Source organism: Callorhinchus milii, unplaced genomic scaffold (assembly GCF_018977255.1).
Source record: "Callorhinchus milii isolate IMCB2004 unplaced genomic scaffold, IMCB_Cmil_1.0 Scaffold6, whole genome shotgun sequence".
NCBI classification, from domain to species: domain Eukaryota; kingdom Metazoa; phylum Chordata; class Chondrichthyes; order Chimaeriformes; family Callorhinchidae; genus Callorhinchus; species Callorhinchus milii.
Genome location: NW_024704747.1, coordinates 16,850,600 through 16,951,898, shown reverse-complemented (window position 1 = coordinate 16,951,898; position 101,299 = coordinate 16,850,600). Strand labels below are relative to the sequence as shown.

At 44.7% G+C, this 101,299-nt stretch overlaps 1 protein-coding gene across 1 annotated transcript; it reads left to right on the top strand.

Annotated features, from left to right (window-relative positions):
• The first annotated feature begins 12,410 nt into the window (after positions 1–12,410).
• adam23a (ADAM metallopeptidase domain 23a) lies at positions 12,411–80,315 on the top strand. Its single transcript, XM_007890598.2, has 26 exons — positions 12,411–12,761; positions 14,512–14,705; positions 26,963–27,039; positions 44,653–44,716; positions 47,851–47,933; positions 49,485–49,548; positions 50,485–50,557; positions 50,824–50,915; positions 52,762–52,827; positions 53,799–53,870; positions 56,687–56,853; positions 58,412–58,496; positions 59,181–59,274; positions 59,918–59,969; positions 61,440–61,539; positions 62,287–62,358; positions 63,191–63,277; positions 63,525–63,605; positions 64,093–64,143; positions 64,275–64,338; positions 64,968–65,073; positions 66,155–66,274; positions 67,035–67,203; positions 68,743–68,854; positions 76,119–76,209; positions 80,210–80,315. The coding sequence occupies exons 1-26, from the start codon at positions 12,674–12,676 to the stop codon at positions 80,256–80,258; spliced, it is 2,373 nt and encodes a 790-aa protein (XP_007888789.1). The 5' UTR covers positions 12,411–12,673; the 3' UTR covers positions 80,259–80,315.
• Positions 80,316–101,299: the final 20,984 nt, after the last annotated feature.

Here is a 101,299-nt window from a genome sequence, read left to right as displayed (position 1 = left end):
CCGGGAACGCTGAAACCTGGGCTACGTGACGCGAGGGCCGCGCCAGTCCTCCGGGACTTTATCGAAGTGGTTGTGAGCTAAGAATAGGAAATATGTGCACTCCGTGGATGGGACTGAACTTGCCAAGAGGAAGCTGAAAGAGGTTTAGGGGTGTTGATTGACTCAATGCTCACTGTGTCAAAACAGTCATGAGGGAGCAATAAAAAAAAGGCAAACAGGATGCTGGGATATACTGTAAACCAGTTGTCAGATTCCGCAGATGTCACACTCACACACTCAGACTGTACGGACTCTGGTGAAACCACACCTGGAGTACAGTGTACAGGTCTGGTCACCGGCACAAATGTTGGATTTGCTGTGGAAGTCGCTGCTTAGATAAACTACGGCACTTCAGTCTTGAGAGAAGACAACTCATCGGGGATCTTATATTCAAAAGGTAAACCCAGATACTCTGATACTTTAGGAAGCCGCAAGACAATACGAGAGTAAGGGGATCAGGTTTAGAGTTGCAAAGAGCAATTTCAGGACAGACACCAGGAAGTTCTTCTTTACCCAGAGGATAATCAACCGACTGGAACAGGCTACCAGGAAGGGATGATTTAGGTCAGAACATCTCAGGGCACATTTCAGTATTTACTGTAAAATTCAGTGACTGCGTATTTTATAGCCAAACACGGCAGCCAACTTGCGTACAGCAATACCCTACAAACTGTCATGATGTGAATGAAGTTTTTTTTATTTGGGGGATTATTGGCCAGAGCCCAGAGAGAAACTCCCTTCTCTTTTTGAAATGTTACAGCTGACCTAATGTCTATAACCTGATGAGCTGATGTGTGGCTCATCGACGTTGACTTGGAGAGGCAGACGGGTCACTGGGAGCAGGGATTCTTCCCACTCTGCTAACTCTGCAAGCCAAAGCCCTAACAAGGAGGGTGTTCCTACCTGGACAAGCAGTAGAAAGCTTGGCAGACGGCTCTCAATGTCAACCTATGCGCTTTTAGCTGGTTAGACTCCAGTCGTGCCCCAGTTCCCAAGCTTTGGCTCTTGCCAACCAGCACCTAATACTTTCCAGAATTAGGTAAGCAGAATGTGTCCTCTAGGCAGAGGGTGTGCATTCCATTCCAGACACAGAGACATTTCCATGTTTGGCGGCATACATAGGTGGAACACTCAGTCTGGGTTGGATACTCTTAAGCATGTGTCAGACACCCGGCTGCCCCAAAATAAAGACGAGAGGCCACGTTCCAGATGGTCGGCTGCGATAAATCTGGAATTTCAAGGTTTCAACAACGAATGCAACTGAGGAGTTAATGTTTGCACCCCCTCCCCCGTGTTTTCCTGTTTCTGTTCCATGCTGAATGTTAAATGCATTAAACAGCCCCATTACGGCATGCTCCTCCAACTCCACAAACGCTCTCAAGCCACTCGGCCCGTCATATAAATAGAATAATTGTGATTGAAGTGGACGTTTACCCAAACACATTGCTGAGTAGAGACATCGCTGGATGCGGTTCAGGCCCAGGTTCCCACTGAACGCAAAGCACAGGCATTCTCCACTAATGGGATTGGCCCCGCTTCATGCAGGCTGAGGTGTATTGTCTGACCGCACAGAAAGAGAAACATTATTCATACTTCACAGAGGAGGCAGAGCAATTATCACGGCCTGTTGGCAAGCACATCTCCAGCCATTGTCTGCATCTGTTTCAATGAGCTACCTAATGGGGGGCTTAACTAATGAGTCCAAACAAGCAGTGCGTTTCTGCGGTTGGGAAGAGGCTCTCACAACCCCTGTGGAGTTTGGTTGCTTTAAGGCTGGGAGGTAACTACGACAACTACAACTTGTATTCCTATCATAAGCATCCTTGTATTTGATACAGTGCCCCATCACATCATTGAGACGTCTCAAAGCGCTTCACAGGAATGTATTCCAAGCTGGCTTGACTGTGTATTTTATGGTGACCACTGCAGTCAATTTGCAGACAGCAATGTCTCACAATCCATCCACAGAGTGGGTGACCAATTTTATTTGGAGGATTGCTGACTAAGACACCAGGGGAGAGAGAAACTCAAATTAGACTCTCCCACCCTTGGAAAATGAGGCTGGTTGGGGGGTGGGGGTGAAGAGTGAAGCCAACACTAAACTGCTCAACATATCCTGTAGCTCAGTGGTTAGAGTGCTCACCTCGCAAGCGAGAGACCTGGGTTTGATTCCCAGCAGGGCAAAACCTTGGGCAAGGTTCCTTACTCCACATGTCTGATAATAATCCCTCAAGAAAAAAANTTGGTCACTTCAATCTACGACTGTTCGTGGGACACTGCTGTGCACAATTGGCTGCCGCGATTCGCCCACAAATATACAGTCAATTCACTTTACAGTATATCCTGTGAAGCGCTTTGAGAAGTCTCAAAGATGTGAAAAGCGCTTCCTCAAATGCAAGGATTTTTTTTATTATAACAAGTTGACAACACAGAATAATGCCCCTGGGTTTCCCCAATAGTCTGCAGTGACTGATAACACTTCCTTCATTGTCCTCAGAGTTGTAAGAGCCAAGGCTTGGGGACACCAGAGTGTGTGCTGGGGTACTGCTGGAGTCTAACTAACTAAAACCACATAGCTTGCTATCGAGAACACTGCCTGAGAAGCTTTCCCACTATGTACAAAACCAACAAGGCAGAATGTTGATTGTAAAAGAAATGAAGGAAAAAGAAATGCCAAAATGCCTGTTGCTGCCCTGATGTTCCTGATCAGCACCTGGTCGGGCTGGGTCCCCATCATCTCTTTGTTGTGCACCTATTTTCACTGATGGTTTAAATGAAGTGAGAGCGCGATGCTCTCTGTGCTTTCATCTGCACTCGCTCGCCTCGGCACAAAGAGAGCCGGCCTCTTCAGCTTGCTTTTGATGGGGACCTGGGTGCTTCAGTAAGTGCCGCTCTCTGTGGAAATGTAGTCTCTCGGGCACTTGTGCGTCATTGTCCTTTGAAGGGAGCATGTGAGCTGCTAGAGAGAGAGAGTGAGAGAGAGAGAGAGAGAGAAATAGGGAAGCAGGAGAGGGGGTGGGGTGGGGGAGAGAGTGAGAGAGAAATAGTGAGAGAAGAAGGAGTGAGAGAGAGGGGGAGGGAATGAGTGAGTGAGGGAGGAAGGAAGGGTGAAAGAGAGAGGGGGAGAGATGGAAAGCAAGAGAGAGAGAGAGAGCGCGCGAGGGAGGGTAACTATGCTAGCCATGGGAGCAGGGCTCGGGTGATTTGGGTATGTTTTGATCGGATGAGAAAAATAGCACTTTTCATTGTTTTGCTTTTTTTACACTTTGTATAAGGAGAGAGAGAGAAAGAGAGAAAAAGAAAGATAGCTTAGTTTCTGCAGTCTTCCTCCAGGAGCCATGCAGCCTTCCGTTTGGCCTGGGCTACAGGCTGGAGCAGTATTGCTAAGGAAGGGAAGCTCAGGGGGCCTTGTGTTTGGATCGACCGCGACTGACTCAGAGGTCAAAGTTGGAGAACGCAAACTGAAAGAGTTGAAGAGCGGTTGAAAAGGATCTTGCATCCATTAACTCCTTCAGAAAGAAAGGACTAGCTAAGTGCTTGAGACCAGTATTGGAGGCTGTCAGGATGAACTGGGATTGAAAACATACTCCAAGGGACATACTTTGTGCTGCTGGGGTTCTGGTTGGCAGGGCGATGGTGGAAGGTTGGGTATCTGCAGAGGGCAAGAGGCCAGGTTTGAGTGGTGAGGATCTAGCAAGGGGAGTAGTAGGGGGAGTGATGGTGGTTCCTAGCTTGATTCCGTGAACCGATCACTCTTCCATCAACATCTGGCTCCACTGGCTCCACAATCCCCAGAGGATTGTGTTTAAAATCCTTGTCATCACTTTTTAAGCCCTCCACGGTCTTACTCCTCCCTATCCCTAGGTCCCATTAACACCTTACCGACGTGTACAGTTTCTCCGCTCGGTGGGCATTGGCCTGCTTCATGTCCCCCGCCCTGCCAGCCCCCATCATCATCAGTCATGCCTTCAGCTTTTCTGTCCCTACTCCCTGGAACTCCATTCCACAGTCCCTCTGCCTCACCCCCTCTCTTGCCTCCTTCAAGGCCCGTTTGAAGACCTTCCTCTTTCACCATGCTTTGGAGTGCTGTGCTGTTCACTTTGACACTGAAGAGTGAAGCCCCTCTCCTCTCCCCCCTGCTCTCATACTCTCCCCTCCCTCCCTCTCCCCTCCCTCTTTCCGCCCTCCGCCTCTGCTGTCACATTTGCCTCCCCCCGCTCTCGTGCCGGTTTACTCTCTCTGAAGCCTCGAAAGATTTGGTTGATAACCAATTGGAGAATTTACTGCCAGAGGAGAGGTCAAGTGGCTCCAATGTCACCGTGTAGCGAGATAAATGATTACCATTTCAGCTCAGCTTGGGATAGACGCTGAACTCAGGTCCCATCTGCACATTGAAGATCCCGTGGACCTACTCGAAAAGAGAAGGGAGATTCTGCCGATGGCTTGGGCCACAATCCCCCAAATAAAATCGGTAGCATTCACATCATGGCTGTTTGTGGGACATTGCTGCGTGCAAATTGGCGCTGTCGTGCTTTTGCATGACAAATAAATTGAATTATAAATAAATTGCATATAAATAAATTATATATACATAGTCTATAAATAAATTAGACATAAATTGCCTCGCCCCCTTCCTTGCCACTTTCAAGACCCAGCTCAAGACCCTCCTCTTCGACTGTGCTTTTGATCTCCCTGCTTCCCCCCCACCCTCCACCCTCCCCACCCCAACCCTCAGCTCGGGTCCGTAACTCTGTCTGTCCAGGACCTTGAGATGCCCTCCCGACATGAAAGGCGCTACACCGATGTAATTTTGCTGTTGTTGTTGTGCTTGGTCAGTGGGTGGGTGGTTCGGTCAGTCAGTGGGTGGGATGATGAGCCCATGGGTTGTTTGGTTGATCAGTGGATGGGTTGGACTCTGTCTCCCTGGACCTGTCCGGCGCGGCTCGGTTGGAGGACCGTTACCTGGCAGCTGCATCGCTGGTAACTGTTGCTGTGGTTACTGCCCAGCTAAGCGAACCTCGTCATTGTTCACCACTGATCAAAGCAAAGCCATTGAGAGCCAAATACATAAACAGAAGCTGGGTTTACATGGGAGCACGGCATAAAGGCATTGTGTGGCCATTCGGGCTCTCAGTCAACACATCTGGAGCTTTAGTGTCTTACGGACTCAGGATTCCTTATGATACACAGAGAAAGATTTAATTATGGTTAAACTCTTCCCGGTCAATAAACCCCTCTGCGACCAATAACCCCTTCCGCATCCACACTTACTCTCGCACACGCTCATGCACACATATTCATTCACTCAATACACACTCACTCACGCACTAACAGTGAGTGCTTGACTGTCCTGGTGGAAATGTGGGAAATAGAACAAAACTCTCGGTCAAAAGGCTGTGGATTCGAGCTCCGCATCGGGAATTTGAGCTCACGTAGTCCAGGCTGACACTCCAGTGCAGTGCTGGAGGAGAGCGTTACACTGTCGGAGGTGCCGTGCTTCGGATGAGGTCCTGTCTGCTTGCTCAGACAGATATTGAATCCCGTGAAATTACTTGAAAACTGAAGGGTATTTTCTCCCTGTGTCCTGGCCAATAAAGAGAGGGAGAACCCAGTGACACAGAGCATTGCAAAGAACACAGAACACTACAGATAAAATTGTTCATTGACTTTAGGGCTGTTTGGACGTTGCTGTGCGAAGATCAGCGTCTGCATTTGTCTACAACTGTGTCCTGGGAAGTGCCTTGAGACATCCCGATGATGTGAAAAGGCATTCATTCTATTGAATGCCAGAATTATTACATTAAATAAATTAAATGCAATCATTATTAATAGAGTATATAATATTAAGAGGCACACTGTCCCATCAGATCACTCGCTTCAACACTTTGTCGTCTTAATATAGTCGCAGTATTGGAGCGCCCTCCGGTGGCAGAGCTTGCTCATCATCAAGCTTTGATGCACTGACCACAACCAACAACAACTTGTATTTATATGGTGCCCTACGCGCAGGGTAGTGCCTTGGAGTGCTTAACTTAACATTGAAGGAGTTTGATGCCGAACTGCCGTCCTTCATGTGGGTTAGCGTCTCAGAACGCTGATCATTTTAGACTTTCAGACATTCTCCTGATCTGAAGGTGCTATGTAAATGTAAATTATGTAAATGTAAATTGTGTCAATGTAAATTGTGTTGTATTGTTAATGTGACCAAATTACTGATCACACTCAGAGAGGCTTCAAGGGTGGATATTGGGGTGATCTTTCTGAGGTGTCTCAAATGATAAAAGGATTTGACAAAGAAAATGGAAAGAAACTTTTTTTCCACTCCTGGTAGGGAAACAAGAGGACATGATCTTAAAGGTTGAGCTATACCAGATAAGGGTGAAATCACAAAAAACAGTTTTTCACTGCACTGCAAAGGTTGTGCAAATGTGGAATTCACAAACTCCAAAGGTTGTGATTACCTGGGTCAGCGTATCCTGTGAAGCGCTTTGAGACATCTCAAAGTCGTGATAAGGTGCTATATCAAATGCAAGGATTATTATTATTTACTGGCCACTGGGTGGGGGTCGGTAGAAAAGGAACCTGTGGTGCTCGATGCAATAGGTGATAAGTTAAAACCATGGTATTGTAGTCGTTGTGATCAGTACAGTTCTTGCCACAAGATGGCCCAGTACACCAGGTCCCATGCAATATAATATACAGTGGTCGTTCTGCCAGTTATGGCTTTGAGCCAGACCTAAGATAGTGCAACAACAGCAGCAATAATTGGAACTGAATAAGCATCACACACATCAGATATTGCTGGTGAAAACGGCACACACAAATTGCGTGGGCAATGTCAGTCTCAATGCAGGTGTGGGTTGGGGTGAACTTACAGCACACAACAAAGATATCACTACAGTGGCTCTCAGTCAGGATGGCTCTGTGGTGATGGGGTTGGGAGATGGGGAAAGGGAATGGGTTGCATTTATTTAAGGTTCCCTCTTCTTTCACAACTCCCAGCCCACTCGATCATTTACACACTCCTTCTCGGCGATGTCATCCGCAGACATGGGGTCAACTTCCACATGTAATGCAAATGACACCCAAATCTACTTCGCCCCCTCCTCCCAACTGCCAGTCCATTGACGTCCTGTCAGCTTGTCTGATGGGCATCAATACCTGGATGAGCGCAAATTTCCTGCAGCTGAACGTTGGCAAGACGGAAGCCATCCTCTTTGGCTCCCGTCAACGTCTTCTTTCCTGCGGGTCTGAACTCCTCAGCCACCCCAGGCTCTCCCTCAGACTCACCGAACCCGTGCACTATCTAAGCGTCAGGTTCGATCCCCAGTTGTCCTTCCTCTCCCACATCCGTTCCCTGACCAGAACTATTTTTTTCTGCTTTCGCCACATTTTCTGCCTCCGTCCGTACCTCACACCTACAGCAGCCGAAACCCTCGTCCACGCTTTTGTCACTTCCAGATAGACTTTTCAAATGTCCTCCTCGCTGGCTTCCCCAGTTCCACCATACATAAAATACAATTAATTCAGAACTTCGCCGTCCAGATACTAACCCGCACAAAACTCTGGATCCCATCACACCAGTCTTTGTCAGGCTGCACTGGCTACCAATTTCTGAATGGAACGACTTCAAGATCCTCTCTCCCGTTTTCAAATCCCTTCATGCCCTCGCACACCTCCTTATCTTTCCGATTTGCTTACTCCCCACTCTACCAACCACTGCCTCCACTCGGATGGCTCTGGCCTCCTGTTTGTCCCTCTCCCCTCACTCCACCATCGGCGGCCATGCTTTTAGTCACTGTGCCCCGAAGCTCTGGAACTCTCTCCCCTATCTCTCTGCCGTGCCCCCTCCCTCCCCATTTTCAAATCCTGCCCAAAGATCATGATATGGTCACCTCCCCTCTCCCTCTCACCCTGACTCTCGGTCAGACTCCGCCACTGTTAAGCGCTCCAGGATGCTACCCCTTGTGAATGGCACTAAATAAATGCAAGTTGTTGTTGTTGAAGCACTATAGGTGAGTGTTTGAATGTATACAAGTGTATAAACACAATATAAATGTAAGCTTGCTGTTGATGTTGTTGGAGTTAAAGCACTTTGCTGGATAGTGTAGAAGGATCATTGCTCTGAATTTAACTGTGTTATTACAGACCTGGGATTGCTGGACACTGGCACCTGGTGCCCACATTACAAAGTTTACAGAAATCTTTTGTGAGCGCTGAATCCTTCAATGGTGCTGAAGGGAATAGAGGCGGAGGGGGGAGAGGGGGGATTTAATGGGGTGGAAGTTTGTGTGGAATATAAACAACAATGTGATAAGGCGCAATTTGTTACTGTCTCCTCTCTCGTTGTGGTATTACTGTGTTCCTCTATGTGATGGTCTATGATACTGTGTTCTTCTCTGCGATGCTCTGTGTTACTGTATTTTCCCTCTCTGTGATGCTGTGTTAATAATAATACTCTTCTCTGTAATGCTCTGCAGTGTGGTTATGACGGAGACACAAGCAGGTTAGTAATTGCTGGCTCAGCAGGGCTCTCAGTGGATCAATGCTGATGCTGCTGTTTTCTAAAGCATCACATCTTTGTTACAAGACTGGGGTCCGAGCAAGTGGCATAGAATCATAGAATAATAGAATTATACAGCACAGAAGGAGGCCCATCGTGTCTGTGCCAGCTCCTTGAAAAAAGCTCTCCAATTCAATCCCACTTCACTGCTCTCTTCCCATAGCCCTGCAAACTTGTCCTCCCCAAATAATTATCTACTTCGCTCTTAAAAATTATAACCTAAAAGTTATCAACTAAAAGTTAGAACATCATCTTTTTTTAACAAAAAAAACTCCTTTACAAATAGCCAAATATTCCTCTATTCCTGAATATAAACATAAAGTCTGTCGGATCCTACATTAGAATTCCAAAGGACAAACCCACTCCCTGTGCACTTTCCATGGGAAAAATTCTAGAGCAAAGCACTCATCACAGATACAATTCCCAATCCAGGACCCAATTTCTCTCTTATTCCCCATTCCCCGAGTCTCTGTGTCCATAGTGGATAATTTGTTCTAAAGTCACTTGTGTTTGCTTACAAAATACACAGTCACTACACTTTATTATTATTAATAGTAATAATCATCCTTGCATTTCATATAGCACTTTTCATGTCAGGAGGACATGTCAAAGCACTTCACAGTAATAGAGTGTAGTGACTGTGTATTCTGTAGGCAAATGCGGCAGCCAATTTTTACACTGCAATGTGCCACAAACAGCCATGAAGTGAATGGCCAATTTCAACTGGGAATTTGTGGGCCAGGACAGTGGGAGAAACTCCCTTCTTTTCTTTGAATAGGTAGGTGGGGAGGGCCTCAGTTTAATATTTCATCTGAAGCATGTGATGTTAAACCTCCAGCATTAGCACCTCCAACATTGCAGCGCTCTGCGATTGGTGCTTTGGGGTGTCAACCTCGACTGTATGAGTTTCAAGTCCTGATGTGGGGCTTGAACCCACAACCTTCTGACTCTGAGGGAGAGCATTCCCAAACTATCCAGGCTGACACCTAACCTGCAAGATGTGAAAGTGAATCCGGATATATCGCCACTATCTTGGAAAACCGATGGAGGTTGTGTTATTTACCGACCCTATACTGTCTTAGAACTAGTCTGAGAAGCGCTAAAGCAGAGAAGCGGCTTCATAATTAATGTCCCTGCGGATAAAGGCCAGTGGTTTAGAATTGGCACGTGTTGCACTGAATCCTGCATGAGACAATGGACTGGCAATCTGTTCCGAACAGACGCAATCTCCAAACCCACCAGAGCTTCAAATGGCATAATCTGGCCACTTTGCTCTCAGTTCCACTACCATTGTTTAGCCAAGCGACCCTAGGGGCTCTTATGATTTTCAGTCACTAGGTGGTGCCTCTACCCAATGAGGCTATTGGAGGAACGCACTGAGATTATCGCAAGATCACAACAACAGTTTGGATCAACCCATCTGATTCACCCATCCAGAAAACCCACCCTACTGCCTCCCCCCCCAGTCTGCTCTCATCACTTCATCAAGTTGTTTTTTAATGAGTCCAGTCTCATGGTCTTAGCTACTTTTCTTGGTAGCGAGGTCCAATTGATAATTACCTTCTGGGTAAAGAAAATCTTCCTGGTGCCTGTCCTGCAATTGCCATTTGTAAACTTAAACCTGTGTCCTCTTATTCTACTGATTTGTTGCTTTCTAAAGCATTGTTCTGGGTTTACTTTTTCAACCCCATTTGAAACTGTACACAATTCAATGAGGTCCCCAGCTGAGACGTCTTCTCTGAAGGCTGAAGAGCCCAAGCTTGTATAATCATTGCACATCTCTGTTTAAAAGCTCTAAAACCCTGCATTAAGGAAATCATTGGGAGGAGGCTGCACTCCCCAGAGTGAGCCAAGACAACATATTTACTGCTGAGGCTGATCCCGTCCCCAAACAAGTGTTATTGGCCGGTATTCTGACTAACAATCCCTAGATAAAATCAGTCGCTCACTTCAAGGTTGTTTGCTGTACACAAATTGAATTACAGATACACAGCCATTGAATTTCACAGTAAAATCCTGGGAAGCGCTTGGAGATGTCTCACCGACGTGATGAGGTGCTACATCAAGTACAAGGATTATTATTATTATTGTTATTATTACTAATTGCCTCCAGCCCTGAGCTGTACCTCGGAGGCTGACAGGTGTTAATCTGATAGTGCCTTAAGGTCTCTGTGCTGCCAGAAACAATGAGTAAAGTGAGACAGTGAGTGATGGCATTTTGAGAGGGTCCACATAGAACCATTGGACGAGAATAAATCCAAAAACAATCCACCCTCAGAAAGAAACCTATTTGGACAAATGGTTGTATAGATTATGCACATGACAATATACATACATATATGTGTCTTTTGTGTAAGAGAAGGCAGACTCTAAAGGTCAGCAAACCTCAGGTCTAAGCAATCTTCATGGCTGTTTGTGGGATGTGACAAAGGCGCAAATACCTTCTGTGTTTGTTTTCCAAAATAGTCGCAACACAGCAGCAACTTGTATTTATATTTATATATAAATTTATATATAAATTTGTATTTATATATAAAGTCCTTGAGGATAGGGAAAGGTTTTGGAGTGCTTAACAAAGCTGCAGTCAGAGGCCAGGGAAGGGAGAGAGAAAGCCTAAGGCATGGTCGAAGAGGTAGGATTTAAGGCTAAAAATAATAACAGTAATCATTGCATTTGATATAATGCCTTATCACGTTGTTGAGACATCTCAAAGCGTTTCACAGAAAATAACGTGTATTTTTGAGGCGAAATGAGGAAGCCAATTGTGCATAACAGTGTCTCACAAATTTCCATGGATTGAGTGACCAAATTTTTTGTTTGAGGGATTATTACTCCTGGAAAGCGATCCACCAATTGACTAACAACCGGTTCCTACTTACTGCTAGGTAAACAGAGACATGTGGAATAAGGAAACTTGACAAAGATTTTGCCCTGCATGGGAATTAAACCCTGGGTCCTCTTGCTTGCGAGGCAAGTGCTCTAACCAATATTCTACAGGACTCCATTTCTCCAGGAAGATCTTGAGACAAGCCTTTGAAGGAGGCGAGAGAGGGGGCAATCCACGACTTTAAAGTTAAGACTTAAAGATAGAGAGCAGCGATGAGGCAGACAACAACAACAAATTACATTTGTATAGCGCCTTTCACGTCAGGAGGACGTCCCAAGGCACTGGATAGGCGCGGGCAGGCAGGGTAGAGGAAGGGAATTCCAGAGGTTAGGGGCATGGAATTTCTAAGCGTTCCGAGATGCTGAAGGGTGCTTTATAAATATAAGTTGTGTTGATGGAATTTAAAATCTTGACAACAGTGTAGGCAAGGAAAGAGCTGGGGGAGAGGAGTGGGGTAGGGGATGATCAGAGAGATAGGCATGTGAAGCGCTTTGAAATGCTTCTGCGTGACCAGGTACTATAAAAATACAGTTCTTTCTTTCTTACATAATAATAATAATAATTGTTACATTTGATACAGAGCCTATCATGTCAAGAGGACATCTCAAAACATCCTAAATCCTACAGGATATACGGTAAAGTGTAGTGATTCCTATTATAGTTTCTAAAAAAAACACATTTAGAGATGAAAGTGTTTTTTTTTAAACGCTGAGAATGTTTCAGGATAATTTATTTGAAAGTGACCATCAATTGCTTTGTATGATATATTTTCCAGCTGAAACGAAATGCAGTGCAGGTGAAATAAAATGTGTTCAGTTGCAATAAAAATATTATTAAGGTTGGAATAAAATGCACCAGGTTGAAATAAATAAAACTGACTGCCCTCGACTCAGTAACAAGCCCCAATGCTGTGTGTAAAAAAAAATGCTCCAAACCAGATATTAACTGGAGTTAAAAGGAGGGACTCCAGAATGCGCAGCCTCTCTCCACACAGTCACTTCCCTCAGTCAAAGATGTCTACAGCACAGCATCCCTGAAACCAGGAGGGAGAGGAAGAGAAAAAAAGATGAGAGACAGTCTCAGATCTAACACTCGTTCCAAGTAGAGAGAGAGAGAGAGGAGAGGAAGCACAGAGCCTCGGGGAGAAAAAAAAAACACAACCACCAAAATATCAAGGAATATGAATGATGAATCTACCAGGAACCTGCTGTTTCTTGGAGAGGCTGATAGCTTTGGTCCTCTGTTCCTGTCTCCAGCCTTTTGGTGCAACGGGTAGGTAGAAAAACCAATGCATTCTCTCCCTGTGTGTGTGGGGGGGGGGTGGGGGGGTGGGGGGTGGGTTGCAAGGGGAAAGGATGGAGAAATCCCATCTAATTTTTCTTTTCTGTATTTGTTTGTTGGAACAAATGTAAATGGCAAGGTGCTGGGATTCAGTAAGAATGTCTGTAAGGTGTGTGTGTGTGTGTGTGTTGGGTGGGGGGTGGGGGTGGGGGTGGGGGGGGGCAGGGGATGAATGTCTGCTTTGCGCTGCATTGAGTATTGCTGGAGTATTGCAGATAATATGATTCTGGGCACAAGATGATCTGCCCAAGTCTCCATCGCGATCTGTATTGCTTTGTGGCTTATTTTAAATAGAAATTCCTCCTTATTTGCTGCTCCCTTTCGCTGTGTGTATTTTGTGTGTTGTGTGTGTTGTGTGTTTTGTGTGTTGTGTGTTTTGTGTGTGTGTTTGTGAACGGAATTGCAATCGAATGGTGTAAGATCCAGTTTTTTTTTTGCAGGGAATCCAGAAAATAACGGATTTTTAAAAAAATATCCTCAACACACCACCCCCATCGCACATCCCCATCCCCACCAAAAAAAATAATTGCTGCAAACATAATAATTTGCATTTCTACAATCTAAACACAGGAATTTATACATATTTAGGATCACAAATGCATAATTTTACATGAATTGTCAATTACTAGGATTTGAATGTGTGCATTTTAATGTTATATTCACTCCTCATATTTGAAATCACATAACTACAATATTACTGTATATATGAAAATATTTTTTTCTCTCTCCTCTCTTTCCAACCTTTCCCCCCACCCATTGCTCTCTCCCCACCCACTGCTCTCCCCCCCACCCACTGCTCTCCCCCCCCCCACCCACTGCTCTCCCCCCCACCCACTACTCTCCCCCTCACCCACTGCTCTCACCCACTGCTCTCCCCCTCACCCACTGCTCTCCCCCCCACCCACTGCTCTCCCCCTCACCCACTGCTCTCCCCCCCCACCCACTGCTCTCCCCCTCACCCACTGCTCTCCCCTCACCCACTGCTCTCCCCCTCACCCACTGCTATTCCCCCCATCCACTGCTCTCCCTCCCCCCTTTCTCTCACCCTCTCCCTCACCACCCTCTTTCCCCCCCCTTCTTTCCCTCCCCTTCTCCTTCTTCTCCCCCTTTCTCCCTCTTTCCCCCCTCTCCCCCTTCCCTCTCTTCTCCCCCCTCCCTCTCTCTCTCTCCCCCTCTTTCTCTCTCCCCCCTCTCTCCCTTCCCCCCCCTCTTTCTCTCTCCCCTCTCTCCCACCTCCCCCTCTCTCTCCCCCCTCTCTCTCTCTCTCTCTCCCCTCCCCTCTCTTCTCCCCCTCCCCTCTTCTCCCCCCCTCCCCTCTTCTCCCCCTTTCTCTCTCTCTCCCCCTCTTTCTCTCTCTCCCTCTTTCTCTCTCCCCCCTCTTCCCTTTCCCCCCCTCTCTCTCTCTCCCCTCTCTCTCCCCCTTCCCCTCTTCTCCCCCCCTCCCCCCCCTCTTCTCCCCCCCTCCCATCTTCTCCCCCCTCCCCTCTTCTCCCCCCCTTCCCTTTCTGTCTCTCTCTCCCCTTCCCCCCATCCTCCCCCCCTCCCTCCCCCTCTCTCCCCCTCCCCCTCTCTCCCCCCCTCCCTCTCCCCCCCTCCCCCTCCTCCCTCTCCCCCACCTCTCTCCCCCTCCTCCCTCTCCCCCCCCTCTCTCCCCCTCCTCTCTCCCCTGGTTTTCCAACAGCAGTTCCGCATCAGAACCAGAGTGATGGAGAGCGCTCGGCATCGCAATCCGGTGCACCAACAAACCACAGCAGCGATGCAATTCAGCGAGAAATAACGTGGCCTTTACGATTGATCTATTACGTTTACGATGACAATGAGAGCACTTACCATATCCTGGACACAAAAGCCAGGTATCAGCAAAAAGATGACCAGGTACAGAAAACAACCTGAGCTCAAGTCACACAGTCTTTGTGCTTTGCCATAGACTCAAGTAGTCATCACATTTTAACCCTCTGCCCCCCCCCCACCCACCCACTTCTCTCTCTCTCTCTCTCTCTCTCCCCCCCCAGTCTCCTATTCTTAGCTGAAGGTCCTGGGGACTGCATTGCAAATCCCTGATCTCCACTCTCTCTCTCTCTCTCTCTGTGTGTGTATGTGCAGGAAATCCAATGCTGCAGAGAGTAGTCAGCTCAGCTATTGTGGCTGCTCTCATTCGCTCCTCACTGTGGGAGTTGTGGAGCTGTGACATAATGAACCATTTCATAACAATCGTACTTAACATTTGGAATAGCGCCTTGTTACTACCTCGTGGAGACGCCTCAAAGCGCGTCACACGACGTACTGTAAAGTGGAGTCCACTGCTGTTTGGTGCAGCTTCCCCCCTCACCCCCCCCCCTACCCCCCACCCCCCACCGCCGAAAATATTATTGCATTCCCCCCACCCCCCCCATTTAATCCTCCTCGACTGTGAGAACAGCAGTGGAATTCTTGCAGCCAGTAAAACATTTTTGGCTCCGTGGATAAAAGCACTTGCTGATTGTCCTCGAAATTCCTCATCTTTGCTTTCAAATCCTCCACAGCCTTGCTCCAGCCTGCCTCCATGACCTGCTAACCCCATACCAACTTGTCCGTTCCCTCTGTTCCATGCTCCCCCACCATACCAGCCCCACCATCGGAGGTCGAGGCTTCAGCCTTTCTGCCCTACCCTTTGGAACTCCATCCCCCAGTCCCTTCACCTCACCCTCTCCCTTGCCCCCTTCAAGGCCCCTCTCAAGACCTTCGTCTTCAACCAGACCTTTGGTCACCCTCCTACCCTCACCCACCCTGCCCCCCCACTCTTTCTAATCCCAACCCCCAACTCAGGTGTAAATCCTTGACTGTCAAGCACTTTGGGACGTCCTCCCAACATGAAAGGCGCTATACAAATGTAATTTGTTGATGTTGTTGTTGATTGTGGAGCCATATACATTGGGATGTACCCCAGGCTCCATTGCTTCTCTGGCGTTGGCAGATGTCTTCGCTCAGTCTTGGGCAAGGAGGGTGGTATTGGGGAAAATAAGGCAAGATTGATTCTTGAGGTTGTATGGTTGAGTTGAGCTGGATTACCCATCACAATTGCATAAGGTGTCAGCTTGGCTCCGTTGATAGCACTCTCGCCTCTGAGTCAGAAGGTTGTGGGTTCAAGCCCCATGTCGAGGCTTTGAATGCACACAATCCAGGCTGATACTCCAATGCACTGCATTGTTGGAGGTGCTGTCCTTCAGATAAGAAGTTAAACCGCGGTCCCATCTGCCAGTTCAGGTGGACGTTAAAGATCCAATGGCAATCTTTGAAAAGAGAATGGAGTTTCTCCCAGTGTCCTGGACAACAATTGGTCACTCACTCCATTGCTATTTGTGGTTTGCCTACAAATAATAATAATAATAATCCTTGCATTTGATATAGCGCTTTTCATGTCTTCTAGACATCTCAAAGCACTTCACAGAAGTGTAAAGTGAATTGACCGTATATTTGTGGGCGAAACCCGGCAGCCAATTGCACACAGCAGTGTCCCATAAACAAATGTGGATTCAGTGACCAAATTATTATTGGGTTTTTTTCAGGAGAGATTATTATCCCCAGGAAAGCAATCTGCCAATCGACTAACAAACGGGTTCGTACTTACTGCTAGGTACACAAAGGCGTGTGGAGTAAGGAAACTTGCCCAACATTTTGCCTTGCCGGAAATTGAACCCAGGACTCTCGCTTGTGAGGCGAGTGCTTTAACCACTGAGCTACAGGACTCTGTGGTCCACAGTCACTGCACTTTATGTAAATTCTATCAAGGGGTATGAGATGTCCTCCCAAGGTGAAAGATGCTGTGTCGAATGCTCAGATTATTATTGTAAGCGGTGACACCATCTAATCAAATGAAGAATGCCCCTAGAGGGTGAGTAACTGGTTCATTGCATTTGGGTTTAATTGCTGACTGTCTGAACAAGCCCTTGTGTGTGACCAAACCACTACTGTATCACTTTACCTACTCCAGGGGTGAGTGACATCAGAAACTCTACGATGTGGAAAAGTGACAGACACTTAAAGCGTAAAGCTTTTTATTATTATGAATATTGATTGCCTAATAGAGAATCTTGGAATGTTACAGTGTAGAAATAGGCCAAGTTTTTAGGCGGGTTTTCAAGACAGATAGAGGCAAGGGGGGATGGTGGTGGGTTGCAGGGAGGGGCAGACGGAGGGGTAGAGGGGGACAGTGTTTCAGAGGTTAGGTGGTTAGTTCTTAAGATTCGACCACTGATTGTGGGATGCGCAGTCGAGCTGAGGGTCAAGGAAAGGAATGGGGCAGGAGAAGATCACTGAGGCAGGAGGTATTAGGGTTCGGGTTTATTAGTGGAATACCCTGGATAGGCGGTCAGTATTTGTATAGCATACAATTATAATTTTAGCTTGAGGCATTATGCTAGCGAAATGCACAGTCACTACACTGGCCGGCAATTACCTGTGCAGCTCTCTGAGACGATTTGGTTAGAGGCACCTCATTAAATTTGGGGATTATCATTCTTATCAATAAGGTGTTCAGTTATTCCACCCACCTCCTCTGTGTGCTTTATTTATTCAGCGTTAGGCAATCTGCACATCTCTCTCTCTCTCTCTCTCTCTCTGCAGATGTAGAATGACAGAAAGAAGAATCTGTGAACATTTTTATATCTTTAACAATTTCAGTAACTGTCAGCAACACATAGCCAACACTTCCATTTACATACACTGCATGGGACGTTAATGCACCAAGCCTTCTTTCCAGACTGTAGAGAGTTGGTGAATCAATCTACTTCCCACTCATTGCATTGCTTCAAAAAAAATCAATGGACCAGAACCATGTCTAATTCACTCCCATTCTACAGGAAATATGTTTGCCCAAAAAATACACTTTACAGTGAATCCCATGAAGCGCTTTTAGACGTCCTATTGACGTGAAAGACACTGCATCAAATGCGTGGATTATTGTTAATTAATTATAAAAGCACTCTTCCCTCTGAATCAAAAGGTTGTGGGTTCAAGCCCCAAGTTGTAAATCTGAGCTCACAGCCTAGGCTTGCATTCAAGTGCAGTGCAAGGTGAGTTCTGGATTGTCGTAGGTTCTATAATAATAATCCTTGCATTTGATATAGCGTCTTCGAGACGTCTCAAAGCGCTTCACAGAATCTACTCTGATGTGAATTGACTGTTTATTCTGTGGGAGAAACACGGCAGCCAATAGCGCTCTGCAACGTCCTACAAATGGATTGAGTGACCAATTTATTATTATTTTTTGAAGGAATTATTATCCCCGGAAAAGCAATCTGCCAATCGACTAATAACCGGGTTCCTACTTACTGCTATGTAAATAGAGGCGTGTGGAGTAAGGAAACTTGCCTAACACTTAGCGCTACCAGGAATTGAACTCAGGTCTCGTTTGCGAGGTGAGTGCTGTAACAACTGAGCTACAGGACTCCACTTCTATGCTTTTGCCCACAAATATACAATAAATTCACTTTACAGTATATTCTGTAGGGTTCTGAGGCTCATCGGCAGGACCTGGAAGGGCAGACCAGTCGCTGGGCCAGGGACTCATCCCACTCACCTCCTGTTAACCCTGCGAACCAAAGGATAGGGTTAGATTTCAGCACTACCCCAATGCACACTCTGTGGTCTTTCCGGAACTAGGTAAGCAGAATGCGTCCCTCCAGGGAGAAAATGCACATTCTATTCCAACAAATATCTCTGTGATTTCCATGTGTAGGTGGGATGCATGGAAATCTCAGCTTGGTCTGGATGCTGTAAAGCATGGTGATGGGTTTCTGCATGTGTCACCTGGCTGACCAAAAAGAACTTGTTGCTAGATAAACAGAGGCATGTGGATAAGGAAACTTGCTTAAAGTTTTGCCCGGCCTGGGAATCAAACCCGCGTCCTCTCGCTTGCAAAGCGAGAGCTGGAATTACACTTACCCGGATATTCCTGCTTACCAGACTGGATTTTTTTACACCCCAGCTTCCGTATGAGTCTGGCGAGCTGTGGTTTACCTGTACTGAGAAGTACAGTAATTGTGTTTTGTGGGTGAACGATTGATTCCTGCTGCATTGATTCCTGACGGAGTTTCTTAGTTGGTGTGTGGGTGTCAGGTGCTGCTGCGATGGTTGAATTGGCTGCCAATAGTTCCTGTCTGAGATAACACATAAGGAATGGCCATTTGAGCAAGGTGTTGGAGGGCTGCCAATGACTGTGAAATCGAACCCAATTGCAACGTCAGCTTCAAGGAAAGAAAACAATAGTTTCCTTGTTCAGAATTAATTGCTGACTAGATTACTAGATAAACTCGGGGATCCAGTGTGTGTGAGTTGACCATTGAATAACTTACTTCTGACCGACTGCATGTCAGGCCGCGAAGCCGGCCAAACAGTTTGATTGTCGCAAGGTTACCAAGAACGTGGTTCGATATGGCAGCATGAGGTGGCCGGCGGGGGGGGGCAAATCTATCATAATAATAATAATAATCCTTGCATTTGATACAGCACCTTAGCATTTTAATGAGACGTCTCAAAGCCTTCACAGATAATCACTATAATGACTGTGTATTTTGCGAGTGAAACATGGCAACCAATTGCGCGCTGCAATGTTCCACAAACGGTCATGGATTGAGTGACCAAATTATCATTATAATTTGTTAATAAGAATAATCCATGCGTTCGACCTGGCGCCTTTCACATCTGATTATTATTACTATTCCTTATGAGGGAATTTGATCCAGGTAAGTAAATCCATTTATTTAAGAGAATGCTTGATGCATATGTAAGGGAGAAGAGGATAGTGGGTTGTAGGAGAGGGAATTAGCAGGGATACGGGCATGAGTGAGTATAAACTCCGGCACAGACTGATTGGGCTGAGTAGTCCATTTCCGAGCTGTATTACTCTCTGTAACTTTATGCATGCACAGAAATGCACATACGGTTACAGAGTTAGAGAAACACACACACACAAACATAGTTGGAAAAATATACACACAAACACGTACACACAGAGTTAGAGAAACACACAACAGTTAGTGTAAAACACACACAGAAACGCACACCACACACACACGGAGTTAAATAGATACACACAGAGTTAGAGAAACACACACACAGAGTTAGAGGAATGCACACAGAGACAGAACACAGTTATTGAAATACACAGAGTTAGAGAAATACGCAGAGAGAACACGTACTCATACACACACACACTCGTACTCATTTCTTGCACTACTTTCATAACTTCAGAGGAGCCGTTCCCAATTAATCTAAACATGGAGCTCTCTACACTAATTCTTAACTCTCATGTGGAGTATAAACACCAGTCGGGTGGCTCATTTCATGCTGTACATTCTTTGTAAATCTTCCTAAGTTTGTAACCCAATTCCTTAATAAAGAATCTGAGTCGGGTAAATGGAGGGGAGGGGAGGGAGGGCTGGGAACTCCTTTTGGAAACTGGAAGTATGTCAGGCCACGCACGGGAGCTCCACTCTGAGCCTGTCTACTTCTCGAGTGATGCTTCCTCCGTGTTTTGTCGGCATTTCTATCCAGATGCCTTATTAAGGAACTTCACTTAGAAATACTGTATCACAAATTAGATTCCCCCACCCCCACCCCAGGTGTTGCAAAGATGTCTGGAAGGTTAAAGAAATCCTGAGCAAAGCATTTTCTTGACAAATTAGTCAAGCTGTAGTCTACTGTGAGTGTGCAGGGTCACACAGCAGGTGGAGTCCTGTAGCTCAGTGATTAGAGCACTCGCCTTGCAAGCGAGAGATCTGGGTTTGATTCCCGTCAGGGCGAAACCTTGGGCAAGTTTCCTTACTCCACACGCCTGATAATAATCCCTCAAGAAAAAAAACAATAATAAATTGGTCATTTCAATCCACGACTGTTTGTGGACATTGCTGTGCGTAATTGGCTGCCGCATTTCGCCCACAAATACACAGTCAATCCACTTTACAGTCTATTCTGTGAAGCGCTTTGAGACGTCTAGAAGACATGAAAAACGCTATATCAAAAGCAAGGATTATTATTGACTGTGTGTTTTGGTGGCAAAATGTGGCAGGTAGTTGCACACAGAAATATCCCACAAACAGCCATGGAGTGAGTGACCAATTTTATTTGGGGGATTGTTGGCTAGGACACCAGGAGAAATTCCCTTCTCTTTTCAAATCACACCATTGGGATCTTTAACATTCACCTGAACAGGCAGATCGGACCTCTGTTTAATGTTTCATCTGAAGGACAGGATTATTATGTGTCTTTCATTCATATATATAAGTGTAATAATCCTTCAAAATAAATTAAAATAATTTGGTCACTCAATCCACGACTGTTTGTGGGACGCTGCTGTGTGCAATTGGCTGACACATTTCACCCACAAAATATACAGTCAATTCACTTTACAGTATATTCTATGAAGCGCTTTGACATATCTTGAAGACGTGATAAGGCGCTTTATCAAATGAAAGGATTATTATTATTATATGGCTATTGAACCGTGGAGCTTGTCTTTTGGCCTGTTGGATTCAGACTGAGCTGGACATTTTGTCCTTACAGTAAGTACACTTCAAGGTCAGTGAGTTTATTGGCAAGCAAAGAGAAGTCTTCCGAGCATCTGAATCGTCAACCTGTCAGAATAAGTAATAAATATTTCAGGCTATGAAATCAAGGTCTGTTTTATAAGTGCGCAACCTGTGGAAAAAAGCCCAGGTTACTTGCAGTGAGGATCCTGCCTTTCACTGACTCAGTTAATAAGCCTTGGCTAAGGAGAGGTGCTGGGAAGTAAAGTCACCAACCTAGCCGCTGGGTGTATAAGAAAGGAAATAATATGTGCCCGCTTTGTCATTCTACATCAGAATTCTGCCCTTGCCGGCCAAACTGATGTTGCTCTCACATTTATAATAATAATAATCTTTGCATTTGATGTTGTGTACTATCACGTCATCAAGACTTTTCAAAGCAATACACAGGATTTATTGTAAGGTGTAGTGACTGCATACTTGTCGTTGAGCAAGGCAAGCCAATTTGTGCATCGCAATGTCTCACAAACAGCCATGAAGTGAATGACCAATGTTATCTGGAGGAGTGTCATCCAGGACACTGGAATAAAATCCCTTCTCTTTTTAAATATTGCCAAGAAATCTTTAACGTCCACCTGACCAGGCAACAACAGCAACAACAAAATTACATTTATAGAGCGCCTTTCACGTCGGGAGGACGTCCCAAGGCACTGGACAGTCAGGGGTCAGGAACCGAGCATGGGGAAGGGGTGGGGTAGGGGTGAGGGAAGGCAGAGAGATGGGAGGGCGACTGAAGGCACGATCAAAGAGGATGGTCTTAATACCGACATTGAAGGAGGCAAGGGAGGAAGCGAGGCAAAGGGACTGTGGGATGGAATTCCAGAGTGTGGGGCAGAGAGGCTGAATGCCCGGCCACCTATTGTAGGGCGGGTCGGGCGGGAGACATGGAGCAGACCAGACCCCGCTGAACGGATGGAGTGGGCAGGTTGGTAGGGAGTCAGCAGGTCAGAGAAGTAGGAAGGGGCAAGGCCATGGATGGGATCTTGGTTTAACGTGTCATCTGAAAGAGGAGAAGTCCATTCTTTGCAATTCATTGCATCGTGTTTCTCATACTCAACATTCCCTGCATCGCATTGCTCATGTGCAACATTTCCCTGCATCTGATTTCTCATGTTCAGCATTTCCCTGCATTGTATCTCTCATGCTCAGCACTTCCCTTATGCTCAACAAATCTCTGTGTCGCATTTCTTGCTCTTGACTATTCCTGACGCTGCATTTCCTAGGCTCAGAGAGTCACTGAGTCACACTTCTCATGCCGGGGGACCAGAGGATGACCTTACATTTAACTCACAAAAGATCCTAAAATTGGCTTTTTTTATGATTAGATCACCCAGCAAATAATTTCTTCTTAGTATTCAGACTACGTATTATGGGCCCTTGAATGAGATTACTCAGTGAATTGAAATTAATTCGCAAACACAGGCTAACACAGGCCTGCTATACATCCTGACCCGTCTGCTCCACTATCGGTGACTCTGCCTTCAGCTGCTCTGTCCCCAAACTCTAGAACACTCTGTCTCAATCCCTCTACCTTGCCCCCTCTTTATCTATCCTTAAGTCCCATCTGAAGACCTACCTCTTCACCTGCGCCTATGGTCACCTCCCCCTATGCCCCTTTACAGCCTCCAACCCTGCCACTATGCGGCACTCCGAGATGCTATCCTGTGTGAAGGATGCTATATAAATTCAAATTATTGTGACTGTTGTTCAAGGATATAAAGTGGAGGGAGCCTATTTTGCCGCAGGCATACCAAATATACCAGATGGATTTTAAATGTAAATCTATGCAGTCCTTGCCCCCTCCTTTCCATCCAATGCAAATCCAAACTCCCTTTATCTAATCTCACATCTGAGCCCACAGACTAGAATGGGATTCAAACCTGGTAATTTCTCCAAATTGCCAGATGGTTTATGAATGGGATACCAAGGCTGGGAATAGATGCGAGCCTCAAAGGCCCTCCCAAGTTTGATAATGCACACAAGCTTTTCTTTTTCCTGTTCGGTTTTTCAATTAATATTAATTTCTTCTGCTACTTTTGTTAATTTCCTTATTCTATCAATGCCAATCTCCCTATTGCGATTATTGCCAATTCTCCCTTTCTACCATTGCCTATTCTGACCATTGGTAAACACCCTATTCTGACCATCGTCAATCCGCCAGTCAGCTATTGATCATTGAGTTCTGCTTAAATAGGAATGAAAAGGATCATGTAACTTGTTTTTACAAAAGACCGAATTTGGGGTAATGACAGATGCTAAGAAGACAGTTCTTACTGAAAAATAGGTTATCTTTTTTGTCGAGTTGCAGTAATCTAGAGTATGAATTATAAAGTTTGTATTATAATTATAGAATTATAAAAGGATTTCTTGTTGTTTTATTTGGCTCTACACTGTGCCACAATCTGGACCAAAACTGACCTGGGACCACAAAGAGACCTTTATTCTGGCAATTTGTGATGCCTGAAATACCATTGACGGATTTCCCATCGAGACGCACAATGGCCCCTCTTTGATGCTGCATGTGTTCTTTTGCATCAAAGTAGAGGGACCAGTGTGTGCCTAGATGGGAGATCCGGTCAATCGGATATCATTTCAAGGCACCACAAACAATTTCAAATCGCTTCCAGCAGCAGAACAGTTGGAAAACAGGAAACCAAATTCCATCTTTCCCGCTGCCAAATAATTGGGAAGAGGGTGGGGGCAGAGAGGGGGTGTTTGAGCTTTGTGGCTAATGTGTAAGTATGCCTCATGTCAAAGGCTGCTTTCAGCTTTTTTAATGTTATTCAGGAGTGAGAAGGGCAACTGGTTCTTTAATAAGCCTATGTGTATGTATGTGTGTGGAGAGAGAAGTTTATAGTGGAAGACGTGAGCAGGGATCTCATCTACTTGCATCGCCTACATTTAGACAGGGAAGAATATGCTCGCCTTGTGATCACATGCCCACAGCTGCATTAATACGACAGCTTCAACTTCGGCTCACGTTTCACTAACACTAAACAAAGCATCGTAGGATTCCCACTGCCATCCAGCAGGTCTCTGTCCCGTTTGCCCAAATCAAGGCCTCTTGAGATTTTCCTCACTGCCAGCTGTTCCCAATTTCCTTGATCCTCATCCCGTTCATCCTAATCTTGATATTTCCCCCAAAATTCCTTCTGGAATGCTTCTCCCATAACCCAGAAATGCTCATTTCTTGTTCATTCATAATAAACAATCCTTGCATTTGATACACCGCCTTATCACATCGTTGAGACATTTCAGAGTGCTTCACAAGATATGCTGTAAAGCAGAGTGACTGTGCATTTTGTGGGCGAAACGCGGCATCCGGTTTGCGTTCAGCAATATCCCACAAGCAGCCGTGGAGTGAGTGATCAATTTTATTTGGGGGATTGTCGACAAGAACACTGGGACAAACTCTCTTCTCTTTTCAAATAGTGCCATGGGATCTTTAACGTCCACCTGGATGGGCAAATAGTATCTTGGTTTGATGACTCATTCTGAAGGACGGCACCACTTGACAATGCAGTGAGTCTCCAGCACTCCCTTGGAGTGTCAACGTAGATGAGTTCCAAGTCGTGATGTAGGGCTTGAACCCACAACCTTCTGACCCAGAGGCGAGAGTGCTGCTACTGAGTCATTCGCAGATTCAGTCCCTCAAACCTCTTGAAACTTCAATAACTACTTATTTCTACAGATCGCTCTGAGTGAGTGGAGCCCAATGCGATTCACATTAATACCGTTTCTAAAACCAGCTCCTCCAGGTAGTGGCAGGAGCAGGGGTCCAGCCCACTTCACAACCTTGATTTACACTGTATATAATAATAATAATAAGAATAATCCTTGCAATTGATGCAGCGCCTTATCATGTCGTTGAGAGGTCTCAAAGTGCCTCATAGAATATGCTATAAAGTGGATTGACTGTATTTTGTGGGTGTAATGCAGCAGCCGTGTTACGCATAGCAGTGTTCCACAACAGTTGTGGATTGATTGACCAATTTTTTTTGAGGGATTGTTACCTCCGGAAAGCAATCCGCTAATCAACTAAAAACCGGTTTCCGACTTACTGCTCGGTAAACAGAGGTATGTGGAGTGAGGAAACTTGCCTAAGGCTTCGTTCCTCCCTGGTCCTCTCGCTTGCGAGGTGAGAGTGCTACAGGACTCCACAACTGTATGTTCACTGTATGTTCCACACCTGATTCCCACTGTTGCAAAAAATGTGCTTGCATTACAAACACTACCTTGGATTGTCCTGAGAGGTTCCCCTAAATCGCTTACCTTTATTCCTGTCCAAGTGAGAACACATAACAACCCACCACAATGTTACACTTACAGAGCACTTTTCACGTCGGGACCATGTTTCAAAGTGCTTCCTACAGCTGACTGGCAGCCCAAGCTGGGAAGGAGAGCTGGGTTGTTGTGGAGGCAGGGGGTGGGGAGAGGGGGAAGGTGTCCAAAAATACAGTCGAAAAGATAAAATAATGCCCGAATTGGATGGAAAATCACATTCATGCTTTCACGCTTCAATGCATAGAAAATAATAGATAGAAATGATTAGAAGGCTGCAATTACAAGGTTTTAATTATAATGCTGCTTTGGAAGTCAAAGATAATTCCAGGCGACACCAGCTCAGAAGATTAGAGTATAGCAGAGAAGCTGGGGAAAAATCTATCAAAGTAATTGACATTCAGTTATTTTAATTATAGATCGCAACACTTTATAAAGTAATGTTTTTAGTTGTTAGATGCACCATGATACCTACTGAGCATAGAGTCATTTTCAACAATTTTATTTTGCTCAACTGCATTTTTTAATAATTCAATTTTATAAGTGTTTTAATATGTTATATTGTACGTAAATAATCTTCTATGTTATATTTTGTATATAATTAATATCTATTTATTATTATATATTTGTATATAAATGAACAAACGATACACCGATATGTTACTTTTTATATGTAATAATGTAATAATCTATATGGTTATGTTATTTTTATATAAGTAACAATCTATATGCTATATATTGTACCTCATATAGTTCTGGTCACGTAAGGCGGTTGTCTAGGCTCTAGAGGCAGTGCACAGGAGATCAATGAGGATGATCCCCACTGTTAGAGGAATAAGCTATAAGCAATGATTAGACAAGCCAGGGAGGGATCTTCAGTCTTGAAAGGAGACATCTCAGAGGGGACCTGTTGTACAGAGGGAGATTTTAAATGAGATTGAGAAAGTAAACTCCAAACAATACTTTTGGATGCAACAGACAAGAAGACGCAGGTTCAAGGGTTGCAAAGGGCGATTTCAGGACAAACACCAGGAAGTATTTCTTTATCCAGAGGACAATTAACAAATAGAAAAGGGTGCCAAAAAGGGTGATTGAGCATCACGTTGATTATTAAATGCATTTGGTATCCATCATTCCTCCCTCCCTTCCTTCCTATGGTTTTTATAACTGGTTATCATTGAATGTTGTCCTAAACTATAATCTTAAGTCTGCCATGAGGATTAAGCTCCTCAACCATCTGACCATTGAACACCTTTGCTCATACACACCTCTCACTTATTCCTACAGGCTGTTCACCTCACTCACGCAAGCTTCCAAATTGAGGCCTTCGGATCCACGTTCATCCTGGACATTACACTGAACCAGTAAGTAGGATCCCATGCATTTAGCAGCTGAATGTTTGTTTGTTCCCCAGAAGGAATGGTGGTGGCATTGAAGGAGCTTTGCGGGCATGTCTGTTGCCCGAGACCATTGGTTGTGTTTGGAATTGGGCCTCCCAAACATATGGACTATGTAGAGGCCTGGATGATCCCGGAGTTTAACATCCCGTCTTTGTATCTATGTGGTCCATGTTCAGAATGAGGAGGTGAAACTGTTTGCTGGCTGTAGGGTTCTGTATCAGAACCAATTCACGTTCTACTGGGCATGAGGCCACAGCACAGAAATTGGTACTTTGCCCAGAGGTTATTGCTGTGTAAAATGAAAATATCGCAGCAAGGATTATTTTCTGAGAGGGGTGTGTGGGGATGGGGGTTGAGGGGAAGGAATATGATGGTTAAGAGGAGAAGTATATTATAAGTAGAAATCTGATACGTTGGGAAGGACTTCAACTTGAGATGTCAAGAAGCAGCTTTGCTGCCTTAATCATATATTTTCATAGAATATATATGGCCATTGGATGTCTGTCAGATAGCTGATAAGGAAACTCTGAGGCTTGGGATAACAGCTGCTGGAAGGTGTTACCTGGAGTCCAAGTTTATGAACACAAGTTCATAAACTCAGGATATGAACTTGAACACAAGTTCATATCCTGAGCTTGGAGTCCACCTTGATTGTATGCACAGAGACAAGCAGCTGCTGTTCAAGCACCACATCTCCAACTGGTGGAACCAATGGATATGTGTCTGAGCTATGGGTAGAATGCACAGAGGATACAGTTCAAGATCCTGGTCCTCACCTTCAAAGCCCTCCATGGTCTTGCTCTGCGACCTCCTAAACCCCTACCATCCTGCTCACTCCCTCCGCTCAGCGGGCTCCGGCCTGCTTCACGTCCCCCACCTCGCTCGCCCCACTATCAGCGGGCAGGGCTTCCACCACTCTGACCCCAACCTCTGGAACTCCATCCCGTAGTCCCTCCGCCTCGCCCCCTCCCTTGTCTCCTTCAAGACCCATCTCAAGAGCCTCCTCTTCGACCGTGCTTTCAATCTCCCTGCTTCCCCCCACCCACCCCCCCACCCTCCACCCTCCCCGACCCTGACCCCCAGCTCGGGTCCAAAACTCTCTCTATCCAGTGCCTCAGAACATCCTCCTGACGTGAAAAGCGCTTTACAAATGTAATTTTGTTGCTGCTGTTGTTGTAGAAAGATGGTTGCAATGCTCTCACCATTCAAACATGGCACAGACATGATGGGCTGAATGGCCTTCTTCTGTGCTGTATAATTCTATGATTCTATGACACTGAGTTGTGCTGCTCACTAGGAAGATTGCAGAAGTTCCTGGTACTTACCATCCACCGAGTGAGGACTCAAAACCATGCTTGTCAAATGATCAAATAGTGATTATCCTCCTTGTGGGGAGGGAGGTAAACGGGGGCTCCTAGGAGCTGAGCTGGCTCCAAGGTGACGTGTTTGGCAACCGAACGTCAGAATCAAGCCAATCCTCTGTGGCAGACTCGGTAGTCCAGGTCCTGAACCAGGCAGCTCTGCCTGCATCTGCCAGCTGATGACAGCCCAGCCACCTTGGCTCGTCGGCGGGACTTGGAGGGGTAGAGTAGTCATTAGGGGAGGGATTCTTCCCACTCAGCTCCTGTTAACCCTCCAAGCTGCTGTGTTGTACACCCGGCTGACCACAAAAAAAAATAGAATTTTTAGTTCCTCTCCACTCGAGCTATTTAATACTAATGTACTGTAAAGCCAATTGCCTGCTTTTATCTCATGTCTTTTTACATTCCTGCTCTTCAAAGCTTTAAATTCATTTGCTTTTAAATGTCCTTTTAGGTTACATAAATGACTTGGTTTTGACCGGCACTTGTGAGAACGAGTTCCTATTCGCAGCAATAATAATAATCTTTACATTTGTTACAGCGCTTCATCACTTTGTCAAACACTTTACAGGATTTGACTGCAAAGAAAGGGGACTGTATATTTGTAGGTGAATTACCATTTGTGTAAAAATATTTCTTCTAACCTCCTTTTAGCCCCTCTCGGCTTTACAATGAGAATGGTTATCTGCATCGCCAGTAATTCCTGCTGTCACTGTCCTGCAGGAAGGCTGTTTCGTAATACAAGTGGTTGTTGTTAGGTGCTGCAATGTAATAATATTAATCCTTGCATTTGATATAGCACCTTATCATGTTGTCGAAACCTCTCAAAGCACATCACAGGATATACTATAAATTGGATTGACTATGTATTTTGTGGGCGAATGCTGCAGCCAATTTGCATACAGCAATGTCTCACAAACAGCCATGGAGTGAGTGTCCAATTTTATTTGGGAGATTGTTGGACAGGACACCAGGAGAAACTTTCTTCTCTTTTTGAATAGTGCCATGGGATCTTTAATACCCACCTGAACAGGCAAATGGGATCTCAATTTAACCTATTATTTGAAGGTGATGTTTTCCTGTTTGCCTTGTGTCTGGCCTGGATTCTGTTGTTACCCAATAAATTACCAAACACGCTGTCAGGGTAACAGAAGCCTCTGCATCAGTGTGAGCTGCAGAGGTTCTATCACATTGCAGCCACGTGAGATTACCTGATATCCAGTCAGTGTCTAATACCCGTTTTGTGTTAACCAGGTGTAAACATCTGTGCATAGAGAGAATTTCAACCCACATATCTATTGGGAATTATACCTCGATTTCAAGATCGTCACATTCCTCTTCAAATCCCTTCATGCCCTGGCATTCTCTACCTCTCCAACCTGCTTGCTCCCCAACTCATTACCTCCCCTCAACTGGCTCTGGCCTCCTTCTTGTCCCTCGTTCCCTCCATTCCATCATCGGTGGCGCTTTCAGCCACTGCAACCCGAAACTCTTGAACAATCTTCCTATATTTCTCTACGTTGCTCCGTCCTTTCCCATCTTCCGGTTGCGCCTGAAGACCTTCCTCTTTGATTGTACCTATGGTCACCATCCCTCCCCGGCTTGGGGTCGGGCCCCGCCACTGTCAAGTGCTTTGGAATGCTACCCTGTATGAGGGGTGCTATATAAATGCAAGTTGATGTTGTTGTAGGAATTAGGTTGCGACCTTGCTTCACTTCAGACCTTAGCAAATTGCCAGGGATTGGACTGAGACCGATTTACGACCAGATCCCAGAGTCGGATCGGACGTGTAGTGTCCCAGTGCCTGTACTGTTGGTTCTCGAGTGAGACCACAATAATTCATTTGATATACCACTTTTCACATCATTGATAGCAAGATTTACATAAAATGTCGCGACTGTGTATTCTGCAAACAAACGTGGCAGCCAATTTGCACACAACAGTGTCCCACAAACAGCCGTGAATCAACGGACTAATTTTTATCTGGAGTATTGTTGTCCTGGAAACTGGGTGAAACTCCCTTCTCTTTTCGAACAATGCCATGGGATGTTTAACATCTACCTATGCAATGTCCGATCTGAAAAACAGCACCTAAGAGAATGCAGCACTCCTCACCACTCCACTGGAGTTTTAGCTTAGGCTGTGAATTCAAAGTCCTGATATGGGGTTTGAACCCTCACCCTTATGGCATTATATGCTTCTCAGTAAAAACATAAACTGCACTAGTGTGTGTAGAAGCTGGCGACCAAAAGCCAAGCTTCAATACAGTTGGAGAGACACGCCCACACCTTAATCTGCAGTGAACAGCATTTTCAGTATTGCGCTAAAACAAAATTGAGTTATTTTTAACAATTGTCTGCTCAGATGTTTCCGTAGGGCTACTGTGCACCAGATCACCTTTATGCTGACTGCTTCCAGTAAAAATAGAAGGATAATATCAATAAAAATAAGGGAAGGAAACCATACAACTGCAAATGTTGACTCAGGGGCTTGTAAGATTTATGAATTTCCAATTGAGGCCAGGCCAGTCCCTAGAGGGAGCGGCTAAAATTAGAATCAATCCGATGGAAGAACGAGACCTGGGCTAAGGTTTAGACCGCGGTCTTTCACCCTTATTATTAATGACTAGCTGTACCTGTTGCAGCTTCGCTTACAACCAAAGGATCCAATATGAAATGTGGATTGACACGTACACAGACACACAGACAGACATTTCATCTTTATACTCATCTGGGAGGACTCCTGTGGGAGGACTCTTTTTGGGAGGACTCCTGTGGGAGGACTCCTATCAAAGCTACGCTAACTAGAGGGGTTTACTGTGTGATCCAGCATATTGTGTGATCGAGTTATTGCAATGCTTCTGTGTAGATGACATTTGCAGTTTTTCCTCCTTTGGCCCTGATGTACAAGTTTTAAGATGAACCCGCACATGAGCCTCCAACATAGAATTGTCCATGGAAGAAGTATTCAAAAAAGTATTCAAGAAAAGGCCAGCAACCTTTAAGCTCTGCCCCTGTGCCTTGTTAATTGACATGGCAAAACACATCCAAACTCGGAATTGGAGCCTTTCAAACTCAAACGGGCAGTCACTTGGGAGCAGTGGGATGCGAGGAATGAATACATCTTCCCCTTCGAACTGACCAGTCAGAATAATTGCTTCTATAACGTGGCATCAACTGCTTTACCACCAATTTTGTGCCATTGCATAGCTTTGATGCATCTAGATTCCTCAGCAGCATGATTATGCATCCAACCTTTAGTATTAGTTTGTGTGGAGGCATACTGGAGGCTTCCAAAGTGTTTAAAAACTCAGTTGAGTAGTTGACAGCATTTTCGATATCAGGAACAGTACCTATGCACTTGTACACAGTTTCTTGGCCAGGGATGTCATTGAGTCACTGGGAATTGATTTTCTTGGCAGACTCATTTTTTGGAGAAAGGATAGCTCGCTCATGCATCCACTTATGATTTGCATAGTTATGGCTGAGATTCGGGAAAACTTTTGTTTTGAGCTCTGCTATATCTTGTGCAATGATCCCACAACCTTGGGGGAATCTGAATTTGGCCGTCTGTTGGATCCACTGGAATTTTGCCATCCCCAATTTCCAGAAAGAGGTCGGCATATGCCCCAGCTGCAAAGCTGCCATGAAGATGGACTCACATGTTTGTCCTGAGGCTCATCTTCTCCACATGAGCCCACAGCCCGGAAGTCTTAAGACTGGCATTCAGTTCATCAGCATGGGTACCACGTTGTATGACAGGTAGTGTCTGGCGGAAGTCTCCTGACAAAATAAGTGGCATTCCTCCCATCATCTGGGTGTTTTCCCTGATGTCCTGAAGTGTCCTGTCCAGAGCCTCCAAGACGTGCTTGTGCGACATGGTGCATTCATCCCACACAATGGTTTTCAGTCCTTGATCAATGTGACAGCAGCTGTACCCTTCTTGATATTGCACACTGGATGCTCTTTGTGAGAAAGATTCAGTGACAGTTTGAAGGCAGACCACAGGTGTGCAAACAAATCCCTCAGTCTGACAGTAGACCTGCCACGGCTGCTTCTTCTAATGTCTGGTTCCAGCAGCCATCATCTTCGAGGAGACTCCTGCGGTTGCATGCTTCTCGGAATGTATCGCAGACTTCGCCGTCAACGGTTGTAAGATCCTTATAGCTTGTTGGGTGACTCACAGTATGCAACAAAAACCTTAAGAAGTATCATTCAAAGTTGTTTGGATACACTGTGTAGACTCTGCTAAACACGTTACTGGACTTGATACCGGGATAGCCTTCAACAGGAGTATCTTGAACTCTTTGCTTCCACTTCTTGGTCTGGGAGTTCCATTGAAATACAACAACAAAATTATTTTTGTATAGCACCTTTCAGGTTGGGAGGACGTCCCAAGGCGCTGGACAGACAGAGTTTCGGATCCGAGCTGGGGGTGGGGGAGGGCGGAGGGCAGGGGGGGAAGCAGGGAGATTGAAAGCATGGTCGAAGAGGAGGGTCTTGAGATGAGTCTTGCAGATGGTAAGGGAGGGGGCAAGATGGAGGGACTGCGGAATGGAGTTCCAGAGGGTGGGGGCAGAGTGACAGAAGGCCGGCCCGCCACTAGTGGGGTGAGCAAGGCGGGAGTCGTAAAGCAGGCTGGAGCCCGCTGAGCAGAGGGAGCGAACAGGATGTCAGAGGATTAGAATACTTTGGGCCCTCACAGTAGAGAAGAATTCTTGCAAATTTGTCCTGTTGGCATAGTTGGAAAAATGCAGGTAGAGTGGTTTTGGGAGGTTCAAGTGAAAGTTCCTAAACATTTATTTCTGTAAAAAACACTCTTTGGCCGTTTTCAAGGTGAACCTGAAGGTTTTGTACCACTGGATATTGATCATGTATGTAGAAGCCCATAGTTCTCCAGATTGCTTCGTTGGTGCTCGCATATCGGCCCATCTGGTAGTATGTTACCTCTTCTCTTCAGGCTTCCTCCTTCTCAAGTCCAAACACAGCCATGTTGCATCTCTTATTCACATATTTGCACACATATTTAATGCTCTTAATAGAGTTCCAAAACTCAACATAGATATGAGCGTTGAAGAACTGAGAGAGATAGGGATTGTATGGAACAACCCAATGGTTGTCCACTTCCACCTGCTGTTTGTTGTTTGTCAGTACTGCGTGGAATCCACCACCTCCAGTTGACCTCCGCCTGTACAAAGGATACCCATCATGACCTGTTTGGGACTCCTGTATAAAGCTCCTCGGATATTGCTTTGAGCAGGACCCATCTTTCATGCAGGGAGATTGTCTGTTGAATTGTCCACATGGCCCATGAATCATGTGTTTCTTTATGATTTGAAAGAGCACAGGGTCTCGGTCCAGGTTTGGCAGTTCTGCACATATGACATTTAGTTAGGATGTATTTTTTTGATGAGCTACAGAAGAATGTCTGAATGTGGAAGATCACGCTTTTACCACTCAATGCTGTAGTGGTAGCAACGGACTTTGCCAAAGACATGATTTTTGGCTCCATCAGTTTAAGAACTTTGATGTGGTAAACCCTGGCTATGAGATCATGGAGTCATGTGGCTTCTGTCCAGGCAACAGTTCCTGCTGGATCTCCTCCCAATTACAGTTGTGGGTGAATGTGATGAACAGGTCAGGTCAATCATATGCTCACACATAGCGCAATGTATCCTGTGTTCGTTTGTGCATAAACCGTGGTCTCCCAGTGAAACTGGATGGCAAGATGACCAGTTGACCTATGTTGCTGGCATCACCATCATTTATAACTGTGTCCCGCAGCCCTGAGTTTCTTCTGGTTCAAGCCGAAAAAAGGGAGTCTCTCTGCTTTGATCTTGGCATACATTGTCTACGATGAACTGATGGCAGAGGTCTTTTGTATGCATAAGTATGTGGTAATCGCCTTCACGTTGTATCAACCTGTGTGCATAAAGAGCCACAGCAGACACCTTTTTGTCAGGCCTTGACTGTCCAGTGATGGGATTTGTTTGCCATGACTGGAAATGATAACCACCTTCACTACGTGGGAATAGGATTGGGTACTGGGGGGCATTGTATGCCCTGTTAATCTCACACACTCGTTTTAGTTTGTTGTCACGATGCTGCTACACAACGTCCTGCTTACCATGTTCTTCACCCGCAATCAGGATGGCTACTTCATCAGAAGTTGGCGCATTGTACCGTTGCTCATGCTGGCCAGCAGGTGTCTTGTCTGCATGGATGATTATTCTATATTCTTCTGCAGTCATTGTTTCCATTGTGGACTTGAAGCTCCTGACGTGTGTGTTACTGTTGTGAAGCATGTCTTGCAGATCTAGTAGGAGGACTTTGTTCAACAGCAGAACGTTACTTCCACGCTGCATGGCTTGTTCTTCTCGATTCATTATGAACTAGATATGTAAGAATTTTAGTGACTCATTAGGCAAAGCGTTTAGCGATCCTAATAATTGATACACTTGGCCTTGCACTTTAAATGTTGGCGTATAGCGTGGCTCTTTAATATCTCTTGTTGCGCCAAAAGAGGTCATCTGGAAGCATGAATTGTATTTCCTAACGTTTGCTAGAAAATGCTCAGAATCATTTGATATGCCATCCAGCAGACTTTTCAGGAATTCCGGTGACTCTGTGAGTCGCTCTGGTTTCACCGTTCCAAGGGAGCAACACATGGAAGGAACTTATTTTTCCCATTTCATGGGTCAACAGTGGGCACATGGGTTTGATATTTTCCCAATATGATGGGTGCCATCTGATTCATAGTCTCTGCCTGGATCATAGTTGAGCGCAGGTAAATGGAATGACCTTTGCTGCTGGGCATCTAAGTCCAGCCATGTGGTTCTTTGAGTGGGCAACTCATTTTGCCGTGCTCTTGCAGGCCTTTCAGCGTTGGAGTGCAGCCGGACTGTTCTTTGTTCTTCAGTTTCATTTAATGGGCCTTCGGTCACATTTACTAGCATTTTTATTTATCCTTGAAAGGTTTGATTTTTGCTTAGGCATCTTTATAATGATAAATGTAAATGTATAATTTATAATCAATGGATCATCCTCCCAATGTGAAAGGCGCTTTAAAAATGTCATTTTGTTGTTGTTGCCGCGGCTTAGCTTGTCAGTGTTCTTTATTTTTTTCCCGCCGCCGCTTGGCTATGTGCGTGCTCTGTGATGCAGGATGCCACAGCACCATTTTTACTCACCAGCCACCAGGTGTAACTGCAGTGAAAACGCAAAACTGAAATACATTTTAAGTCATAACTCATGAACAATAGGGGATACCTGGAAACAAATATGCCCATGTCATTCCCAGCCGCAAGACCTTTCCGATGAGTTATAAATCATGTCTCTGCGCCAATCGGTTATTGAGATCCTTCTTCAAACACAAACAAACATTGTTGTTTTATTAGTATAGAGGATTAGTGGAATCTCGTAGCATATTGGTTAGAGCACTCACCTCACAAGCGAGAGGATCCGGGTTCGTTTCCTGGGCAGGGCGAAACCTTAGGCAAGTTTCCTTACCCCACATGCCTCTGTTTACCGAACAGTAAGTAGGAACCTGATTGTTAGTCGATTAACGGATCGCTTTTCCGGTGGTAATAATCCCTTCAAAAAAAAGTAAAATAATTTTGGTCACTCAATCCATGACTGTTTGTGGGGCACTGCTGTGTACAATTGGCTGCTATGTTTTGCCCACAAACTATACAGTCAATTCACTTTACGCTCAATGAATGTGATATAACACTGCTATATCAAATGCAAAGATTATTATTATTGATTTACAATAATCCTTGCATTTAGTATAGTGCCATTCTGGTCAGGAGGACGTCCTAAAGTGCTTCACTGGATATACTGTAAATATATATTGAAATATTATATAAGCGCTCTGAGATGTGAAGGGCGCTATATAAATGCAAATTGTTGTTTTATACATATATAAATATATATAAAATACATAAAATACACAGTTAATCCATTTTACAATATGTTCTGTGAAGCTCCTTGATGATGTGATAAGGCACAATATCAAGTGCAAAGAAAATAGGTGATATACACATCACTGTTGGGTATTTTCATTGCATGACTGTCATGCAAAATCTCATTTATAAGAACGGAATGAAAATGTAGCTCCAGACAGCACCTAGTACTTGATATCCTCCTCCCCTCACTCCAAACCATCATTCTGGTAAGTTACCAATAAACCTGTGAAAAAGTCGGTGCCTGGCAAAATCGGCGCCACACTTTGGTCATCTCCATTTGTCTCCAGATGAAGGCAGACTTCCTTCCGCTCGTTCAAGTCCTGAGCTTGCGAGATGCCAGCCAGTTACACACTAAAGTAGCCAAACATACTGACAGCTTTGCATAGCACATTACTCATAATTGGTGCTTTGATGTTTAGAGAGACTCTTGTAATCGAGTTGCGTGGTGCACGGTGCACTGCCCCGGGCACTGTGAGAACAAGGGTGAAGAATATGTTGTTCAATTTCACCAGATTTATCCTGGGAATTCCTTTCTTAAAAAAAATCAGAATTTAGGATTTTAGCCTAAAGGTTTCCCCTTCTGTCCCGACCGCTGCTTGCCCACATTGAGGTAAAAATTCCGTTCAGCTTTGCTCACTTGATCATGGGCGGTCTTGCCCCTTTATTTGACAATTGGCTGCCGCATTTCGCCCACAAATTTGCAGTCACTGCACTTTACAGTATACTCTGTGAAGCGCTTTGACACGTCTCGACGACAGGATAAGATGTTGTATCAAATGCAAGAATTATTATTATTGTTCCCCAAGTCCGGTTGTGCATCCCCCAAGCCAATTGCGCAGCTGAAATGGGAAATCCAGTTAAACGTGGAACACCGCACACAATCGACAACAACAAGGGGTAAGATTACCATGGTCAACCCATGCCTTGGGCTTCATTGTGCCCAGCTTTAGTGCCCCCTGTGTTGACGTTACTGTGTTGTTTATGTGATTGTCATTTTTTCCATTTTGTAGCTGCTTGGCCACTAACCTCTGGAACTCCCTCCCTCTATTGCTCTGACTCTTTCTATCAGTCTTTAAGTCCCTACCTCCCCCTCTTCTTGGCTCTGCGTCCGCATCTGCTCCCTCCCCATCTTTGTAAAAGCGCTGTGAGACGTTATCGTATGTGACGGATGCTTATAGAAATGCAAGCTGTTGTTTTAACTGGGTTTAAAGCTGGAGCCTCACCACTACTTACAGTGCTTACTGTGCCACAGCACGTCCCAGATAGTGATTTCTCGGCTGGAGAAAATCGATAATAACTTTTTGCCAAGTCGGCTATTTTTAGAAGGCAGCGTTTGCTGCTGAAACAGCGCGGCTCCATTGTTAAACGTTACAGAGCCTGCAGCGTGGAGATTGATGGGAGCTGTTATTTGAAGCCTTGCACGCATTCAGCTCTTGTCACCAGAGACCTGACTCATTATTAGGAAATGGTAGCAGCAAGTTAGGAAATGCTGGTGTCGGAGGGGGTGGGGGGGGGGGAGCTGTGTGGGGGAAATGCTGCTGAGAGGGACAGGTGGATGTGTGGAGCCACCAATTTATGTTCCAGCTCCTTTGGCGTTTATCTTGGAAACCGCAATTTAACTCATTTGAGAACATCGCACGTTACGTCGCAATTATCGCTTTTTTTTAATCTAGTGTTTCCAATTGTTTTTCTGATTTTCTCGTCACTTCCATTTGCTTCTCTTCTCCTGGTCCCCGGCTTCCTCTTGCTGGGTGCAGTTTCACAGCCGTTAGTTGCCCCTCTAGTATCTCCCGCACACCCGCCAGTACATACACAATACTGTGTGCGTGTGGGCTGCGTGTTCGCCTACAGACACAGTCACTACACTTTACAGTGAATCCTGTGAAGTGGTTTTAGGTGTTTCGTCGACTTGAGAAAGCACTGTATCAAGTGTAAGGATAATTGTTATTTATTGTTAGTGAATGTACAGAATCGTTTCCCAACCAAAGAAGCAGATGTCCAGCTTCTGAGATCTGCTTCTAACAAGTACGTGAGTCAGCCTGGCTCAGTGGTAGCACTCTCACCTCTGAGTAAGAAAGTTGTGGGTACAAGTCCCATGCCGGGACTTGGAATCACATAGCCTAAACTGACACTCCAATGCAGGGCTACGGGTGTGTTGCATTGTCGGAGGTGCCGTTGTTAGGATGAGATATTAAACCGAACCCCCATCTGCCTGTTAAAGATCCCATGGCACTATTCGAAAAGAGAAAATAGTTTCTTCCGGTGTTCTGGCCAACAATCCCCCCAAATAAAAATTAGTCACTCACTCACTGTTTGTGGGACATTGCTGTGTGCAAACTGGCTGCCGCGTTTCGCCCACAAAATACCCAGTCAAATCATTTTACAGTATATCCTGTGAAGTGCATTGAGACCTCTTAACAACGTGATAAGGCATTGTATCGAATCCAAGGATTATTATTACTATTATTATATATGTGACCTCGGAGTGTCCGAGTTTCCGAGCCTCATATTGAAGAGTGCTAAAGTTTACAATAAATCGGTTGCCTCAGTTATTAATAATGAAGAGATATGGAACACATTAGTGAGACGCTTTACTGACAACAAAGCCAACTCATCGCAGAGCAATGATTCCAGGGCAGACTCATTGCTGCTACTAGTGTGGGTTATAAATAATAATGTTTGATACAACCCCTGTAACATACAATGCTTCAAATCGCTTCACAAAGATTCTACAAAGTGCAGTGACTGCATTATGTAGGCAATCGCGGCAGTCAAGTTTCACACAGCAACATCCTACAACTAGCCGTGAAGTGAATGAACAATTTTACTTGGGGGATTGTTGGCCAGAACAACTCCCTTTCTTTTCGAATAGTGCAACGGGGTCTTTAACGTCCCCTTGAATAGGCAGCTGGGGCCTCGTTTTAACGTCTCATCTGAAGGATAGCATCTCCAACAATTCTGTTTTTGAATACTGCCGTAGATTGTTTAAACGTCCACCTGAACAAGCAGACGGGACTTTGTTTTTATTATCTCACCCAAAGGATGGCACCTCTGGCACTGTATTGGGGTGTCAGCTAGACAATGCAATGCGCACTGAGTCCCTACGTGGGTCTTGAATCAAAATATCATGAAGTGTATTTGACTTTCTTTACCCCATGAGAGCTCCTGTATATGACAGGCTTCATTGTATCTATATCTTCCTCGCTTTCAGATCTAGAGATGCACTATCCTTTGGAAGTTACTACATCAATTTAATTTGATCTAAGTAACCGAGACCATTAAAGGTTTGATTCCCATCGGGCTCCCAGGTTTCTGCGCAAGACGAAAACAAGCCAATTGTTTTTTTCACCTGATACACCAGAGAGTGTGTGTTCACAGTCAGTGTGTCTCTGTGCGAACCTCTGCTGAGAGAATGGGGAGCATTTGGATGTTGTGACCGAGAACAGGAACTCACCAATGGGATGGTGGCAGCTGTGGGGATGGAGGAAAATTCTTTATGGTATTTAGTAAAGAAAGTGAAAAGTCAAGGGGTAGAGAGTAGAGGGGAGTGAAAGAGACCCGATTAGACACACAGCTGATTCCAGGAAGCATTGTAACAGCTCGAGAACAAGCTTCCCCCTTCATTCTCCTCTTTGTGGACATCACACCAGGCGGCTAGAGAAAGGGAAATACACAAAGAAGAACGAATCCTAAATACCTCCATACAAGACAATGAGTCGCTAACTTCCTGCCTCCCTCCATACACCAGGGACCCTGAGCTTAGACCAGCTGCTGTAGAGGAAAAGAGGAGAAATTGAAGAGAGGCTCTCAAATGATTGATAATAATAATAATCCTTTCATTTGATATAGCACTTTTTCACGTCTTCTAGACAACAACCACCACAAAATTACATTTGTATAACACCTTTCACGTGGGGAGAATGTCCCAAGGTGCTGGATAGATAGAGTTTGGGGCCTGAGCTGGGGGTCGGGGTCGGGGAGGGTGGAGGGCAGGGGGCGGAAGCAGGAAGATCGAAAGCATGGTCAAAGAGGAGGGTCTTGAGATGGGTCTTTGAAGGGGGCAAGGGAGGGGGCGAGGCAGAGGGACTGCGGGATGGACTTCCAGAGGGTGGGGGCAGAGTAGCCCGCCAATAGTGGAGCGAGCGAGGCGGGGGACATGAAGCAGGCCGGAGCCCGCTGAGAGGAGGAGGGAGCGGGCAGGATGGTAGAGGGTTAGGAGATCGCAGAGGCAGCGGGGAGCAAGACCATGGAGGGCTTTGAAGGTGAGGACCAGGATCTTGAACTGTATCCTCTGTGTGATGGGAAGCCAGTGATGTCGGGCGAGGATGGGGGTGATAGGGTCATGGAGCCTAATGCGGGAGAGGACACGGGCTGCAGAATTCTGGATGATCTGCAGCCTATGGAGAGAGGAGTTGGGAGGCTGACAAGCAATGAGTTTGCAGAGTCAAGCTTCGATGTAATGAAAGATTGTATGAGGGTTTTGGCAGCCTGTGGTGTGAGACAGTAATGGAGCTGGGCGAAGTTGCTGAGGTGGGGAAGGCGGAGTGGGTCATAGCGCAGATGTGGGGTAGAAAGGATAGTTGAGGGTCAAGGTTCCGGACTGGCTAAGCAAAGTAGGGTGTGCAACCATGGATGGTGATGCCGTCAGCCCCTGAGGTGAGGAGGCATTGACGGGAACTAATCAAGAGAACCTCAGTCTTGTTGACGTTCAACTGAAGAAAATTATCTCTCATCCAAGACTTGATGTCCGACAGACATTCTGATCTTGGAGTCAAGGGTGGAGGCAGAGAGGTATAGTTGGGTGTCATAGAATTAAGAGAGTTGGAAGGTAGGAGGACTGAGGAGTGTGGCAGAAGGCTCGCTCAAAGAGGAAAGTCTTGAGACGGGTCAGGACTTGAACATATAGTTACTCCAAGACAGTGCTGCATTATTGGAGGTGCATTCTTTCAGATGAGACATTAAGTGGGAGCCTCTTCTGCTCACGTACGGTTATATCACATTATTTTTTACCTCTCAGAACTACAGCTAGTTACAACTTGAGGTTTTCCCTATTTTTCTGTTATCCTTTTTTTGCTACAGATCAGCTGTGACCCGCTTGGGGACAGAACAGACCCTTGTCAGTTAAGTCTCGCCTGTCTGAAGGATTCAGATTTTTGTGACACTCTATTGTAGTTTTTCTTGAGGGGATTGGGGAGGGTGGGGAGGGTGGGTGTGGGGGGGTTGTGGGGGAGAAAAAACAGTCTCGGAACTGACTCACTGACCCTGAAGGAACACCATTTGCTGCTAAGCTTGGCTATTTTTAGCTTGCCAATGTTACTTGAATGCTAAGTAGAGATGGTGCTGAGGAACCATTGGTGCTTGAAGAGGCAGACACTCCCGGCATGCAGATCTCTGTCACACAGTGTCAGTGTCACTTGGTTCCCTTCACATGTGACAGCCAGCACACATATCCTCACCACCCAATAAAGGCTCACGAGTGCCAAGCTTGTTGCCCCTCAGGATAACGGAGATAGCTCCATCTCCTGCTGTGTTTTACTCAACTGCTTCCTCCATTTACAATTCCTTTACAATAATAATAATCCTTACATTTGATACAGCGCCTTAACATGTCGTTGAGACGTCTCAAAGCGGATCACAGATTATACTGTAAAGTGAATTGACAGTATATTTTGTGGATGAAATGCAGCTGCCAATCGTGCACAGCAGTGTCCCACAAACAGTCATGGATTGAGTGACCAGGTTTTTTTTTGAGGGATTATTACCCCCAGAAAGCATTTCGCCAATCGACTAACAACAATACAACTACTTACTGCTAGGTAAACAGAGACGTGTGGAGTAAGGAAACTTGCCTAACTTTTCACCCCGTCGGGGATTCGAACCCGGGTTCTCTTAACAACAACAGCTTGCATTTATATATATATCTTCAAACCGGGCAGCGTCCCAGGCGCTTGCGAGGCAAGTTCTCTAATGACTACGTTAGGAGACTCGATAAAAGGTTGACAAGGGTTTATTTGCTTCACCTTTTTTTTAAGAACAGATATAATGCTAGCATTTTGATGCACTATGGAAACAGCTCTGAGTGCTTCACAGGGAGATGCTGCCGTGTCTAGTGAGGCTGCGAGAATTATTGGAGGCAGCAGCTATGCTGAGTTGTGAGGCATTGCACTTTGTTGGGCAATTAACTGATGAGGTTGTGTATTGAGTAGAGTGGTCAGCAGGGAGACATTCTCCTACTATTGCTTGCTTCACGTGCACTATTATCATACATCACGTACCAAGCTGGACCAAGGACAACCAAGTACACATATACCAACCGCTCCAGAACACACTCAGGCTCATATTAAACCCAATCGTTTTAACCCTTCCCGCCAAGTCACAGGGTTGTGGAATAGACTCCACGAGAAAGCAACAGCTATGTGTGAAGTGGCTCATTCAAAAGAGAGAAAAACAAGATCTGGATTAAAATCTGGTTTGGAATTGGACTGAAGGTTATAATAATAATCCTTGCATTTGATATAGCGCCTTGTTGAGACATCTTAAAGCGCTTCGCAGAATAAACACGGCAGCCAATGGCGCACAGCTGTGTCCCACAAATAGTTCTGGATTGAGTGAACATGTTTTTTTTGAGGGATTATTATCCCTGGAAAGTGATCCGTCAATCAACTAACAACCAGGTTCCTACTTACTGCAAGGTAAACAAAGGCATATGGAGCGAGGAAATTTGTCTAAACTTTTGCCCTGCCCGGGAATCAAGCAAACAAGAGTTACCTGGGAAGCTGAGGAGAGTTCTAACCATCAGCAATTAAGCTCGTGCACAGAAATTTGGTGTTGGTGCAGATTTTAAAAAGCAAGTTGTTGTTGTTGAGTATACTAACCGCTACTGTACAGGACTCCACATGTGTTGTAAGTGTTAAGTGCAGGGGGTGTTATTCCAGCAGTGGGAGAAACGACCTAGCCTGATCTTTCCTGGAGCCTTATCTAGACAACGCTTTCGAAGGTTGAGCAACACAATGGGGAAGTGATCTCTGCTGCAGGCTAGTCAATGGTGATTCTTCACTGAACGGCCAGGCACACTGTTGTGGTTTGCATGTGACTGGTGCAAATCAATCTTGGCAGCATTTGGAAAATGAGACCCTCACGAACATCCGAGGAGCCATCTTTGCACAACATTGCACCCATTGTTCGAGATAATAATAATCCTTGCATTTGATATAGCGCCTTATATTGTTAAGACATCTCAAAGCGCTTCACAGATTATACTGTAAAATGTCTATTTTGTGGGAGAAACTCAGCAGCCAATTGTACACAGTAATGTCCCACAAACAATCGTGGATTGAATAACAGATCAAATATCTGTGCACAAGCTTAATTGCTGATGGTCAGAACTCTCCTCAGCCTCCCAGCCACTGAGATGGGGACACAAACTTTTGTCCTGGGCGCAATATCCCTTCCAGGTTTATAAACTGTCCAGCCAGTTGCATGAAATCATTCGTGAAATCTACTGCGGTAACAGTTGTTAACAGTGACTCCATGTGGCAAATAACAGCTCCTGTCGGAAATAATTATAATAATAATCCTTGTATTTGGCATAGTGCCTTTCACGTCGAGAGGACTTTTCAAGGGGCTTCAGAGGATTTATTGTGAAGTGGATTGACTGTGTATATTGTAGGCGAATGCAGCAGCTCAATTGCAAACAGCAATGTCCCAAAGCAGCCATGGATTGAGTGATTAATTTTATTTGGGAGCTTCTTGGTTGGAACACTGGGAGAAACTCCCTTCTCTTTTCGAATAGCGCTATGGGATCTTTAACGTTTGCCTGAACACATACAGATGGAACACTGGTTTAATGTCTAATCCAAAGGACGCTACCTCTGACATTGCAACACTCACCGAGCACAGCACTGGAGTGCCATCCGAGACTCTGTGAGTTCAGGTCTGTGTGAACCCACAACCTTCTGACTCAGAGGTGAGAGTGCTACCAATGAGCCAAGCTGATGACGTATAGATTGTGTCTGAGCAGCATTCCCGTGTGTTGGCCTGACGGACTTCTGGTCACATCGAGGATTCCCTCTCTGCGACTTGGACGTTGTCCGGCATGAAGGGCACTATATAAATGCAAGTTGTTGTTATTGTTGCTGTTGCTGGAGTCCTGTTACTGCAAGGGTCACAATTGCAGGTGTTTCACTCCAGTGGTGCATCTGGAAGGTAAAGTTTTGGATATTTCAACTAATGGGTTCCTTCTTCCCACAGTAACCTGCTGTCCTCCAAGTACACAGAGATCCATTATGAGAAACAAAAGACCTTCTTATCAAAGGTAAGCTTTGACTTCAAGATTCTCATATTCACTTACAAATCACTTCATGCCCTGCCACTTCCCTACCTCTTCAACCTGCTCACCCTTCACTCTTCTACCCAACCCCTCTGCTCAGCAGGCTCGAGTCTTCTGAGTGTTCCCTACCCCCAAACCGCTCCACAATAGGCGGCTGTGCTTTCAGTCACTATGCCCCAAACTTTGGAACACTGGCTCAGTCTCTCCATCTTCGCCTGTCTTCATTCAAAGATCTTCCTCCTCGATCCGGCCTATGGTCACCACCATTCTCCTTGGCTCAGCGTCAAGCTCCACCATTGTTAATTTCTCCCAAGACGCTACCCAGCGTGAAGGGCACGATATAAAAGCAACATGTTGTTGTTGTTGTAGTAAGCACCATTCTTTAATGGTTTCTATTTTGGTGAGCAATTCGGGGGTGGGTGTTGGGGGGCAGAAAAGCAGGCACTCTGGGTGAGATGGTGCATGAAATACCTTAGTTTTGGAATCCAGTATCTTTTCAACGATTGTTTAAAAATAAGGCTCACAAATTACAACTGAATTGAAGAATTTTACCCAGTTCTGCACACATTTGAATTTTAGATCTCACAGGCTGAGACTGTCCGACTCCTGTGATTTCTGAGCATAGGATCAGGAGTAGGCCATTCAGCCCATCGAGCCTGTTCCGCCATTCTTTTAGATCATGGCTGATCTGTACTTCGACTCCATTTACCCATCTTTGCTCCATATCCCTTGATACCCTTACTTATCAAAAACCTATCGACCTCAAGCTTGAATATTTTGACAGATCCAGCATCCACAGTCTTTTGGGCGAGAGAGTTCCAGATTTCCACTGCCCTTTGTGTGAAGAATGCCTCCTAATTTCACTCCTAAATGGGCTAGCTCTCATTTTAAGATTATACACCCTTGATCTAGATTCCCCTACCAGAGGAAATAGTTTCTCTGTATCGATCCTATCAAATCCCTTTATCATTTTAAACACCTCAATCAGATACACCTCAACCGTCTAAATTCAAAGGAATAGAGAACAAGTTTATGCAAACTGTCCTCATAATTTAAGCCTTTAAGCCCTGATATCATTCTGAAGAATCAGCGCTGTGCCCCCTCCAGGACAAATATATATCTTTCCTGAGGTGAGGTGCTCAAAATTGAACACAGTGCTCCAGGTGGGGTCAGACCAAGGCTCTGTACAACTGAAGCATCATTGCCTCTTGTTTGTTTCCCAGAACAGATGTGGCAGAGTAGTATGAGGGAGCCAGGCATTGAGATGCGATCGATGTGTCTCTGCAGCTGAGTGAGCCCTGTGGGTCTGTGGAGTGGGGAGGGAGGGAGGGAGGGAGGGAGATGGAAATGCTGCTCTCAGCACAGATAACTGTATGGATGCCTCCCCTCTATTTTTTCCCCTCATTTAAATGCAAAGTAAGCCAGAAACATTGCCCAAATCACACGATAAATACCCTCTGCATAAATAAGCACCTCGTAGCACCATACAAATTTGCAGCACAGAAGAAAGCCATTCGGCCCAGGGTGTCTGTGCGTGCTTTTAGTCATTTCAGTCCCATTTCCATAACCTTTCCCCATACCCCTGTAGTTACTCGTTTTCAAATATCTTGGTGTGTGTTGCAAAATTGTCTTGTAAGATTTGCACCCTGCGGCTTCAAAGCATTGTAGGCGAATGCTCTCTGAAGGCAGGCAGCGTGTGGAACAGTGCAAGTTTTATCAGAGAACTCGGAAACACCGTCTTCCCTCTGCGGTCAGGGAGTTAATTGTTTAAACACGGTGGGTAACGCGGGTCTTTGACCGCGCCCTCACTTAGTCTTTCCCTTCCCCGTTCCATTCGGCTCCCGTCCACAGCTCGGGTGTCCAGCCAGGAGTGTCAAACACCTTCAGTCGTCCTCCCGACTTGAAAGGCGCCGATTCAGTGCGAATTGGAACGTATTGTGTGACATTCAGTGTCCTGGATCTCGCCAGTGCAGCCTTCTGATTTTACATAGGGTTGGCAGAATTTTCTTTGTATTTTACAAACTGAGCACTTTTACGCTGCAGGAGTGACCTGCTCATCCATATCCAGTGACAGCTGGCAGCTCAACGGTGCCTAATGCTTGACAGTGTCTCTCAGTGGCACTGGGACATTTCAGTTGGGTGACGTGGGCAGCGGGGAATGGTTTTAACTGAAGCATTTAAGCGTGTGATATATTTTTTTAAAAATACACTTCTCTGTTCCTGGTCTGGCCTCCTCTCTGCTTCCAGTCTGGGATCTTGTTTGACTCTCAACTGTCCTTCAAACCCCACACCTGTGCCATGACCCGTTCTGCCTTCCCCCATCCCCACAACATTGCCCAGCTACACCACTGCCGTTCCCCTCAGGCCGCCGAGACCCTCAGCCACACATTCATTACAACCAGGCTTGATTATGCCAACTTCCTGCTTGTCAGCCTTCCCAACTCTTTCCTCCTCAAGCTGTGGATTATTCAGAACTCTGCAGCTCATGTCCTCTCCTGCACCATGAACCTATCACCTCCATCCTCGCCCAGCTCCACTGCCAATTTATTACCAATTTAAATCAGAATTCCAGATTATCACAGCAGTTGTCTTATTTTAGACCCAATGTGTGAGACTTGCGATGTTGGTGATGATATTGCGCTGACTTGTTTATTCTGCCGTTCGAGCTAAGAGCAACGCAATAAACAAGTTTTTGACCCATTTCCAATGCGGTTATTTTTTACCCCTCTCTCTTTCTTTCTCTCTTCCTCTCTCTCTCTTCTTAAAGGTTTTCTTATTGCATTCCAGCAATTAGAACAGGACGGGTAAATGTCACCGCACATCCCTCAGCAGTGGAATCTGAACCACCAGAATCTGTAGCTTGGTGGAATTCAGAGCACCTGTTTTCAGTATACATCCTCATACCCCACTCCCAACCCCCTCATACTCCACCCCCTCCTACTCCACCCCCTCATACCCCACTCCAGTTTGAGAATTGAGGCGTGAGTCGATAAAACCCAGGACAGGATTGCAATGATATACGATCACCAATCCCAAACTCCTGCAATCCAACACAAAGAAGCAACAATCCAACCAGGGTCCAGATTTAATCTGTGCCGTGACCTCTGCTTTTTCCGCAGGGTGGAGAACATTGCTATTATCAAGGGCAGATCCGGGGGAATAACAAATCCAAAGTGGCTTTGTCTACGTGCGATGGGCTGCAGTAAGTCTGGGCAGGGCCTTTCTTTGGGAATACCAGTTTATTTACATTGCGTTTCACGCTGGATTATGGAATGAAATCAGTTGGGAGGCTAGGCAGGGCAATGAGTTAGAGGCAACACTTTCAGATCAGGACTAGATTGAGATCAGGTGTGTTCTGCCACAATTGGGTGAACTCACAGACCTACTGTTTGCTTCAAGCACTGCAGGCGGTGGAAGGCAAGTTGAATTGTACAGTTGTGCCCTCTCCAGTATTCTCCTCATCCCTGAAGTTGCTGGTTGCTGGATCCAATGGACTCTGCTTTAATGTGGACCGTCCGCTTCACTGAGGCCAGCATTCACTGGACTGGAATAACCCACGTCTCTCCGGAATGGCTGAGACTGGTGCCTCTCTGGGAGGAGATGAAGGGCCTGGGTATCACAGGCACCCATTCCTTTTCGCCTCAGCTCACGTAGGCTGGGCAGACTGCCAGCTCATTTTTCCAAAAGATCGGCAATGATATAACGCCGGAGGAGACAGGATTTGTTAATGTCTTTGTGAGACGCGAAAGAACGCAGATGTCACAAAGGCTGGAAAGGGACACAGCTGCACACTGACATCTCCTCCAGGCAGTCATCACTAGGGCAGAGCTTCAAGACATTAACAGGGGAAAATGTTCTTTCTATATGGATTGAGCCATTGAATATAGAAACAAGAAGGGACTGAAGGACAGCTTCTAATGCGGCAAGTTATCTGCTTAAATAGGACACGTAGGAGCGAGCAAGAAAATTGGATGAATAAAAAAAGGATGAATGACTTAGAAAAACAGGTGGCTCTGGCACAGAAGTCACGGTCACTTCTGTGTAGAAAATTTCTGTGTCTTCCTATTCTTTCATTGTTTGGATCTGGGTCGAGATCTGGTTTAGAGGAATGGGAATCAAAAGATTGGTTTGGTGCCTTTGGCTCATTTTTTCTCAACTTTTTCCAGAATACAATACAATTTACATTTATGCAGCACCCTTCATGCTGGGAGAAAGTCTCAAAGCGGGCTGGGTACCTGAGCTGCGAGGATGGGAGCTGGAGAGGGTGGGGAAGGAAAACTGTGGGCAAAGAGGTAATGTGTGTGGAGAGAGCGTGAGTCTGAGGGGCTCTGGGATGGAGATCCAGAGAGAGGGGACAGAATGGCTGAAAGCTCCCGTGTCAATGGTGTCTATGGAGTGAAGGGAGTGGCTGGGTCTGCAGGGTTATAGGAGGTCGCAGAGGTAGAGTGGGACAAAGTCATGGAGGAATTTGAAGGTGAAATTGAGGATCTTGAACCTAATTTGCTGGCGGTAACGGAGCCTGTGCAGCCGAGTGAGGACAAGGATAAAAGGCTCGCAAAACCTGGTGTGGGGGGGACAAGGACAGCAGAGTTCTACATTATACCATGTTATTGGTTGCATTTGGCTCTGATAAGACCAAGCTGGTTGATTGTAATGCGGTCTCTCCCTCTTTTTCTCTCTGTCTGTCTATCTGTCTATTTGTCTATCTCCCTGTCTCTCTCTCCCCTTTCTCCCACAACCATCCATTCTCTAGTGGGATGTTTGATGATGGCAACTACATGTACGTCATTGAGCCCATGTCACAGACACACACTGAGGTGAGCCCCAAACATTTTGGTTTCTTTATGAAGGGACAGAATCCTATGGGTGGGGAGTGTATGTTTTCCTGTCACCACTGGGGCCATGGGCCGAATCCAAATCTAAGCAGTTGTAACGTGTATGTGAAATAAGTTAGGGTTACAGTTGTAAAAAACTGCATCTAACGCAACACCGATTGACATCTTCCATCAGAGAGGCCGCACGAATGTTGATGAATGGAAATGTTACACTTGTCCAGTTGGGGGTTGCTGTTTACTAACTGCCTTCATCAGTTAGCATTCCAGCGTTGTAGGTTCGAGCCCCATTGTTGGGACTTGGAACTTACACAATCCAGACTGGCATTCCAGTGCAGAACTGGGGGGGCGCTATACAGTCAGAGGTGCCATCCTTTTGATGAGATACTAAACAGTCTATCTGTTCAGATGGACGTTAAAGATCCTACAGCGCTACTCAAAGAGAAGGCAGTTTCATCCCAGTGTCCTGGACAACAATTGGTCATTCACTTTGCAGCTGTTTGTGGGACACTGCCATGTGCAAATTGACTGCCGCACCCGTCCACAAAATATATCCTGTGAAGGGCGTTACGCATCCCAGACTATACTAAATGTAAAGGGTTATTCATTTAGATAATGGGTTATGAAGGTCGTCAGCCTTTGGGGGTAAAGTCATACCTGGTTTTCTTTGTAAATATATCGAATCAATTCTGATATTTCTCCCCAACCTCCTGAGGTAAACGCTTTTAAAGCCGTTATAGGACCTACCTTTTTTGTGACTGGTTTTGGTCACTTCCTCATTTACCCTTTCCTCCCCGAATCTCCCCCCCACTGCCCTCCGCTCAGACTCCCAATCAATTAAGACAAAGCAAAAGGCACTAAAAGAATGTGGTTGTTGATGAGTACATTTACTAAGCAAAAATTTCTGTTCCCACTTCTTAGGGGGATTCTGCAAGGCCACATATATTACACCGGATGCCTGGACTCAGATCTATGGAACAACATCCCGACTCTGGTAAATACGCTGCCTCTCGGGGTCGCTGGCAGAAGTGGCACAAAGAAATCACAGATTGCCGCACTGACTGTTTACAAGAGGTTTTTGGCTCACATAGCGCGTGAGCTTCATATAACACTTAATATTACGTTAGAAAGTGGCAGATAATTCTTTCAACCAAAGTTGGTGTGTTTTGTTATCATCTCAGTATTAAGTGGTAACCTAAACCAGACACTCCTTCACATTCTCTCCCCCTCTCTCTCTTGGTCCCTCTCTTCCTCATTTAGCTTCTCTCTCAGATGAACAGAGAAAGGCTAACACTTCATGGGCTTTCCTGGCAGATGTTCCCTGGCTGCGAAGGCGGAGGAGAAAGCGAGCAGTGAGTATAATCCGCTTTGATAATCCTTTTGACCCACTCTAGTCTTTAAATAGGTGCCATTAGCTCCTCTAAAATGACTGTGGGCACTTTACAAATCTCCTTCTTGTTACTCTAAGTACCATTCGGGTGTAATTCATCTGTCCTGCTGCATTGTTGGAGGTGCCATCCTTTGGAAGGGACACTTATGCCATAGCGTTGTGGTTAATGTGCTCGCCTTGCAAGCAAGTGAACCCAGGTTCGATTCCCAGGTGCGGTGAAACCTTAAGCAAGTTTCTTTACTCCACACTCCTCTGTTTACTTAGCAGTAAGGAGGAACCCGGTTGTTAGTTAATTGGGGATCGCATTCCGGGGTTAATAATCCCTTCAACAACAACAACAAAATAAATAAATAAAAATAATAATTTAGTCACTCACTCCATGACTTTTGTGGATACTGCTGTGTGCAATTGGCTGCCGCATTTTACCCACAAAATACATAGTCAATCCACTTTACAATATATTCTGTGAAGCACTTTAGGACGTCTCAACAACGTGATAAGGCCCTATATCAAATGCAAGTATTATTATTATTAATAAACTGAGGCAACATCTGCCCCACCCTCACGCAGTGAAAGTGACCCACTCTGCATCCGCATTACAACCACACAAACGCAGGAAAGAGGCACGTTATAATGAGAGCTGCAGTAGCATCTGTCCCAGTTTCAATTATTCTCGGTGTAAAAAAAATGCTTCCTGATGTCAGTCTGAAAATTGCCCTTTGCTGCCTTGAACTTGTGCTCTCTTCCCTGCTGATGCCATCCGGGGTATCTGGAAGGATTGGTCTGGGTTGACATTTATTTAGTTTATGGAGAAGCTTTTTCTATTCCAGACTCTGCAGTGGTCAGGCCTCCTGTATCAGACGTCAACCACAACAACAGCGACTTGTATTTAAATACAGTGAAAGAGGCATAAATCGCATCTTTATAAATCATATAATTACTTAAGTCGTACATGCACCCGAGTCCCATTCAGTTTCCTATCAAAGCCACTTAGATTTCTTTGCATTAGTTGTATTAATTAGTTGTGGATTCCTGTAACTCAGTGGTTAAAGCACTCATCTCGCAAGCGACAGACCTGGATTTGATTCCTGGCAGGCCGAAACGTTGGGCATGTTTCCTTACTCCACACGCCTCTGTTTACCTAGCAGTAAGTAGGAACCCGGTTGTTAGTCTATTCGCAGATTGCTTTTCTGGGGGTAATAATTCCTTCCCCCCAAAAAAGTAATAAATTGGTCACTTCAATCCACGACTGTTGGTACACTTCTGTGCGCAATTGGTTGCCACATTTCGCCCACAAAATATACAGTCAATTCACTTTACAGTATATTCTGTGAAGCGCTTTGAGACGTCTCAAAGACATGATAAGGCGCCATATCAAATGCAAGGATTATTATTATTATTAATCACCTCTTATCTTGTAACGCTACTCCCCTATCCTCCATTTCTCCCACACTTACTGGCTGCATTGAAATGTGGGAAATGATGTCCTGACCCATTGACAATGTGGACTCTTTTCGGCTGGTTACATTGAATCGCAGGAAACTTAGACTTGACCCCTCACCGTATGTGCACTTACCGGCTGCATTGAATTACACGTGTGCTGGGTTGATTATTGATCAAATCGGATTTTATATGACTTATACTTGTTTGCCTGCAACTTGGACTTCACGTAAGTCATATTAAATTCTACTGTAGTGCCTTTCAGATGGGGTAGTGTCTCGGAGCGCTGAGCAATGGAGTAGTTAATGTCCTGGCCATTGGTCCCTTTGTTTGAGGGACGATTGACTGACCAATTTTATTTTCCTCAGCTTCATCGCAGCGTCTTCAGTGAAATGAAATACCTGGAACTGATGATCGTCAATGACCACAAGATGGTATGAACCGCGTTTTTTGTCACAGTTTGTGCTCCGTCACACTTGTCAGCTCTCACTGCACTCTGCCTCGGAGGCGTAGGAGCTCGAGAGTCACCCATATACAAAATGTATATCGTTATGTGAATTTCACACACACAGATGCTACGCATGTCCACATCTACACACCCAAAAACAAACATGGATGCATACACACGCACATAGGCACTCACTGCTGGAAGCCACGGTTGAAGCAAATAGCATCAATGTATTTAAGAGAAAACTTGATGCATACATAGAGGAGAAGGGAACAGAGGGATACAGGTGAAGGAAATAGGAAAAGCGTGGGTTTGTGTGGAGCATTAGCATTGGCGAGGAATGGTTGGATTGGATGGCCTGTACTTATGCTGTGTGTGGTGTGTGCTACACCTTGTCAGCTGCCCACTAGAGGGCAGACCTTCACTTTCTGCAAAGAGATCTTAAATAATCATAGATCATATTGTGTTGCACATAGTTTGTTATCACGTCGAAACATGATTAAGAATAACAAACGTTTTACTCCGCCAGCGGAGTGAAGGACCACAGAGTAAACGAGACAAGCAAAAGTATATTTTACCATTCTGCCCCTGCTCTCTGTAACTCCATCTCGGACACCTGCTGCTCTGGGACCCTATTTAGTGAATGCCACCTGCCATCCACCCCCCACTACTGGAAGAAGTTTGAGTGTCAAGTGGTGAGTGAGCACAGAACCAGTCTGTGATGCCACTACATCCCCTGATCTCGTATGAATAGTAACTGTGAATCAGAGGTGCCACTATGACATGGAAACGTCCCCTGAGCAAAAAGGGGAGGTGGTGGGGGGCGCGCGATTGGGGGGGAGAAAGGCGTCAAACTTTCTTCAGAGGAAGAGGGAGAGCTAAAGACTGCCTTCCTCAGCATCTGTTGCCGTTTGGTTTGGTTTGAGACTCGCGATGCATCACCTTCTCTTTTCACAGTACAAGTTGCACCGCTCCTCCCGCGCCCACGTCAACAACTTCGCCAAGTCCGTGATTAACCTGATCGATTCCGTAAGTACCCAATGAAATACCTTTTGTAGAGTGAGTGGCGTGGAGGAGCTCTTTCTCTCTCTATCTTTCTTTCTGCTTCCGTTTCAAGGCACCGTATCTACCAGATAACATAACAGATAGATGGTGGCAACTGTGTTGCAGTTTGTCAGCTTGGACTGCGAGCTCAAGCCCTCTACGTTGGCTTACAGTCCCACACAGTGCTGGAGGAGAGCTGCATTGTCAGAGATGCCGTTCTTTGGATGAGATACTGAACCAAATTCCTGTCTGCCTGTTTAGGTGGATGTCAAAGATCTCATGCCACTATTCGAAAAGAGAACAGAGTTACTCCCAGTGTCCTGGGCAACAATCTCCTAAATAAAATAGGCAGAATTCACTTCAGGGCTGTTTGTGGGACATTGCTATACGGAAACTGGCTGCTGTATTCACCTATAAATATACAGTCACTGTACTTTAGAATAATCCAGTGAAGCGCTTTGAACTATCTCTACAGTGTGATAACTCTCTATATAACTTCCACCTGAACAGGCAGTCAGGACCTTGGTATAACATCTCATCTGAAGGCCAACACTGCTTTGGAGTGTCAGCCTAGACAATGAGTTCAAAGCCCGGATATAGGACTTAAACCAAATGCCCAATGTCAAACACTATGCCTTTATTTTGATTAACAGTTTTTATTTGAGAGAGAGAGAGATACTGAGTCAGCACAGCTGTTGTTTAGTCCTGGGGTGTGTTGGCAATCACAAGTTGATTAACGTGTTGCGAAAAACATCTGTTTCCAGATCTTGTTACCAGGCCTCCTGTTAACAAACAGTATAAATTGACATTTATACAGTACTTTTCATGTCATGACACTGGTGATATGGCACCTGAGCCGGGGGTGGGAGCTGAGGGAGGTTGTGGAGGGGAAAATTAATCAAAAATGTGGTCAAAGAGGTAGTTCTTGAGATGAACCTTGAACCCAGGCCTCTGAGTCGAAGGTTGTGGGTTCAAGCCCCACTTCAGGAGTTGAAATCACTAGTCAAGGCTGATACTCTAACACAGTACTATCAGAGGTGCTGTCCTTTGGATGAGGTGTTAAATCAAGGTCCTATCTGCCTATTGAGATGCACGTTAAAATTCCCATGGCACCCTCCAAACGAGAACAGGGTTCATCCTCCAGAAAAAAATGGGTCAGTCACTTTGATGGCTGTTTGTGGAACTGTATAAGTGGAAGCCAGTGGAGCTTTGCCAGATGGATCGATTTCAAGATCCTCACACTCGTCTTGAAATCCCTTAATGCCCTGGCAACTCTCTACTCTCCGACCTACTTACTCTCCAATTCATTAACCATCGCCTCAACTTGACTGGCTCCAGCTTCTTGCTTGTCTCTCGTGCCTTCTGTTCCACCATCGGCGGCTGCAGTTTCAGTCACTATGCCCAGAAACTCTGGAACACTCTCCCTTAATCGCTCTACCTTGCCCCTTCCTTTCCCATTTTCTGAAGACCTTTCTCAACAATCCTGCCTACGGTTACCTCCCCCTTCCTCCTGGCTCAGCGCCGTACTCCGCCACTGTCGAGCACTCTGAGATGCTACCCTGAAGGAAGAGCGTTATATAAATACAAGTTGTTGTTATTGTGCACAGAGTGGCTGCCGCATTTGTCTACAAAATACACAGTCACTATATTTCACGTTTCAATGTTATGGGCGCTGCATTAAATGCAAGGTTTATAATTATTCATCTAGCCGAGAGCACTTAATGTTATTACAGATTTGATTAACATGACTGAGGTGGTGTGGGACAGCGATACTTCAAACCTGTGACTTTGTATTTCAAAATTATGCATTATTATTTACTGCAGATAGCAGATTTCCAGGAATTGAAAGCGGACTCTTCCATTATACAGCCCTGTAACAAAGCTCTCCAGCATTGTGAAGAGCCAGAAGAATTTCTTTTGATGGCTGGATTTGCTTTGATGTGTGTGAGCGACGCTAATGTTCTCTGCAGTCTTGTGCCTTTTGTAGAATTTCAAGGGTTTGAGGGCGAGGGCAAACTTGTGCAAATTGATATCATTGGAGACTGTCCAGTTCAGGATTAAGGCAGCCTGTAGACACGAAGGATCGGATTGGCTTTATCGACCTTTGCTAACAGAAGCAGAGGGAGGTTGCACGATGACAAGGTTTAGGTCAAGAAGACCCTTTGCCCCTTTCGTTTTCACCCATTCAGAATACCCACTATGCCTCGTCCCATTACACCATCAATCATTGCCCTCCATTCAGTGCTTTTCCAATTCATCAAAGACACAAGGAGATTTCTGAGTTGTTACAATACTCCTATAATAATAATAATGCATCTTATTACATCGTTGAGACGTCTGGAAGGTCTTCGCAGGATTTTACTGTGAAGTGTAGTGACTGTGTATACGTGGGCGAACGCAGCAGCCAATTTGCACACTAACCCTAAGGGAGCCTTGAAATCCATCAAGTCCCTTGGTCTAAAGCATTTTATTTGGGGGATCGCTGGAAAGGACAGCGGGTATAACTGAAGTTGTATTGTTATTTGTAACAACACGGTATGACACTCACACGTGGTTTAGATGCGCCGCATTGTAAACCCAATGTGCTTCTACAACCTGATTTAAAAATAGTTTGATCCTCATTAGAGACCCACATAGTCTGAAGACTGTGAGTCTTTTTTTTTTGCCGATTGAAGGAAAGGCTGACTAACAGCATTTATATTTCTCTCCTGCTTTACCCTTGTGTTTCCACTGATCTGATGAGCTAACTGTCTGTGCACCCAGTATTCCACTCCTGTGCCTGTCCTGTTTCCTGTCTCCAGATCTTTACGGAGCAGCTCAACACCAGGGTCGTGGTTGTCGCTGTGGAAACGTGGTCAGACAAGGACAAGGTTGAAGTGAGCCAGGACCAGATGCAGACTCTGTGGAGCTTCTCAAAGTACCGGCAGCAGTATATCAAGCAGCAAGCTGACACCGTCCAGCTACTCTCGTGAGTAAATATTAATAACAACAATAATAATAATCCTTACATTTGGTCAGCTAGGTGTCCGACGGATGTGGAATATCCTATCGAGCAGTTCAGGACATTATTGACGAGTCCTGCAGCTCAGTAGTTAGAGCACTCGCCTCGCAAGCGGCCCGTCAGGGCGAAACCTTGGGCAAGATTCCTTACTCCACACGCCTGATAATAATCCCTCAAGAAAAAAAACAAAAGCAATAATAAATTGGTCACTTCACTTCACGACTGTTTGTGGGACATTGCTGTGCGCAATTGGCTACCGCATTTCGCCCACAAATATACAGTCAATTCACTTTACAGTGTGTTCTGTGAAGCGCTTTGGGATGTCCTCCCGACGTGAAAAGCGCTATATCAAATGCAAGGATTATTATTATTATTATTCTGTGAAGCGCTTTGAGACATCTAGAAGACGTGAAAAGCGCTACATCAAATGCAAGAAATATTTTTGTTATTTATTATTACTATTATTCATTTCAGATTAAGAAACAATTGTGGTTAGATTTTAACGAGATATGCCAATGGAGAAGCATAAACAGGCATGGGTTCAGGGTTGTAAAGGACACGTTTCTTTACTCAGATGGCAAGAAACATTTCTTTACTCAGATGGCAATTAACCCTTAATCTCTGGAACTGCCTCCCTCTAACCACCTTCCACTCCCTCTCTATCAGTCGCCTTGTACCGCATTGAAACTTGAAATCTCTTTAACCATACCCTCGGTCACCCTCCTACCTCTACCCTCCCTGCCCTCCACCCCTCATGGGATTTCCATAATAATAATAATAATCCTTGCATTTGATACAGCGCTTTACACGTCTTCTAGACATCTCAAAGCGCTTCACAGAACATACTGTAAAGTGAATTGACTGTATATTTGTGGGCGAAATGCTACAGCTAATTGCGCACAGAAGTGTCCCACAAACAGTCGTAGAATTGAGTGACCAAATTGTTATTGCTTTTTTTTTCTTGAGTGATTATTATCAGGCATATCGAGTAAGGAAGCTTGCCCAAGGGTTTGCCCGGCTGAGAATCGAACCCAGGTCTCTCGCTTGCAAGGCTAGTGCTCTAACCACTGAGGTACATGACTCGGTAGCGTACACATGTGGAACTCTCAATCTGATTTGGATACACTTAACCATGGTGATGGATTTCTGCATGTGTTATGCATCAGGGCTAGCCTGCGTGAAAGGATGTATTTTTTAATATAGATACAAGTTGTTGTTGTTGACCACATAAGGGTAAAAATAGTTGGAATTTTGGACGATAGATACAATGCAATACAAAATTACATTTGTATAGCACCTTTCACGTCGGGAGGATGTCCCAAGATGCTGAACAGTCATGGATTTGGCTCCGAGCGGGAGGGTGGGGTTTGGGATCAGGGAGGGTGGAGGGCAGGGAGGGTGGTAGGAAGCCCGAAGGCGCAGTCAATGAGGAGGGGATGTTTTGATGCTTTTTTGGAAAAATTCTTTTCAGTTGTCACAGCCCTCTGTTTGTTGCTGACTCTTTGCCTTTGTGCTGTCTTTGCAGGGGGACTATATTCAAAAGCAGCAGGAGCAGCAGAGCTTTCTTTGGAGGCGTTTGCTCCCCAGCCCGTGGCATAGGCGTGAATGAGGTGAAAGGCTTTTCATTAATTTGCAGAGTTCAATCTCAGTGTGCGCACGTCAGCATCAAGCAATAGTGAACTTCATTAATCCATAGCAAGCACTGTAGAAGCTCTCTCTACACCATTCCATCACAGGAGGGGAATTCAGGGATTATTTACATTTCTTGTAGATTGGTTCACGTTGGGAGGATGCCTTAAAGTTCAATGACTTAAATACTACGTACTGGCAGCCAAGCTGGGGGAGGGTGAAACCTAAGGAGGGAAGGTGGCCAAAAGCACACTTGAAGAGATCAGTATCAAGGCAGGTTGGAAGGAAAGGCAGAAGGATTCCGGGATGCAGTTCAGAGAGTGAAGGAGAAGAGGGGATGAATTCAGAATTGTGACTCGGGATTAAAAGGACTGGTTTGGAAGAACTTCTATCCCAGAGGGTTGTTATTGTATGGAACGATTTGCTGGGGCAATGTTTGGAGCAGAGTGGATTGGGACCATTTGAAAAAGCATTCGGCAAGTATACGCAGAGGAACATTGAAGGGTATGGGAAAGAGAAGGGAATTGGGATTAGGATGAATGACTTCGCAGAGGAGGAAATATCAACATAGAAAAATAGGCCAGATAACAATACTGTGTGAAGTACAATGTGGTTTGTGCGTTATTCTGACACATTCTTATTGTTCTCCAATCCCTTGAATCCAGTATGGACATGTGTGGTCAATGACTCTCATATTGGGACAGAGTCTTGCACAGAACCTGGGGATCCAGTGGGAGCCCAATTCCCGCAGAAAACGGAGTAAGCGTTTCCTCTTTACTCTTTCACCTCGATCAGTTCTGTGCGTCTCGAACAAGGTGCCTGGGACTGTGTGTCACCAAGCCAGCCAGCACATCCGCTATTCTGTACTTGGAATGGTCACCTACTCCCATCTCAGTCACTCACCTACTCCCATCACAGTCACTCACCTACTCCCATCACAGTCACTCATTCACTCTCATCACAGTCACTCACTCGCTCACTCCCATCACAGCCACTCACTCACTCCCACACAGTCACTCACGCACTCCCAGCGCAGCATAGTCATTCATTCACTCACTGCCAGCACAGCACAGTCACTCACTCACTCCCATCCAGTCACTCACCTACCCCCATCATAGCACAGTCACTCACCCACACCCAGCGGAGCACAGTCACTGATCCCATATCAGTCTTATCATTCATTGTGTGTTTTGTATGTGATATCAGTTGGCTGTGTGGCAATCTGTAGCTAGAACTTGAACCTGACCATTAACAATGATTGCAGGACAGACAGGCTGGACAGACTCCAGTCTGAAAATGTTGCCATCTTACTTTTGCCATTTTAATCATGACAGTAGACTAGTAGGTGAGGATGGGACATGGATGCCAGACTGACATTGTGCTCTTCTTCTTTCTCTCTCAGAGGAATGCGAGTGTCCTGGGTCCTGGGCTGGGTGCATCATGGAAGACACAGGGTATGATATTGTTTCTGGTTTTGTTTCTAAGGCGAGCTACTCAATGGAAGGCACAAAATAATAATAATAATAATAATAATAATAATATATTGCGCCTTATCAAGTTGAGACGTCACACTATATATTGTAAAGTGGATTGATTGTGAATTTTTCTATTTGTGTGAGCGCTACAAGAAGAACAAATTGCATTTTTATACTGCCTTTCCCAAAGAAGGATGTCCCAAGGGACTGGATAGTTAAGGATTTGCACCCACGCTGGGGGTTGGAATCAAGAGGGGTGGAGGTTAGGGGGGATGGGAGGGGGTGTGGTGAGAGCACGGTCAAAGAGGAAAGTTTTGAGATGGGCCTTGAAAGGGGCAAGGGAGGGAGCGAGGCAAAGGGATTCAGAGATGGAGTTCCAGAGGTTGGGCGCAGAAGAGCTGAAGACCTGACTGTTGTGGTGGAGCGGGAAGGGTGGGGACATGGAGCAGGCCAGTGCCCGCTGAATGGAGGGAGCAGAGAGGTTGATATGATATTAATAGTTCACAGAGGTAGGAAGGAGTCCATGTCTTCTGAGCAAGCCTAAAGCCCTTTGATTCAGGCTCGGCTTCAGGTGAAAGGCCAGATCACGAGTCAACATGTGCCGATGGGACTTGAGAATAGTGAGCATGTCAATCGGTTTTGCAAGAGGAATAACTACAATTGATCTGGATCTTATTGAAAATAACCCAACCGGTCATGGGGCACTTGAGAGACACACAGCTGCTTGGCGCTGTGTGGTTGTTATTGTAGCGAACAGCAGTGTTAAAATTGGAATTGCAAAGTGAGCCACTCTGCCTTGATGTGTCTCTCATTAATCGGACACTTGAACCAAAACAGTGAGTGGGTTGCAACTGGGTTCTTTAAATAGAAAGTTTAACTAGATGAGAGGAATGTTTTCATTATCTCTTAAAACAAACAATGATGCAGGTTCTTTACCACGTCACTCACTTAACTCTTCAATGGCTAAGATTCTCTAAAGTTGCATGTGATTAAACACACAGCCATCTCCTACCGACTGATTCTGCCCTCACCATCCCCTGCGATTTTCTTTCCTTCTCTCCTGAAGGTTGACCCAGTAGATACCCACAGCCTTGTCGGACTCACGCAGCCTGCTTTTCTTCATGGCTGGGAAACTGAGCGTGAGGAGTATCAATGCTGGATCCTTGATCCTGTCCTCATTCAAAATTCACCTGCGTGGCCTGATCAGCAAACATTGAGATCAGGAATAGGAAAATCAGAGATTTAATCCCTTTTCCCAGCTCAGAGCCACAGAGGCTAATTGTACCCACCCAACATTCATCCAATTAGGGTGACAAAACATGTTGGGTCGAGCTTGGCTGGGTTTGGGCTCACTTCAGTTTGGTGTGGCTTGGATTACGTTTACTTTGCTTAGCTTTGTTTGAGTTCCCTCATACTTGTTTGTTGCTGCGTGTTTGTTTATTCCTGCAGCTATTACCACCCACACAAGTTTTCCAAATGTAGCATTGCTGAGTACAAGGAATTTTTACAACGTGGTGGAGGGGCCTGTCTCTTTAACCGACCAACAAAGGTAAGAGGTTCTCATAAAAAAGGTGCGAGTGTTGCCTCCAGTGGAGGTGGCACCAGCACTGTCAGCATGGACTGGCTAGCCTTCACCCATTCTATTGTTCTACTGGTTCTATTTTGTGGGATTTCTTAAGGGATTTTTTTTTCTTTTCATAGAAATTTGCAGCGTAGAACAAGGCCATTCAGCTCATTGTGTTTGCCCTGACTTGCAGAGCAAGGTGTATATTCACTCCCACTGCCCTGTCTTATCCCCATCCTCCCTCAAGCCTGTACACTTCATATAATTGTTCACTTCCCTCTTGAAACCCACAGTGGACTCAACCTCTTACCACCTTATTTGGCAGCGCATTTCACATCCCAACAACTCTCTGAGTGAAAAAAAATGCTCTTGTGACCATCTTACGGAAAAATTATATCAATAATAATAATGGGTTGGCATCATACCATGGTTTAAGGGGGCTGCCCAGGACTGAGCCTGAGAGCAACAAAGGTGATCCTCAGTGTTAGAAGAAATTGTATTTTGTAGCCAAAGACGGCAGCCGATTTGCGCATGGCAATGTCCCACAAAAGCCATGAAGTGTATGACCCATTTTGTCTGGGACATCACTGGGGGCCTGGATGAGATGGAGTGAAGGGCGCAGTTAATGGAAGCTGGAGGGGTGAATAAGACCATTGTGCCCTGTTTATGTGCTCTATAAATGGTTTCTACATGTCTCATTGTTTGCCGTTCACTCTTTCGGTTACTTTATAGCTGTTCGAAACTACCGAATGTGGAAACGGATACGTGGAATCAGGGGAAGAGTGTGACTGTGGGTTACGAATGGTAAGCTTAGGGTTGAAAAGCAAATGTATTTCACTTTATTCACTTTCCTCTGCCCTTCCCCCTCCAATGCAATACAATAGAGTTTACATGTATATATCGCCTTTCACATCAGAAGGAGAATGTTTCAAAGTTCTTCACTGTGCTGGATGGGCACCCGAGCTGGAGGTGGGAGCCAAGTTTGAGGTGGTGTGGGGAGGGGTCTAGGAAAACAGAAAGCATGGTTGAAGAGGAAGCGCCTTGAAAGAAGAAAGGGAGGGAGCAAGATTCTGCCCAGTGCAAGGGCAGAATTGCTGAAAACCCTTTTGCCAATGGTGGGTCCGATAGATCGGGTTACATGAAGCAGACTGGTGTTCGCTGTGTAACGGGAGCAGCAATTGTTAATAAATAATAATCCTTGCATTTGGTAGAGTGCTTTATCACGTCGGAAGGACGTCTCAAATCGCTTCACTGCATTTAGTGTGAAATGGAGGGACCATGCATTTATAGGCAAACCCGGCAGCACAATTGCGCACAGTAATGTCCCACAAACAGTCATGAAATGAGTGAACAATTTTGTAATTAGAGGATTGTTGGCTGGGTCACTGGGAGAGAGAAATTCCTTTCTCCTTTCGAATAGGGCCTTGGGATCTTTAACATCCACCTGAACAGGCAGAAGTCATTGTTACTATGATTTTAATGCAGAATCGTCGCCAACATCCTGATATAGAAAAATCTACACAAAAGTGGAGCTTGTTAAGGCTCTTAACAGGCATTTTCTTTGTCCTGCCTCTCTCTTCCCCTCTCCCTCTATCCTCCCTCCTTCGCTCTCCCTCCGATTCCACCCCTTTTTCAGGAATGCTTCGGAAACTGCTGTAAAAAGTGTTCTCTTGCCAACGGAGCCCACTGCAGCGATGGACCCTGCTGTAATTTCACCTGTCAGGTAACCAACTTTCAAAGAAGCTTGGTGTATCTTTAGGTTGGGAGGGGGCATAGGGTAAATATTTGTGTGTGTTGGAGGTGGAGGACAAATCTGAGGGGGCAAGAGGTATTTAGGATTTTAATTGGGGTTGAGAACGTAAACCCCGAACAAAACTTTTGGACACACCGTAATAGCAGAGAAAGATGTTGGGGGGGTAGTATCCGCAAGCTACAAGTGATTTGACAACCTTCTGTGGTCTTGTCTTCAGTTCTTCAAGAGAGGCTACGAGTGCCGAGATGCAGTGAATGACTGTGATATAACAGAGTTCTGCCCAGGAGACTCTGGCCAGGTATTGTGTTCCTATCTGTTCTCAATGAAATGTTGAAGCTAGTAAGTAAAGGCAATCAGCCGCACAGAGCAGAAGGGCTGGAAGCTCAGGATGTGCTAAATTAACGGGTCTCGGTGGGCGGGGGAGGAACCCCAGCTCCCAGCAGGGGAAAAGCATTCCATTCTTAAGCATTGATGTTCCGAGGCACAAAAGCTTTTCAAAAGGGTCACAAATGGTATTTCCATGACCTTATGCCCTCGGGTGGGGGGTGGTAGGGTGATTGGTCTGGAAGGATGAGATCGGATGGGCTGTTGGGCCGTCTTCATCGAAACCAACCTTTTGATAAGAACTGACCTGCATTAACAAGGACATTGACACTTCTTATTGGCATCATTATAGGGTAATACCAATGACCAATGTTGCTTAAAGAGTCATGTGATTTGGGGGTGGGGGTTCATTGATCTTCAGTTCTGATTGTAGCTTCCTTACTCGTCATTGTTTTCTCCAGTGTCCGGCAAACCTGCACAAGCGAGATGGATATGGCTGTGATTTCAACAAGGTTAGTGCTATTGATGGTCCATCAACACTATCGCAGCCTCATTCCCTTGCCAACAAGGCTATCTATCCATAGCTCCTTCAATAGGTCTCCTGGTCTGCAAGTCTAAACTTTGGACCTTTCTCATTTCTCAGGGGCGTTGTTTCAATGGAGAATGCAAAACCAGGGATAACCAATGCAAATTGATCTGGGGCTCAAGTAAGTTAACCTTATAAAGTCCTTATATGTCAAATGATCAACTAGTGACCATTCTCCTTTGGGGGACATAAGCAGGGTCTTCCGTGATGCTGAAGTGGCTCCAACGTGAAGTGTGGCAATGGAATGTCAGAATCGAGTTAAACCTCTGTTGCGGTCTCAGTAGTCCGGTTCCTGAGCCAGGCAGGTCCACAGTCCTCCAGGGCTTTGCTGATGACAGACTGGCCAGCCTGGCTCATCAACTTGGAGGGACAGACTCCAATGGGGCAGGGATTCTTCCCACTTTAATCCTGTACGACAAACTCTTAACGGATGTGGTGGTCCTAGCTGATTAGCAGCAGGAAGCTTGTTTTCCACTGAACAAAAATCCCCTTATAACAATAATAACAATCCTTACATGTGATAAAGCATTGTTTACGTCAGGAGGACATCCCAAAACACTTCACAGGATTTACTGTAAAGGCAGTGACGGTGTATTTCGTAGGCGAAGGCGGCAACCAATTTGCGCACAGCATTGTCCCACAGCCACAAGTGAATGATTGATTCTATGTGGAGGATTGCTGGCCGTGACACTGTCCCATAATCAGAGCTTGGCCCCAGTTGGTGTTTCTGACAGATTCCCTCGTTCACAGAATCCAGAGGGTCGGAGAAATTCTGCTACGAGAAACTGAACACTGAAGGCACAGAGAAAGGCAACTGTGGGAAGGACGGTGATAAGTGGCTCCAATGCAGCAAACAGTAAGTTGCACTAAGGCAGTATTGGACTTGAAATTATTGCCTCAACGGGTGGTCAAGCGGGTTACTGTGAGTGTTAGATCGTGGGTGTACCCCATGTTATAGTGAATAAATAGCAATAATTGCAACATAGCCCATCAACCAACATATTTACAGCCAAAAAAAGGGTGCGTTGAGTAAATGGAGCAGTAAACTTGTTTTCCCCTTTGTCCTTTTAGCCTCTCTATTTGGGTCATTGTCTGTTGTTGCTGGCATCAACATCAATAGTTGTTGCTAAATCCTGAATGAAAAAGGGAATGCTGACACCTGATAGGCAGTAGAGAGAGGACTGAGGCTGGCAGTGGTCTCTGGCTAAATCCCTCCACTAACTACGAGGGTTTTAACACGGGGAACGCTTCCAGTGTGAAGTGCTTACCCACTACATGTCTTGTGCTTGCTCACTGGAGTGGGTGTAGCACATTGCAGCTCAGATTTAAAGTGTTGTTTCCTGGGCTTCTCAATAGTATCTAACTCCTTTCTTTACTCAGTTTTTCCCTCCTACTCTACAGCTTAGCCAACCCTTTAATGGAAAGAGTTGACTGTTTAGTGGAAGGAGATGAATGTGAGTGTGTCCTGATTTACCCCAGGCATTCTGTTAAATCTTGATGGTGCCTGGCCCTTCACCCAGGTTGCTAAATATGTAAGAAAAATTCTCGAAGCAGGGAGCGGTGTGACGTATTAACTAGCAAGTGCATTAACAGGAACGCACGATTGGTGTTGCAAGGTTACCTTTTAACGGCAAGCAGTGGGACAGACAGAGAGGATAATGAAGAGAATAATGTGGGGTTTTTTAATATAAAAGAAAATTCATTCCAATGATAATGGAAGAGGTGAATGTGCATGAGGCCGTCGGCTGTTCTGTACAGTGTCTCCAGTTCGGTATCGTTTACTGTGTTACCCAGACGTATTGTCATAACCTTTGACCACGTTTGTCTTCTTTATCGATTGTCAGTGTTTCTAACCCTTTTTTTTTATTCCTGTTATCTTACCTTCTATTTCACCTGCTTGACTTTTCCTGCTCGATCTCTGACCTTCCCCATGTCAGTGATGTGTTCTGCGGCTACCTCCTCTGCGCTAGCATTAGTCGAGTTCCGCGAATTGGCCACATTGGCGGTGACGTCACTCCCACGTCCTTCTACCACCAGGGAAAGCTGGTGGACTGTAGGTAGGGCTTTCAGCCTTTTCAAATCTTCCTATTGCAAACAACTGGGGATCGTTCCCCACTAAGTACAGTAAGAATGATTCTTGTTTTTAACACATCGCCTTTCGCATCAGGAGGAGGAGGACACTGCAAAGTGCTTCACAGTGTACCACTGTAAAGTGAGTGACTGAGTATATTGAAGGCTGACGAGGCAGCCAATTTGCAAATAGCAACATCCCACAAGTAAACATCATGCCGTGTTTGAACCAGATTTGATCAAAGGGCTGTTTTTGAAATTGCCTTTAATGTCAGTTGCCCACAGACAGGGGTAAACCTGAGTGTGTGGGTCACGTACCCGTGTGGAACTCTCCAGTTTGGAAATCCTTAACTATGGTCAAGTGTTTCCTACTGTGTCAGACACTCGAATACCCCAAATTTAAGCAATGGATGGTCCCAGTAGCGAGGATGTTTGAAACAGCGGTAAACTTCATGGCACAACTGAGGCCAGTTCATTCACTATCCAAGGGTACCCATTGCCAGTCAAAGAGCACACAACTTCAAAAGGCCCTGATAGAGAAGCTGTCTCACAGTTCATGACAACGGCCCAACCCATTGATGGGGTTATTGGCGTGTCACTGTTCCCAGGTCCCTCTTGCCTCACATGACCTTTTATGTTGAAATGTTGGGTGTCCGATCAACAACATCTTGCGATTATAAAGCGTCCTGTCTCTGCTTGTGGCTCACAGCTCTGGAGTCTTTGCTATTCATAGCCTCTGTCTTTCAGCGGTGGGCACATCATAATGGACGACTCAACGGACCTGGGCTACGTGGAGGACGGGACTCCATGCGGACCATCCATGATGTGCTTGGATCGAAAGTGCCAGACCATTCAGTCCTTCAACATCACTAACTGTCCCATCGGCTCATTGGCGAAGGTTTGCTCCGGCCATGGGGTGAGTGTTGCGTGTAAATAACCAGACCTGGTGGTATTAAAGTTAAGGTAGCAAGGTCAGGAAAAAGCACTGAAACATAACCGCTGGAAAACGCCTGTGCCATAAACAGTGCTTGTTCAGTGTAATACCTGTTCTCCACTCCGAGTCCCAAATCCCATGATCTGAGAGCATCTTCAGTAGCAGTTGCATAGCTTTCCTCCTTGTACAAAGCTCAGTTGCCATCCATTCCCTCCAGTGGAATAAAAAGAAAAAAGAATCTTTGTGTTGTAATACAATGCCTTGCACATCAGGACTGTAAAGTGCCGTTTGTAGGCAAATGTGACAACCAATTTATGGACAGCAATGCCCCACAATCAGCCATGAAGTGAACAATTTTATTTGGGGGATTGTTGACCAGGGCAGGCACTTTTCTCAGAGTTTATGAAACTTTTCTCAGAGTTTATGAAACACTTTCCGCTGACACAAGTTTTTTGATCCCATTATGGGGTACGTGAAGCAGAACAGGCGGAATCTGTGATCGCATCCACCGGAGTGTAGACAGCTTGACTCAAAAATGGTCTCTGAGCCTGAGTCTGCTGTGAGGCTTTGTTAGGACATGGGAGAAAGGAGGGAGAATAGCACAAAATGGACAGCTCTTTCAGACATGATGGGCTGAATCGTCTCTACACACACGATGGGCTAAATGGCCTTCTTTCATGCTGTAAATGTCTGTGGATCTGTAGGCCATGTAAGACTGTCCCATGGTCTTTTGCCTCCCTACCCCATGAGGAATAATCATGTTAAAGGATCATACCATTATAAACACACAATGTAACACTTGCTAGTATTGGCGTTAGGTCGTGATAGATAGCTATCAATGCCAGCCTGGCATCATAGTAGCGCTCTCGCCTCTGAGTCATGAGGTTGTGGGTTCAAGTTCCATGTCGGGATTTGGAATCACATAGTCTAAGCTGACACTCCAATGCAGTGATGGGAATGTGCTGCTTTGTTGTAGGTACCTTCCTTCGGATGAGACGTTAAACCGAGGTCCCATCTGTCTGTTCAGGTGGACGTTAAAGATTCCACAATGCTATTGCAAAAGAGAAGGGAGTTTCTCTCTCCTGGTGTCCTGGTCAATAATCCCCAGACAAAATTGGTCGCTCACTCCATGGCTGTTTGTGAGACATTGCTGTCTGCAGCTGTTGGCCAGGATACCAGGCGAAACTCCTTTCTCTTTTCAGTGGGATCTTCAACGACCACCTGAACAGCCAGATGAAACTCAGATTAACTTCTTATTCAAGAGATGGAACCTCCAACAATATAAAGCGCATTCCCCTCTCCCCAGTACTGCACTGGATTGTCAGCCTAGATAGTGAGTTTAAAGTCTTGATGTGGGGCTTGAACTCACAACTTCTGACCTCTAGGAGATTGTGCTTCCCACTGAGCCAGGCTGACACACCGTGAAATAGCATCACAATCTGGGACTAGATGGAGTTTTGGCTCTGGTGAGAGACATGAATCAAAGACTGAATCTCTTCTGCTTTGCTCAATACTTTGCAGATTTGCAGCAATGAAGCCACTTGTATCTGCAAGGGGACGTGGGCAGGGACTGACTGCAGCATGTACGATCCTAAACGGCACGTCTTAAAGAAGCCTCCGGAAGGCCCCAGGGGTTTGTTTAATTTCAATTCCAGTTCTTTTCTAAAAGCATGATGACGTGCAGACCTCCGCTGCCATTTTTATTCCGTCCGTCCATTTGTTCTCAGTGTAATCAAAAATCCGAGGGCTGGGGAAATAGAGGCACAACACATTCAGAGACGAGACATTGAGTCCTTTGCTGTGAGAAGGGGTTCGAAAGGTAAATAAATAAGTGGTGTGAGATTCATTGGACCAGCAGAAATTTGTGCTTGACACATTCCGTCAATCAGTCTTTTTTTTAAAGCGTTTTTTCATTTTTCTATTGGATATATTTTCCCTTCCTTTTAAGTGTCCTTACTCTGTGGTTAAGCAGGGAGGTAGAGTAGAGGACAGTAATGGTAGTGAGTAACTAGACTCAAGGAGGTGCAGACGAGTGTTGGAGGCAAGGGGAGTGGGTTGGGCAAATGATAGTCTTTCTGTCGAGAAGAACGAGCTACCAAATGCTGCCTTTCTCTTTCCCCCCATCCCTAACCCTCACCACTGTCAGTGACAGCTGTGAGTCTGACACATGCGGAAATCCATCAACATGCTTAAGATCCAAACCAAACTGAGACTCCCACGTGATCCACTTCACGTCAAAATTCCCTGGTTTGGGATGGAATCCGCACTCGCTCTCTCCTCCCATTTCTCCCCCCCCCCCACCCCGACCGACCCGAGGGACACACCCTGATTACCTAATTTCAGTATTGGGCGCAGGTTGATTTAAAGGGATTTAACTTGGTGACCCCAGGGAAGGTTTAACCAGCCCAAACTGTAGTTTGCCATTGAGAGCCCTCTCTGGCAAGCTTGTCCAGCCAGGACCACCCTATCCATTAGGGTTTTGGCTTGCATGGTTAACTGGAGTTAATAGGAATAATCTCTGCTCCCAGACAGCATGCTGAGAACGGGATCGCTCTGTGTGTGTATCACAGCCTCCCCGTCATTCGGTTAAAGAATTTTTATTTAACCCATCACTCTGTCTCATTAAGACTTCTTTACCCCGACGTGAGTAAAATCTTGGATATTTTGGGGCCTAGAATTCTAGCCACTCAGGCTTTTCAGATCGTTATTTTCTTAAAATTAAATTCATGCAGAATTGTGGGAGATTCCGAAATCCTCTCTTAATCCAGAAGTTGCTTTACCTCAGTTCTACAAAAGGATCTGATGCCCAAGTTAAAACTAAAGTGAAGATTTCTTTACAATTCTGCTCCAATTTACATTTGAAGTCAACATGCTTTACATTTTAAGACAAAAGTGGCTCGGAGGCTGAGACTAGGTGGAAATTTGAGCCTGGTGGGTAGGATATCTGGTGTGAGCAAAGCATTGTTTAGTCCTGTAGGTAGCTGGAGTGGGGGGCGCGGGGAGGGGTGTAGTATACTCGATGGGCCGAAAGGCCTCCTTTTGTTCTGAAGATGTGTGCCTACATCCAAAGACGTTTCTTTCAGTTTGGATGCAGGCACATTGTAGAAGGAGACATTGATAGCAGCAGAACTTTAATTTGCTCAAAGGACCCACTTTGTTATTGTACGAGAGCCCTTTAATAAAGACTAGTGAAGATTGCTATCTTTACTGATCGGCTTGTGACATACTCCACTCTCTCTGAACAAGAGAGCTGTGTGGAGAGTGACTGGGAGGCTATTATAAGCCATGTGTAAACCATGTGTAAATAGCTAGTACAGAGGGAGGGGCTGGTTGATATAGTATCATACTATGCAGCAGAATCTAATGCACAGCTTCACAGCCCGTGTGCCTCTTCTGCTGAGTTCCTGATCTCAGCCTGATTGTCTTCGAAGGACGTCAACAGTTCCTTGATTTCTTCACAGAGAAACATAGCTGAGCCAGAAGGGGAGAGTCAGACTTATGTCACTCGCCTGCACCTCCAAGGTCTAGTTACTGGACGTCAGTCAGATTCAAATTTAAGGGAATAGATCTCCTGCCCAGGTCAGCAAATAGTGTGCGATGGGGAGAGAGCTTTCAAAAGAGAAGTGTATGTGTTATAACAATACACCTGAAATTTAATCTAGTCATAACTCGTAGGACCATTTTGTCTAAAAATGTAAGATTGCAGAAATTCTTACATTCGTTCTTCATTTGGAAGCCAGTTCATTTTGCCGAACCATGGAAAACCAGCTTCCAAACTAAAACACAATTTGGTGTGACCCAACATCTTGAGACAAAAATAGTTTTGCAGGCTAAGACAGACAGGTTAAAACTTACAGGTTGTGACATACAGCTACAAATTTTATTTGGTCACCTGTCCGCTCCCTCCCCTCTTGCAGGCTAAGATTTACACAAGACTTCAAGCTAAGACTAATAGCTTAAGTTGAATTAATGCTTTAGCCCTGCTGAGAGGAGGAAAATGCAGTAGGGTCAACAAGGTGCAGAGACACATTGGAAGCCATCTCTAATGAAAGAAAATCCTTTTAAAATGAATATAGCATTTGGATTTATCTAATATGAATACATATAAGAGACCATGATGGATTAAACAGGGAATGTTGGACAACAGGGACTGAATGGCAAGGCTGTAATCCAACCCAATCGATCACCTCGGATGAGATCACAAAGACTTTTAAAGGGCAACGGAAATCTCAAGATTAAATTACAGCCTTGAACTCATTCTCCTGACGCGTTGGTTTCATTAATTGTGCATTGGACTGATTTTATTCCTGTACTCCCTCCCATTTGCAGTTATTTGCTTTTATTTTGATTCGTTCGGTGAATTTTGTTTGTTCGTCAAGGTGAGAGGCTTGTTGGGGCTGGGAATAGAGGAGAGCTTCTGTGTCAGGGATGTCATGTCAGCATTCCAGCCCTCTCAGGTGTGGTGCAGGAAGCACTGCAGGCCTCACTTTGCCATTGGAGTGCGGATCCTGACAATTACCAACAGAAAATAATACAAAATACAGGCAGGAGCTAAGCTGCCAAACTGGACAAACACACATCCAGTTACTAATACGGCTCACCTTGGAGTACTTGAAACGTGTACACCGCCCAACTCGTCCCTCGGTTCAGAAATGGCACAAATCTGAAGCCAAATCTTCTACCCGGTCTTAGCCTCAAGCCCAGAAAGCATTTAAATTTAACATCGCTGAGAATTTTGGAAAGTTCGGTTTCAGTCAGGAAGACGGTTTTCCACAGTTCTTAACCAAAGGTTTTTTTTNGCAAATTGAGGCTGAATTTAACAATTTTCCAAAATTCTGCTTGGGATGAATTTTAAGTTTAAAGGAAGCAGGGTGGAAGGCTGAGGCCCCAGTAAATGTTTCCAGGTTTCCCAAAACCAGTTTGTTAGCTGGTTTCAGGGTTTTGTCCAAGGTGAACGGGTGGAATGGGATAAAGTTTAAAAACACCAAAATCATTTTAAAGGCTCCTAAATGGGGCAGGAGAGGGAAGAAAAAACAAGTGTTCTTGCATGTCAAAGTGCAAGAGAAAGAAATTATTTTGATTCACTGTCAAGGTTTCACTAGGCTTCATCTGTGTGTCCTTATGTTCATATTTCGTGACACGTTTGGGTTTTGACTAAAAATCTGTTTCATTCTGTTCTGTTTATTTCAGGTGAGGCTAAGTGACAAATCGCCGTGTTGTTCCTCTAACCTAGTGCTTTGACTCCACTTATTCCTTTCTATTTTTTTTCTACATCAGGCATTTGTATATTCAAAGCTTTGAGCATGTGTCTTTCTGGCGAATTAGCCATATTTTTCTGAATGTTATCCAGCCGAATGTTAGCAAGGGACTGTTAATCCGGTCGCACAAGATGTGCGGGAACGAAGAAATCCTTAGAAAGTGATTTATTCTGAATTTTTCCCATTCAGTATTTTTAACCATTTTGGTGTGTGAAATCTTTACGAGATCAGCAATAAATTGTTTAAAGAATCCAACAACCGTTGATATTTCTCTGAATGTTGCTGAATATGAAAATTCTTTCCTAACCCCCCAAAAAGCTGATTTTTTTTTCGTTTCATTTTATTTGGGGGTTTAAAGACACTAACCATACCTTCAACAAGCTGTGACGGTGTTGCTCTAAAATATACCTTTTTTCCTCCCCCTCCCTCCCTCCACACTCCCCCTCCTCCTCTGTGCAGTGAGCATGGCCACTAACAGGCTAATAGGTGCAGTGGCAGGGATCATTCTGGCTCTGGGGGTGATATTTGGAGGAACAGGGTGGGGAATAGAGTAAGCATCCTTCTCGGTTTGAGAGTGTGGTGTTGGTGCCAGTGTGTGAGATATATGTTTGTACATGTGTTGCCCCATTGGCTTGTTACGTCCTGTGGTTGACTGTATTTCTGCATCATGTGATTGACCATGTGTCCGTGCCATGTGACGTGCCCTTGTCGTGTTGAACCCCCTCCTTTTCTGGGGCATGTGGGGGAAAATTAACCCTTCCAGGGTAACACATTCAAGGAAAACACTTAATCAAACACACCTTATCAGGAACCTTGCTTATTTTTCTGAGGGAGGGAGGTGGGCGGAGGAAGTGAGTGTGGTGGATACTTATATTCCCGGATCCCATTCCCAAGCAGCTAATTCTGGCAGCTCTCCATTGGGTTTCAAGCCATTAATCTGATCTTCGAAGTCTGACACAGTGGGGAATCAGAGGGATTACTTGTGGCAGGTAGCTGGTAGGGGAATAGGCATCAGTCCCCATGCAGGAATGAATGGCACAAACCATTCCCTGGAACTTTTTTTGATTTGAATCAACGCAGCCTCCAGTTGCAATCCGAGAGATGCAGAAGGTCTCTGTTGAGGGGAGTCGGTTGAGTGCTGGGTTAGAGAAGGATGCAGAAACTCTGGACCACTCCAGTGGGTGAAATTCCAGTGTTGAACGTTGACAGTGTGTGCTCAGAACAGGGAAATCTCATCATAGGCCCACACCGCCAAGGACAGGCATTTGATCCAATCAGAGGACCTAGTCATTCTCCCTTTCAAGGCTCTTTATTTGCCCTCCATGTGACTGATGTAAGAGTCTTCGTGTGAAATACCCCATAGTAGAACAGTCAGTGATTAGGGGGCAAAGTTTTTAGATAGCCGCAAGAAGCGCGAAGGAAGATTTTAGGAGAATTTTTTTTTACTCAGATAGTTGTTTAGATGTGGAATGCACTGCCAAGTAAGGTGGTAAGAGGCAGAGTCCTTTGTGGGTTTCAAGAGGAAAGTAGACAAATACATGAAGGATAGAGGCTTGAAAGAGTATGCGGATAAGGCAGGGCAGTGGAATTATCTGAACAGTTTCCTCTGAGAGCAAGCAGACTTGATGGGCCGAATGGCCTCCTTCTGCACTGTAAATTTCTGTGATTCTATTTCTATAAATACATTCACCTGTGGGAGAGGGGAAGGGGTGTGAGGGGAGGGGTAGGAGTCTTGTCTGAGTTCCCAGGGGCCATTGTGCTACAGCACAGGTTTGGCCTTGAATTTGGCACAGAAAATATGTGAAGCTTGAAGAGGAGTCACCATTAGTTATTGCGGAAACTGATAGCACTGATCTTCAACCGTAGAGTAAGGGGTTGATGAGCGGCGCAGTGATGGCAATCAGCTTGTTTTCTTTCATTCCATCTCTATTACAAAAAAACAAGTTGTGCCAGTTTTACACAGGCGATAGGGACAGTAATTGGAAGTTGCAACACAGCTATTTATATATAGCACCCTTCACGCTGGGTAGTGTCTTGGAGCGCTTAATATGGCGTAGATTAACGCCTAACTGGGAAGAAAGGAAGGTGTGACCATAGGCAAAGTCTTCAGGTGCGATGTGAAGATGGGCAAAGAAGGGACAAATGAAGGGGGCAATGGATGGATTGAAGCAGGGAGTTCCAGAGGGTTATTAATGTAACAGAGTGCAGTAACCTCAGTTCTGGGGATGGAGGGGTGGGTGGGTGGGGGTAGGGGGAGAATACTCTGTATAATGTTTCTCACAAATAAGGGAAGGTTCTACTTATTCTCGTTATTGGAATAAGGAATTAATCCACACACCAGTTATAAAGTTTTTATTTTGCCTCAGCCTGCTTCTGAGCAAAATAGTATTGGGTTGAGCATGATCCATGTGCAAATCCTTAAATAGCTCCCATGCTCAACCACTGCAGGTGTGGGGAGAGGGTTCTAGACAATACCAATATTCCTGTAAGTGCAGGGGTTGCTGTAAGGGTATGAATCCTCGAAAAGCTTCTTCAAATACTACATTAGCTCATCCAGCCCTCTCCCCTATGCTGCACAAGCCATGCCCCCTCCAGTGAGGTCTCAGTACTCACAAGTCATCAGTGCTTCACAGTATCTTCACAGTAAATGTGTTTTTATGCCATTCTGGTTGTTTAGCTGCGCTGGAATTAGGCGCGGTGTTTGTAAGGTTGTAACCCAGCCTAAGTCAGGAGTCACTCTGAGTCACAGAGACTCCAGGTTGGGCTCTGCTAGAGAGGAACGGTGAATGGCCTCAGAGAGTTAAGGGTGAATGTTTCAAGCTGTAATACTGTGTAAATGTCATTGTCATCAATTTGTTTGTGACTTTCTGAATGCTTAGGTTACAATCAAAAGTAGTCCTGGGGGAGTGAGGGAGCCATAGTGTTTTTATTACATATTGAATTTTGATAAAAAGAGGAACTGAATGCAAATGATTTTGCTTCAATAAAGAAAGGCAAATACGGCCAACTAGAGCATTGGAAGGTCTGCCTCTCCTGGTTTAAACTCTCTTTTTCACTGTCCATCACTCTCTTTCCCTTTGTGTAGAACTCTCTCTTTTTCTCTGTCATGCTCTCTCTCTGTTTATCATTCTCTATGTATCACACTTTCTCTGTCTATCAAGCTCTTTCTCTATTGCTCTCAATCTTTCACGCTCGCTCTTTCTTCCTATAGCACCCTCTCCCTATCACTCCCTATCTCTTCTGTCTAAATATTCTGTCTGTCTCTCTCTCTCTCTCTCTCCCTCCTCTGTCTCTCCTAATAGAAAACAAGATGAGTTATGAGGCCCTGCACTGTCTGCACTATGTTGGTGCTATTTGTCACCACAGTTAAAAGATGCTTCCCTATGAGAATGCTCTTCAGCAAGGGAACGCCTGTAAACTTCCCGAATCTGTTAAGTGTGCGAGCTGAACAGCTCGAGAACTGTGCAGTTTGCTTTTAAAGGTTTTATCTGCTTTGCGTGACCTGGTGTTCTAACAGTGAAACAGTATCGTTTTGTTATTTAGTCATTTACGATCAGGATGAACCGCTATATGTTTTCCATCCAATGTGACCTCGCTGGTTGGTTCTTACTTGTTTCTCCCCCTGATCCTTTGTCACAGGTCCTAGTGCCACCAATCTTATAATAGGGTCCCTCGCAGGCGCCATCCTGGTGGCTGCTATTGTCCTTGGGGGGACAGGATGGGGCTTTAAGTAAGCAACGTCGCATGTCTTCTCTTCAGTGGCTATGGCATTAACCCTTCGCTTTATAAACACCCAAGTTTCGGGGTCCTGCTACAAGACTCAAAAGTAACCATAATTCTACTTTGCGGTTGGGCCATTCCTATCGCGAGGCAAATGCCAGTCAATCGCCTGCTTTCCCCTCCCCCTGGCGTTTTTATTTACCTCCTTGCCTTCTCCCTCACGCACCGGCAGAAAAAAAACAGTCCCGGGTTATGAGAGAAACGCCATTTTTTAAAGTCGGCTGATCTGTAGCAGAACCGCAGATACTTTGGATTGGCCTAGCTCAAAGCTTGAAGTGCATGTTTTTTTTAAAAAAGAATATATCCTTTTTTTTGGTTCATTTCTACTTCCTATAATTTTCTTTGAAACCAGTTTGAAAGAAAGCCAATGTGCATTATTGACTTGACGCACAAACAATTTGGGCGAGTTAGGGTTGGGTGGGGGTGGGTGGGAGTTCAAAGTTTGACGTCCTTGGGAACCTTATTATGTTATAAGGTTTTTTTTTGGAGGGGAGTAGATGCAATGGGAGAAACAGGATCGATTCACAATCAATTATTTATTTTCAATATGTCACTTGCCCTACTATTGATTCATAAATGACGTTCCAATGTTTCTGTCTCTTGGGTTGGTACGTGTGGCGAGATGATGAAAGAATTGCATGAGTATCCTGAACGCATGGAGTTGGATACAAGACACTGTTGAGGCCAGCGTTAGATAATTTTAATTTCCTTGTATGTTCGGTTTATGATGGGGTGTGGGAAGGACAGAGAACGTACATCTTGGTATAGATTCTTCTGTTTGAGACTCTGGGTGCATGCTTTAATATGTTGTTATGAGCAGAGGGACAAGTAATTGAATACCCTGATTGGACCAGGCGAGCTTCTTTCCATTTTCTTCCAACCCCCTTCTGAAGCCCATTAATGTCAACAGATGTTTAGGGCATAACCCAGCTTTCCAATCCTTACCTCAGATAAGTTTACATATAGAATGGGGGATAATAATAAAGAAATAGTACCTACACGTCAGGAGGATATCTCAAAGTGCTTTGTCAGGATTTACTGTAATCATATTTGCCTATAAAATACAGTAACTAACTTTACTGTAAAGTGGAGTTACTGTATTTTGTAGGCAAATGAGAGTGCCAATTTATGGACAGCAATGTCCCACAAGCAGCCATGAAGTGAGCGACTGATTTTATTTTGGGGATTGTTGATCAGGACACCTCTAATGCGGTTGGTAAATAGAACCGTGCTCACAAACGTTTACCCTGCCTTCCACACGTGTTTGTTAGAGAGTATCCCACCTCGCAAGACTAAGAGACAACTTTCAATGTTTGACACCCAGTAGCTGATGGCTATTTTGGTGAACGGGAATTAAAGTTTGGGCCCTGAATCGTGTTTAACCGTTGCATGAAATGTTAGTGAAGCAGAGATTCCCGGACCTGACCTCCTGTGAAGTAGTCGTAAAGTTTTAAACTAAAAAAAAATTGTATCAGACGTACAATGAATAATCTTTCCTGGGAGTGAAGGTGGAACAATTAGTGGGGCTTATTTATTCCGTGTTGGGAAATTCACCAGGCTTAGCGGAATATCCCTTTGATGGGGTAAGTGATTGCTGAGGGTGAATTTACTGGGGGTCCCTATGATCCCTAACTAGTAATTGTTTTTGAACAGACAGGAGAATCATACACGTGGAAAGCCACCGTCTTGTTTAGGAGTATCCAAATATGGAACTTCCCTTGTTTGGAATGGAATAAGCATTCTCTCTCTGGAGGGACGCACCCTGCTTTCCTAATTCCAGAAACGTAAGGTGCAAGTCGGTGAGAGCCCAGGCTTGAGGACCAAAGAGTATGTTTTGGAGTGCCTCTGGGGTTAAAGCAACTAAAACCACAGTTTACCATTGAGAGCACTGTCTGGTGAGCTTCCTGCTGCTAGGACCACCCTTCCCGTTAGGGCTTTAGCTTGCATAATTAACAGGGGATGAGTGGGACGAATGTTTGCTTCCAGTCTGCCTTTCTAAGTCTTGCCAATGAACCAGGCCAGGTCTGTTGTCAGCACTGCCCTGGACTACTGCAGACCTTCCTGGCTGAGAAACCAGACTACCGACACTTTCATAGAGGGTTCTAAGATTCCATTGTCAAGGCGTCACATTGGAGGCAACTCAGCTCCAGGAGATGCTGATTTCCCCTCCCCCTCCAGGAGATCTTCACTGCACATATTTAGACATGATATGATTGAAATGAATGCTGGAGTGAGTACCAGCCACACGATGGACACTAGAGCACGCAGAGCGCACTGTAATTCTAGTTAAGCTCCTGCAGTAATGTCAGGACTTGCTCCTCGTGTCATTGAGTTCTGGGGCAACAGACTCCCATCCGGGTCTGGACTTTACACTAATATTTTCTTAACGTTGTAGAGCGTGCAGGATTTGGGAAGTTCTTAACACCAATCTCTATTCTGAAGCCGTTTTTCCCGCATCTTTTACAACTGTGGGAAACAGTTTCCCAATTAAGACCGGATTCAAGAATTGGCCAAATTCGGGACACTTGGAAAATAGAGTAAATCTGGATTCAGGTTCCCTTTCCCCGTGGGTAGAAGTTCAACCCGGGTTTAGATTTAATCTATTAGTGTAGCATTTCAGAGCATCCAGAGTTTGGCTAACTATTGAATTCAGTCTTATACCAAGAAGACATTTTTTTTCTCAGTTTCTCAGAAAAAGTTATAGAAAACTGTCTTGAAAACTGCATTTAAGGCTGCATTTAAGAATTTGATAGATTCTGGACGCTCCAAAATGCTCCGTGAAGAGAGAAAATCTCGACCCTGGGTGGAGGGTCTCTCCCCTGGGTTGTTCTTTCTATTGATGCAAAGTTTTTTTGACGTCACCGGTTGCTTCTGTTTGTTTCTGTTTGGGTTTTTTTTTTTGCATGGCATTTACAGCACTGGTGGGCATGTTTTTGGAAAAAGGCCACACAACAGTAGGTTGAGATGCCTTAGCATGAGGCAGTGCTGAATGCCCCACATTAAGCCAGATTCTGGGGAGGTTAGTGCACACCCTATTGTTGCTTTGTGACGTCTAGCTGTTTAGTTTCATAGAAGATTCAATTTTTTCTTCCCTCCTATCCTTTCTACCTCCCTCCCTCCCTACCCCCTTCCCTCCCAGCTAACTCTCTTCTCTCTCTGGGCAATGGACAGTCAGTGTCAGTGGGATGTATTCCGAGGAGGGAGGGTGGTGGGGAGGAGGAGGGAGGGTGGTGGGGAGGAGGAGCTTGAAGCCCTCACGAGTTTCAGGGCTATTTCTATCTCCCAAGGTGGGCAAGCCACAACTCTGTCCATTTTCCAAGCGTATACAATAGGTGTGGTGTGTTCTTGACTTTTCCTTTGTGTAAGTGTGATGTTTGAGTGGCTCGTGGTGCTGGCCTATGTTTAAGCCTCTGTCACAGCGATCAATCCCTCAGTCTAAAGCTAAATCTTCCAGATATGTGCCGCAACGCAGCCAGAGTGAGGAAACTCTCCCATCGCTTTGATAAGCTGACTGCTGTACAATTTGTGACAATATCTAGGTGCCCCCCCACCCCATCATTTTACACAGTGGCAAGGCGGGGTGGAGGGGTGGGGTAGGGGGTGATCCAGAACGAAGAGGAAAGAGAGAGGGAATATCAAAATTTGCATTAAAAAAATTAGTAAACAAATTGTCACAAATTGCTCGCCAGTTCTGTTTCATCCTTGATTTGGTATAACCCTCAGGACCACCTCAGGTCTGTGATTTATTGTAAAGAAGCTTTAAAGTGAGGGCTTGACTGCACTGGGAGCCCAGCACTTCGGAATGCAAACTCGCTTTTTTGTGGTGTTACTAATATTTTTTTCTCTCTGGTTTTCTTTCCCTCCTCCCCACCCATTTTTCCTCTCCCCTCCTTTCCTCCCTCCTTCCCTCCCGCCACCACCACCATCTCCTTTCTACTGCGCGTTGCAAGAAATGTCAAGAAAAGAAGGCATGATCCGAGTCAGCAAGGTCCTTATTGAGAGAAGTCAAGCGTCAGCCTCAGCTCTGCTTAGCTGGATTCTGGGTGTAGTTGCCTAGCAGAGTCTGAACTTCAGACAGCCAACATTCAGCACAGCGGATAAAACACACACACACACAAACACACGCACATACAAGGGGGTGGGTGGGGGGAGGGAAGGAGTGGGGACGGGAACAAGGCAAAATCAAAATAATCACCACCTCATTGATTCTCCGTATCAATCACCAAATACACTTGCGGTGGGGGATAGTGGGGAAGGGGTGGGTGGTGGGAGAGGGAGGGGAGGGGGTGGGTGGAGGGTACTCTCAAGACTTATTGTTATATCCTTTCTCGCAAGAGAGAGAGAGAAAGAGGCAAGAGACTATTGGAGTTTGAACCAATTTCTTTGACGGCAGCAAAGTAATGCCAGGGAAACACCGCCAAGACGTGGATGGCACTGCCAGCAGCACGCAGTTCTGGAATTTTCTGGAATTCAACGTATAACCCAAAAGCATTAGCGGCGCATGAAATCATCTTTTTCTTTTGTAAAAAAAAAACCCACAAAGAGCAAAAAAAACAACAACAAATGGAGCTTTTAATTCTCCCACGGCATGACATTCTCGTTCTGAAGGTACCTGCATGGAAATCTAAAGAAAACTTTTTTAAAAAAAAGAGAGAGAGAAAAATTAATACGTACATCGGAGAGAATTGGAAATCGTGTCACAGCACTGAACAATGGATGCCTGACAGCACTGCGAGTTATTTATTTAACACACCTTACCCCCCCACCCCAGCCCGTACCAGCCCCCAACCCCCCCCCCCGCCCCCCACCCGCCACTTTTTTTTGAAACTTACAGATAATATCTCATTAGATCTCAGGTTCACCTTCTCAGCATTTTCTTTATCTGCTTTGAACTGCCAGAGAGATATATGTAGTTTGTGACCAGGTGTAACCTCTTACCAAATAGTGGAATTGTACGAAGCAAAACAACAAAATTGAAACTTTTTTAAAAAAGAAAATTGCTTAGGAATTATTATTTTTGATCATGTCATATATAATACAGATAAATAATATAGCGGGTGTTATTTTGGCATTCAGTATCGATCTCCTTCATCATGCAGAAAATTCGCCCCTTTCCTAGTCTCCTTCATGGTCGGCCTCAAGACCTTCCTCTTTGAAACATGCTTTTGGCCATCTTCCCCCCCTCCCACCTCCAAGCTTGGCCTCAAACCCTCTACAAATGTAAATTTGTTTTGTATTGAAATTCCATGAGAGACGACACTGCAGTTTTCTTAACAATATTCATGCTTTGCGTTGAGTATCATGTTAAAACCCCTGGCCCTCTCCCCCTCTCACATTCCCTGCGGTGACAATTTATTTTTAATGGATTACACTGTGAAATATCTGAATGGCTCCTGTCACTGTCTGACTGATGTCAATGGGTCAAAGGAGTAAAGAGCTGGACTCTGGTAACTGTGGGAATAAGGCATTTGAATGAGTAAACGATCAGCCTGAAATTCCACCCAGTTCATATCGTTCAAGGCCAGTTTTTAATAGAGCGGGTGCAGAATTTGGGAAAGTTCTCAAAATCCAGCCTTAAATAGGGATTTAAAGAAATTCCAGTATTCTGTGTGATCATATCGGTTGAAATTCCGACCATCATCACACGGCAATGTCTGCTCGAATAGGGGAAGGGGGTATTTTTCTTGTTATCTTGAGATTTTCCAGTTATAATCACGCTTTGCGGACTGGAATTTCTGTCCATCACACTTCTTAGGGCAAAATGTCCCTGTGGGTTGAGACAAGGTGCCAGTTGGGGCTTTGTTGTGCAAACCCAATGTTCTAGTTGTAAGAATGACTTCTCATTCTTGCCGATGTAATGTGTGACCATTTCGCTTCCACCACCATGATTGATGTAGACAAATAACATAGTATAGTCCAGTGGTGGAGAACCTGTGGCCCGTGGACTGGAGGTGGCCCACTGGCTATCAAGAAGTGTGTCCCGTCACCCCCCAACATTCACACTATTTCCATTTTTTTCTTGATTCTAGATTTCATGATTTATGGCACAAATCAAGAAATATTCAATTAAGGATGTTTATTTTGTTGGACGACCAAAGAGATTGGCCACCACTGGTATAATCCAGAGAAAATTGCACGGTTCTAAATGTTAAGAAAAGGTCCACCTAACTAAGCAAAGCCTCAATCAAGCACAGGGAAGTCTATTGAGTTGAGCATTCTATTGTGCAGCAATTCCTAACAGAATTCCAGGGATCAATAAAAGTTTTCAGAAGAGAGGGAAGCCATTCAGCCCATTGTGCCACTGTAGTTGCTACTGACCAAGTGAGATTGTGGGCATTCCTGGTACTGGCAGCAATGGATTTTCCTTACTTACCACTTAGCTCACTTACCAGTGTTACCTATTGCCAGTCCAAAATGTTAATGAGGCACACTTGCTAGTGCTTGTGTTCTGAGTCAGTTGTGGGTTCAAGACCCACGTCGGGGCTTTGAGCTCACAGTTTAGAGTGACACTCCAGCCCATTGCTTGTGGAGTGAGGCAAGATTTCTGCATTGTCGTCCTTCGGATTAGATGTTAAACCGAGGTCCCATCTGCCTGTTCAGGTGGACATTACGGATTCCATGGCACTATTTGAAAAGAGAGTTTCTTCCGGTGTCCTGACCAACAATTCCCCCAAATAAAATTGGTCAATAAATTCATGGCTATCTATGGGATATTGGTGTGGACAAATTGGCTGCCTACAAATACACAGTCATCATGACCCTTTACAGTAAAATCCTGTGAAGCACTTTGAGACGTTTTTATAATGTTAAGGTGCCGTATCAAATGTAAGGCTTTTTTTTAACTTGAACCCCTTTGACCATCTTGGTCCATCAATTGTGTCCATACAGATGTTTTTCAAAGGGCAAATGTATTTATCGTCCCCGCTCATTTACTTTGCCACCTCTTTCCATTAATTCACAGTTAAACAGTAGGGTTGTTTGGAGGGGGAACTCAGAAGGTAGTGTGTGCAAATCAGGGCAGAGTTTATGATAGTCAGTGTTAATCGTTCGAGGAAAGACCATTCGATTGCTTTAGGATAACAGACAGTGACCTGACAGCTAAGGACCACAATTCTACAAAATGAAGCCATGTTAGATAACAGTAATAATAATCCTTACATTTGCATGTTGGAAGAACATCTCAAAGTGCTTCACAGGATTCACTGTGACTGTGTATTCCACGCTCTGAGACATGACCATGGGTGAAGGACACTATATAAATGCAAGTTATTGTTGTATTTTGTTGATGAACATGGCACCCAATTTTGCATACGCCAATATCCTAGAAAAACAGCCAAGATGTAATATGATGTCCCTGGAGCAACTCACTCATAAAATATACAGTCAATTCAGTTTACAGTATATTCTGTGAAGGACTTTGAGACTTCCCGAAGACGTGATAATACAATGAGAATGCAGACGTGATAATAACTAAATGAAATGCAAGGATTATTTTATTATAACTCGAAGAGAGAACTCCCTTCTCTTTTCAAGTAGCGCCAGAGAACTCAGATTAACATCTCATCTGAAGCACATTCCCAGTACTGCATAGACTATGTGAAATCAAAATCCCAACCTGGGGCTTCTTGAACCCAAACCTTCAAATTGAGAGATGAGACAAGTCTCAGGTTGATGCCTTTACCTCCATAAGGAATGGCCAACTAACTATACACTGTTGCCCTTTCTAATTTGCAATCTGACAAGTTACTGGGGAAGACCGAATATAAAAGTTTTCATTGAGACTGACCATCTCACCTGTTCTCCTCCCCCCCACCTCCATCCCCATCCATAAGGTCCCTATTTTGCTGAAGCTCATGTGGAGTAGTATGGGCCTGCTCCATACTGGTTGCACGCAACTATAATGTTTATGCTCCAATCGATCAGATCAGGGGAACGCAAATCTGTCAGTTTATAGCCTTGAGACTATCGTGTTAAAATGTAAAGAAAAGCCTGGACAAGTCAGAAGTCAAGTGTGTGATAGCTTGAAAGCTGGATTCTCTGCAGTTTTCTCAACAGTGTGGAATCTATTGAGGTTCCAAATTATGCTGCAATCAAGGTAGTCATTGATTCAAATGGACCTTGAAGCTTGATCATTGATGCCTGCCAAAGACACTCGCTATATAACCTCACCTTTCTATACTGTATATAACATGAGTTTATTCTGGAAAAGGCAAAACTTGGCTGTAGCTGGGATTCTGCATGTAACAACATAACTGGGCTTTTTTATATTATCTTATTTGAGAAACCAGTTTAAAATCAGCAGGAATATGCTAGGAATAGGTGCATGAAAAGCAAACGGTGACAACAAAATAACAGGAAAGATTAGCGGTTAAACTTTTATTTACTATGCAAAAATGAGTATTGCACACACAGCTATCCATAAGAGAAGACAAATTCACAGTATGACAACTGCTAAATACTTGAAAATCGTGAAGAAAATGATTTTTTTTATAATATGCGATTATTTCCATTCCTGACGATTTTCGGTATCAATGAAAATGACATGAAAGGAATGGCTTGTTATTTACAGTAGTTAGTTAGTTAATTAGTTAGTTAGTAATATTCCACAGCACTAGTTTTTTCTATTAAATAAATGATATTTAAAGATAATAAACTCAATAAGAGATGAAAGAATGAAACGACGATTAATTATAGGAATATTATTATTCTATAATGAAACTGAAACACCCAAACCCTGCAACATAAGCTCCTCTCTCTCTGGCACTGAACTTTCATTCAGTTTTCCTAGCCTGTGACAACTGGTTTTGCCTTGAAATTCAAAATGGCACAGAATTGTGGACAATTCTAAAAATCTGCTTCATTTTGGAAGGCGGTTTTCTTTTTCTTCAGCGTCCGAATGAAAACTAAACGTTAGGATTTTCCTCAGTTCTGCAAGATTATGCATTTTAAGACATTGCTACCTCGCAGGCTAAGACTAGGTGGAATTTGGGGTCTTAAATGTACATCCACATCGTGGGTGGAGGGTGGGGGGGGATTTTGAGGGGAGAGTGGTGGCAGCCAGGAGTATTTCATTACAATCTATCAAGTTAGCGACAAGAGGTCTGAAACTCCATCTAATCTTAGACGTTAAGATCATTTTTTCCTAAAATGTAAGTTTGTTCAGAGATGAGGAAAAATCCCGAAATCCAGTCTCAATGTGGAATCCACAGTTTTTAACATTTAAGAGTGCATTGAAGATTTTCTTCACAATTCTACACAGTCTTAACATTGTAAGGCACAGTGGTCTTCACTGGATAAGATGAGGTGAAATTTTAGACCAAGGATTCTCATTCAGCTAACTGGTTATGTTGTTACGAAATCTAAGAGAGTATGTGCAGATCATTCTTTGTGAAAGCCATCCACGTTTTGTGTGTACGAGCCGTTATATTGTATTCTGATCACAACGTAACACATGAAGGAAATAAACAATGAAATCCAATTCTATTTTCACTGACCCAGAGCAACTGCGATTGACTCAGATCAGCTAACAAATATCTACCGTTCACTGGAGAAGCGAACAAGCAAAATATTTTCTTGGCGAGTGGGCAGTGGAGTCAGAGAGATGGTTATCTTATCCTTCTGTATGCTCAAGGGAGCAGCTTATTCGGGTGATGGACTAAAATTAAATGGCCACTAAATGGGATAAAGATTTTGTTCTCTGACGGTTAGAAGGTCTCATGCTAAGTAAGTTTGGGTTGTCTTAATCCATTTACTGGAATGGAACTTCCCATAAATTGGTACTGTTGGCAACCTTACTGAGAAATTGTGTTTAATGCTCATTTAAGGTTATGAGAGAATAGATGGTGAAGAACTGGATATGTGGGAGAAGGTGACAGAGGGGTACAGGAAAGGGCGATAGGAAGGTGGGGCTTGTGTGCAGTATAAACACTGGCTTGGACTAGTTGCTTTGAATGGCATATTGCTCTATGTAACTTCCCACTGGTAGGAGAACAAGGAAGAACTAGGAATATGGAAAAAGGGGAAGTCAGGAAAACATAAATTTGCCCACTGTTGGATCAGAGGTGATTGTGAATTAGCATAGATAAGCACATGCAGAGAAAGCGTCTTGGGACGATACAGGGAAAGAGCAAACACAGACATTAATACAGTGAGTCAAATGGTTGTAGATTTCACTGGTTGATCTGGAAATTGGAAGCGTTATTGGTACAACAGAGGGCTTTTTTGACATTAGAGTGGAGGTAACCTGCTGTGCAATGTAGAGAGATGTTTGCTAGGCTTCCACCATCCGGGCTGTTTCAAAGTTCTGCTCTCTAGTATTGAGCTGTGCTCAACATTGCCTTCTGCGATCATCTGGCAGGCAGCCTGATTTTTGTCGGGAGTTCTCCTGCTCCCTTGTGCCACAATTTTCCATCTCACCGGGGAGATGGAGGTTGGGGGAGGGGGAAATCACATGGCTCAATCCAGCCATCCAGATGAGAATTGATAAACTCAGCCAAATAAGGCAAGCACGGTCAGTGTCCAACCCCCTGGAGACCCAACCCGCAATGTTTTGATTGAAAGTGAAACAGTCAAGTCTCTTGTTAATGTATTGTCTGGAGTGGAAGCCACAAGAGAGGAGGATAATATAAGGAAAGGCAATCTGATAGCAAAATGCCATTGTTATGCCAAGAATAGCGCAATTACTCACATTGGAAGCAGATTCATCAGTAGGTTTCAAAAGGGAATTGGATAGGCACTTGAAAAGGAAACATGTGCAGGGGCATGAGTTAGAGCGGAAGAGTGGGACTAGTGGGATAGCTCTTTCAAAGAGCCAGCACAAGCACGATGGGCCGAATGGCCTCCTTCTGTGCTGTAAGATTCTATGATTCTATGAATCTCAGGACCTATTACAGAATGAAAGGGAAATCAGATTAGTGTTGCTGGTTACACAGTTTCTTTCCCACTGGTAGACAGATCTTTTTGTGGCTGGTTTGTACCATCTCAGGTCTGCAGTAATGTAAAGGGAACATACTTTCTACTTCACTTGTTCTATAATCCTTAATGTAATCACGTGAGATGTCTGTATAGATGTCTCTTGCTTTACACTTTAGAGCCACTTGTTGCTAAGAGCAGGCAATTGGTGTATTGAGGTTCCGGACACTGACATTGCAAATGGAAGAAGTGGACTCAGGGCGTAATCTCCCTTACATCAATGTCAGGGGGGCAAAGAATTAGGATGTCCTTGGAGATAATAGGCACACACCCTGGCTAGGCTGCCTCAAACAGGTAACTCAAAAGCAGAAAAAGCAATAAATGGAAGAGAAAACCGAGAGAGTGCACCGACATTTCGCTTTGTCACGTTTGAAAACGATTGGGACAATCCTGAACACTCTGAACACTGCAGACCTCTGGAGCTGTCTTAGAGGGACCTGGAGGAGATGACACTGGAATCATATTAGATCTGAGCATGTTACATTTGTGAAACTTATCAGGGAATTTTTGAAGTAGCAAATCCCACTGGTGCCCCATCGTGTCTCTGAAGCTCCACTTAGACATCGAGCTCAGTCTTGACTTCCATGAAGCCAGATAGTTGTGTAAAAAGACAGCATCCAGCGTGATGGGCGCTACATAAATCCAAGTTGTTGTAAAGGCTCTTGGTGCCCAGTAGGCGATCAGCTTCTGAGCGATGTTTCAGAGACTCGGTCAGACACAAATCCAGGGCCCTGCAGGAGCTGCTATTCACAAATCCTTCTGAGAATCTCACAACTTGGTCCCCAATATCACACGTTTTATGGAGTAAGAGCAGTCATGATAGCTAGAGTCTTAATTTAGTTCCAAATCACTTTGCCTTCTAGACTGTGAACAACGCAACAGCGTTTTCAGTGATATTCACAACAGGGATGATCAGAAGTAACAGGTACAAGATAGTCATTAGCTTTATTGGTAGAGCATTGGACCTCAACAGTAAGAGCTCAGGATGATGAGTTAAATTCTCATATCGGGGAAAAACTTCTGTTCAGGATTACTCAAAGCAGCTTTGGCGATGTGCCACTATAATGGGAAAGCTTATCATTACCTTTGGCGATAAATAATACAGTCATAACAATCTTGGTATTTGATAACCCTTGCCTTTCATGTCAGAAGAGCGTCTCACAGGATTTGCTGTAAAGTCCTGTCGCTCTATTTTCTTGTTGAATGTCTGCAAATATGCGTAGCACTGAACAGAATTTTTACACACCAGAGGCGTGAGACCCAGAGCAACAACAGCAACTTGCACGTATATAGCTCCCTTCATGCGGGGCAGCATCTAGGAGTGCTTAAGCACAGGAACGTTCTCAAACTTGCTGAGGAAAGGGTGAGGAACCCTGGGATAGAGCACTGGGGGCCTGACTGCCAATCCCTTCAACACTGTCTGTGTGTCCGTGAACGTTTTCAAACCAAAAAACCAAAGCTGTGCATGAATCATTTTCAAACTTTCTCAGCTCTGATTCCATAAAGGGATTCCTCACTCGGGGGCTCTTTGATACAGTGTCTCCAGCATCAAAGGACTTAGATTTTGCCCCCATTCATGAAATGTGAGTGCACGTGGACCGAATCTTGAGCATTTTGTTTGTTACACTCCTAGTCTGTTCAAGACTTGCTATAATGTTCACTACAACAGATTTTCTTGCCTGTGTTTATCTGTTTATCTTCAAGAATTAAAGGACAGTGATTTTAATCACATCTTTTCATTTTGCAACAATCCACTTGTGATCAAACAAGGTACTTGGTGCTGAGTATTATAGTTTTATTTAAAGTGACTATCAACCTACCTATCTCCCTTCCACCTTCCCTCCCTCCTGCGCTCCCTTCCTCTACTCACTTTCCCTCCGCTCCCTTCCTCCCTACCATCTACCAGAACCCAGATTATCTACTGGCCAATAGTGGTCTTACTCACAAAAACAGCAGGACAAGAGGACACAGGTTCAGGACAATTTTAGGACACCAGGAAATACTACTTTACACCGAGAGTAAATAATGGAATGGGTCCACAGAGGGCTGAGAACAGGACGCTGGGCTCATTTAAGAAACAGGATGGAAGAATGGTAAGGTGGGGGTTCTGAAAGGATGAGATAAAATGGCTTAAATGACCTTCTTCACCTGAAGCTTTTTTGTCACCTTGCCCAATTCATACTTTACAGCACAAAGATAATTGGCACACACACAGATAGGACACAAGTTAATTATTTTCACATTTCACAGGTGGAGTATATCTGAGTGAATTTCCATGGTTTAACCTTCGTACGTGAAATGAATTTTCCTTGTATCAAGAGATACCATGAATAAACCATAAATGTAAATTATCAACGTACAGCGATGTTGCACAAATGTGTAGGGTAAAAGGAAGGACTCTTTACCCTGCTCCTAATTTATTTCACATTTTACATGGGAATTCTTGTTTAAAGCAAAGAGGTTAGGGGGTGTCTGCCCTGCAGATCAGATAACACTGCAATCTCCCAGATAAAAATTGGCCTCTCACTTCACAGCTGCTTACAGGACATTGGTGCGCGCAAATTGGCTGACATCTTTGCCTACAGAATACGCAGTCACTATACTTTCCAATAAAATCAATGAAGCGCTTTGAGATATCCTCCCAATGTGAAAGGATTATCATTTTATCAAATGCAAGAACTATTCTTATTAATGTTAATATTATTATCTGTACCCGTTCTGAAACCTGATTGGCGAGAAATCTGGGTGTCTTTCAACTCATGGAAATGCTTGACCATGCCCGAAGCCAGTCTAGATTTGAAAGGAAACTGAAAATTCTCTAATTCCCAGCACTGACAACAACAACTTGCACTTATATAATGCCCGCCACATCTCAGAGCACTTAACAGTGGTGGAGCCTGACTCCGAGCCGAGGGGAGGGGGGGGGTGGGTAGACGGGGAGGTGACCATAAGTATGGTCGAGAAGGCAGGTTTTCAGGCAGGACTTGAAACAGCATTTTGGGGCTTAGTGGCTGAATGCGCAACCTGTAATGGTGGGGCGGAGGGTGCGAGGTACGAGCAGGAGGTCGGTGCCAGTCAAGCGGAGGCACCGGGTGGTGGATTGGGGAGTGAGGCGGTCGGAGAGGTAGAGATGTGCCAGCGAGTGAGTGGATTTAAACATGAGTGCAAGGATTTTGAAGTCGATCCATTCGGTGATGGGGAGCCAGTGGAGCCTGGCCAGAACTGATAAGATGTGGGTACGTAGTTTGGTCCGGGTCAATATGGGGGGAGCAGAGTGCTAAATGCTGGAATTTTTGAAGTGGGGCTGGGGAAACTGGTGAGAAGTGGGTTTGAGTAATCCGGGTGGGAGGTGACAAACACATGCACACAAGGGTTTCGGCTGCATTTGGGGTAAGGTACTGTCAGAGGCGGGCAATGTGGCGGAGGTGGTGGAAGACAGTCATGGTCAGGGACCGGATGTGGAGAAGGAAGGACAGCTGGGATTTGAACCGGATGCCTACTTTGTGCACTGGTTCGGTGAGTCTGAGGCAAAGCCCAGGAAGGTTGAGGAGTTCAGATCCACAAGAGTGAAAACATTGACGTTGGGCACCAAGTGAGATAGTTATACACCCTTAATTTGTATCTCCACGATATGGCTCAGTACCCCCTCACAGAATGTCCCGGGTGGCCTCTGTAATCAATTCTCACTAATGTGTGCAAGATCTTATCACTAAGTATTTCTTGCTAATTGAAAATTAACAGAGAGCTCGAATGAGACACGGTTAAGAAAACTTAATGGTATTTTCATTATGGTTCGTTCAGAATCCCAAACTCCTCGGAAATAGTTCTCAAGTGATTGTGACAAATAACACAGCCTAGTAAATATGAGGTTAATGCATGGGCACTGAACCAACTCTTGACTCAAAAGGGTTTGTCCCACTTTTACTTGATAACACCTCTGATGTCATCAAGTAAAAGCGACCAAGAGCACATAGCGCTCAATCTTTTATGGACACTGAGCCCCTTCCCGAATTAGGGGACCCAATGGTAATTATATTGCACCAATTACTTGATGTAATTGGTGCCTTTTTTACGGTCTAATCAGATCCTCCCCTCAGTTGCCCAATAGGGGACAAATACACTTCCAATCCTTCATTTGCATATTAGGAAATACATTAAAAATGTATTTAATGGAACACAACACTGAAAAACGATCTGCGCATGCACCAGTTCTTTTCCGAACTTTCTGCGTTTGTATGGGTTTACCCGAGCACATTCGAGTCAGACAATAACCGCATTTAAGCAATCAATGCTTTAAACTACTTAATAGAAAAATTAAATACTTTCAACAGCTTAATGTTTCCAACGCATTCATTAAACAGAAAAGATAATTATTAAAGACAGACAGGTTATGTAAAAGAGGGGGGTAACTGTGACAATTTCTGTACATCAGCCCTCCCCTTTCTGCATTGTGTGTCAGCCTGGCTCAGTTAGTAGCACTCTCACCTCTGACTCCAAAGGTTGTCGGCTCAAGCTCCATATAGGGACTTTGAACTCATATAATAATAATAATAATTGTTGCTTTTGCTATAGCACCTTATCGCGTCTCCTAGATGTCTCAAAGCTCTTCATAGGGTATACTGTAAACTAAATTGACTGTGAAATTTGTGGGCGAACTGCATTGGAGTGTCAGCCTGGCATATTGTCCAGGCTGACACTCCAATGTAGTTCTGGTGGGGGTGGGGCTGAGGGGGCTGTGGGTGCTGAATCATTGGTGGTGGTGTCCTTTGGAAGAGATCTGAAACCCCGTCTGCTGAATTCTGCTGAAGAGATCTGAAGTCTTGTCTGCTTGTTCAGATGAATGCTACAGAATCCATGATGCTATTTGAAAAGAGAAGGGAGTTTTTCCTGGTGTCCCACCATCTATCCCCCAGATAGAATTGGTCATTTACTTCATGGCTATTTGTAGGACATTGCTGTGTGCAACTTGGCTGCTGTGTTTGCCCACAAAACACAGTCACTCCATTTTACAGTATGTCCTGTGGTGCACTTTGGGACATCCTCTTGATGCCCAAGGCATTGGACATTATTATTATTATTAAGGCATTATTATTAGTAGCAATATTTTGCTGACCATGACTCAGCTCCCACCAATACGCGAAGTGGCAGACATAATTTGTCCCAAGACCCCCAGATTTAATTCTGTGAAATTGACTCGAAGCTGGGTCTGTTGACAAAACACTTCCTAAACCACTTACTATAGATTGGAACGCAGGGCAGTAATAAACAAAATCACGGATAACTCTATTAGAGAGCTGATGGCTCGATGCCTCATAAACAGGAGAGAGGAGAAGCATCATCTTTGGTCACTGACACGCTGCAAGCGGAAGGGGAGGAAATGCTGGTATTCTCATCAAAATGCCTTGTTCTCAGCAAGAGCCAGTCCTGTTCTCAGTTTCTTGTATTACAACAGCAACAATAACAATGGGTTTCTACTTGTACCCGACTCTAAGAAGGAACTGCCTCGAAACGTTCCACACAGTTGGAGCGTTCCGAACCGCCCATCCTATGTTGAGAAATTCCTGAAGACCACCATCTCAGACCCCCGCGCAATCACCGAGTGGTCCCCGCGGCAGGTAGTCGAAACAGTTCAGGACATGGCCTGGCTGGTGATAAAAGGGGCCCCCTCCCTCTCAGGGCCTTCATGCACAGTCAAGGTCTGGGCCAGTCAGCACGTTGCCCTCGGGCCGGCTGCAGGGGTCGGGAGATCATGGACCATCTCTTCCGGGAGTGTTGTTTCGCAAAGGCGGTTTGGAAAAAGATGGAATGGATACTCTCACGGTTCGTTCCTGGGGACCTGCTATCACAGCACTCAGTGCTGCACGGCCTCTTTCCGGGCACTCACAGTGAAACCCACAACGAGTGTGACTGGAGGATCATAAACTCGGTAAAGGAGGCTCTTTGGTACTCCCGAAACCAGGTGGACTTCTGGCAGAACGAGGGGACGGTGAGGGCCTGGCTCAGGCTCTCGCTCGCTAGGATCAGGGACAAGCTGAAGTTCGGCCCAACCACGGGAAAGGCCAAATGGGGCCTGAACCCTCTCGAGCGTCTGTCTGTACCCAAAACTGACTGAAGTAAGGGTACAGAAGGACGCTCGAGATGTAACCAAAGAGCATCCCAAAAATGTATGTACGGTAAACATGTGCGCGTACGGTGCACATCGCGGCGCTTTCCGAAAGCGGCAAGTGTGCTTTATCAGGGTATGTGCGGGCGCACACATGAATGTGGAGTACACAGAGGCGACTCCCGACTGTGTTAAAGGTAGAGTCCCAAAATACGGGTGCACAACCTATGTGCGGTGGAGGAATGGACTGTAAACAACGTAATGTGTTTTGTATCGGGAGAAAAGGAAAATATTATAACAGAAGATGTTGTGTTTATTTGGGAAATAAATATATATTTTCAACAAAAAAACAGCATAAATAACAACAGATTGCAGCCCTAAAGCACTTCACAGGATATACTTGGAAACAGAAGTTAAGAAAGAACTCTCATTTTCTTAACGCTTCATCATGTTGAAACAACGCCATAATAATTACTGTACCGCCTAAGCAAGGTTTCCCGAATTCACAACCGGACACTGAAGAGCATAAAACAGCATTCTCACCTCTTTAAAAGAAGGGGATGAAGGAATAATAATTCTTGTGTTTTATACAGTGCCTTTCATATCTGGAGAATATTTCAAAGCGCTTCACAGGATATACTGTAAAGTGGAGTGACTGTGTGTTTGGTAGTTTGTAGCCAATTTTCACACTTCAAATGCAAGGATTATCATTACTAGCAATGTCCCACGGATAGCCATGAAGTGAGTGACCAATTTTTTTGGGGGATTGTTGATCAGGACATCGGTAGAAACTCCCTTCTCTTTTTCAATAGTGCTAGAACAACAAGATTCAACAACAAGATTTCATTTATAGAGCGCCTTTCACGTTGGGAGGACGTCCCAAGGCGCTGAACAGTTGGGTCGGGACCCGAGCAGGGGGGAAATGGTCAGGGTGAGGGGAGGGAAGGGAGGGCGTGAGGAGGGGGTAGAGAGTCGAGAGTGGAGCTGAAGGCACGGTCGAAGCTACGGTATTTTTAACATCAAGTTGAACACGCAGGAGAGACCTTGGTTTAACATTGCGTCCAAAGGACGGTACCTCCAACAATGCTGCGCTCCCCCAGTATTGCATTGGAGTGTCGGCCTAGAATGTGAGCTCCAAGTTCCGATGTGGGCTTGAATCTACGACCTTCTGACTGAGAGGTGAGAGCGCTAATGACTGAGCAAGACTGACACATAATGGATGATGCTCTCTCCTGCTTGGCTCGTCTTTAAGACACTTCAGGGCACAACTGGTCTCATCATGTCTCACCTCAAGAATAAACAGCTGGGAGATGCAGAGGTTTTGATTAATAACCAATTTCACGTTCTCTGAATTCCCCCAACATTCAATTTGTCATTTTTAATTTTATTTTTAAATTATAAAAATTAATAGGTTTTCAGCACACAGATGGACACCTGGAGCAAAGCCAACCAACGGTCAGACTTGACATCAAAGCACTGCAACCGGCATTGTTGACTGCAGCTGTCTCCATCGTGAGCTTCTTGTGTCGGCATTGCGACAAGCAAAGCTACCTCTGTGAGACGAAGATGGAATTGCACAGCAACTTGCATTATAACAACAGCACTTCTTTTCCCTTAAATTTTTCTTGAATCCTTGCATTCATTACAGAACTGTTTCACCCACAAAATGCACAGTCACGGTACTTCACAGTATATCCTGTGAAGCGCTTTGAGATGTTTCAACGAAATGTCTCAAATGCAAAGATTATTATTATCAATATTTTTGTTAATGCAGTGTGATTACGTACATATAATAATAATAATCCTTGCATTTGATATAGCACTTTTCTCGTCTTCTAGATGTCTCAAAGCGCTTCACACAACATACTGTAAAGTGAATTGACCGTATATTTGTGGGCAAAACGCGGCACAGTGTCCCACAAACAGTCGTGGATTGAAAATGAACAATTTATTATTGTTTTGTTTTGGAGGGATTGCCTAGAATTACACATACAGAATCCACAGCATCAAAACAGGCCAACGGGTCCAACTGAATACATAGTCAATCCACAAAATTATTTCATTTACAAAATTATAAGATTGACATATCGTCCACCAAATACACAGTCAATTCACTTTACAGTACATCTTGTGTATTGCACCAATGACGTTCAAAAGCACTTCATCAAACACAAAGATTAACTAACTTATCTATGCTGCTGTTAATATTCAACATGAGGCTCCACCCATCCAATAGCTCCCTCTCCAGCCCTCCCAACCCCCCACCCAACATAACACTTCTATTCCCTTCTCTCTGATGTATGAAACCTTCCTGGTTCAGGCAGCCAGTGCCAGCATCAAACACTCCCACACCAGGTGCAATGTGAAGAAAGCTCTTTCCACTATCATCAGAAGATCACCACCTACTACCCCTATGACATCTACCACACCAACTAGCCCTGATGAGCCTTTCTGAGCAAGTTCAGCAGCTCGTGCCAGATTATAATAATAACAATCCTTGCATTTGATACAGCGCCTTTATCATGTCATCGAGACGTCTCAAAGCGCTTCACAGAATATACTGGAATGTGAATCGACTGTATATTTTGTGAGCGAAATATATTGTGGGAGATTAGGGTGCTGTTCTGCAGTGAGCCCCATCTACTTGGATGTGGCTTAGCTGTTCAAGCAAATTTTACAAAGCAAGAAAGAGAGAAAAGAGAGCTTCATCCCATCAGTCTGAGCTGGAATGAAATATACACGAGGAGTTAGGTGGACATTAAAAAATCCTTGACGTTATTCAGAAAGTGCATGGCGTTGCTCCAGTTTAATTGTTCATTCACCTAAGTCCGATTTGTGGAACTTTGCTGGAGCAAATCAATTGCCAGCATTTCCTACAGAAACAGTCACTGCACTTGACAGCAGTTGACCTGGAAGTCCTTTGAGGAGTTTTAGCATGATGAGGTGCTATAAAAATATAATTGCATTCGTTTTCAAGGCTAATGTAGGAAATCACTAGTCTAAGACCATAATCAGGAAACCACCACCACCAACAACAGCAACAAAATTACATTTATAGAGCGACTTTCATGTCAGGAGGACATCCCAAAGCACTGAACAGTCAGGTGTCGGAGCCCGAGCATGGGGGAGGGGGGCGTGTAGGGGTGAGGGAAGGCAGAGAGGTGGGAGGGAGATCAAAGGCACGGTCGAAGAGAAGGGTCTTGACCACTCATTATAATAAAAAATAATGATCTTATAATAATCATAATAATAATAACAATAATAAATACGGCAGCCAATTGCACACAGCAGTGTCCCACAAACAATCGTGGATTGAGTGACCAAATTATTATTTTATTTTTTCATTTATTTTTGTTTTTTTGAAGGGATTATTACACCTGGAAAAGGGATCCGCTGAACCAACTAATAACCGGGTTCCTACATAATGCCAGGTAAACAAAGGCATGTGAAATAAGGAAACTTGCCCAATATTTCGCCCTGCCCGGGAATCGAATCCGGGTCCTCTCGCTTGATCTCATTCAAAGAAAAGCAGCACTCGGTCAACACTGAAAGGGTTAAGGTACAATATTATTGGGAACCTGAGCACAGTTTGGACTCATCAGCGAGTGACACGACTGATCTTTTGGAAAACTAATCATCTAAAAGCAATGAAACATATCGAAATACTTTACTTGCCTTAGAGCAGATCCAGCATATTTAATTTAAATCCCCCTCTCAATTATTTTATTCCAAGCAGATTTTGTTAATAGAAACTAAGAGTGCGCAGGTGAACTGAACTGATTCATGTGACATTTAAATTTGGTGTTGGACAAATGTCTTTATCTACTGAAGCTGCTTGACAAATTTGACTTTTGAAGATCTGCATTATACTTGCAGTGTGTAAATGACATGACTTGTTTTGTATGTTTTTAATTGAGCTTTTAGGCAAGTTGGGTGCGTCCCTTGGGGGGAGGGGGAGGGGAGAGAATGTGTATTCTATCCCAGACACAGAAATTTCCATGCGTAGGTGGCACGCTTAATTGGAACTTTCAGTATTGAACCATTTAAGCATGGCAATGGGTTCCTGTGTGTCTGGTTGACCAAAAAAATGCTTTTGATGTATCAATGTATTTAATGGATTTAAGAGGAAACCTGGTGAATACTTAATTGAGAAGAGAATAGAGGGTACAGGAGAGAGGAATAAGAGAGGTGGGGGCTTGTGTGGAGTATAAACACCACCAGCGCGTACTAGTTGTACGGAATGCAACAGATAATTTAAAAATAATAATCCTTGCATTTCATTATGAGCCATATCACGTCATCGAGATGTCTCAAAACGCTTCACAGGATTCACTGTAAAGTGGTTTGACTATGCATTTTGTGAGCGAAATGCACAGCAATGTTCCAGGAAGAGCCATGCAAGTCAGTGACCAATATTATTTGAGAGAATAATTCTCTTTTTGAATAGTGCTATGGGATCATTAATGTCCAGCTGAACAGGCATGGACAGGATTTTAGTTTCATGTCTCATCCAATGAATGGCAGCTCTCACATTGCATTGGATCCAAACACCAGCACTGCACTGGAGTGCTAGTTTTTTTAAAAGTTTTTTTAAGTGAAGGTTTTAGTTGCTAAACTGAATACTTAGCGCTAACCCTCAGGCAGCAAGTGAGAGATAATGAGATAGTTATGACATAGTCCGAGGGAAAATAACCTTGAATTGTTCACATGCACCATCCAGCTGAAATTGCTAGGATCCTGTGAAGGCATTTGAAAAAGAATTCCTTGATAAAATCAGGACACACGGTTGGGACAGAGGTATAGGATTGGATAGTTTATTTACTAAGGCACTTGCTGTTGACATAGCACCTTATCGCCTCATTGAGACGTGTTAAAGTGCTTCACAGGATATACTGTAAAGTGATGCGACTGTATGTATTTTGTGGGTAAATGTGACAAGATTTATCATTGAAATATGTTAATGGAAAAAATAAATAAAAGTTAAAAAATGACCCACTCCAAAATGTTCCCATTCAAATCACACACAGCCATTTATCTCGTCATTTCACTAAAAGGTTTGTGACATTTCTTGTTATTGTTATGTTAATTTTCCAAAACTTGTTTTCAGCTCTAATGTGGCTCATTATTAATAGCTTCCAGCATCACAGTTTCTTCACTTTTTGATCTTTTGCCCTTTGTTTTAAACTTATTTTACTTTTTTTCCTTCATTTCCATTGAAAGCAAATTCTGTCCTGCACTTTTCTACTCACTCTTGGGTATGATATAAATAATAATAATCCTCGAATTTGATAGAGCGTCTTTCAAGTCGTCAAGCTGTCTCACAGGATTTTCTGTAAAATAATAATAAATAATAATCCTTGCATTTGATATAGAGCCTTATCACGTCGAGACATCTCAAAGTGCTTCACAGAATATACTGTAAAGTGAATTAACTGTATATTTTGTGGGCAAAATGTGGCAGCCAATTGCACATAGCAGTGTCCCACAAATAGTCGTGGATTGAGTGACCAATTTATTATTTTTTTTTTTTGAGGAATTATTACTCCTGGAAAAGCGATCCGCCAATTGACTAACAACTGGGTTCCTACTTACTGTTGGGTAAACAGAGGCGTGTTGAGCAAGGAATTTGCCCAACATTTCGCCCTGCTGGGAATCGAACCTAGGTCTCTCGCTTGAGAAGCAAGTGCTCTAACCACTGAGCTGCAGAACTGAGCTACAGGACACAAAACGGAGTGACTATATTTTGTAGGCAAAGGCGGCAGCCAATTTGCAAACAGCAATGTTCCACAAATAGTCATGGAGTAAATAATCACATCCTCCTCAAGTGAAAAGCGCTTTATAAACACAAATTGTTGTGGTTGTTGAATGATCAATTTTGCCTCAGGATTATTGTCCACGACATTGAGAAAACTCCCTTCTGCTTTTGGAAAGTGCTGTGCAGTCTTTACATCCATTTGCATGGACAGACAGGACAACAACTTCCATTTATATAGCGCCCTTCACTCGGGGCAGCGACTTGGAGCTGTTAAGGACCTCAGTTTAAAGTCTCATCTGAAGGACCTTGGTTGAAGTTGTTTTGAAGCGATGACCCTTGTTCCCGAGTGTTCTGCAGGCAAATGTTCTATATCCTTCATCGTGTGAACATCAATGTGAAAGATCTTACATCTATCCCGTGAAGAGTGACACTGTCCCACTTGTTGGGAATGAGCCTATACTGTTGCTGAATGTCTTTCTCTCTCTCGCTCCCCTTCACTTCTCTCCTGAGGCATCTATGTTTAGCTTTGCTCACAGTTGGAATTCAGAGGACGATCTGTAAGAAAAATGACATAGAAAGAAGAGATTGATTCCATCATAAGCAGAAAAAGTGGGGGAAAATCACAGACTGTACAGACATCAAACCGTAGGGGAGACGAGGAGAATTTTTTTTTTACCCAGTGAGTTATTATATCTGGAATTCACTGCCTAAAAGAGTGGTGGAAGCAGATTCGATGTTAGCTTTCAAAAAGGAATTGGATCAGTACTTGAAAAGGAAACTTTTCAAGGCTACAACAACAACAACAACAACAAGATTCCATTTATAAAGCGCCTTTCACGTCAGGAGGACGTCCCAAGGCGCTGCACAGTTGGGTCATGACCCGAGCAGGGGGAAATGGTCAGGGTGAGGGAAGGGAGGGAGCAAGGAGGGGGGAAATGGTCAGGGTGAGGAGAGGGAAGGGAGGGAGCGAGGAGGGGGAAGAGAGTCGAGAGGGGAGCTGAAGGCACGGTCAAAGGGTAAAAGCAGAGGAATGGGACTAGTTGGATAACTCTTTCAAAGAGTGGGCACAAGCACGATGGGCTGAATGGCCTCCTTCTGTGCTGTAAGATTCTATGATTCTATTCCATTAGAGGGTGGACAACCAGCCCAGAGAGACAAACACACACAGAATGAGAGACACGGATGAAAGCGAGAGACACACACAAGCATAGAGCCAGACACACATATACAAATAGGATGAGAGACACAAGTATAGTGAAAGAGAGTGTGAGACACACACACATAAACACAGATAGAATGAGACTCAGGTGAGATAGAGAGAGATGCACACACATAGAATAATAGACACAGATATAGTGTGAGAAAGAGATGCAAACACACACACACATAGACACAGAACAATAAACACACATGACACACAGAACACTAGAGGCACGCTCCAAGCACAGAACAAGAGAGACAAACACACACAAACACAGACCAATAAAGAGACCTCCACACACGTGTGTCACCACCCTCGAGATGAAACCACTGCTGCAGTGATTCATACCATTGGACTACCTCCACTTAGTCGGTGCTCAGTATTTAAAGGAAATAGGAAAAGCAAACGGGATCACTTTCACTACCCAGCACTCCTACAGGTCTTTTAACTTAAAAAAGAAACTTGAAAATAATATCTCCTACCCAGTAGGAGGTAATGTCAGCCCAATAAGCCATTTCTGCTCCTTTAGGGTATTTCAGTCACACCCCCTTGATCCACTCGAAGAATAAGTATATCTGCACCGCTGGCTTAAACAACATTCTGTCTGTGGTGAGCTCAGTACTAGATGCACTAACTTTATTGTAAAAATGTGAAGCTTTTGTGGACTCACAGAATTGTGGTCAAGTGGAGCCCTCATGGCCTTATTGTGTGTCCCCTCCCTCAACACAACAAGAAAGCATGTATATATAGCGCCTTAATGCTGGGTAGCATGTCAGAGTGCTTAAGATTCAATAGGAGGCAAATGTGGCTCTTTGTCACATTTTTAACAAAAATTATCAAACAATTTGTAGGCCTGCTCTGTCCAAACAGCTGAGTGATTAACATGTGAAGATTATTAAATGCCACTTAAACTTTTAGACCCAAATGGCTAAATTCTGAGCAGTACAAACACATGCAAATTAGGCCTGGAGTGTTCTTCGAGCAGCCACTTATATATAAAAACAGAGCAT

Coding starts and splice junctions, on each gene's coding strand:
- adam23a (XM_007890598.2), top strand. CDS start 12,674: ATGATGAATCTACCAGGAACCTGCTGTTTCTTGGAGAGGCTGATAGCT. Junction 49,549..50,484: donor TGTCACAGACACACACTGAG/GTGAGCCCCAAA, acceptor CCCACTTCTTAG/GGGGATTCTGCAAGGCCACA. Junction 76,210..80,209: donor GGGACAGGATGGGGCTTTAA/GTAAGCAACGTC, acceptor GCGCGTTGCAAG/AAATGTCAAGAAAAGAAGGC.